At 42.2% G+C, this 116,938-nt stretch overlaps 1 protein-coding gene across 2 annotated transcripts; it reads left to right on the plus strand.

Moving 5' to 3' along the window:
• Window positions 1-10,531: 10,531 nt before the first annotated feature.
• On the plus strand, window positions 10,532-110,058 carry pdzrn3b (PDZ domain containing RING finger 3b). 2 transcript variants are annotated; one of them, XM_053315878.1, is made up of 10 exons: window positions 10,532-11,245; window positions 16,767-16,853; window positions 18,945-19,052; window positions 103,255-103,508; window positions 105,210-105,297; window positions 106,553-106,651; window positions 106,949-107,011; window positions 107,162-107,263; window positions 107,476-107,592; window positions 108,310-110,058. In XM_053315878.1, exons 1-10 carry the CDS (start codon window positions 10,532-10,534, stop codon window positions 109,816-109,818), a joined length of 3,141 nt encoding a protein of 1,046 aa, XP_053171853.1. In that variant the 3' UTR covers window positions 109,819-110,058. The 2 variants fall into 2 exon arrangements, with proteins under 2 accessions (XP_053171853.1, XP_053171854.1); XM_053315879.1 differs by lacking the exons at window positions 10,532-11,245; window positions 16,767-16,853; window positions 18,945-19,052 and adding an exon at window positions 90,146-90,253.
• Window positions 110,059-116,938: the final 6,880 nt, after the last annotated feature.

A 116,938-nucleotide genomic window follows, 5' to 3' on the forward strand; every position in this document is an offset into this window, starting at 1 on the left:
CTTAACTCACTTTAATGTTAGGTTTGACAGAGTATAGCCAGCTAAAGCTATTTAGGGTTTCCAGCAAGTCAGACGCTTGTAGCCTCCTCACTGAGCTAATTAGCACCTCTCACTATTTATGTAAATTTGACCACTGGAGTGTTTTTCTTGTTTTTATTCACCCCAAGCATTCAAAAGTATAAAACAGCTATACAGCCAACTGTTCCACAAAATAGACATGACTTTCAGACAGTAAGAGACTTAAAAATATGTCTCCTACTAACTTGCTGAGCTGGCTAGCACTAACATGCTCCTGGCTCGCTAGTCTGCGAGTGGTTAGCTCACCAGCCATGCAAGTAATTACTACACATACATTTCCACCCACTTTTATATAGTTACATTTTGAATTCACACATTAAAAAACCTAAGAGTAGCCTAATTGTCAAAAAGTAAAGAAAATATCTTCAGTTTTTAATCTTAGCAGTGAAAGAAAAGTTGGTGTGCAAGTTTCCAGCAAGTCAGGCATTTGTAGCCTCCTCGCTAAGCTAATTAGCACCTCTCACTATTTATGTAAATTTGACCGCTGGAGTGTTTTTCTTGCCTGTATTTACTCACTTTATTCGCTATACAGCCAACTGCCCCACAAAATAGACATGACTTCTAGACAGTCGACAACCTACAAATATGTGTCTTAGTAACTTGCTGAGCTGGCTAGTGCTAGCATGCTCCTGGTTCACTAGCTTGCAAGGGGTTAGCTAACCAAGTACTGTAGTTTGTGATGTGCTTCGCAAGTAATTACTTTGCATGTAGTATTTTTTCCATTCATTTTCAATTAATATATTAAAAAACAATATTTTTTTGTTTGTGTGCTTACTTATTATTATTTATTGTTCTTTATTCTTTCTATTGATGCCCTTTTATTTTTTACTATCCATTTGCTGCTGCAATAATGTAAATTTCACCAATGTGAGACTAATGAGGGAATATCTTATAAACCTGTGTGGGATTTTCAGTTTTTAACCTTAGCATTGGAAGAAATGTTGGTGTGTGGATAAAAAGCTAAATGCCAAAACATGCAATGGTTTAATTAATAAATCACAACGTAAATTAAGCGTAAGACTTTAAATGTCAACTGAAGCTTCGCCTGATTTGAGGACAATGACAGGTGAGCATTAGACTGGGGCGGTACACCTGTCACACAGTAATTCGGGTGTGGTAAGGCGAGCCCAGGTAGGACCGAAACCAGGGCTAGCCTCAGCATTTTTTCTTTCCTGGAGCTATCAATCAATCAATCAGACTTTATTAATAACACATTTCATACAGGCTAGTGTAGTTCAAGGTGCTTTACAGTAGATTGACAAGCAGATAATAAGGTAGAACAAGTGACAACATAAAGAAAGGAATACAAATGATGAGAAAACAAAAGCAAAGAACAAATTAAAAGACCAATGCATGCGATAGAAAATATGGATGATTAAAATGTTTAGAAAATTTAAATAAGGAAAAAAAATAGATAAATAAAAATACAATAAAAAATAAGTGATTACATAAGAGATTTGTTTTTTAGAAAACTAGGCTAAAATAGATGGTACTCAGGGGAGGTTGACCAATATATGGAGGTGCTAAGAAAATAGTCAATTATCATGACATCAGAGTGACTTTATGTGCAATCTTGTCTTTTTCCCAATAAAAGCAGGTACGGCACACAGCTCATCTGATATAAATTTAGTTTTTAACTGAATTGAAAGACTTCGGCACCAGACGGCACCCATGCAGTCACAATTGATAACAGCAATACAAGAAGTGTATTTATTCCAGAAGCATAATCAGACAACTGTGCATTGGTAATAATGTTTCAGATGAAATATCTAGCCTATCACAACATCAGAAATGAGAAGGAGGAATAATATTCACAGTGCCGCCACAATGAGAGGTTCATTTAGCCTCTGCCTGTCAACTGCGCACACATGGTGTAAAACAAGCTTGCTATCATCACAATCTTAGTGATTAAACTTCTATTGTAAAAATACTCGAAGGCTGACTGGACAACAATATGCATGGTTCTCCTTGTTCCAGAACCCAGGGATCAGATTTGGAACAGAATGGCTTTGTTATTATTAACTTTTGCGTATCATATTTAAAAGTAAACAAATACTGAAATGCTTGGGGGGGATTAACTGGGGCTACACGGATTTGTGATGTGGCTAAGTCCCGGTGTAGCGCCATGCCTGACAGAAACCTCCTGTTGAGCAGCTTGATCTGGATTTTCAGTATGGATACAGTACATACCCCCTGAATTTTGGGGGATTTCAAGCTGTGAGGTTTAAATAAAGTTACCATGAACCTGTTGATTTTTCACTGCTGCTCTTTTAATTATGCCATCATGTTATTCCCTCTACTTCTGCAATGGTTTAATGGCCCCAAAATGTAAAATTAGCACCATCAGCTGTTCATTTCGATGACCCACAGCAGTAGATGGAAACATGCATTCATTCCAAATAGGTTGTTTTCAGTGACAAACAACCAGTGCTGTTGTTTTTGTAATGGGGGTGTCGCACACCTTGCTATTTGTGCAAAAATACTCCGTATTCTCATGAGGCTTGTGGAGCTCCATGTATAGTTCTTTTCCTCTTCAGCTGTGTGCAAAAACCAATCTGTATACAGAATTTAGGAGTAACCAAATATTAATCTCAAATTGACCTATTTTGAGTATTTGTGCATTGTACAACCAGAAGACAGGACAAATATGAACTCGAGCCAAAAGATCTGTAAAATGTAAAGTGAGGAATGTAAAGTGATTTTTGTAATACTTAAGATGTGATAGCAAAAACTCACAATGTTTATATTCAGCCTGACTGGTAACATTACCATATTCAAATATAAGTGGTCTAATGAGCTACTGGCAGTAGTTGTATAATAAAAGCATAGGAATGTTGACAGTGCTCAGTAACTATATTCGGAGTTGTCTGTCTCCTGAAGATGTATTAAATTTGCATCCAGACCTAAAACAGAATAGCATCTGCATTTGTCCTATCCCATCAACTCCAACCGGCTTTACAGAGGGGATACACTGTCACATTCATCAGGAGTCGCCTGCATGTGATGTGACACAAATGGAAGCGTAGTGGCCTCTGAGCAGCTAGCCTAGAGACTCTGCGGTGAGGCGAGGAGGGGCATTAAAAAACGTGACTTCCTCTTCCTCCGTTTCGCTTGAGTTGAAGTCTGGCTTCAATTTCTTTGCAGGAGCTCATGAGACTTACCTGGTCTGCTAAAGCAACTGATGAGGATTCCACTCTCGTTTTATGTATTTTATGTTGTGCAACAAAACAAAAAAAACATGACAGATTCAGACAATAATCCAAACAACATGAAAAAGAAAGGAGGTGAATAAATAAATAAAATTGTGTGTGTGTGTGAAGATACAGAGGGTAGAACTGACAGAAAAAGAAGAAAGACAGAAGAAAGCTACAGTGCTGTTGTGGGGGCATATCAGGTTGGATCCCAAGGGCAATGTGGTGCCAGGGTGAAACCAGGATGGGTCACGGCAGATGGGCACGGCCAGAATTTTATTTTATTTTATTCATTTATTTATTTATTTATTCATTCCTCATTTTTTATCTGTCTATGTTATTACACTCCCTTCCTTCCCCCTTCCTTTCTCTCTCCTTCCACTCTCAATTTTAACCCCTTAATGTGCTTTTTACTAGCTTAAGACTATTTAACACCACACAGGCTTTGTTCTATCTCTTTACTCTGATTATTAGTTCTTCCCTTTTGTTTCTAAGAATGTAAGGAATCAAATCGTGCTAGTATCATACTCGTGCTCATCAGCCATGCATGAACGGTTAGTAGGAGGGTGTAAGTGTGAACTATGCCTGCTGGATGACCTGTCAACACTGTTGTCGCAGCTTGCTGGTTCATGGTCGCTGCTCTCATTATCAACAAGCTTTCAGCATAGCAGCTTTTTATCTTCAGCTCCAGTTCCTGCTGTCATTCTGCTTCAGGTGTTAAGAACCGAGCAAGAGAAGCTTCTCCAACACTGTAGATAATATGCTGTATAGACTAGTCTGTTTAAAGCAAACAATGAAACAGATATGATGCAGCGTCATGTGGAATATACACCTGTGTCCGCAGACGCCAGATTGTTGCATGTATGAAAACGCATGTGAGTGCACAGCTGTATGTGAATGCAGGGTGCAGAAACCATGAATTGGGCTTCAGGCTGAGTGGGATTGAGCATTAGACAAAAATCCACAGAGTCACTGAATCAAAAGAACATTCCTTTTAGAAGCACATGTGCTCAGGTTATTTCATTCCTTTAGATTATGAAACATCTTGTTTGCTGAGTTGATATTTTGCACTTCAGGAAAGTACAAAAGTGAAAAGCTGTCATCTTGTGGGGAGCATTAATGCGCTTAGCAAATTTCACTGCTTTGCCATCAAAATTTCACATTTCTTGTATTTTCAATGAATAAAATACATTGGTTGCACTTGTTGCACTGGTTTATGGACAAAATACAATGTCACCCTGCCTGTCTGGGGATAATGATTAGCCTGAAGTCACATGACTGTATACCCTGCCCATCTTGGTCGATAACCTACCAGCTGATACATATCTGGATGCACATAATAGGTATTTTTTTACTTTTTAAATGTTTACTGTTTTTTAAATACCCTATTTATGTGTTGCTAATGTGTTTTATGATGCAGGCTGCAAGCTGGAATGTGTTAGTCTGTTAATAAAGTTATGACAAGTGTTGCTGGATTAGGGTTAGGGAGCTTTGGTTTTGTTGTATTTTAAGTGAAAAATATTTGGGTGACAATGGTAATTATAATAATGGTAGATAATGGTAGTATCAGTAGGTCACTACAAATGGTAGAAACTGTGAATATTCACTGTAGATTCAGTCATTAGATTCTTAGATGGTAAAGTAGACATGTTGGTTTGACTATGCCACTAAAGTGAAGATGAGATCAGACCAAAAATTCCTTTAAAATAGGAAAATTGTTAAGATATGTTGCTGTGGAGCAATGTGTTAAAAGGACCAGCACAGGCGTCTGACTGTCCTTAGCATAATGTGCTTTATGTGGATGTATAATCAAAACCTTGAAACACTATGTGGTTTATCTTTTAAAAGTCTTTCTTTTCTTTTTTTTCAATAAGCCACAGAGATAAGACATGCCAAGTACACTTTGAATGTTATTTATGGAGCCAGTGGGAACAGAGCTTCCAGAAAAATCAGCCGTGCTTCACAGGCTTCAGAAAGGAACTTTTGATTGGAGATTCTCAAGTGCCTTCCTCTCCTCCTCCTCCTCCCCTCCTCCTCCTCCCTCCCTCCCTCCCTCCCCCCCTGCAGAGGGGACTCATCTGTTCCTAATATTACACACTTGTGCCTTGGAAAACTCTGTAACTAATGCATTATGCTAGTCCATCTGAAAAAAAAAATGCTGAAGGCTCTATTCAAGATCTGTAGCAGATCACAGTTTCAGGTAGAAAACATGTGAACGTGTCGTCATTAGCTGAGAATATGAATTGTGATGCTGCCTCTACCACTAAAGACTACATTCATTCAACTCACATATACACACTTAGTACACACACACAGCCGTCCAAATTTAAGCTCTGAAGTATCTCCATCATTGTATAGCAGTGTGTCGACTTAAATTGTTTAAACAGTCTATAATGTGGGTTTAATTAAACTAATTGTTTTATAGTCCATTAAAAACATGCTTACTTCCAGCTTGAAGAAAAAGATACAGAGACAAACAACTTCAGAGACAAATTATGTAGCAACTCGTGGTTCAAACCTGGATATTTTAGACATAATAAGTAACCTGCTGCTTTGTGAAAGGAGCTCTTTCTTTTACTGCACTTACGCTCACTCTGCTACTCTTTTTTTTTTTTTAAAGGGCACTGTCACTGCGCAACACTCAGTATGAAGCTTCCTTTATGTGGCTGCATTAACCTCAGCTAACCACAGTTAAGATTTAGTCTCTGACAGTGTGAGCTCCAAGTTATTGAATGCAACCAGACTGTTTGCTATACATGTGTTTGATTCAGGGGAGTTGCTTCTCTTTTTCTCTTTTTTTCCCCCTTTATTAAAAACAGTCTTTACTTGAAGCTCTTTACTAATTCACATTACAAGGATCAGTGTTGCAACATGCTGACCATTTAACGTTATTAAAATCCTACTGGAACAAGCAAGAATGCACATAGCATGTCATAAAAGAAGGTGCCTGTTCATTCATGCACAAACCAAGGGGCAGACTTTCTCACAATGATTATTATCATAATAATAGCTGCAGTAGTAGTGGCAACAGCAATAAAACTTGTCATAATGATAATCATTATTTTTCTTTGGCCCAGAAAGGCAGTTCAGCTCAAAGAGGGCAAAGGCGCCTGTGTCTGTATTCTCTTTCTCCACGTCTGTGCCATGAAGATTTAATTAGCTACTGTATGTGACTGCAGATTTAGGTCAGATTTTCTTCTCAGACTTTGACTTAGTTCATATAAAATGGGGATTTTCTCTACTTGTGCTGTTTTGCTTTCGGGTAAATCTGGGTTCCACTGACCCACATCCTGTTTCTAACCTCCCTGAGAGAATTCATAACAGTGCTGCTGTGAGAAGTGAGCAAAATATTTATTGGCTCCTGCTCCTTGTACACATAGCAGTTAGTGATAACCATCTTTCTTGCAACAGCACATATTTTGCGCATCACTATCTCTGCGCGGATCTGTGTGTGTTGAGTTTTTTTTTTTTCTTTCTGCTCTGCGTTTGATTATCAATTGTGTTTAGCGAGGAGATCTTCTCGTGTGTGTGTGGCTCAACAAGTTTAACAATCAATTGAAAGCGTCATACCTGTGTGCGCTATTTCAACAACGCCGCTGCCGACACCTGCGTTGTGCAATCATCACTAATTGCACATTCACATGTTTATGCCTGCGAGGATGTTGTGACGGTTGAGCTGCTGTTCTCTGTCATAACACTCTGACAGGGCCAGAGCGCTTGTTTGGTTCGAACCATCTGTCAGGGGTGTGCTAGTGTAGTCTCGTCGCCTTGACGTCACGAGCCCAACCTGCCCATAAGGTCACCCTGAGATCTTTCCAAACAGCCTTTAAAGTTACTTATTCACTCAAGGCGCCGGAGCCACAAAACCCCAATCCCCCTCGTCAAAGGCACAATAAGTCACTGATGTTTGTAAGAAAAACAAACCATACTATTGCCGTATAAATCATTTGAGGGGAGGGGGGGGCTAGACTCAGTTTTGACAATATTACTGACTCCCGAGGGAGTTGAAGGCGCATGGGAAACCACAGTGAAATAGATGGTGTATTCCTTTTGTAAGTACATCATGTTTCAGCGCAACATGAAAAGGCATCCTGAGGAGCAATAACTCATCTTTGCAGTTTCCCACATGGCCCTCATGTCTTTGACATATCTAAAGAAGAGTGGTGATGATTACTAAATGGCCCGACGCCAAAGCCGTACAAAACACCCTCATCACACATGCTGAAACCTAGATCTCTCTGTTGCTTTACAACAAAGGCTTCATGTAAGACGGTTCAACAATGAAATCCAGGACCACTCGATCCATGTCACTCACAGCGCGCCATACATCGGACACTTTTTTAGAAAACTCAAAATAGTTGTTGTATCCATTAAGTGACAATTTCAAATGAAAACAAAGCTTTTGCTCGTGTTCTCTTAGATGTTTCAATATTTTGGGAACACTTTCTTTTCTAGAGTTAGATGGGAAAATGAATACCATTCTCATGTCTCCTTAATTTCTTTGGGATTAATAAAGTATCTAATTAATCTAATCTATCTATCTATCTATCTAGCTTTAGAGATGCTGATAGGTGCCTTTTGTTACCTTTGTTGCAAAATAACTTACTAACCCTAAATTCATATTCAGCATCTAGACATGAATTTTGGGTTAATCTCAACAAGAAAGCAAATGAGCCCATTTCCCAAAATGTCAGACTGTTCCTTTAAATCTGAACTGGCTGCTGCTCTAAAATCAAGACACTAGAAGTTAGGATTCTTTCATGGTCATTATCTTCAAATGCTATTTTAACCTGTAGGTCTGTTGGGAGCATTTAAATCCAGCCTGTCCTGATCCTTCACTCACAGTTTAGGTTGGAGGACTGGGATTAACTCTTATCTCCCCTGAGACGGTGTCTGTCTTTTGGGCTGGACCCAACATGGTCTCATCTAAAGCCCCCCCCCCTCTGTGTTGCCACTTCAGCCAGTTTCGTGGAAAACATTCCTAAACAAGCCATTCCTATCCACATTCAGATAGCGTATCTTTAACATGCCCAACCAAAGAAATCCAAAAAGCTTCTGCCTCTCATACTGTACCTTCCTGCTCCCTCCGACTCCGACGCCGCCCATAAAAACAAGGATACCTTAGTTTTTTTTTTTTTTACTGTTTGCTTATTTATTCACACTTCATTTTGAGAGCAAACATTTCTCAGGCTGAGGCAGACCAAACAAGTGACTCTCTCACAGTAAACAACCGCACACAGACAGGCAGGTTGTTTGTTCCTGAGCTGAAATAATAAATCACAGGCGGCAGGTTGGCCCCCCGAGGTTCAAGAGGCTGAGCGTAGCTAAAAGGTTGTCGGTTTGATTCCGCACCACAGAGTATACTTTCGCATTATTCTTCTTAATATACCCTGAAGAAAAAGTGCCGCAACCTGATTTGATAGCGACCTAAAGCTCTGACCTGCGAAATAATATATGACTTTATTGTGCCACGTACAGCTGATGTGCATTGACATGAAAAAAAATCCAATTACCCTGCGAAAACTGACCGAGGAAGCAGGTGTTAAAGTGAAACACCAGTTCACTCCTTCATTTTTCATCTGTTCATTTTTTCCACATCTGTTTAAACATTTCAAGACAAAGTTTATTAAAGGTTACTTTATAAAAAAAATGTAAAAAATCAAGTCATGACCTAAAGTGTACCTGCTAAGAGAAATATGTAATCATACAGTGAGTATGAAAGAAGCTGTATATATAATACAAGGACCTTTGATGTGTTCTGTACAGGGAGTTTTTCTTCCACCTCATCTAAGACATCCCATAACATCAGTGTAGGATTACCCGCAAGCTCAAACTCTCTCTGTCACACTTTGTCCGTGAAGTCTTTGATAAGCCCTTGTTTTTAGTTCTGGATAATGTACATATGGAAAGGTTTTATTGAGCATGGCATTGCATAAAACTGGATATCCGAAAGAGGAGGCAACCAGTAGGAATGGATATCTAATCATGGCAGGGTCAGATCCTACACAGGCTGTGTGTTCTGCTTCAGGAGCAGACTCTATTCTTTTCCTTCACTGTACAATTCAAATACATTTACTTCTATAAGGCCTCCTGCTGAGGGTTGAAAATTCATTCAAATCAAAGTGTCTAAGTGGTAAAACCGAGTAATGACATACCCTTTTTTTAAATAAGGAGTGTTTTGAGAGGTGTGTTCAAACACGAATCCCATAGAGATGCCTCAAATATTTATTTTCATACCATACATTGTTGATTTTCCCCCAACTTTCACCTGATATCATCCTCGCTCCAATTGTGTTGCAACTTGAAAGTCGCGCCTGTGGTTGTAATGGCAGTGTCCTTCCAAAGTTGCTTGTTTTCACAAGTGTTGTGCATGCCTGAACGCTCACCCACGTGCTGTAAATATCTAAATGTCATGTCACCTCGTCTAACATTTAGGTGGTGGAATTTTGGCAGTTCGAAATATTCAGATGGAGACTATATGAACAAGTTATTCTTATCCCATCAAAATTCCAAACCATGTATATGAAATACATATTTAAAGGTCAAGTTTAACCTCTCCAAGTTTAAACAATTAATGACAACCACGTGTTCACTTATTACAAGTACCCCTTAAGTTTCAAAATATCTCTTTAAAAACTTTTGAATTTCAACTGCAAAAAAATAGCCAAACCGTTTTTTAATCCCAGTCGCAATGTCATGTGCGCACTTTTTAGAGTAGTTACGGTAGAGAATTCCTCAACACTTTCGACTCCAGACTGTTGCCTTCACTGACTGTCAGAATTGCTTCATTTAACAGTTGAGTTCACTTGAACGGTGTGTGAAAAAGTTTGACTTGGAGAAAGTTTTATGGAAAACACACTGTATGTCGTGTGATAAAGAAAGAGTAAAGTCAGAATAGACTCACTTTATGTCTTTATTCTTAAGATGTAGCTTTTAAGTGTCATTAATAGTTTTTAAGGACAATCTTTTTAATTGGATTTTGTCTTTTTTTATGTTGTAGTTCCACAACAAAGTTAGTTCTACTCGAAAAGTCACCAATAGAAGTTCTGTTGTAAACCTATAAACTTTTGGAACTTTGAAACTTACGAGGCGCACCTGAAGGCACCAAAAAGTCTCGGTCAATTAGTTGAGTTTAGTCAGTGAGGAGAGCTTGTAGTCGGTCTGTGAGCGCTCCACCAATGACCAGCTAAAACGCCCCACTGCTCCGACTCAGATCTGCGGGGGTGGGGAGTCCACAAGTTTGGATTTGGACTTTGAAAACCATGGGATTCGAGCTGGACCGCTTCAAGGGGACCGTGGACCCGGATTTCAAATGCAACTTGTGCAATAAAGTCCTGGAGGACCCGCTGACTACTCCGTGCGGTCACGTCTTCTGCTCCGGCTGCGTGCTGCCCTGGGTCGTCCAGCAGAGCAGCTGCCCCGTCAAATGTCAGAGGATCTCTACTAAAGAGCTGAACCACGTCCTGCCTCTGAAAAACCTCATCCTGAAGCTGGAGATCAAATGTGACAACCACACGAGGGGCTGCGATGCGGTGGTGAAGCTGCAGCATCTGGCCGAGCACGCCGAGATGTGCGACTACTCCCCGGCCAAGTGCAGGAATAAAGGATGCAACGAGGTGCTCAACCTGGGGGACATGGATGCTCATATGCGTGAGACGTGCGAGTACAGAGCGGTGGGCATATGCGAGAGCGGCTGCGGGCTGATGCTCACCCACAAAGAGCAGACATTAAACAGCCACTGCTGCCTGAGAGCCCTGAAGGCGCACAACAGCGCTCTGCAGTGCAAAATCATCAGCCTGGATAGAGAGTTCAAGAAGCAGACTATTAAAGCCAACAAGAGGGAGAAGTCACTGCTGGCACAACTTTCAGCCGTGCACAGCGAGCTGCAGATGACAGCGCTGAAATATCAGAAGAAATTCACCGAGTACAGCGAGAGGATCGACTCTCTCACCCAAACCGTGGCTTTCTCCTGCAAGGTAACTTCCAACAAAAGTTTCTAATGTTAAAGAGGCACATGGAGATTTTCTGTGTGCTTCTCTGTCTGTCACTGAGAGGGAAAACTGGTATTCTATTAGATTAAAATGCACATCATAGAGAAGACTGTTTAAAATGCATATATTTTTAAACTCGTGTTTCAGAATGACCTCAAAATGTTAATATGAAGAGTTCATTCTCACAGTGTAGACAGACCTCTTAAATATGTATGAGCCACATGCTGTATATTACCCATCTTTATTGGCATCCTCCTGTACATATGCTTCTGGGTCAACTTTTATAGCCTTTAAAATACCTTTCCCAGCATGTTTGTTTGCACTGTTGGACATAGTGTCTCAGTTTTATTGGACCTCCATGTCTATTTTTGACTTCTTCCTTTCTAAAAAAAAAAAAAAAAAAAAAAAAAGAAAAGCCAATCTGTGTTTTCTCCCCTCATAATCCACATTGGAATCAAGTTTTTAAGGAGCAATGAATTAAGAAGTTTGTTTCTTTGCTGTCCTGTGCTTTGAGACATGGATGTCAGCTGTGCTTCTGACCAGCTGGCAGTCAAATGGGGGGGAGGGCCAAATATTTACTGCAGTTTTGTACACAACAAGAGCCAGGTTCCAGTTATATTGCCTCTGCTTGCAGCGGGCTTGTTTGAGGCTTTCTGTCATCTTGATGTTCGCCCTTTTTTTTTTCCTCCATTGACAATCATAACAAATAAGAATCATGGGTGCTGCAGAGTCGCTGGCATTGAAGTTGTAATACTGTGGTAAACCTCAACAGTTATGGAAGGAGTTCTGAAGGACTGCCAGGCTTTAAAAAAATCCATTGTTTTTGAGTTAGACATGTTGTGATGACAGGAGATGTTATTCCCTCCCACCTACAGTGTCAAATGATGTAGAATAGTCTTCTAAATCACATTACCTGTTTAATAACGTGTCTAAATTGAATGCTATTCCTGAAAAAGAGCCGGTGTAAAGGAATAAGCATGTTTTATGGTCGAGATTTGAGAACCTAATGCTTCCTGTAATGACCAATTATCAACATCATAAAGGATACAGAAGTTCATAAGTCAGTTAATGAACTGAATTAGTGCATGGTGTTTGCACTGCTGCTGTGATCAGCAGAGGGGAGCGGTCAGATTGTAATCAGGCTTAGTTATAAAATCTGTCTAAGAAGTGGAGGAGGAGCTTTTGATTCACTACAATTTACCACAGAAGGCTCACACACACACACACACACACACACACACTGCTGGCAGGGTTACGTAAAGAAATCTGGATGAATGGAAGCTTGGATGCTGTGGATTTAGTTCAACACCTCATAACTGCTTGAATTTTTCATTGACGTTTTCATCCGCAGACACATAAGTGCACATCTTTGTTTAAGTGACATCTTTCAACTTCACTCTTCTTCTCAGTTTTTCGTCCTCTTTTTCGGTTGGTGGTTTGATTTGTGCGTTTTGGGCTCAGTTCCGGTAGACTGGTAAATTGCGCATCAAAAGCACCGATGCGGGGAAATGGTGAAATCGCTCATGCTGATATAAAGGAGCTTGCTGGGCCTGTAGCACAGCTGTTATCATAGTTCATTTGACAGGAGCCTTCTCTCTACCTCTGAGGTTATACCGTAAGTTTAGTGCATTATTCCTGATGTTACTCTAAAGAAGTAAACAGAAGGAATAAAGGCCGTTGTTCTAACACAAAGACACAGGAATTGTTCTGGAAATTGTCTCCGATGAGAAAGAGTAACTCGGGAAGAGATGAAACAACATATTGCGAATGATGTGGTTAGTTGGGGAAACTTTTTTTTTTTCTTCCTTTTCTAAAAAAAAAAGCCTCTTTCACTGGGTCCACTCAAGCAGTGAACAGGATTGTTTGATGGGAGAGGCTCAATGCACACATGAAGCAGAGCGTCAAAAGTGGGATTAGCTGTGGGAGGCGGGCGATTTCGTAGGCTGCCACTGAAACTCAGCCGGAGCCCCGCTTCCTTTTTTTGTGAAGTCAATGATCAGTTGTTATCAGATTTCGTGAAATGTATGGCTTGTAAGATCTTCTTCATGGGAGACATTTTGACTTGTCGTACCAGAAAGAGTCTAGGTTATGACATTTGTGATGCTATCCCTTTGACTGGTCCCAGTAGCCAGCACGTCCCCCGTTAACTGGGGTGCAAAATGTCAAAGCATTAGAACCATCACACTCCAATTGACCCCAGCCATTTTTGATGTTACGTAACACAGTGACAGGTCTGTAGCATATTTATTATGACATGTATTTCCCTCAGATCATTGTCAAAGAGCGAATACAGACCCGTCATTTCATGTGACGTTTGACGGGTAACCTACTTTAGTTTGTTTTTGAGTCTTTACTACTCCTCGGCTGAGGCTTCCTGAGCCAGATGGAGGATTTTCATGTCATCTTTTAATATCCAGGCGGCGACTGTGAGGGAGATCACGATGACCTGGACATGTGGAATAACTGACTGGAGTTTCCAATAATAGTCCTAACACTTTTTTAAACTTCTTCAGGGAGCCAGCAAGTGCAATAAACACACTCGAAAGAAAAAAGGAAAAAAAACAAAACCAAAAAAGTGGGGAGCTCAGATCTCGCTTTCACCGTCACACTTTCCATCCAGCTCCAAATCTCTGTTTTGAACTTCTGTTCTTTTCTCTGACTGTTATGGATGGCAGTGTGTGTGTGTGTGTGTGTGTGTGTGTGTGTGTGTGTGTGTGTGTGTGTACTGTATGAGTGTGTGTGTGTCTGCTACTTGATGCGATAAAGGGCGTCTCTTAAAATCACAAGACATCAAACAGATTGAGCCTCCATTGAATTTGATCTGGGTAATCATGGGCTCAATCTGATTATGCTAATTGTGGTCTAATTTTAAAGCATGAATCTATGAGATAATTTATCAGAGTAATTTAGCCCATTAGTTATCTCCAGTACATGGGTGTCAATTGAATATGACAGATTGCATTAATGAAAGGCATTCAGAAGTCATAGCAATGATTTTCTGTGACTTCAAGCTGGGTTTTATTTTAAAGTAACCCTTCAAACATCTGATATTGATCAAGCTGCTTCCTTTGTATATAGTGAAATCTTTTACTTTGCCTTAGTTGACCAGGTCACAGAGTTTCTCTTGATCTTATCTCAAGCCAAAAGTTTAAGAATCAAAATGTTTTATATGCTCTGCTTTACAGTTACCTAAACTAAAATTAGATACACTATGTTAAGAGGCAGATGGAGGGGGAAGCAGTTTGATGGAGGACAGGCTCGGAAAGTGTGACTGGTGCTGAGGTGAAGGCTCACCGTGAGTGTGCCAAGTCACCAGTGTGCAGTAGACAAAAGTTTCACTACCAGATTGCTTTCTTTCCTCAGTAACACACAGTTCCACAGTACCTTGTTCTGCTTTTTCCGTAGTCAAATTAAACATTTGTTTACTTGACATTGCTCCCATGTGTTCCCTTCCTCTTAAATGATGTCAGTATGATCATGTTTTGCATTTTCGGTGGTAAGAACATTTTATTTTTATCACCTGCGCATGCCTGACGTTTGAGTAAATGCCTCCTGAAGAGAGTCTCTTCATTTAGGGATTAGTGCTTTGCTAGAGTGTTCACAGATGTGCAAAAAAACATCTCCTTAATTACTCTGAGTTCATTTTAATGGTGCTTGCAGACTAAATGTGAAAGCACCTTTAAAAATCCATCCAATTTGTTTTGGTGGCTTGAGGCAGTTTCAGTGTAATTCAGTTGGATGAAATAGTCTTGTACGTGGTTGCTTTTTTGTTTTTAATTGTTCAAATATTCTGTCAAGATTCCACTTACTGCCAACTGTCCTCTTGTTGACAGTAACGGCTGTAGTCACCATGATTTGAAAGCATGTGTCGCTAATGCTGCCGTGACACGGTGCAGGAGCGCACATTCTTGTATGGCCTGACATGCACATGATGGTCTTTTTAGCCTATATGGCGGTCAGGACACTGTACATACCGATAATATCTGCTTTATATTTAGTCCCTCTATGTTGCAGCATACTGGAATGGCAGCTGAAATTATGTTACCTTGCAACTCCACTCTAAGTCCCTTCTAAGAGAAACAGATTAAAAGCTGAGTCTGCGAGTTTTCCCAGAGTTCTTGTGTCATGTTGCCACTGAGTAAGAGGTCAGCTGTATTCATTTACATAGGACAACAGTTTGTGAGAGGGAAGGGCTCTTTGAACTGGTCTTGGACTTGGAGGATGAGGACTGTTCGGTCTGAACAACTTGGGGAAGATGTATAATCGTTTTCTTGTTGTTTTCAGCAATATTGGGATTAGGATTTAGTTCTTCATGAACTAAACTTCAGATCTACATGTAAAATGTATAGCCAGCATAATCACAAACTTACCTTGTTCTATATTAATTTAATCTGGTAAAGTAATGCATTGTCTTGTTGCTGTCTTGCCAGAATTTGTCAAACCAGTGAGACAAAGAGAAGTAAATATTTGAGTAATCTTTCTCTTCATCTATAGAAGAATTGAGCACTTTAGCCCACGTTCATTTAAATATTGCATTAGTGGTATCATTTACATTTTAACATTTAGATTTAGACATTAAACTATTAATTTCCATTTATGGAATTTATCAAATCTATTGCAAAGCTATGTTGTACAATGTTTTTTGATAACTTACGGATGAACTATTCAATCAGCTCACAGCTCTGCTATAGCTGCTTAAGCTAACGTTAACATCAACTTTAAAGTCTGACTGGAAGAGCAGCGTCATAGTTCTAAATCCTGGAGGTCAGAGCTTTAATGTGACAAGTTTAAAATAATGATGTGATGTACTTAATTGTTTAACCACCAGCAGCAGTCTGTCACAACTGACAACTACTAGCTGTGACAGACTGCTAGCTACCTGTTAGCTACCGGTCTGGAATTGACGTGATGCAGCTTGAATATTTATTTGGAGGAAAACTCAGTGTTCTTTTGAGTGGTGAGAGATGTTTATCTTTGACCAAGCGTTAATAGTATCAACATGTAGAATCCACATTAACAACAGAACAGTCTCATTTTTTCTTGTCTGACCAACTCACACAATTAACATTAATTAGCTACAATTGAGTAGACGTTGCCAGTAACAGTTGTCATTGTAGCCAGCAAAATGTCTTCCTACATGTTGATCATTGAATAAATTATGATTAAAATTCCAGCTCTTGAAATGTTCAAGTCCTGATTTTGATATAAAATAAAATAAAATAAAATAAAATAAAGATGAGATAAGGGTGTTACAGTTTGACATCACCCTTTTAATGTGTAGAGGAGATTAACTTTCTCTTGCCCCTACACCTTGCTCTATTCATAATTTTTAGTGTTTCAGTGCCCCTATTACAGAGTATTTATTGGCCATTTTGTTCTGTTCTGTTCCTCTTCTTTAAGTACCCAGTTCAATCATTCTGTCGATCTCCTGGACGTGATAATGGATTATTATGAATAACCTCCTGCCATCTTTTTGTTCACGTGTCTCTCCTCTGTCTGTCTGTAGGAAGGCGAGACTAAAAGCTTGACGGTTGTCCTTCTACGTGAGGGTGGATCTCTGGGTTTTAACATCATAGGAGGAAGGCCATGCGCGGTAGGTTGAAAGCAGAGGGGTCTTGGAGGTTTCATCTCCCCCCGGTGATCAGCCAAGTGTCATATGGCAACCCAGGAATGAATAGCACATACTTGAACCACCACAGGCTTTCTCTGTACTGACTGACACAGCTTAGACAGTCATGCATGTGTTTTCTAGTCTGTGGATAGATGAACCGCATCTATCAAGTTTTATTGTGTTTATATATTGGTCTGGTTTAGCGGATTTGGCATTACAGATTAAAAAAACTATAATTACTTTTATGAGAGTTAAATCCAGGATTATGGCTTTGACCGCAGTTGTTTTGTCTCTAATTGAGGGGATTTTGGTGGTGAGGTAAACACAGAGGAGAGGAAAGGGTCTTTTATCCCAGGCTGAACCTTTCACAGCCGCTATGTTTTCTGCCTCGAGGCTCCGAAGTCAAAGTCGTTAATGATGCCACACACTCTTGTGAGTGAAGGGTTGAAAATATCTCAACACCGGTCACAACTCTATCTTCCATACATGGAGCTTCGTTCTGCAGCAGAGGTCCTATTGAAATGGTGTTCCCTGTATCTGTTTCAGCAGGACTGAACTCGGCTTTAACTGGGCTGTTTTTCCACAGCCACAGTGACGCACTTTTCTGTAGTGACATACATTATCACTGTAAAACTTTTTATAGCGGGAAGCTATAAAAAGATCTACACTTTGAAAAAAAAAAAAGCTGTGTTTTTTACTCGGGTCCACGGTCTTGTAGATATGCAACCTTTCTCGCTCTTGTGACAGAACCATGAATCAAACTCAACCATAAGAGAGGAGAGATAATACTTGGTTTTTGCTTTCACTGCTTCCCTCAAATCAACAGCCTATTCCTTAAAATGGAAATAGCTAATATCCCTGTAGCCCTTGACACAGGGTGTTTCATGTGGCTGTCATTCTGCCATGGCTTGGTAGGAGCAATCAGCTGCCAGGGTTTGTGGTCTCCAGAAGGTCTAGTTTGTCTACAAATCTCAAGACAGTTGTAAGACCAAGTAGAAATCATGTTGAATAATTGTGCAGCATAAGTATTATAGTGTTAAGACTGTACACGATGCTTCTGAAGGAGGAGGCAGACCAGAAATTATTAATTAAAGAGAATCCAGTGTGACTTATGAGGTTTCTTTAAGTATCCCATTAAATTGCAGTTGTAATGCAGACCTCAGCAGGAATGTAGAGTATGTTTCATGTGGTTTTAAAGAGAGTGCTAAGTGATATCTTAGCAGCAGTTACATTTTTTTAAAGCCAGGCGTAGCTCTGACTCTGGGGTCATGGCCAAAGGGTTTGATGCACACTACCTTATGTCCATCCAGCATGTCCACATGTCAACATATTGGACCCTGTGCAAGCCGGGGTCAACCCTCCAGGCCTGGGAAGCATCTGAAGTTAAAGCTAACCCTTAAGTCCACACTCAAGGGCAGGGTGAAAAGGTCACTTTACCCAAATTACAAAAAGACATATTTTTTCCATTTACCCCGTACTGCTATCCAGCCATCCAAACAGTTTTGTTTTCATGTGCTCAGAGATTTTGAGATATCCACAACTGAGATAGCTGCTGCCAATTAAAACATAACAATGATGACAGTGGATTACCCTGAACTGGGACATTCCTTCTGGAGAGTTTTTCCAGTGTAATGTTTACTTCTTTTGAGCAGCACAAACAACATTTCCTTGAACTCCATTGTATTATAGTTGAAGCAGAAGTTTAAAAGACTCCATAGCATAAACTGAAATTAAAATCATGGCCAAATACAACTAGGGGTTTAGTGATAAAATATGTTTTTTTTGTAATTTGGGTAAACTATCCCTTCAGCAAACACGCCTTACAAAATTGATAGGAATTGGTTGGTGTGGGCAAACCATTTGTTTTTTCAATGTTTAAAAAAAAATCTTTTTTCACAAATTATGAGAGTTTAATTGAATGTTTCTAACAGTCCTTTGTTTAGATGTCAGCTCTAAATTTAGCAGGGTTTCAAAGATGCTGTCAAAAAATTGTATAGTAGCATTCTCCTTAACAATCTGAACCCTGTGCTTATATTATTACGCTCCACTCAATAACTGCAATTTACTCCACAGGACGACAATGACAGCACTTCAAATGAAGGGATCTTTGTATCCAAGATTGTCGAGAAAGGTCCAGCGGACAAGGAGGGCGGCCTTCAAATCCATGACAGAATAATAGAGGTATGTGGCCTCCACTGTAGTGTACACTGTAATGTTTCATATGAAGGGAGGGAAAAAAAGCATAAGTTGATGTATTGTAAATGGGACGTTGGATTATGTGACAGCTGCTGTCTGGCCTATATAGATGACAGCAGCAAAGAACCATGAAACCATCACTCAATATTTATGTCCCATTGACCGCTGAAAATTCAACTCAGGCTGAAAGCAGCAAATGCGACACATACAATGAGCATTTACATTATTTATTTCAGCTCAAGATTATAAATCATGTAGAAGGCGAGAGTTTCTACTTATACTTCTACCAATCAACACCACTCAGGCGAAGGCTATCCTAAGTGGGGCATCACAGTGTGGATAGATGGAGATAAACCTGAGGCGAGGCTGTCTGTCTTAAGTTTTTCCAGAGTGAGAAAGAGCCCTGTGTTTGTTTCCCAGCTGACAAATCTCTTATGACAGAGCTGCCGTGTAGCATCCTCCTCTCGCCTTTAAACAGAATCTCGTGTGGAAAGGCCAGCTCACCCTGAGGTCAACTTGAGGGATGCGTCGAAAAACCCGACATCACAAAGGTTGCTTTTATAGAACAGTTGTCAGCCACAATCCTACACAATGGCTACATTGAACAGAGAGGTTTATGTGGATTACAAGTGTGTATTACCACGCGCCGCAAGATGACAAATATGGTTTGTCGCAAGCTTTATTGTCAAACCTCAGTGAAATTGCCCCCGAGCATTTTGACCAGCGCATTGCTTACAGAGTTGTTTGCGGAAAGTGTTTACAAGAAAAGAAGACTCCCCGACATCTGGACTCCGTTGATCACTCTATCCTGTCATTCATGCACTTGAATACTAACTACTTAGAAAAATGCCACAAGCCCTCTAGCACAAGCCTCACACTGTGGCTCTAAATAATGCGGTTTTCTGTATGGCAACACCCTTACTAAGATGTGACATGTTAGTCTTTAGTTATAATCTCTTCAAGTAACATAATCAAGTGTCTCTGCAACTTGAGATTTGTCATGAGATCCCCAAACAAAGGGCAGGTTGAACCAAGCGATTCACTAAGATCCTCAGACTCCAAGTGGGCCACTAGCTGATGCACGAAGAGAGATTAGCTCATGTGTCACATGAATATGTACCAGTGGAACTAAAGTGTGTGTCTTTGCATTAAGCTGAAGTGTCTGTTTTTATGAGCTTGCGTGCATGTGTTGGGTGTGTGTGTGTGTGTGTGTGTGTGTGTGTGTGTGTGTGAGAAGGCATGAAGTTTGGTGAATCATGTTAATGGGCCAGATGTTGCTGTATTTCGTTACTTGAGAAGATATTTTGTGTAAGGCTTATTGTGAGATTCACCATTCACCATTTATTAACTTAAAAAAAAAGAGGGTACAGATTTTGCTTTAGGATAATGCTACACTTGTTTTTCTTCTTTTTGACTCATTGTGGGTGAAGTCACGAAATCTCTGCTGTGGGAAGATGAACATGAGCAGAGGGGACGTGAAGAGCCTAAGGAGGTAGCAAAGCACCCTATTAAGTGACCTTTTCTTTTCAAGAGGTGAAGAACTACCAGACAAAAAATGACAAAATTAATCACTCAGCTATTGAAACAGAAATGTATAGACAGTTCAGAGTTGTTGTTCCACATTAGTGCTTTTCATCGGACGGGAAACCCGATAGCGGAGGCGGTTCATATTTCGAAGGCTCCCTCTTTGTTGGCTGGTTAAAGCAAAAAGTTCCGTGTCATGGTTTTTTTTTCAGACCACAATAAGAAATGCAACGTCATAAAGGCATGTTTGCAATTGTGTGGGTTGCATCTTTAACCTCAGGTAATTGGGTCTCTGAACTCTGGTTTACAGTTGTGAATTAAAGGAATCTAATCCCAAGCGCCTACAGGCAGTTTCATGTTCATGTTTTGAACTTGTGGGTTGAAACCAACAGCTTGTTACTTTGTCCTATATAGCATCCTTTGTGGGACGAAGCGCGTTAAAAAAACAGTAGTCAAATAGTTTTGCATCATACCTCTCAGAAAGCATGCTATAGCCTTTCACACATCACGTCTATATGATATGATTTTATTATAAATGATCATATTCACATTGGTGGTTTCTCATTATAGTTGCTGCTTCAACATTGAGGTTCAGATTTGAGGCACTCTGCTCTGATTAGGGCTACAACTCAATTATTTTCATGATCTGTTAAGCTTTCAGTTTAAAATTTCAGAAGAAAAATGAAAAAAATTCCATATACCCCAAAAGTTCCCTGAGCCCAATAATATCACCAAAGATATTACTTAACTTTAATGTACTTTTCTAAAACTGTTTAAAACCCAAAGATATTTATTTCAGTCATAAGAAAAATTAAAAAAGCAGGAACATTTGAGAAAGTGAGGGTTTGGGACTTTAACTTAACAAATGACTGATAAAATGACTAATCCATTAATTGAGTAAAAGCTTCAGCATTAATTAGAACAGTGAAAGAGAACAAGCTTGGATTCCCAATGCAAACTTGGAACTGAAAAGTGTTAAAACTTTTTAGATTTCCCATGAAGGCTTTATCTTCAGAATTTTGTAACATTCTATAATAACAACAATCTACCTCCAGAGGAAAACATCTGTTCAGATTGATAGATGTTATGCTCACTAGTTTCTTGCCAGTCTTGTGGTGTTGGGCTTGTAGTATGAAGTCACTTTTTCTCTGACACAGCTGCCGGCTACACCTGTAAACAAGGTGGATAAGACTGATGCAGTGGGCCAGTAAGCAAAAATGATTGGCTGAAAGAGGCTAAAGAGATTTGGTTATAATTGTCTGTGGGTACCAGCGACATCATTGACATTGTATATAATCTGATTCATTGTTCACATAAAAACAATGATTAAGTGCAGCTTTAAAGAATATAATCAGAAACTTCAGTGTTCCATCCCTTAGTCATCACCACCCTCATTTTCAATTACACTGAAAAAAGGATTTTTTTTTCTTGTCCTCTCAAACATGAAATAAGCCTTACATGCCCACAAAAGCGATAATTTTGACAGCTATTCACAAGGCATAGCATAACACTGCTGTGGGGATCAGCCGTTCCGAATAAGGACAATCATGTTACATGGAGCAGTGAAAAGCACGTTCACCTGAAGAGGCAGAACACCGCGGCACTGTCAACAGCCGCCGAGCTGTTTTCTCTTCCTGTAGTAGAGGTGTTAGTTCCAGTAAGTCTATATGGATGTAACATGTACATGATGATCCACGGCTCGTCCTTCTATAACAGGCTCTTAGCGGGGGAGTGTGATAGCAGATGGCTGTCCTCTAACGGAGCTACAGGCTGGTATGAATCAGCACATGAATGCCTCCTTGTTCAGCTAGACATTTTTCTCATAAAAACCTTGAGCTGTGTTTGCTTTCACTACCCCTCCACCCCCCCCCCCCCCCCCCCACAAGCTTAAAAAATCTCAGCACTTTGGTCAGGATCTGCCCGCGTTTGCGGCCGAGATTTGATAAACACGTTTTGATTCAGTTTAACTGTTAGGATGGGTTTGGTATGAAGGGGCGCTCCTCCTTGCCTCTCCTCTAATCGTGTTCTAAGATAGCCCACTGATAACACGTTATTTCAAAAAAACGTTTACAAGTTTACCATGTTCTTACAATCCCAACTTTCTTTTTTTTTTTGTCTTCAATCCCACTTCACGTTGAGCAATACTGGAACTCCGGCAAAGAGTTTGTTGCATGAGTGTGTGTTTTCCTGCAAGGAGTGACCTTTTACTTTCTTCAAGCCTCTTTTGCTTGTGCAATATGACTAAGCCAATGTCACAATCCCCAGAATGACCGTGGCTGATCTCAGAGGGGTTGGAGTGGATGTTTTCTGTGTGGGCTCCTGAGTGTGAAAATAGGAAGAGAACGGAGACGCCTGGGCTGCTGTTGTAAATATCACCTTGTAAATCCTCAGCAAACATTCTTAGGTCGCAGAGGGTGAACGGCAACAACTACTTTAAAATAAACTGACATTGGGACATGCCAGTTCTAATATGGAGGACGGGTCTGTTTGCATGTCTTTGGGTGGAAGAGGAGGAGGGGGTTGTGTTCCAACTAAGACAATGTTTATATAAATATATAAACTGCATGTCATTTGAATTGGAAAGTGGAGATGGGAAGGCCTGAAGTCAACAGAACAACCTTTTTCTATGCAGTGTCAACAACTCAACCACAAGCGTCTCAAAACGTGGGAAACAAAAATAGCGGGGCATGTTGGTGCCAGCTTTGTAACAGATGATGCGTGCCGGATTAGCCGTTCGTTACCTCTACTTGTTTAACCTGTTTGAGATCGATAATGTATTTTTTGCATGATGAGCTCCAGGAAGAGCGGGAGGACTGTAGTGGAAAACTGCCAGCAGTTACAGTCAGGCGTGTGTGAAATGCAAAGCAGTCTGCTTTAAATACAGCTACTTTACTGGCAGCAGGGATATAAAATCCTTGTTGCCTCGTCCTGAGAATTTGTAACTCACTACAAGCATATCATCTTTATTATATTAGACACAAGCTGGCCCCGTGATCATAATACTTTAGCTTATACTGATTATAAAAACATATATGGGCTTTTGGGCTTTCAGATGAAGTTAATTTCACTAAAATGTCAGAAAAAAAAATTTGATCCAATTTAGTGTTGCACAGTAATCCATCTGATATTTAAACTACCTCATTATTTGATGTCTATATTTAAAACATGGAAGTGTGACACCCTTTAAGGCTTCATATCTGCAGTTTCTTACTTGTCACTTGCTCAATGAGTTGCGATGTTACCCACAGTGAGCCACTAAACACCTCAAACTTCCCCGCAGCTCCTTAAGTATCAAGTCACCAGGCCAGAGACAGTTTAAAACCCCGCCAGCTCGCACTTGACAGAAATGTGGGGTGAGCTGTGTTAGAGGCGGGTTCGAAATGTGTCGATGAACTCTTTTTTTTTTTTTTTTTTCCTCTTTGGTGTCAGAGCCGCCAACCAAGGCAAAAAAGAAATGGAGGTATTTGGATAGTTTCAGGGGGGAGACATCAGCTCTTTCCTGTTAAGAGATTCCAGATATTATTCCGACCCCTTGAAAGCTGTCATGACATAATGTTTATTTCCATTGTGATTGACTAAGTAATAGTCTTCTTTATGGTTTTTATGGCATGTTGTACGACACTGCTCTCAAGTGTGATTTTTACTACAAAGCGTTCAGTGCGTGAAAGCTCTGAATGAAATGTAATACTTGAGGGCTCCACTGATGATTATTGCTCTCAACCTCGGTTTTTCGGAGCACATGTAATGTCATCGGATCTGACAGTAGCTTTCGTGAGCGTGCCTTTTAAAAGGTGTACTTATCATGTCATCGGTCCTCTCTGGAAATAAATTGTCAAGACTACGAGAGGATTGTTTGATTGGCTCGACTCTCGTTAAGAATCCCGTCGCGGCACATGGCATCCTCAACAGGACATGTGCCAAAAGTTCCCCAGGCGTTATTTCTGACCCGGAGGGCTATGAGGAACAGACATAGAAGTTATTTCCCTAAGGGGGATCACATGTTGTTTGGCATTCTGAGGCAAGAAGCAGGCCTTTGTCAAGCCCGTTATTGGATTTTAGTCCCTGTGCAAGGCAGTGTGTTTATTCCCCAGATGGGCAAAGCCGAATGTGGCCTTGCTCCGTTGCTCCTGTCTTGACAGTAGACAGGATGAATCCAACCCCCCGGGCCAAGAGGGCCGAGCCTAGCAGCGAGCCACATTCCTGTGCCCCCGTGGTCCCAGCTGAGGCAGGAGCAGGACATTAAATCAAATCTTAACTTTTAAAGAGTCCATAATCAGCTTTGGTGGTTTGACGCTGCTCTACGCAGAGCTGGTTTTTAAGAAGTGAAGACAAGCACATCTTTGTTTTCCCTGCTGCTCCCTATGGGGCAAAAAAAAGAAAGAAAAGATTTTGAAGATGTGGAGTCGTCTCAGTCTAGAGATGAGGTGAGCTGGCTGCTTTTGTCTCCGTCCCTCACCGCACACAGAATATTGTATTTTCCACTCAGTTTAAACAGCTCGCGTCCTCAAAGGCAAGCCGGCACTTGATGATTTTTGTGGAGACGTACAGTCTGGGACTACAGTAAATGTGTTTGCTCTGCTCCAATACTGTCTCGGCCAGACTCTCGCTCATTGGAGTTAGTGCATTAATATATTGCTCCTAAAAGGTTTTAAGAGTGGAAAGTGGGGGCAGAAATAGGCAGGTGTAATTAAGACTAATTTTCCTGCCAATCAATCACCGGCCTTGTGCAAATGGATCAGCAACAATCGGCTCAGGTTGCTCTGCCAGCTGCTTCTCATGTCAGACCCTGACCCCCAAGCACAGACTGCCCACCGACTCCTAATTAACTACCCTCAATTAAACCCTAATAGGCTGATTAACAGACCCTTAGTTGTGCTGTAATGGCCCGTCGTTTCCTCCCAGTGCCCCTCGGAAATAATCACCGCCCACTCTGTCTCTCTGTCTCTTTCTCTCTCTCTCTCCCTCTCTCTCTATTGCAGGGCTTAGCTGACTTGACACAAGCATGTTCACATCTAGCTGATGTCCAGAGCCACAAAGCTTAATTAGAATAGAGATATACTGACAGATAATCTCAGTTAAAAAAAAACGGAAAATCACTGATACTAACACAACCCATTTTCTCCTGCATGCTCACATTAACATTTTACATAATATAATTATGAGATATGCCTGTTTGCACCATGAGGGCAAATAAGAAATGACCTTTTTACACAAAATCCTCAAAGATAACACTAAAGCAACACCCCCGAACATGAACCCTGTAAAACCACAAAGTGTTGCTTTTCAGATCCCAATGCCATTTTTAATGTCAGAATTCCCATTATCCAATAGCAATCAGAGAGTTCAGCTTCAGAGTTCATTCTTGGCATGAAATTTGACAAAATAATATCACCTTGAGGTCCATGCAGTAGTTGTTTTGGAGCTTTCAATCCCGCATTTACAATTTTTCCATTTTAAAATTGTAGATTTTCATATTTCTGAGCATTGTAAGGACTTTTTGTGCATGTTGCCTTTAAAAGTTGGCAAGATTTGAAAAGCCCCAGAGCTTCTACTAAGTAGACCTTGAGGTGAGATTGTTGATTTCAATTATTCCAAAAAAACCACACAATTTCTGAATTTCTACATATATTTTTTAGATAAAATACATAAAATGACCTTTTTTTCCCCAATCGACACCGATCTGCCCATCACATCACAGAAAGCCTAAGTGTGGCTAAGAAATTTTCACCACAGTTTAACATGTGTGTCAGTGCTATAGACTGTGCCAGTCTACTTACAACCACATCGGCTGAAAAGTCTCTGTCACGGCACCAAAAATAGCACGGGCTTGTCAGTGTAGCTTTCGTACGATTTGGAGTAGATCACAGAGCGACTCTCGTGAGGGAACAAAGCAAGAAACGGGGCGCAGTCCTTAAAAGAAAAACATCAGCTTAATGAACATGTTGACAGTTTCTACCAGATTGATCATCCACTGTGTTGAACATAATTTCAAACTTTGTATAACTGCTTTGGGGAAAGAAAAAAAAAATGTTATAAATCTTTCTTGCTAGTTTTCTGCTGCAGTGGAGTTGAAATAATGAAGGCTTCTCTTACTTACAGTCTTACTCATGTCAGACTGTGCTTTAGGAGCAGTCACAGCAGAGATGATTGTAGTTACGTCAAGTATAATAAAGATGGTCAACGTTAAGCCTGTATAGAGGTAGTTTATTCCACTTACAGCTGATATATAGAGACATTATGACAAACATAAAAACTAAATGGCGACTGGTGATGGAGGGAAGGCTCCATGCAGGGAAATCAGTTAACTACAGACACAGGCTGCCAAGACTCAGTGGTAGACTTACAGTAAGAATAAATCACCAGATGTTGACATGCGTGCGGCTTTGTTTGTACAATTTTTATTGTTATTTTTCATTGGTATCTTGTTTTTGCAGTTGGTCTAGGCTTACAGTTGAATCTCTTCTGACATAACTGGGTTCTCGTGAGTCTATTTTACGACCGGTGCCAAATCCGTGATGATACACGAAGGGGACTTTCCTCTTTCATTACACAGATTCCATCTCTTACGTGACGCATGTATTTGTTTCTATGGAAGTGGCTATATAGGCCTTGACAGTGATTTAAACATGGTTCGTGTGGCATTGTGTGATCCCAACGTTGGTCATTGAGCAGATTATAGGCTATAGATTTCCACTCATTTATCAAAATGCCAGAGTGCGCTTGTCACCGTCTCGTATGGAATCATTACAGTTGTTGCTCTAGTAAGATGATGAAGTAGGCTTCATTGCTTTTCCCACAGCTTTACATTACTTAAGACTCGCTGTTCATCACGCACAGCTTCTTTTTTCAGAATGTGCCACCAGTACAATAAAAAAGTTCATAAATTCTGCCTTTCACAACTTAAAGCCTTTCTTACTTTCTCTATATGTATATACTTCCTCAGTGTATTCTACTCTGAAGCACTTTGTCTAATTTGAATTTCCATAATCATGAAACTCAACGGTTGCTCAGAGCTACAGAAAGTGCAAGACTGACTGTCACCAAGAATCTATGCTCACAGTTGATGATTTTAGCATTAAAGCTAGCTGCCTGCTAATGTTCAGGTATTTTTACATTCTGGGCGAGGTGGGAAGATGTGCCTGAGGTTGCTGCCTTCCCTGTAGAGCAGGCGATGACGGCCACACAGCGCATGATAAATGCGGCGTGGCGAGCAATGCAGTGCATCCGGCAGTCTAGTGCACTCAATTTCTACTTAATGCAAATGGATCCGACCAGCGCAGTGCGACCGGCTCACGGAATTCAGATCAAGACTGTCACGTTTAGGCATTTCAGGTCAAATTTAAATCAAGGCTCAGGAATTGTGTTGCTTACTTATAACTGCAAGTGTTCTCACAAGCACATTTGATTGGATTTTGTAGGTGGAATACGTGTTTTTACTATAAAAACCATTACAGCACTTCTTCTAATATAAAGCCAAATCATAGTATGTAACTTGTTCTGTTCCAAACCCTATAGGCCATTTGCTTAAATTCAGCTAAATCCTTAAAATGCACCACCTTTACTTATATAACATGTTTGTGCTTGACTTTTCTAAACTGTATCGCTCCTTTCACATCAAAAAGCTCCAGTCTGACCTTTCAGAACGAGTGTGAGGCCCGCACTGAAGTGAGCCTAATCCGGCTCTACACACAGCAGCTCTGTGGCCGTGGCTGACTCTGCTGCCAGCAGATGTTAGGTTTGATTTTGTAAGGCTCCATTAGGGCTTAACAGATGCAAAACACACAGAGTTGACATCACTGTACATAATTGTCCCTTCTGTACGTGACAGATGTTCCGTAATACCCGAGCTAATTGGACTACATCAACACATATTTTCTTGAAAGAACTGCTGCACATGTTCCTTAACTTGACAGATTTACATACAGTGGTCCTGCAGTGCACACCTGCTCTTTTTCCAATTAAAATATGTTTCCTATCCCCTCTCTCTGTGTGGTGAGTGAAGATGGCTGCTAGGAGTTTGGTGGTGTAGTACAATAAGCCAATGGTTGAACTAGAATTGATGGACCACAGCTAAGAAGTGAAAGCCCATCGTCCCTTATCGAAATGTTTTCTTCACTCTGACGACTAATCCTGGAGACGCATCCTGCTTTGTAGTAGCCACCGCCCCCGCCATTCTCCCCCAGCTTCTCTCGAGGAGGTTTAGAGCTTTCCTGCATTCACCAGCCAACTAGTGGAACTGGTGGCCGCTGCGCCACCTTTTCTCATGCAAATGTGTGCAAATAGAAAACATTGTTCATCAGCGTGCTTCTCCGTCTCTGTTACGCCGCTTTGCTCTGGCCTTTCTCTCATTCCCCCTTGAGAGAGATGTTCCCTTTTCAAGTGTTACCTCTGTCTCATTCAAGACTTCCTCTTCCCTTTTTTTTTTTTTTTTGACAAACAGCCTGGAGGAATGGCTGGCCCTGCCTCATTGAGCAACCTTCATAGGGACAGGGAGAGAAAGAGATAGAGATGTTCTGCAGACGCCTCCCTCACACATCCCTGCTCTCACGTCTTATTTCTTTCTTTTCTCTTTTCCTCCCCTCAGAAGATGAGTTATTCTAGTGGGAAGTAAAAGTGTGCTGTCTCCTTATACTCCCCCTTTCTCTGAGAATATACAGGTGTTCTGCTTGCAAGTGCACACTCCTCTATCTTCTAACTCCACCTGAGTATGTGCCTCATTTTCTGTATCACCAAGTAATTAAAAAAAGAGGAAAATCACAGCTTTTCTGTACTGAATCTCCTTAAAAGAAGCTGTGATCATTTTTAATCAACCTACTAAGTATCAGAGTGTGAATATCTGTTCAATTATGCAGTGAAATGTCAGTATTAAACTCTTTTATAGAAAGCATATGTTTAATAACTTGTCTCTTCCATTCCTGCTGATCTACTTGAGCATTCAGTCGTCTCCTTAAAATGGTACACCTTGTACCTGGGGTTGAATCGGTTGTGTCCACAAATTCCTTTAGATTATGACATACGATAGTGCTCAGGCAGAGAAAATAACTGGCAGGCTCAGGGAGAAGCTCTGGACCACCGGCTGAGAGCGCCGAGCCCCGTGCCAAGGTCAACGCCAAGGTGTCAATAAAGATACCTTTACTCCCCGCTAACAGAGGAGCGCTTTGATTAGAAGCTGCGAGAATATGCAGCGGTTAATCAGGGAGGCATGCCAGCTGATGCACACTGGCAGCCATTTTGTCTGCATCTTGGAGTGAGATCCAAGCAGATTTTTTTTTTCTTTACCCCCCTTCTTCCCTCCGTATTCCAGCCAAGCGCTTGGCCAAATGCATGATTGATATGTGCAGGTGGTAAAGGATATCCCCCTGAGTAAAAGTTCCCAGCTAACTTGAAAGAGAACATTTTCTCTCCTTGCCATCTTATGAAAACAGTAGTCTCAAAACAGAAAGGCAAAAGCAGTCCAGGAAAAGAAAAAGAAGTGTAATTTAACGTCTAATGTCTCTAACGTCATGCCTATCCCTGGCTGGACAATAGGCCTTTGTGAGTCTTTGTAGGCCTGTTTTTTAATGCTCATAACACCATAAGCCCAGCTGCCTTGGGCTTACTTTTAAATACAAGGAAATTAAGCCTTTTGTCACTGTAGTTTCCACACTCCCCTCTTCTGCGACAGAATACCCTGAATATAAATGGAGGGGGGAGTGGGGGGGTTGGGGCTGCCAGTGCCAAGTGGGAAGATGGAAAATTATTGTGAGGTAAAGCAGGCAGCTTCTCTCTCTGGCAGAGGGCTGAGATGTTCCAGTTTGTGTGCAGCGGTGAGTCTACATTCACGAAAAACAATTGATTTTCTTTAACTCTTTGTAGGGTTGTAAAAAAGTCTATAAAAGTCACGGTTCAATATGTACCTCGGTTTCGGGGTCATGCGTTTTTTGGTATGATTTCCAGAGAGCAAGAAAGAAAAAAAAAAAAAAAAAAAAAAAGAGAGGTAGAAAATAACATATTGGTCTTTTAGAAATGCAAACAACCAACAGTGGCTCACTGACCAAAACTATTACTGAAATAGTTTAGTTGTGCTGCAGTGGAAACTATTACTGACACACTTTAATTGTGCAGCAGTGGAAAAAGAAAACAACCTTTCTGTTTCTTGTAGGGAGTCAGGACACCTGCTGACAGCTGTTTTGGGGCTGATTTATGGTCTAACTGTATATAAAGTAGTTCAACCTAACTCCACCTCCAGCAGCTACAACAGGAACACACTGCTCTATGACTGATGCCTCAGTATTAATAATCTAATGATGTCATATATCTGTCTATGCCAGAAATCAAATGTATTTATAGTTGTGCTGAATGGCTTCACTCAAAGTCGACTGTCACAGAGAGAGAGAGGAGGGGGGGGGTATTGTTTCACTACAGAGATAACAAGGCGTCTTTTATTAATAGTAATGCACTTGGTCATTGATATGGGTTACTCATATGTCATTCTGATGGGAGCCACATTACAGGGTAACCAGACTACCATGGCTAAGCCGGCTAGATAATGTTACACAGGTGTGTCTAGCCAAAAAAGAAGCAGTGGGATCTATAATAATACTAATACCTATACTAAGTGGTGCACTACCAAATTGTTCCAGGTAGAACTGCTCTAGAATTATTGTTCCACGTGCCGGAGTAAGTGGGTTATTTAACTATTTTCAAAGTTACATATGTTCGTATTCTTCGTATGACCGCCCAGTCCAGAACCGTAACATCTGTACCGTGACAGTTCGGGATGAATACAGGTTACGTTACACCCCTAACTCTTTGGGAGAATAGAACTGAGATGCTATTATATACCTGGCACAACAGAGATGAAACATCTTTTAATGTTCTTCGCTTAGGAGAGGCAACAGAAGCTTTTTTTCCATCCAAAAGAGACAGAAGTTATTTGTTTTCTCTTTGCATGTCTGTTAAGGTTAGGGTTAGGGTTAGGATTAGGATTAGGGTTAGGATTAGGGTTAAGGGGTTAAAGCCCCCGAACCCTCCGTGAATTCTTGATTTCTGCGCTGTCTAGTTCTCGCTAAGCACAAAATCACCACCATCTTTCAGACACGGCATAGATTTACACCAGATATCTATTTCTCTTTTGTTTTCATATCACAGGGCATCATCTCGACTTATTCTGCCAGGGCACGCACTCTTGGCGATAACAGAACATAAAACAACATGGAAAATATGAGAGCTCAGGAATCCAGCCACCTGAAGCAGACTGATGTAGATAAAGTAGAATTAGGCCACAAAAAGGGGGAAACTGCATCGCTCTGTGTTTGGCTTTGAAATCCCCTTTGTGGACATTACGTTTTACATTGTTCTTAAATTTTACATCCCAGAGACTTCTCTTATTTTACATCAACAGTGAGAACGGGAACATGAATTTGATGATTTTTCCTCTGATGCTATTTAAAAAAAAAACTACCTGAAGTCTTTCTCAGAGGGAGAGAGAGAGAGAGAGAGAGCTTGTGAAAGAACAACGCTGGTTTTAACACTGTGGCCTCTTTGCTCTGTAGCCATGCTATATCAGGCCAACAGCTGCTGTCTCTCAGCAAAGGCATGCTGACTGCTGGGGCTTGGCGTCCACACACACCGGATCTTACACAAGGCCCTTTATTTTTGGGCTTATGAGTTCGAAAAAGGAGAAGAAAAAAAAAAGAATATACACAACCCCTGCTCTATCTTGGATTTTATTAGTGTAAGAAATAAGAAACTCTTTTTATCCAACGCCTGTCATGAAAACCTTGAACATCTAAGATAAACTATAGCGTTTGTTGTGCCACATAGTTGCTGTCTTACCCTGGAATTAAAAATTTAAACAAGGTATCTCAGGTAAGAAAAACAAAGTGTGTGGAATATGCTCCGTGGCTCAAATTCCTTGAGTTGGAGCCAAAAAATGTAAACCCTCTTCCAGTAGTCCCTTGTGCACATCAAGACAAGGCCTTTATCTGATGTTCAGTGAGTTTGAGTTGGTGCTGTTTGAACAGTGCTGCTCACAGACAACAACCTCAGACAACATAGGACCAATGCTGCTCGGATCGGCGCCCAGTTCAAACTCCTCCACATCTGTAAAACCACATCTATAACCAGAGTTTCACTGTCAACATTTTCATGCCACAAAAAGCTGCTAGATTTGATGGCGGCAATAATATTTTCAAACATTATCCCTGCGTGTTAAACTCGCTGAGGAAATAAGAACCACATGTCCATCCGTTTTCTGTACATAAAGGTGTAGGTTAAAGAAAAATGAAAGCTTCTCTGTCTCATCTGGACCTCCTCCCAGTCCCTTACCTCCGGGTAGCCGCAGCGTTGTAATACTGACATACTCTCCTGCTCCTAGAAGAAGCATTTCATCTCCTTTTGCAAGAAACATTTCCACTTCCAGAGCTCCCATAATTCAAACAATAATTAGGAAATGTTCATGGCACCGACTCTAGCCCCTTAAGTTCACGTTTCAGGTAGGGTTAGAAAAGAGAAGTGGTTCCAGACTGTTAATGTCTGTCACAGCAGAGTCAGAGCCCTGTGATTATTTTGGTGCAAAGGTCCAAATAAACCCTGTGGGTCACGACCTCGCTGATCTGAACCAAATGTGCTTCGCTTTGCAGCCTTTGTTGAAAGCCTTACCGAGCCCATTGGCTGGATTGGAGCGACAATAGACGTTTTTTTTTTTTTTTTTTTTTTTTCTCCCCCACTATTGCTGTCCTGCTGAGTTCTTCTTGGGTAGAATGTTTGAATAGTCAGAACAAGGCTCAGCTTCATTTGCACTTAAGATGGATTTTTTTTGGACAAAGGTTTTTTTAGACACATGTACAAATCCTTACTCGAGCCAACCTTTTGAAGGCTCCTTCAGAATATGTCCAGACAAGTGCCTTTCCCATCGATCACTACCCATTTGCAAGTGCCAAACAAGTGGATTGGGGTTTTTTCATCTCGCCCGCCGCTGCATTAAAACTGTGGACATCAGCACGTACGTACGTTACACATCCATTCAAATGGGGAAAACACGCTTCATTATGACGGCGTTTCTTTTTGAAGGGCGAGTCATTCATCAAGTGGTGAGAGTCAACACTTCCAAACATGTTCAAAGCCTGAAGGACTCCGTCAAGCGTGCTCCGGCTATCTCCTCTGCTTTTCTACCGCCGAACAATTTACATGGCCCTCCAAATCCAGTCAATATTTATGTAAGCGTGTACATTAGGGGCAGGCCGACGGAGCTCTGATCAAACGGTTCTTTCATCTATGACCTTCCTCTGACTCGAGTCACAGAAGCCTCGAACCAGGCTCAGGGTAATCAGATGTCAGGCTGGGTGTTCGCCAGGGAATTGAGCACAGCTTCATACATAGGGGGGGGGCCAAGGCTTTTGCATACCCCCCCTCCTCCTCCTCCTCCTCCTCCTGTAGCCTTACCCATCCGTGTGCCTTAGGCTTTTCACTTCACTCTGACACCTTGCAGTGACACAAGTTGAATTCCTCTCTGTGTACAGCTCCTAACAAGGAATGAAGGACGGGTAGGAATGGGAGGGGTGGAGGGCAGGATTGCGGTGTCCAAATCCATTGAGAACATATAATTCCACCCAGATTCAATGTGGCCATGAAATGCTTCCAAATCAATTATTCATTTATTCGCCTAGATCATGTGCTGCCTCACATACGATGGCTGTTAGTAATACGTCTTGCCATTTGAAGCTGACTTCAGTTCTTTTTTTGTACCGCCGAAACTGTAACAATCCACTTATGTCAACATAACATCTCTAAGAATAGCTAGACATGGCCCCGCTGGATTAAAAGAAACAAATCTTTTACCTTTTTGTGTTGAGAAGAGCATGCCAAGACTATGAGGTCAAGGGCTATAAAACGGCCACCGCTGGTACTGGTATGGCACAGGCTAACAATAAGATCTCATAGCAAGTCATAGTCTCAGCTCTTATTCTAGGACTCCATGTTTGCAGGCTCGAAAGAGAGGATTAACTTTTTTGTTATTAGAATCCCTGGAAATGTTTTCTCAGATGTTTTTGCGCTCATTTGTCTGGCAGTAAAAGCACCAAATCACAGTCATTCATAAATGGCCGCTGCGGTTGTGTGTCTTCGTCCTGTTTGAGCCCTCGCTCGGCTGTGTTTTTGCCGCCCATGAATTAAATTACATGATGCAGAAACTCTAGGGGGCCAGACTGGAGACTCCACTCACTCAGTGGTGAGGGGCGGCGAAATAACTCTCCTGGTTCGCCTTTTCCAAGAGGATTCTATGCCATCGTGCTGAAATGACAAGTAGCCCCTCCTGACATTGAAAGCCTCACACTCACTTTTTCTCTCTCTCTCTCACTCTCTGTTTTTCTCTCTCTCAGCCTTCAGTGTCTCTTTGGCTGTTTTCTCAGATGGTTCTCTCCTCATCTTGAGCACACATTTATTCTCTCTCTCTCTCTCTCTCTCTCTCTCTCTCTCTCTCTCTCTTCCCCCCACCCCAACCCCCCAACACAACCTCTGATTAATCAAGTATGACTCTCCGAGGAAAAAATGCAACTTGGTGGTTTTGATGCTTCGTTCCGTGTCAGTGTGTCCAAATATGGAATTTCTGGAGCTAAATATTAAGTCTGGACTTAGGGGGGAAAAATGAATGTCATCCTTTCGCAGTGTCCATCGTGAATGGTGTCATTGTAATCGTTCAGCTCGAGCTGTTCCTGTTAATCATTTAGAATCGCACAGAGAGAGCCCAAAAGCAAGGCTGTTGAGTTGTAGTTTGACTGACACATGACGTGCAGTTTAAAGTTAGTTAATGAAGTGCAGCATTGTGTGATTTTCACAGCGTGTGCCTTGTGGGCTCGCACCTCAGGACTCTCCATAAAGTTCCCATTTAAATCCACTGTTTACATGTTTTGGGAAGGAAAACTCACACGGTACGGTTCTAAGTGCCGAGGCGAAGGTTAATTTAGGGAGAAACACCAGTCAGCTGCATATCATTTACATCACTTAAACGGGGATTACGGTAATCTTCAACTTGCCATCACCTGGTCGCGGTGTCACCCTGATTCCCTTGTTGTCGCGTCTCCAAAGGAAACCGTCACACACCGGCTTTCACAGCTGACTGAGCTGTTTGTCCAGCTCCTACACAGAGAGTAAAAGTCAACACAGAGAGTAAAACTGCACTCCCCTCATCACGAGAACAAGAATCATCCAGCTGGAACCAGAGGAGGAGGAGGGAACGCTCGCCCACAAACACATGATTCACTTTAGTCAATTAGCCTGTTCGCTCAACAAAGCTTTTTATACCTCCTCGAAAATATCCTGCCTTTGTACCGTTCATTCCACGGCTTAATCTGTAAATTGTAAACAAGCGTGTCTTAAAGGAGAAGCTCAAGGCCTTGATGAAGGAATGATGGCAGCGGACATGTCAGGAGAAAGTGATCAACAAGACTCATCTCAAGAAAAAAAAAAAAGGACTACAGCTGGAGCGAAGATCCAGCAGCACCTGAGATGAATTATAAATTATTCAGGATTAAATGAATGATAAGAACACAAACCTTCCTCTGTTTCTTAGAGGCATACCATTTATACTCTGCACCATTTAGCCAGAAGTTATGAATTGTGTATATAAAATCAAGTTTACTGTTTTGCATTGGTGCCAAGTAAAGAAAAGTAATTTGTCTGCATCGTAAATCCAAGTTAGAGCAGTATAGACTTAACATGGTAATGTATGCTTGAAGAGTGTATAGTTCATATATTTGGTTTTATAAAGCAGACTGAGTGCATGACTCAGGTTAGAGGGATTGGTTAGTTTACAATAAGAGCAATATGCTTGGCATAGGGGACTGGACACAGTTCTAGAGAGGCATACCAATGAGAAAAATGAATCTTGGAATATCGAAGGAACTGAAAAAACATCAAGAATTAACATGTTCTACTTTTTCAACTTGATTTAAGAATTGCTGAATTTGATCAGAAGACGAAATAATGTAAGATCTGAAAACTCGCATTGGTTCAGGGTGTGCTAGCTCAAGTTGTTGGCTGTTTGCGAGGAAGAACAGGAAGAGTTCTTTTTTAAGTCTTACATTTTCACTGTGGAGGAGTCCACTAAATGGGCACTGATTTGGCAAGTGTGACATCACCAGCTTGTCAAGTCTATACAACGATTGTGTTAAGGCACTGAAAGGAGCTTTGTATACTGTAAAACAAGACGGGACAAAAGAAGGGGATGGTGTATGTCTGGTCACTGTAGAGAAAGCTTGAGAAAACATTCCTGTTCAGCTTCCCATCTGGAACACAGATTAAAAAAAAAGGCTACAGAACCATATTGATGGAAGAAGAAAATATGAAGGAGACAAAGAGGGGAGTGGAATTTAAAAACAGGATCTCCTTATTCCTGCTGGTTAATTCAAAAGCTGCAGTGCCTGGAGGCTGTCTGCTTGTCTGCTAAGGGGCAGATCCCTCTGGTTCTGCTTATCTAAGCACATCCAGTCTGGTCCAGTTTTTGACCCACTGCTCACTTTCAGCCCCAGCGTTTCCTCCTTTGAGCTGGATGTGTGGTCCATTGTGAGTGTGGCAAAAGGGCTGGCAGCACAGGGACCACCAAGGTGAAGCGAAAGCCCAGTGGCCTCTATCAGCAAGGGGGGAGGCAAGTCCAGCCTGCACTAAACACCAAATGTCAGATATTCTCTCCTCAATTTTTATATCTGCTTTGCAACAGTTAGATTTGTAATTTTTAAAAGCTACATTTACACACAGTCACCTTAATGTGGATAAGATAGCTGCCAGATAACAAACAACCAATAACCTTTAGAGATTGATTGCCTGGTCCACTACCCTCTGGACAGGAGTTGGTTCAATCCTGATGCGTACATGTAAATGTACAAACTTGAGTTTTATCTGGATAGAATGCACTTGAAATGAAGTGTGTATTATCTAGGCCTCAGAAATATGTTAAATACATTTCCTTACTCATAAAACCTTTTTTAAATCTGCCTTTGTTCACATCAGCTAGCAATTTCCTTCCTCTTTGCCTCTTGCAGGCACATTGCTACAATTTTGCTACCAATCAATTAAACTGTCAGTTAATATAAAGGCCTGGCTAGATATGTTTCCAGTCAAGGTAATGCTGGGACCAGACTACACATCAATTTAGCCTCTGTGTCAGATAAGAGGTTTGGTTATAAATTCTTTCTGTAACCCAGCCAAGAGGCATGGTAGACTACAAATTGGACACTGACCAATCATAGCCTACGGTCTTGTCAGGATGTGTCGTAGAACTTGTCAAATTATGCAGCAGAAGGCCAAAAAACACACGGCGTAGTGTTTTGTGGGGATGTTGTAAAACATCCCAGACGCAGCCTCATTTGTCTTTGGTTCATGACACGCTACACGGGGTAAGAAAGAGCAATTGTAGCAGCTTAGTGCTCATTTTTGTTTCCTGCAACATGCACCTTTAAGCTTCACTAGAGAAAATTTAAAAAAACATTAAAATCAACCCATCTCACTGTAAATCAAACTTCTTTTTCATCTCTTCTGATGGGAACGTTCTGGATAAGCTCTCGGACATATCAGTGTACTTCCCTACACTTGAAGCCTTCCATGCTTTCCATGATAACGTCCATGCGTGTACATTTTCAGTGATTATTAGATGTTGCATGTCAGCAGTGAATTTGGCAAGGCCGCTCTCTCGCTCTATGACAGATGTGCAGCCATATTCATTCTCTTCCAGCTCACTTGCTGACTCATCCGGCCTGCACAGCTCAGGGTAGGAGCAGCTGGGAGGCTCGCACGTTGCAAACACATTATTAATGTGTACGAGCAGACCTAGACTCGCATTGCCAATAAAGAGCTCAGTTATCACTAGGTTCATATCTTTGATATATCATTTGGATCTCCTTTATAGTTTTGATTAATGGTGTGGAAAAAAATGTCATGTTCTCTTGCCTAACCAAACACCAGTTTTCAAACTAGACAAGCTATAATGTATTCGTATTTCATCAGATTGATGTCAGAAGTTGGAATTTCACTGTTTGGAAAAGAAACACCTTGGCATAAAGTAAAAGAGCTTTAATTTTTACAAGATTCTTTATAGGGATTTTGTTTTCAGAAGTGCGTCCCATTTTTCACCCGTTTTTATTTAATAGTTTGCTTCTCGTTGCTTCTCAGAGTATTTTAGCACCGCAACAACTGCTTTGGTTGCATATAAACAGCTGCACAAAAGATGCGCTCTGTGAATTATTTCAGATTCAGACTGATGTTTTGCCAGAGTAGCAATTTAATCTCACACTTAGTCTCATTTTACCTCATTTTTTGAAAATTGTTCACATAACAAAGAGGATAATCAAAAGAAAATTGGGGTCGTTAACTTAGCTTGCTGACTGTGCTCCTTGCCTAAATCAAGTCGTCAGTCCCCGGCTCATATTGAGCACGGTGATGACACAGGCCCATATGACACCCATACCAGCCTCTGATATGCTTTTTGTCCGTAGAACAAGAGAGTGTCATTCCACACATTCCTGAGTGGAGCCTCTGTTCTCTCAGGATGACCTTCAACTTATCTCTCCATCAGAGCATGTCTGGGAGGGAGAGGAGTAGAGGGACAAGGGAAGAGGGTTGGGGGGCAGGGAGGAGGGGTGTAATCTCTCTCTCTCACTCTCTCTCTCTCACACACACACACACACACACACACACACACACACAGGACTAGTCTAGCTTATTGGCGAGCTGAGAAAACCCACAGGACTGGCTCAGTATTATTCTGCCGGACTCTGTTTGTGTGTGTGTGTGTGTGTGTGTGCGTATCTGCGAGGAATTAAATCTTTATGTGTGGTTTGTGTCCATGTGCATTCATGTGTTTCCATCTTCCAGAGAGCCAGATTGAGATTTAGACCTGTGGAGTCAGGAAGTTTTGTAAAGTGAAGTCATTATCACGGGTTCCCACATCTTCTAGGTCCTATTTTAGGATTTTGGTTCATTTTCATGCAGGTTTAACATAGGAATAGAGAATTCATTCAGTTGATGAATGTGTTGGAAGACAACCTGGCAAATATCTCATGATCTTTTGAGATCGACATCAATCTAGACTAGCTGGATTTCGCTTTATGATGTAATATTTAGCTCCCTGACTTTCTCAACTTTCATTTTTGGTCTCTCTGGTTGCTCCAGGTTTCCCCACAGAGGAAGCTGACTCGAAAGCCCCGGTGATTGTTTCCAAGGTTGTCTCTACTCTAATACCAACATTGTGTCCACCCCCCCTCCAGTAGAAGAGGGGTCCTGACAGTTACTGCGTGTACTGTTGTAGATCAGGTTCTGGCGGTTTCAGCGGCTCCCCGCGCACTCAAGCACACGTCCAAAAGGATAGGAAACAGTCCTGGCGTCCTCGCTCCAACCTCTCAACTTCGGGTTTCCTCTTTCATACTCAAAATGTCAGCCTCACTTTATTAAGTCATTTCAGCCCCCCGTCGGATCCAAGAGCAGCACTAAATCTGTCACTTGTCCCCGCAACGCAGGGCCAAGAAAGCACGGAGCGCTGTTGCAAGAATATTACCTCTTGTCACGGTAATGGAGTCCGTTTTGAGGAAGTGACTGAAAGTTGGGGAGACCAGCTGCTGGCCTCGAAAGTGTAAGGGTCCGACTTGCCTATCTGATCTGGTAGCTATGCTATCATGTATGCGCCGCTTTAACGGTGTGCTTGACCAGATAACACAAGATTTACTGCTGCTGAGTTATCTGTGGCCCAACAGAACAAAAGAGGAAACTCATGCTGATTTATTGAACCGTATAAGACAGAAAAAATACATTTTCCTTCAAGCGCTTTAAGTCACAAACATGTAGTCGAAAGTGTACATTTTTTGAAATAAAGTTTTAAACTCTACAAGGACTGTAATGTGTAAGACTGAGAAGGTAAAATTATAAGTTATTTTCCACAGCCTCACTAGCAGCTCTGCAAGTTTGTATTTTGGCAAAATGGTGCTTTGAGCTACATGCTAACGTAACGTATAATGACAACAACCGGGTGTGATGTTTTCCGTGTTCTTATTAGTTTTGTGTTATTAAACGCAAACAACAGTAGAATCAGATGTTTTTCTGGGTTTTTTGTCATAAACCAAAGTGTTGGATAAATTAAAAGCAGTACATTTTAACATTTGAGAAGCCAGAATCTGCAAACGTTTAAATTCTCTCTTGCTAAATTATTAATATTGATGATTTTCAGTTCATCAGATTATAAGTTGAACAATCTTTTAAACACTTGGGTGGTGACAATTTATCTTTGTCTAATATTTAAAAGGATTCACGCAGCCAAAATAAACGTCAGCTCAAGAAGAAAACGTTAGCAGAAATGGTCTCTCCGTTAGCAAACAAAAAGCTTTAGAGGCAACAAGGCTGTGGTATCAGTTGGCGCTAACATTTCTGTGTTCTTGTTGTTTCACATCGCCACTCCAAGTGTCAGATCGAATTACTTCACACTCCCAGCAACAGTGTGCCTGCAAAAACAAAGTTACCCAAGAACAATTTTGCTGTTATGAGTTCACATTTGGGCTGTGTTGGTGGTGGTGGTGATGAGGGGGAGGGGGATGGGGTGTATCATAAGTTCAGTGGAGAGAGATGTGCAAGAAGTGAGGAAAAAGAAGTGCACATTATGCTTGTACACATCATTAGCTGGCTCTGTGGATGAGCCCTATGTGATGTATTCCACAGAGCTGTACGGTAAATTACTGCTTGTATGTAAATGCAGCTTGCGAACATGCATTTTGTATGTGTGTGTGTGTGTGTGTGTGTGTGTGTGTATGAGAGAGAAAGAAAGAGTCTAAGTAAGCCCTGCAGACATTTCACATAACTCCTCTTATGGCCCCGTAAAGCCTGATAGCCAAACGCCACAGGGCTAATTGGAGAATGTGTGTCTATGCACTTGGATACAGCTAAGGTCGCAGGGTGTCATAACCCAGCTAATCAACATCAACTGCTTGCAAATTACCAACACATGCTGCCTAGTTAGAGGAGGGTGTGGGCCTGAGGTGAGGAAACCGCCTGATGAGTATTCTGAACACTAGGGGGGGGAGGGGGAGGAAGGGGGTTTGGCTGAGATGCAATCAATATCTTTTATTTTCGATTGCGAGCGTACGTTGCTTCTTATCTTTTTAGTCTTTTGGTGCCTGTATTTGTACTGCCATTGTTACAGGCTGGAGGGTAATTGATTGACAGATTTCTTCCCTCAGAAAATCAGCCGATTTAAAAAGTCTCTTTTTGTTTCTGCCGCAGTGCAGATAAATACAGTTTCCTGTTGCTCTCGGTGGAATGGCAGAGCTAAGGACTTTATGCAGAGATGAGTCCCGGTGCACATTACACATTCGTCAAAACCATGAACAGCTAGTAGCTCTGAGCTCTCTGAGTAGCGCTCTGCCTACTGAAAGCTGCCCAGATGGCTACTTAACTAACACCAGAAATTCTGACTTGGAGGTGACTCAGCACTCAAGTTCCAAACAAAGCTCAGCATGGATTTTTAGCGTACTTCACACTGCTGCTTGCTGCCACGCATGGCAGAGAGAGGCTTGTTGTATGTAACTCAATGTTCAGTGGTGGTGGACCTACTGAAAACCACACAGTCCCCAGACTGCTGCTCTACTGCTCTCCTAATTAGCTCCTCGTAGTTTCAGTCATGATTTAGGTCTGGACCAAAAATCCCCCTGTTCCCCCACCGGAGACCATAAATCTGCTTAAAGCCGGCCCAGTCAGAGTGTGGGCTGCCTGCCGAGGTCCGTGTACTGTAGCAGTGTTCACATCCACACAGATGAGCCATTCTAATTTCATTAGCAGACTACATATACAGCCTGTGTGTCCCCTCTGTGCCAATCTGGCTGGAAACAACATGCAAATGAAATATTGCATCTTCTTGGGAGCGTTACTGATTTAGAGTGGTTGTGATTTAGGTACTGTAGCAGGCAGCCATGTTCAACTTGGCAGTGCAGGTCTGTGTTGGGTTATGCAGGACCAGGGGAGTGGCTGACTGAGTTAAAGCTTGCCTCAGCATCCAGCTGGAGCTGAGCTCATCTCCCTGGTCTTCTGACTCAGGCCTGAGTGAAGAAGCAGATTATGTGTTCGTCTGTGTGTGTATGTGTATGTGTGTTTGTCTGCATGGGATTGGATTAGGGAGAGGTGTATTTACAGACATCATTAATATCTCCCAGCCCTGTGTGGTCACATTGTTGGAGTTAGACATCATCAGTCAGGTCAGGGAGAGCGATGTTTAGAGGCTCTAATATTGACCTAAATCTCTTTTAGTGTTTTTAAAACTGTCCCTTCACATTATGCTCATGACTATAAAACCTTAGTACACTTAACGCTGCTGCAGCTTGTGGACTATATTGCTCACATCTTGACTCTTAAGTTGACAAGTTACTCAGTCTGCGCATCCCTCGTGTAAATGAAGCGTGTTTAAAAGCCCCGAAAGCCTGATCTCTTATCCGACATACTTACTATAAGTGATGGGTTTCCACATAAACACACTGTTTACTGCCAGTTAAAACAATGTTGTTTATTTCACATGAGAGATGTCTGCTTTTTGTATTTTTGTCTGTGCTCCCGTCACTGGTTTGAAGTGGTAACCTATTTTTGAGCTCCAACCATGTAATGTAACAATATAAGAATTAGTAACTTGTGACACAATTAGTTTTTTCCACATGTGTCTCGGGAGTAGCCACTGTCCATTCCTAACTAAACAAACTGGATAGGTTTTGGGGTGTTAAAGCTCTACGAATAACTGATGATGTTTTGATTCATTTATATTTTTGCCATTTAATGGCCTTGTTGTTTGTTTATGGTACCTGGCACCTTTTTTTTTTATTGTTCATATTGCAAACCGTTACCAATGTGCACATCCATCAGACACAGAGCAACAGTAGCATTCATTTGGAGTCATGTTTGTGTCCACCTAATGAAGTTTAAAAAAGGAATAATATATACAACAATATAAGTCATTTAATAAAGAAATCACTGTCCTTTTGTGCTGTTTTGGTCTCCACCAACTCCTGAGTGAGATATGTGGGTCTTTAGACTACCCATTATGTTTACCAGCTAGTTGCTAACTAATTTGCCATTTGTTGGTAGCATTTATCACACCTTTTTTGCTAAAAACTGCTGCCTGAGAGTGAATCTATTGAGTGTATTGAACTGACCAAGAGTGTGTTTTATTGATTCCTCTTTCTATTTCTACCATGTCACTTTAAAACCTGACAGTAGAATGACTTTCATTGCGTTGGCACCATGACTGGTCTAGGCCTTGGCTGGACAAGTCACTATTTCATACCCACCCACTAACAGGTGTCACCGCTGTCCTCAGCAAACGCTAGTCCATCACGATCAGTCTTGCATGTTACAACAGAGCACCCGATCGGTCGGCTGGTTGTGTTTTTGTCATCTTCAGACGTCAGTTATCTTCCCTTCAGATCCTGAAATTACAAGTCAGCGGCTGGTTCGCACGCTCTCGGGTTGGCATCGATACCCCGCCTTGAAAGAGGAGCCGTATATCAACCTTCAATTTGGCATGAGCGAAACCGATCCGTTTTATCGCCACGCTTGGACGGCACGAAGTGTCAAAGCAATCAATGCCGGTGGAAACTAATAGCGTTGATGAGCACGCAGCCGTGTAACTTCATCTCTAGCCTGCACATGCCTTCATGTGGATTTACGCTGATAACCACCTGCATAAACTAGTGCTGAGTGCATAAAAAAAACACATATATCCGAGAGGCTGCGCAACGGCTCATAAACAGTCCTTATTAATAGCTAGCGCTTTTAGATGTTGGTATTCCATTTGCACAGGAAGCAACCAGGAGGTATTCTGGGTAGTAGTTTGCCTCCTAAAACACTGGCATGCTGTTCAGTCCATAGCACAGACATATAAACCCTCTCCTCCACCGCCCAGCTATATGTTTATCCTGGATTAGGTCATTTGTATCCCTATACCATGGAGGCCCTACTTTTAGCAGCACAGCTGAAAGTGTGAGAGCTTTTGAAGTATTTTCTCGTCCAGATTGTTGCACGGTGAAAGTAACAGTGTGCGGTCGAAGCTTAGTTTCTATCGGTGTTGTTTGTTTATGCGATACTCATGAGTGGCGTGCGTGCCGTATGTGACATGGGGTTTTAATTATGAAAAGTTATAGCTGCCGTATGTATGTGCACACTGTTTCCCAACTCTGTGTGTGTATGTGTGTGTGCCTCTCTGCTTACCTTCATGCCTGCCTCTGTGTGTGTGTGTGTGTATATATAAATGTGCATATGTATGTGTGTGTGTGTGTGGTTTACTCTTAAAGGTCCACATTCATCCAGTGAGGCCCAGTGGTGGCCAGGAGCTCGCCAAGCGCACAACAGAGCGACTGTTGTGCGATCGACCCGAAGCTGTGTCAGCTCCTTCGGGAGAAACGTTAAAAAATGTCTTAGTTAAGAATCCAATTTCTGCATGCAACATTTAGTTTACCCTGAGCCTGGATTCTGATGATACTGAGTCAGTCATGAGCAATCTGAATGACGTCTGTGCAGATTTGCCAACAGCTTAAGACAAAAACCAAAAAAAACAGTGGCTTTTGTTCACACAGTCTTAAAGAACACACTATATTTTTTATTTTTTTAATTATTGTTCTAAAAGCCTGTCTTACCACTCATTCCTGCTGCGCTGCCTCAGGGAAAAAGTAACACTACAGCCTCTTAACTGATTAGGACTAGAGTTTTTTAATAGTACGTTCATGTCTCCCAGTCTTTGACTTTTCTGAAAATAATGTAATGTAGCACCTGCACAGTGAAGGGGCATGTGAATGTGAGGACACAGATGATTCAACAAACAAAAAAGGGTCAAATATACATAAAAGACTGCCAATATAACTTTAAAAAATAAATGTATATATTGGCACATATCGGACAACGCCAATATATCTGCCATAGGTCAACATCAGCTGACCGATATATCAGTCGGGCTCTAGTTATAAATGATTTTTAAAAACAGCTTTAATGGTTACTTGAAGTTTCTTAGTGACGTTCTGATAGTCACACATTGTTCAAATGACTACATTAATTATTAATTAGCTGCACTAGTTGATTTTGTTGGAACATTAAATAAACTAAGTGCAGTGGTTGCTTATTATTACTGTTTATTGCCCATTAGTGGTATTTAAGTTACTTTAATAATGTAAATAACATTGGCTATATCATTATGTATTAAATGTCATTTTATAATAATATCACATCACCTGAACATTCAATATTCATTTTTAATACCCATCTTCAAGGTCATGCAAAGTAATTAGTGTTCTTAAAGTAAAGAACAACAGGAGCAACACAGCAGCAATGATTAAACAAACTCATTTGGTGACTTTAGACAGTCCTTCCTGAACACTGTGCCTTTTTTCCTGTATTAGAAATGCGGTAGACAGGTGCTTTCGGCGTTCCCACAGTTCTTTCATCAGCATGACTGATTAGTTTAAGCTGACATCTCATTTAAAGTGTTTACATGTTTTGAAGTACCTGCTAAAAACCTTCTGTCCGTATTGTGAAGAAGGTAAAAAAAAAAAAAGCCCTCTCCTAAAATAGTCCCTGATCTCTTGTTTTCTCATTTGCTTTTAGCGAGAATGTTTTGTTAATGCGGCAGAGACGCTGGCTGTCACCGCTTGCCATATTGTCAAAGGCAAAACAACAAAAACAAAAAAAGAAGATAATCTGAATAAATCTAATTATTTACATGCTCAAAGAAAATCAAAGACGCAGCAGAAAAGCGAGGTGCTTTTTAATCAGGTTGTGTTCACACTGATAAAGTTGTTACTAAAATTAAAGCACGACATGACAATCACTGTAATTGCCTTGAAGATGCAATACATAACTACTTTTTTTTTTTTTTTTTTGAAAGTGGGACACTGAGAACGTCAAGCACCTTGGTAAAGTGCAGGCTTTTTATGGCTGGAAAGTAAGTTCATTTAAAGTTGAGAGAGAGCCTGTCAGCAGGATGATTCATCTGGCTACAGTAGATTCAATTTAGGCTCCATACAGGACATAAGCCTCAGCTGCCCCGAAATACAGTAATGCAAGACATTGTTATTTCTCTTGCTCCTGTTTTGAGTTCTACTCTGGAAATGTCACATAACTTCATTTAAAATGTCTGGCAACAAGCTGCTCTGTCATTCAGCCGCAACTACATCTTAATTTGGCCTGATTGTTCGCAAGATGGCTGAACTCCGAGGCGAAGGGGAAGGGAGAGGGAGAAGACTGATGGACGAAGGCAGGAGGAAAATAAACACAGGAGGAAAAAGTAAGCAGGCCTGTGCTACTTTCCGTTTTTAAGGCCAGGGGAAGACACGAACACACAGAGAGGAGAGCAATCTTACATCATTTCTAGCACTAAGTCATAAAATCCCTTCTTTTTTTTTTTGTGCATAAAACAAGTGAAAAAATTCTGCTTACTGGAGAAATTCCTTATTTTAAGAACGTCTTTGACTCAACTGACATTTTCTTATTGCTTGTGGAGTCATCTGCCTTGTTTCAAGCTCTCTTGTGGCTTGAAATACCTGAAGTATGTGGCACAGCAGTGGGCATATGAGAATTAGCTAACCCCATTCATAGAATTTTTCAGATTTTTAAAGGAGTGAATATGAAAAGAATAAATAAAGTTTCCACAATTTTATGCAGGAAAAATGTTCAATTTTTAATCAGATTAAGATCAAATGATCGGATTGCCTAGCTAGTCGTGCATGATGGCTCCCGACTTTCAGCTTCTTCGATTTTTTTTTTTTTCCATCATTGTTGCTGTTTTTTCCCCCATTCTTCTTCCCCCGGGGTCACTCTAGGTTTGATTTGTATTATATCTCCCAAATCCGCAGCTCGCTACGATGGCATAACTCTTCATGATAGCTGGATTTGGGCTAAAGCTGCTGTCAGAACAGGATATCTTGCTAATGTGTTGAGCAGGCCCCGGTCCCCGGCACAAGAGAGAGAGAGACAGAGTGGGTGGAGGAGGGAGAGGGAGAGAGAAAAAAGAAAGAGTGGAGGACATAATAAGAGAGGAGAATTTAGAGATACTGTGACAAAATCCTTATTCAGTTTACAGTGACAGGGGTGTCGAGGACGAATTTGTCGGGGATGTCCATGCTTTGATCTAAGTCGATTATTTTAAGAAAGTGTGGATGATTCTTCCCCCTCCTTTTCTTTTCTCTCTCTCTTTTTCTTGTTCTCCTTTCTCTCTCTTTCTCTCTGGCCTGACAACAGTGCACAGCTGCAACCCACAGCTGTGCGTCAGTCCACAGCAGACCCTGTTCTTTATCAGCTTGATTGGTCACATCTGGTGTCATTGCTTCCACCTTGTCCAACGCAGAGAAGGGAAAAGCAGGAGGTGTGTGTGGGGAGGGGGGAGGGGGGGCAGGTTATTGGTGGACAGGGGTGGGTCAGAGTTAGAGTGGGCTCTTGGGGGTCGTGGTAGTGGATGTAAGGCTTCAGCTAAAAGCAGCATGGCTCTGTTTGTGTTTGCTACCCGGGCCCCACCTCTGTTTTTGCCCTTTGTGCCCTCAGGGTCTTCCAGCACGCTGGGCCAGAAGATTGCCTTCAGTGCAACAATATTTATTTACTCAGAGTTGTCTTCTGGAGTCTGGTCTTTTGGAGTGCTGGGGGGAAATTGCCTATTGGGTAGCTTGTTAAATAATGCTATGCTAAGCTATGTAACACCACAATTAAAATAGTTTTTGCCTGCTGTGGACAGCTGGCTCTAGTGTTTGATTCTAAAACTTGTTGAGTTGAGTGATTTATCTCTAAAGTGAATTGACTTTGTGGCAGTTGTGAATATATTGTGCCACAGCGAAGAGTATCAAAAGGCTTCCATTAATAGTCTGGTTACATTCTGACTCTTGTTCTCGTATTATTTGATCAGCTAGTTCCTGATTTGAATCGTCTCTTTTAAAGCAATATTCTTTCATGGCTGCCTGCATTTAGATCTTCAGAGCCAAACACATCAAATGTTTTTCAAAGGATTTTGTAAAGGGAAAAAAAAGTATTCATATTTATATAAGTTTAGGTTCAGAGTGTTAGCACTGACACTCTTTTTTGTGTATTGGCAAAAATATTGAAGTTGAAACTGAAACAGCTCTAGACAGTTAGCTTCAGTGCTACATGCTAACACTTGTTGCTTTCAGTAGCTCAAAAGTGAGAAAAAACCATGTTATGGAAAACCTATACTTCCCATATCAATGTAAGATATTAAGAAACGTATATTGTTGCTATTGGTAACAAAACTCAGGTAAAATTTCAAATGTTACCCAGTGTTAATTTCAAATGTTTTTCAAAGGATTCTGTCCAAAACAAAGGGTGTTTATATATTCTATATTTAAGTATGGGATCAAAAAAGTTTTGGTTTAGAGAGTTAGCACCCACTCATTTTTGTGTATTAGCAGGAATATTGAAAAACTTGAAACAGTAACCGCTAAAGACAGTTAGCTTCAGTGTTACATGCTAACATTTGTTTTCGGTGGCCCATCACTTAAAAGTGAGAAAAAAACATGTTTCTGAAAACCTGTACAAGATAAGGTATCGAGAAGTATATTGTTGCTATTAGTAACAAAACCTAGGTACCGTGCAAGCACTAGTATCTAGTATAACGTTTTGAATGCTACATAGCGGTTGTGCCAACTCTTTGCTGTGGTATTTAATCTATGTTTTAAATGAGAAAATTGTAGTCTTAACAACTGTGAATGTATTTCTCTGAATCTGTCAGCTTTGTGTTACACAGAGGTAAAATGCACATGAAATATGGTGCAAGAGTAACAAAAGCAAGAGTCTACTTGCTTTGTTTATGTAGGAAATGGCTTTCCTTTGACATAAGCCTCTGACATGGACGTCTCATCCTTCTTCACATGGAAGGATTTCTTCATTTCTACAGACGTTTCACCACGCCTCATGCTCTTTGAGCCACAGAACCTTCATTTTCCATCCTCTTCATTTCCCTTTTTTTTCTCTCACACTCTCTCCCTCTCTGTCTTGCACCACCACTTGTAGTTGAACTCGGCCCCCGCGGTGATGCTACCACGGAGCGCACTTGAAGCTGCTGTCATTGCAAAAGCTGCCTAGAAGCAGTAAAAACAAAAGCTAGTGACAAATAAGATCAAGACTATTGTAGGCACGCGGGGTAGCATGTAACATGGAGTAACAAAGGCTTTCTAAGCCTCCGAACACTGCGTAGCCGGCGCTAATTCCCTGCACATGTGCCGAGTAGTATCCCTCCGGCTCTCCAGCGATGGGGTTGTGATCCAGATGCAGATACAAGGCTCTGAACTGAGCTGACCTCTCCGTGGCACAAGCATCTGCATTGAGGACTCGTGCCCGACTCTGGGATCACTGTGAAAGTGTTACTGACAGGAGCAGCCATGATGACGTACTTTGAAAAAAAAAAAAAAAAAAAAAATCAGCCACCTTCATGTCAGCTGGACTGGTGGTGAGTGGAGAGGATGGTTGTTCTGTCTGTAAATCTCTTTCTCTTTTTCTCTGAGAAGATATGAAGTGTAACCCCCCCCCACACACACACACACACCACCTCCTCCACAACCCATACACACACACACCCCCCACCCCAGAGGAACCAGTTTCCTGCCATGCCTCCATGCTGAAATCAGATCCCAGCGTCGCTCAGGCCTTGTTTTTCTTGGCAAGGGCCGCACACAGACACTCACACAGTACTGAGGCTCCCGACCATTTCCACCCACCATCACTACCTCTCCTTCTTCTCCCTCGCTCCCTCTCTACACCTCTGCCCCACTCGTCGTAAATTTACAGGGAAACGGGCCCTTTATCTCCTTTCCCACCTAAACCAGTTTTCACACTACTGGAGCATAAATGTTTGACTGATAAAGCGGTGTGTGTGTGTGTGTGTGTGTGTGTCTGTTTTAAAGAAAGAAGTTGGGATGAGGTGAGATGATAGACACACATATTTCTCCAGCCATTTTGGGGGACTGAACCTCTCACTGAAGTGTGTAGTTCAGGCTGTGCTCAGTGTGGATGGAGTCAAATGTTGATGCCACATTGAGCATGGCCTGTTTTTTCTGTTTGTTTTTGTTTGTTTTTTTGTCCAGCTGAGGTCTGACAGTCGTAAACAAAGGCATACAAACGCTAACATATTTCATTTTTGAAGATCATAATAAAGCCGTACCAGCACATGAGTGTGGTAATATATTGTGTCATTGATCTGGAACTCATTACAGACTATATTGTTTCTTTGTTTCTTTTTTTTTCCCCCTGAAACTCCACATTGAAAATCATTACTGATCACTCCGTTCATTGTTTAACCTATAAACAATATCAAGCTGTTAAAAAGTGGAATATAGCAATATAGTAAACATTAACAACCTTTTTGAGTATCAATTAAGCTGTCACATTTGCAGCAAGTATACTTCTTTAAACATCTTTAACAGTATGTGTGAGTTCATGTCAAACAACAGTTCCATTGTTACTGGATAGAATCAACTTCAGTACAGATGTGACTTATAAGAGTAGTAGAGTAGTATAAGAGAAACTGTCCTCGGGTCAATTTGGACCCGTGAGGACAACTCAAAACTAAGGTATAGTTTCATTTAAATGAGACCTATTGACCATGATTTCCCAAAAAAGGTGTTAAACTTGTGGTAATAAGTTGGAATGAAGTCTAAACTGGGTCAACTTTGACCCGGGAGGACAATAGTTGTGCCAGGAAGACAACAGAAAAGTGAAATTTAAAAGCTGTTTAATGTAATTTCCATTTTGTCAACTTCATTTGCAGCTTTTTAAAATAAAGTCTGCATATTTCTGACTTCCAGTGCATTAATCATTGTGTAAAATATGGGTCATATGTTAATTTTTATAAATATTACCACTTTGTAATTATATTATTTCATTTAATTTCCTGATCTATGATGCTGTTTGCTTTACTCATAAGAACAGAGGCAGACTATACCATATTTTGACAAGCTGACGGTGCTTTGTACATGAAGTTATACCAGCTGCAGTAAAGAGATCAGACACTCTTGTGGTTTTTATGTCATCTCTGCTAAAACACATAATACAATTAACAACTGAAACAATTAACACAGCAGACAAAAACAAGGTTTAACAACTCCTCATAAATTTCTCTAAAGAGGGAAAGGCTTTCATTTTCCTGTTGTCAGCTGCCTCCACACAGAAAGTCTCGCTCTGTAACTGGAACGAGAACATCAACGGTTCCATTAGGAGAATATTTTCCTCCTCATCAAGGCCAGCGTACAACCGTCATTCTTTAAGGGTTGTTATGGTGCTGCTGCTGATGATGATGATGACGATGATGATGATGATGATGATGGTGGTGGTATGTCTGGTGCTTCAGAAACTGCTCTGTTGATTATTGTTGCCATGCAGTAACAACGATGGAAATGCGTCACATTTCTACAACTGGAGCCACTCGATGATTATCTGAAGGAGAGGAATAACAGTGAAATAAGAAGTGATTGAATTAAATACATAGTGAAAAAACAAGGCAAATCACAAAATATGATCATCAAATTATATCCAACAAACAAAGGCAGACACTACCTGTGCTCTATTATTATACAGTGTTATACAGTACATGCAGAAGGGCCAGTGATGAAGTTGACTGCTACTGCCTTTTTCTAATATGGGCATCTCATTCTCCAATCTCTCCAATGACACACTAAAGTGTTTCAGTCCATTAAAGAAAATAAGCATGGACATAAAAAGCGTGATCATTTGAAAGGCATAAAATAAGCAATAGGCATTTAATGTCATTGTATGTGTAAGCCATTGGCATCAACAGTACACATTCAGAGCCAGTCAAACACAACAAGGCAAACATTGAAGAAACGCATAATACTCGATACCTTATGGTATTGACCAAAATAAATTGATACCAAGTAGTAATGAAACGTCTCCCATGAATCGATTGCAGTGAGTTTGATGATGGTATCGAATCGTACTCAATTGGTATCAGTATCACTTTAAGGGTACATGGATTGGTACTGGTATCATAATTATTTAAACAATACCCAGCCCTAATAATCAATAATCAAATAGATCATGTGTGTACGTATAGACCAAGGCTTTCTTCTCAAGTAGGCATCTAGCTCATGTGGGTGCTGATTAACGTTGGACTAACATCGGTGCAGTAGTTGGTTATATAAAAATATAGGACTGACCTGTTCTAACATGAATGTTACAAAGTACATCTTACTTGCTTCCATGGTTTATATGTTCATCCATGTAGGTTAGGTTTGATAAAGATGGGCTTTAGCTGACGTTTGTTACCTTTTGAAGTGAACCTCAGGTGAACCTGGATGAGCCCATGCTCGATGTGCGCGCTCACATTGAGCGCAGGCTCCTTCCCATCTCCGAACTGCACAGTGCAGCGAGGGGCTTCTCGTAATTTGAGCCCAACCCGTTCAGCCAGCCCATATTTTAATGACATTTAAACATCTCCAGATGTAATTTGAAATAGGTCCAAACAAATGCCTCATGAAGCTTTTAAGGAGATATTTTTCTCTCCGTAGCAAACTGATGCATCATGTTGTAGAGATAAAGTTTTACCGTCATCTTATTTTCTGACATTGAAAAACCCAAAAGTCCTCGAAGGCTTGTGTTTGTCAGGCAGAGCAGCATTCCACCAAGTTCATGCACAGGAGGTTTTTTTTTCTTCTTTTCTTTCTCCCCTTCCTCTGGTTTGGAGCTTTACTTTACTATCCCCCCTGGCTTGGCCCAACTGAGCCTAACTTGACAGAATGTGAGTGATGCAAAGTAAGCGTATTGTTTTCCAGCGCAGCTCTGTGGCTTGTGGGAACAGGGTTGTAAAGAGGGTTTGAATGACAGAAGCGTGCACTCTGGTCAGTCTGCTCATTGTCGTCTGCTGTTTACATGCCTTTGGCCCTCACACCACTGCCATGGCCCGTAGCGGTTTAACTGCGAACCCATGAGTTAGTGCCTTCTGTTGAAAAGGTGCTCTGTCTCGGGGCGCAGCGGTGTGCAGGAGCGCCCGAGTTATGTGTACGCTTTTCATGGATGGGCACACAAGGCTCGCATTCCCCCGGCCTGTCTGCTTGTGTTTGTGTGGTTATGTGTGTGTACGCACATATGCAAGGGGGGGAGAAGAGGAGGAGGAGGAGGAGAGGGGGGGGAGTGCTACAACAACAAACTGGGCTCATCAGTGACATTAAACAGTCCCATATTTCAGGAAGAAAGCAAACAGAACTGGCTGTTGCTCTGCGTTTGTGCTCATTACAAGTGCATGAGAGTCAGTCGAGCACCCCTTCCCACAAGGACATTAAATCCAGAATCAAAGTCATTGATGGAAGTTTAGTTATCTCAGGCTATTAACTCTCCAACTCCCTCTTCTGTCCTTCTACCCTCCCCTCCTGCCACCTCCCACTCTTTTCTTACCTACAGCAGAGTGCAAATGAAACCCATATGCCACTCACGCAGGCATTGTGTGCTGCCGATTCGAAAAATGACCCTGTGCTTGGATTTCCATCTATTCCTCATGCGATGTTTTCCACTGAGGTGCTACAGCAGAGAGAGGGAGGGTGAAAGAGTAGGAGGAGGTGGTGGTGGTGGTAGTGGTGGTGGTGGTGGTGGGGGGGGCAGGAAAAAAAGAGGAGCGGAGGCCCTCTTTTCGGCTGCTCCACGTCACCACCGTTCCCACCCAGCCGATGGAGTTATCACACAATTACAGCTGTTTGAATACATAGACAGGCCTTGTAATGTAGACGGCACACACTGACCACAGGCCCCTCTCACTATCCCCCCCCCACCCCCCCACTCCCCCTCCTCCGCCTTACTGGAGCCATCACGTGTACGTCCCTCTTGCTCATTACGCAAGGCTACAGCTGAGCCTCCTTTTTTTTTTTTTTTTCCTCTGGTCTGCACTGCCTAATTTGATTTCAGGCTCAGCGGATGTTACAGCTTGATCTTTGCACATCACAATGTTGTGTTGTTCTTGTTCGTGTTGTAAAACGTTGTTGTTTCCCCAGCTTTCCCATGGCTAGTAATTAGAGGCGTGTGATGTGGGGGTGGGAGGGGGGGACTGAGGGAGAGGGAGGGAGACAAGGTGGGTCGGGATGTGATTTTTTTTTTTTTTTTTTTTTTTCTTTTTTTGGGAGGCTGGGGTTGTCTTCCCCTTAAAACCCCACACCACCCCCCCCGCCCCCCCCGGTACGCGTCTCTTCAGCCAAGGCCAAATTAAAAGCCTTTGCAAGTCGCATTCACATTCAATTAAAAGCTCCCCTCTGCGGCCGCGGAGAAACAGCTGCACAGACTCCACGCTGTCTGTTCTGCTCGGTTGTTGTTGTTGCCGCGGCTCGGAGAGAAGGTCGCGGCTCGCTCGTCTCCTGTCGGAGGTTTACAACCGCCGCCCCTCCCCTCCTCCATCTCCTCCTCCTCCTCCCAACCTGACACACACACACACACACTCGCAGACAGACACATTAGACACCAAGAGAGAGAGAGAGAGCAGCGTCAGATAGCGAGACAGACCAAAATCACATCCAAATGTTTACATGAGAGGCGGTGTCCCCTGTTTCATCGTTGCCTTATCGCTGGGGCATAATAAGGCGCAATTACAGAAAAGATAGCACAATGTGGACAACAATCCAGCAAGAGAGGGAAGTGAGTAATAGCTTGTAAACAGATACTCTCTGGCCCATATTCTTTGATGGAAAGAGATGTGTTCCCTCAAAGACCTGAATGAGCCCGTCTGCAATTACGCGTTATTTGTCGATTTGCATGCTGGTCAGACTTTCCACATCAGAGACTCTGATAAGACATCTCACTATTATCATTACCTCTGCTTGAACCGTTGTTTGCACACTGCAGAATCAGATGGAGAGTCATTGTAATAAGTCAGTGCTTCTCTCTCTCTCTCTCTCTCTCTCTCTCTCTCTCTCTCTCTCTCTCTCTCTCTCTCTCTCTCTCTCTCTCTCTCTCTCTCCCTCTCTCTCTCTCTCTCTCTGTGTGTGTCTCTCTCTCTCTGTGTCTCTCTCTCTCTCTCTCTCTCTCTCTCTCTGTGTGTTTCTCTCTCTCTCTTTTTTTTCTTGCTCAAAATGTTCTTGTGTGAGCGAACACAGAGAATAACTGGCAGTAAAACCAGCCCCCCTGTCAGTGTATATATATTTATATACATATATATATATATATACAGTGGAAATGTAGCTGGTGGTCTAGTACTTAAGAGCATAATGTATACAGTATGTTAAGATTTTGATTTGTAGGTGGGAAGTATGTGTGCAATTTTAAACCGCGATTACTCAAAATGAGACTCTGGCGTTAAACACACCACAAATGTCCCGAAACACATATTCATTAGCTGCAGACACTTATTATAAAGGCAAAAGTTCAGGTAATACATTCAAGAGGGGAAAACGCTTTGCTTTGAATTCATCGCTTGCACGGTAGTCATGAATAGGCTTCTTAAATCCACAGACTTTTTGCACGCATCGAGTCAGGTTTAATGTTGGGTGGCGGGCCGCGTCCTCCTCTCGGAGAGGTGAGGAGAAATGATAATGCGGTCTCTCTGTAACTCTCTCCTCTAAGTCTCCCTCTCTCTCTGCGACGGCTTCCACGAGTTCCTCGTCGGCTGGCTGCGGGGGCGAGGGCCGAGTCGTCGCGTCTGATCCGGCCTAAATTTAAACCTGTGGACAGACGAGTCTAGCCAGCGGCCGGCCTCATTCCAGCCACCGATCATCCGCGGTGGAGAGAGAGAGACAGAGAGAGAGAGAGAAAAGGAGAAGGAGACAGACAGAGAGAGACAGCTTTCAGCCTTTTAAGTCTGTCCTCCTACTCCTCTCTCACTCACTCCTCTGCTCTCCTTCACCGCCTCTTCTTTTAACTCTCGCTTTGAGATTCTACTTTCTAACTTCGACTATGTTCTCCCAGCTTCCAGACTCTCCACAAGTGGGCGAAACACTGTATATATATTAGACTACTTACAACACTGCTGAGGTGAAATATAGAGCACTGGCAGGATTCACTATTTAATCCTTTCAGTGCTCTTTTTCTTTTTTTTGGCTTTGGAAAGTTTTCATTCGTAACTAATTATTCAACTAATTAGAATTATTTAAACTTTAAACATTTATACCCAACAAATACGACATTTATTCAGCTTGTACAAAAAGCTTGTTTTCATTTGCTGGTACAAACACCTAAGAGGATGTTTCCTCAGGCGCACTAGAAGTGTTTTTACAATGTCAGCTACAGTACAATAGCTTTGTTTGGAGTACTGGTAAATAAAATATGAAGCAACAGCAAGGATAGTCAAGTAGGCAAAGAGAAGACGAGCAACTGGGAGAACATCCAGGGAGCAGATACGACGAGACGTACCCACAAAGGAGGTGAAGATTGTCAAATAGATTCTCTGTAATGAACACCTGGTAGTTTTTATGTCTATATTTTGAATTGTGAGTAAATTGAAGGTCTTACAGTCTGACCTCAACCCAGACACACACTGGAACGGATCCACTTGTTATTTGGGGGGGGGGGTTATGATAATAGCGGTCTGTTGTGTTGTTGTGGAAAATGTTGGCTCGCTCTCTCCCCTGATGTACCTGCACAGCCTTTTTCCTTATCTCCTCTCTTGAATGGCTTGGCTCCTCAAATCATGTAATAGAGGAGAGAGTTTAGACAGTCTCAATGGAGGATTGGAGAAAAAAAAAAAAAGTTCAAAAACAGGCGCAGATGTTTGCAGAAACACTGCTGCTATTATGCTACATTTGTCTACTTGGTTTTATTGCTGTACTGAGGATCAGCCTGGCGTTTATGTGACAATGGAAAAAGGAGCTTTGGGTGCACACACACACACACACACATAGACACATACACAGGCATCTTCAAATGGAGCTGATTTGAGCAGAGTCTCACAGGGCTTGTGCTCTTCCAGGAAAGCGTCAGGATTTGAAGACCCTGGGATGAGAACGTGTTGTCCAGGGCTGAGTTAAGTCAGTGAGGGAGCTTCACAAGCCAGACAAGCTCAGAGACAGACAAGATACTGTATGTTTCCATTCAGGGCCCCATCCACCTTTACTTCCCTCCTTTCTTCTTTTCATCTCTTTATTTCTGTCCTGTCTTCTCCTTCTCTCTCTCTCTCTCTCTCTCGCTCTATTCTTCTGCTCCCTGTAATCAGGGCTCTTTGAAGTGGGCCGAGGAGACAGATTTAGAGTGGGACCTGCAGGGTCTTTGACCTGGGGTGAGCCGGGGACGAGTAATTAGACAGGGAATTAAGAGGAAGCCCAACCCCTCTCTCTCTCTCTCTGTTTCTCTCTCTCATGAATTGTATGCCTGTTGTTGTGGAACCATGCTGCTACTTTGCTCAGGTTTTGTTTTAGTTTTTGTTCTTTCTCTGAGTAGTATTTCATTGATATTAGAAGCAGTAGTAGCAGTAACAGTACTAATAAAATCTATGTATTACAATCAGATATCAGAGCAACAGAGAGCTGTAAAATTAGTTAGATCTAAACAACCAAATGATCATAAAATCTGACCAAAAGGTTACCTCATGCAGTATTTGGAAATGCTGGGGCTTTCAGACACATGTAAGTTGACCTTTTATACTGGATGAGTAATGGCATCAGCAATCCCTCAAATGAGCTCATTTATACAAACATACTTTTGATTTAGAATATTGGAATTTGACCAGTAATCCAGTCAGCATACAGAGGTGGACCACTCCTGGTCTTCTTCTGGTCTGGACAAAATGTATTTGAGCCTGAAACAGCCCACATGAAAAAATAGCAAATATCCCAAATCAAATGTGGGCCTTCTATGGTCAAGATGTGGCGCTCTGGGGTATGTGTCTTTCGGATGTCTGCCAGTTCTGGTTTATCTGGTTTTTCTTGGTTGACATACGGCATTGCTATGGCTTGCTTGTGGCCCAGATCTGGGAAACGGGAGCGGGCCGCTCGATTGCCATCATTCCACGCGGTATGTGGGACGCATGAAGGTGTCGAAAGTGTCTGGTGTGGGTTGGATGTGGGACACAGCAATTTTGTTATCTGGAAATACAATAAAATTCATATTATTATTTGAGAATATTATAATTATACTTAAAGTAAGCAGCAAAGTACAAATTATATTTTGTTTGGCCAATGGGAGCAGTGCAACAAGCTGTAATGACATCTTGTCATTTCTTATAACCCATGCTTTACTCCATGCAATCCCTTCTCAGTGAAGGCCCAGGAGCAGGTATAGTAGCACTAGCATTAGTAAAAGTAACAGTAGTTGTTGCTGTAGTGATAACAATCAAAACTGATAATAACAGTAAAAGCTGTAGCTGCACCCAAAGCAGTAACAGCAACAGCTGCAGTCAAAACTGCAGCCACATCTGTCCTGTTAGGCCAACTTAACTCATGCGAGTCGTGTGTGCGTGTGTTTGTGTGTGTGTGTGTGTGTGCGTGTGCGTGCGTGTGTGTGGTGTTGGAGACTAGAGTTAACTGTGCAGCAAGAGGAATTATGCCCATCAGGCCAACCAGCTGAGACCAGGCACTGTGTTATTAAACAGAGTCCATCTAGAGGAGCACCCACATGGCCAAATATGGACATCCAGTCACCCTCTCAGTCTCGCCGAGGGGGAGACAAGAATCAAGCCAAACCAACTGGCTGACAAGTGACGGAACAGTCTGTACTAAAGAAATACACTTAACATTCTTTTTTTTCTCTCTTCCTCTCTTGCAGGTAAGAGACATATCCAGTGCTAAAAAACCTTTTGTGATCTGCCACGTGAGTAAAAAGTCACAGTTGAGGTTCTCTACCCTTTCACTACATCCTTCCTTACTTCTCTTTGCCTGTGTGTGTATTTATTTGGTGCCTATGTGTGTGTGTGTGTAATATCCCTGAGGGAACCTGTTGTTGTGACAGCCTCTTGAGTTGAGCGGCGTTAGAAGATAGCGTTGTAAATTGTAATCTGGGAGCTCCCATTCCTTAGCCTGTGTCATGCTAATAATGCCGCGCGTCAGTCAAACCTGGCCGCTGATTACAGGCACAAGCCGATGCTATCGCCCCCCCCTCTCCTTTTTCTCTATTGTGCTGACGACCACAAAAGGAGCCATTTACCAGTGGAGCAATTTAGCGCCAGGAGGAGAGTATTGGCCGTGCGATAATAGAGACTTAACCTGTATTGACTTACTCCTTTGCATAATCCTTAAGCTAGTGTTAAAGAGTAACTTCCAGTCGGGAGCGTGTGATTATTACAAGTTAATAGCGCAGAGGTAAACAGATGAGTGACACTGGCTGTAATCCTTCCTAAGGAGCGGTGAGCTGAGGCCCGAAGATGAACGAGACTCGAAAATGAAAAAAAGCCAATCAATCTCTGCAATATCTATTAAAAACATAAGCAAGTTTTGATTGAGGAGGCGTTAAGAAGAAAGGAAATCCCTTTCCTTTTTCTACTGTAGAGCTTATCCTATTTTTTTTACATTAGCTACTTGATGTGATGCAAGAATTGAGCTCTTCTGTTGAACTCTTGCTATGTCACTACAGATTAAAGTTTGCGCTGATGTCTGAAATATAAATGGGAGCGGTGTTGCTTTTTGTCCGGAGGGGACAGGGGAGGCCAGACGCAGTTAAAGAATGGTGGGTGTAGAGTTTTTGTTGTAGAAAGACCGCTGAGAATGTCAGGCAGCAACACACCTCAATCAGCACCTAGACATATACACAAACACACACATTCACACACACACCCCTCCCCTCCCCTCCGTAAACCCATAACTCTTGCTTACATAACCCACCTGCCTTTACCCGACCTCAGCCACATCCTGGGAGCAACAGGGAGCGGAGGAGGGGCGGGGGGTAGATGACAAGGGGGGCTGTTAAAGATAAGACCATTCACTCTTAACATTGCGGGGAAGTTCATTCTTATCATGTAAAGTGAAAAAAGAGTCAGCAGTAGACAAACATGAGGGAGCATTTTTAACTCAACAATGGTTTCAAGATTTTGTTAATAAGGAATACAAAGAAGAAAACAATATTTAGGAATATCGGAAGCACTAGGTGTCATACCACAGAGTCAGAGGTTATATTGAGATAGTTGTAACAAAGGTCTGGAACCAGGGGATGCTGTGGATAACAGGCGCCCCAACAGTTTATGATGTTGGTAGATGACTAGACTTATTTTCTACACTCAATACAGCACAGTAGCACATCTGGTCAAGACGCAATGATGACATGGTGTGTACCACAGTCAGGAGGGTAAATCCCAATGGTGCCGTCTATGAACGACCTCAAGAGCAGAAGCGGAAATTACTTGTCCGCCACAATGTCTTTTCTTTCAAACCAAGGTGCCAAGTAAAGGAATAAAACCCTAGTATTTGTGCTGTGAAGAACCTTTTTAAGATGTGACATTTTGACCTCCGATCTGACCGCATTTCAAACCCAAAGACATTGCTTTGCGACCAAATTCTATCCTTGTGTTGCCTGCGACGGCTGACATCATCACTGTTCAGCCCATTAGGTTCGCCTCTCTTGAGAAGAAACAGCTGCGTCACCCAGAGACCACGTTGAGGGCGTATTTCGGTTCCTCGGTTAAATAGAACATTTGAACTCGCTTCTCTAAAGGGCCAGCCAACCCTAACCATTGGGATTGGGGGGGATAGGCGGGGGGGGCAGAGCATGTTGTGCAGTCTCACATTCAACCTCATTTCCCTTCCAAACCTTCATCCACTTTGGCCAGACCACACATCCTTAAACATTGATAGTTCTGCTGGCTCGCTCATACTCTCCCTTACACACAACCGCGCAGTCACGACCTCAGATAGGGATCACATTCAGCCTCGCTTGGCTGCTAACTACCCTCAATTGCATTTAGGGTTTACAACCTAGCAGAGCTTGAGGTACCCCTCAGTATTTAGACACAGTTATGATCACATTTGCTCGATGAAACGATCTGAAATTAGTATTTTTCTGGAAGGTCAAAAGAAACATGGACCAAATTTGCGCTGCGTATTCTAAACTTGTACTGTTTATGCGGTTTTGCGTCGGCTCGGCTGCCAGTAAAAGTGCACGGTGGATGGATTGAGAATAAGGTTGCGAAGGGCTCCAGCAGCCATGATAAAACTGCATGTGGGCAGCTGGTAAAGTTGCACAGGCTGGACCTTCCAGGACTGATAAATCCAGGCCTGTTTTTAGGGTGTTTTGTGTTCAGAATTAGGGTGGTTAACAAGGTCACGGCGGGGAGAGTTACGGGATCCTGTCGTGCAAGTCTTAAGCTTTAAAATGAAGTTGTACCTTGAGGCATGTGTGGCAATTGCAAAGGGATATGTCAGGGCTGAAACTGATGAGTGTATTTTTCTTTCATTTTCTAAATCGGAACAATTCTCACAGAAGCAATTTTGTGTATTCCTCCCCCACAATAGACACCTACAATGATTTCTCAAGGTGGCAACTCATCAATTTGATTACAGATTTGTTCAAATTAAGTGAATTATATTCCTTCTAATTGCTGTGGGAGAGAGCATCAGTGGTACGGAGCCCGCCGAGGCTGCGTGCTGCTCACTGTGCAGGCTCGGAGGCCATGCTGGGGGAGCAATGCACCGTTATCAGACGAGACGGGAGAGGTAGGAGTAGTGATGGAAAGGGTGCTGGATGAGCCATGTGATGCAGAGAGGGGTGATAATGAGCCTTGTCTTCCACCACCACCACCCCCCCCACCCCCCAACCAAACACTTCCACACTATCAGTGCCAACTGCCGCTCTGATTGTATTCCATCAGTACAGTACAGTACCAGTGATGGACTGCTGGCAACCCTTCCGGTCTCCTCTGGGTTGTCTCTGTGAATAATCGTGTGTTCTTCATCAGCTTCTATCTTTCTGCCCATTGTATTCTTTCTGCAATTACTTTCTCTCTCGCCAAATCCCCTCAATCAGCCGGGAATCGACTATAGATGCCAAGGGGGTGTTCGATGATCAGCTGATGACTTTCACAAAGGGTCAGGAGAAGAGGGATTACATCTTGTGATGTGCTAGCAGCTCCAGCTCATCAGGGTGAATGATGGCAGCACCTTGGCGTCTGTACATCTGGGGGACATCAATGTGTAATGACTTAAGTCATAACTGGCTGGCAGCATTCTGACAGATCTGGCTCAAATGCTACTTTACCCTTCAAAACTGCCAGAGCCAACTTCAAGAGTCAGTGAAGCATCACTTGTTAAAGCCTTTTGGAAATGAATTTCGGGTCGATGACATTTATCTGGGAAAAGATCATTTGAAAATGAGCCAGGCTGTTGTAACTAAGAGATCCTGGGTTTAACAAGAGTGCCAACACAGCGAGCTGTGTAGCATGCCTTTAATATAACCCTATTGGACTGCAGCACAGCTGGAGGGAGTCCTGTACGCTGGATACAAATCCTCTGCTCGTACATTGTGTTAAAACCCCCAGAGCGACTTGCACACTAGGGTGCATTCCTCTTACTCCTCTTACCCAGGGCAGGGATTGGTTGGAGAATCCCTCACCCTATTTAAAACCGTCCATGTAGCAACTGAACCATGCTTTGGATCAGGTGGTAGTTACTCACAGAAAAATGTGTTGTGTGTTTGTCTGTTGTTGTCTGCCTTTATGAGGACCAGAAGTCCTTCCAAAGAGAAAAAACTGAACAAATCCAACTAGACTGAAAACCTTTTCTGTCCTAAATGCTACTGTTGGTTATTTTGGGGTTCAGGCCTTTTGTTAAAGAAGTTACAATTTGTTTAAATTTCTACTTGGTTTATGTCAGTTTAGCAATAAGCATTGGTTTAAATGTTCCAGAGGCAATCCAGCATGATATTTGGGGAGTTGTAAAAGAAAGAATGCCCAAAATCTATGCAGCAGAAGCTGAGATATTCTGATTTCTATGCCTTCAAACTCCACTTTATAATCCTGGCTTTCTGTTCAAACGTTGAGGGCCAAATTTCCCAGGAGAGAGAGAAAGAGGGAGAAAACAGCAGCCCAGAGTGGAGCAGGTGGAGTTAGAGATGGTGTTGATATGGATGTTAATAGTGAGGTAAATGCAGCCAAATGTAGATTGTACTTGTTGTAACAAAAGGCACAAACAGGCAGCTTGCAGCCATTAGTGATTTTACTGTTCACTGATGGTCAAGTTAGAAGTCAACCCAAAAACTCCCCAAACTGTTTGTTTGTATTACAGTAATTTCATGTGGTGTTCACTGATAACAGCCTATCTGGCAGCACTTATCACTATGGGAACACCTTGTCTTGAAAGGTGGAACACACAACCACCTGTTGACATGTTTTTCCTATTATTTGCATGATCCACCCTTTAATGCACCTTGCAAACATAAAAGATTGTGATCAGTGGAGGGTTCTCACAAAGCTGGAAATACAAACGTGTGTGTGTGTGTGCCTCAGTATGCATGTGTCTCAGTGTGTACATGTGTGCCGTGCGCTCCACCGGCTCCTTGTTAGTACAATGTCAGACATGTCCATCAGTGACATCCCTCGCAGCTGCCTAGACGAGCCCCAAGCCGCAGCTCTGACGCATGTTTCACCTCTCTGCCCATGTTTACCTCTTCACCCCTGTTTCTCCAGACTCTCATGCCTTCTTCTTTTCAATTAGCTTTCGAGTTTCTCATCTTCAGACCCCCCCCCCCCCTCCCCTTCCTCTGTCTCCCCACATCCTTGCTCCAAGTGTGAGTTTAAACTTGATTATGCAGCATCCCAGGGTCTCACAGAGCCTTAATACAGTTTTGTTGAAATCCTTATTTGATGAGTACGAACATGCTGTGGGAGATTTGTTTCCTGACCTTCTCTTTCTGCCAGTTTTGTTCTGCTTTTTTCTAAAAAAGAATGATGATCAACTGGAAGTTTGTGTCACACCCTCTCACGTGTCCTGGCACTCGTTTTTTTTGTCTTGGAGCAGCCGGGGTTGACCTTCTGTAACTGGCAAACTCAATCAAAAGTTGGTAAAGTTAAGACTTCCCTCGTCACATTTGGCTGTTGGTGATGCTCTCGCTCCAATGTGAGACTTCTAATTCAATTAAAGTGGACGCAAGGGCAAAAGAAAAGACTGTACAGGGCCAGAGTGGCATGAGGGAAAGTGAGAGAAACTCAAGGCCAGATAGGTCTAATCCCACTCCTCCTTATCAGGGCCGACCTCTGGAAGGCTGTCTATGGATCTTGACCCTTTCAGGGGCCTCCTTTTGGGTGTGTGTGTGTGTGGGGGGGAGGGGGGTGCCTTTTATTTTCCCCCGTCTGATCAGACTTCAAAGGCAACACAGGGAGTGGCGGTCATCCTTTCTTTCATTACCGGGAGCTTTGCGCTAATCTGCGAGGGCACACCTGACGTCCCCCTCCCCTCTCCTCTCCAGACGCCCCTCAACCAAACACACACATATCCACATTTTCTCTCTGCCAGGAGGGCTAAATGCTGTGTAATCGCGGTATAAAGAAGCTTTAATCCTCAGCAGTCAGGTCGTGTACTACTGCGCCCGCTACCTGAAGCCCGGACAAAATTCTCCAGCTTGTTAATTTGTTAATCAGAGACGGGTTGAGAGGTAAGGCCTGGCAGGGATCAGAGGATAAGTCAGTACCTCTGATCCCTGCATATGAGGGCATATATGACATATAGAAGTATATTTAGTCATGGATTAATGAAACGGGAAGACGTGATCAAAATAGCTTAAATCCTGTCACTGTGCTGAGTTGTGAGATCAGGTGAGCTGCATATATGTTTGGGTTTGAGACTTTTAGATTAAAAAGAGCTAAATGTCACAGTGGGCTCTGGGTAATAGTGATTTGTAGGTGATGTTTCACCATTTTGTGGCATTTTATACACACAAAAATGCATCTGTAAAGAAAGTAATTGTTGGTTTCAGCTTCAATGAATACAACAGATCAATATAAGAACTTCTTTTGGTTTTTTAAGAGGTTTTTTTTCTTTTACAACTTGTGGCCCACAGTGGACCCACAGTCTTTAAAAGAGCCAGGACTTCAGAGAAATGTTTGACAAAAGAGCTCTTGTATCATTCACACAGAAGTTGTAACTCGTTACTCAAAGTTAAAGAGTAACCTGTAATCGGCGGCCGTCGGAAGCACCTTCAAAAGAATAATAGCCCCCTCGGTGGTGGTTTTCACTTGTTTTTCTACTTTAGATCAAGGTTTGCATGCTGAACAAAAAAAAAGAGAGGGAGAGAGAGGCGTTAATTGGCTAACACCGCGGGGTTTGTTAAGAGGCCTTTGTTATATGAAGCGAAGGACGAGTACAAAAAAACATCAACAACGCCTATGAGTGCAAAAGTCAGCGTGGTTTTTAAGGTCTCGCAGAAAACTCTAGCGCTATAAACAGTTCCAATTTCATTCCTTTCAAGGGAGATTTTCTCTTTTTTCCCCCCTGAGTCGAGCTTGGGGAATACTTGAAGATGTTTCAAGCGTCAGCTCACACGGAGCTCTCTTCTGGAAGGCACGTCAGGTCACAGGCACGACGAGAGCAGGAGACAAAACTTGGAAAACACCGTACCTTTTTCTCTTTTCTTTTCTTTTTTTCTCGTTGTAATTTCCCGTTGTAACAGGAAAATGAATTTCCACTAACTTCTTTTTCAGCAGCTTTGGCTCTCGGTAGCATTAGAGTTGATTTGCCAAGAGCCTCTTGGAGCGGAGAAACGTAACAAGAAGTGCTTTGGCCTCAGAGTACAGCGCCGGTGTGAACTGCACTCCCTGCCCCGGGCCTGTTCTCCATATATAATATCTACACTGAGGGATCTGTGATAGATAAAGATCGACGTGAGGGTTGGAACTCACATTCGGATTGAGATCAACTTTATTATCCTACACAGGGAAATTGGTTTGATCCAGAGCTCCAGACATAAAAACAACATAGAATCCACAGTAAAAACAATAGAATTACCCAATAAGACCGCAACATAATAATAAAACACATTTGATCACACTTAAACAGGAAAAACAATAAGATCCATCATAAAAAATCTGTAAAATCAAATTTGATGTAATGAACCTCAGCCATTTACCCCAGACGCCATTTTCTCCTCCTTCTCATCTGCTTCTCCTCCTCCTCCTCTTTAAATGTCTCTTCGTTTTCTCACGACCGGCAGTAATTACAGCTGCTCATCAGCCCTCACCACCAGAACGAACTGTTTACATTGGGCCACTTGCCTCTGGCTGCTGTGGCCTGCCTCTCATCCCCCATTGAGCCCAGCATGAGCAGCCACACAGTCACCAAAACGCGACCCAGCGCCCGCCAGTCCCAGCCCGACTCCCAGACTCCCACCCCAGCCTCTCTAGCGCCCCCCCCCTTCTCCCCACAGCTCCATCAGTCATGTTCATCACACAATCTCTCTCTCTCTCTCTCTCTCTTTTTTTTTTTTTTTTTTTTAACTCCTATTTCTAGCGGCATCCTGCTACAGTTTGGATTTCCAGCCCAGCGGAGGGAAAAGCATTTAATTTGTTGAAGGTTTTAGTGTAAAGAGGCAGATCTAGGAGCCAGCAGTTCTACCACATGCTGTTTTCCTGCGTGTTCTCTGTGCCTGAGGGCGGAGGCAGAATGAAAAGAGCGTACTCCCCTGTGCCACCGCCGCATACAGGAGGAGGTATGTTTGTTTACACACAGGCAGCCGGGGAGTGCTGCTTAGCGCTACGGAGCCTGCACAGGATCCTTCTCGTCTAGTTGATGATGTGTTGCGATGGGTGGGGCTCTAAGGGTGGATGAGGAGGCGTGTGTGTGTGTGGGGTGGGGGGGGTGTCCACCACCACCGTTCTCCGGCCCTTGGACCCAGGTGCTTCCTGTCTGCCTGCTGGAAAAGTGCGAGTGTGCCCATGATGGGCCAAGTCAACCGTGAGCCTAGCGCCGCTGCTGCTCCTGCAATGTCCTGCGGGACCATCAAAAGGCCTTTAAACATCCAACTTTTTCTCTCTTTCTCTCTTTCTTTCACTCTCTCTCTCTATTTTTCTAGTTTTCCACCTCCCACGCTCTGTGCTTTTCTGTTGGACTCTTGTAATAAAAGAGATAAATTTGTCACCGACATCTGCAGAGACAGTTAAACGTGAAGCAGGGAGCTTTGCGTTTCTCATCTTATTGTGTGTATGTGTGTGTGTGTGTGTTTGTCTTCCTCTTCTCAGGTGTGGCCTGTTTCTACAGCAAAACAAGAAGATTTCATACTTTATAGAAATGTAGCCTGACACTGTGGATTTGCCTCTTTTTTTATTTCACATTGTTCTCCAAAGGATCCCTGGAGTTGTACTCTAGTAATAATCCCAAGACAAAGGAATATTTTGGCAGATATTGTCACAAATGAGAAGGGATTTACAAGTTTAAGTGCCAGCTGTGGCAGCTCCATAAAGCATTTATACGCTCCCTGAAATATGCATTTTATATGTAACTGGAGCTGCTGTCTGTTAAAGGAGCACAGGTCGACCTGCTTGGAGCTGCCTGCTCCTCACAGGCTGGGTTTTGTGTCTGGAAAGAGGCTTAGCTCTGTGAAGATCATTCTTGACTACTGTCCAGCTGGCCTTGCCCTAATCTGCTAAATACAATACTGGAGTGATGGAGCGACCCCTGGTGGCCGCAGTGTGCACTTACAGCATCAAAGCCATTTTTCAGTCTTCAAAGCAGGTTGTCAAAAATGGTAAGTCATAGTGAAAGGAGTGTGTTGCTGGTGGATGTTGTGTGGGGGTTTTTTCTTGTCTGATCTCCACCTCAGTCATACTCACTTCCCAGCTGTCATGCTTTATGTTTTAAGCCTGACACAAAAGCATTTAACCAACAAGGTCTGATTTATGACTCCTGGAAAAGGTGTAATTTTGAATTTTTTGACGGAAGCTCAGAGTTTTTGTTTTTTTTAAGCAAAAAACTTGTCTGTTCACTGTGGAATCATGCAGGGAGCAGCCTGAGCTGTGATCATTTGCACCCACTCTGACACCCAAAGGTTCAGGCTTTTCAACCATGCGGTGAAGTGAAGAGGTGACAGAATACATTAACAACACCTCTTCTTTTCCTCCTCCTCCTCCTCTTGCTCCATAGCGTGAGTCATCACATGAGTCTGTCTGAGAGGAGTAAGTGAATGGAGGTAATAACGCACAGCCCTAGCTGAGGCATGAGAGTACATTAGCCGCTCGTAAAAAAGGAAAAAGGGAAAAAAAAAAAAAAAAAAAGAGCTGATAGCACTCGCTTGGCAGGCTCGTTCCTCCATTGTCAGGCATGTCATTGGTCCTCCTCCACCCCCCGCCACCCCACTCCCACCCCTAAGGGTATCTCCATGACGATAGGTGCAGTTAAGGTGGTGTTTATTTCCAGGTACGGCAGTCTGCCCCAGTCCGACGCCAGGAATCTGTGTCTGCTGATAAGAACGAGACTGGCTGGGAAGAGACAGGGACTCAAGGTTAATACCTGCAGTCTAGGAGACGTTTGCATTGGCTTTAGGGTGAAGTTGTGCAACACAAACTTTGTAGCCATTGGTCCAATGTAACAGCAAGTGTTTAAAAAGCTAAATTACTGTTTTTTCCCCCCCCTGCAACCTTGTGGAACAGTTTAACAGCAGGGACAGCAGCACTCTATAAATCATGGAAGTCTTGTTAAAACAAATCATCCATAACATCAAAAAACATCTTTTTCTCTCTCTCTCTTAAATGAGCATTTTCTTGTCGTTTTTTTTACGTTTATCCTGAAAACTGAAAGAGCAGAACTTTGAGGTCATAGGGGTCATACCCAGCTCAACCCTGAGAGTCAACTGACGTGTCGGTGTGAGCAGTGACCTGAGCGCTGACTGGCCAAGGTCAGTCCCAGTTCACGCTCGTCTCCGTCCTCCTTGCTGCCACCCAACCATGGCACCCTTGTTAAGGATTTCGACCTTCCCTGCAGTTCACCAATAAGGGTCTTTCTCTGTGAGAGGGGGGGTGGGGGGTGGCTGGTGAATAATTATGGTTGCACTGGAGCAGGTAATTGTGACCCACTTTAAAGTTGGCTCGCATACTTTAAGTTTTATAGACATGTATGTACGTAATGAGTAAAGGGGGGGGGGGTTATATTTTATTTTCCCTTTTTTAGTTTTGTGCGGGTGTAGATGTGCAGATAGACAAAGATGGACGGGCCTGGAGCCAGCTGTGGAAACACAAGATAGCAAGTGAGCCAGCGAGGAAGTGAAAGGGATTTGGTGTGCAGGGATCTGCACAGCTCTGCAGAGATGGAAGTTTTCATTTCCTCAGGATAGCTCTAGCTGTTTGAACAGGTGGGCCGATCCCCCCCACCACCAGCTCCAACCCTCACCCTCCCCTGCCTCCCGGGGGCTGTAAATGCTCCAGTCCCTCTCGTGTCATCCAGTTGTTTTTTTTTTGCTTTCTCCTGGATGTCGCATTCTTCAGTTAGCATTAACAGTTTTCTGGAGCACGGGCTGCAGATCTTTAGGCTGATCTTTAAAAAAGGAAGTGTCCTAACACAGATCAATCTTTCCTGGTCCTCTTTTTGTAAGGAAAAGCCCAAACAGTCTCTGTGCTAATGCTTTTCCACTCACACTCCTGTCACTGTTGTTATTACTGCTCTGAGCAGCTGGGGCTAAGAGACATGGAGATGCTTGTTAAAGGGGGAAAGTGAGCATCTGAGCACACTGATTACAGGCGGGTTAGGAGGGGGAGGGACAGTGTGTTTTGTTACATGTTTTGTGTGTTTTGCCCAGGGGGCACGGATGCTCCCAGACTGAGTCATGCTAGACTGGAGCCACGGCTCAGCTCCCTAAGCTCCTTTCCCTCTTTTTCCTCTTCCCTCTCCTCCCACTGCCGACATAACCAGCTGGGCTCCTGAAACATCGAAATACACACACACACACACACACACACACACACACACACACGTGTGTTGAGAGGTACTTGATGGGAGGACAGAAGGAGGGAGGGAGGTATGATGAAATGCCAGGAGAAGTCGGGGCGGGCGGTGTGAGGCCCACATTGAGATTGATGTGCTGCTGTAGAATCTAGCAGGTAAACACCAGTGTGGCCCCCTCCTCTTCCTCCTTCCTCACCCCCTCCCCTCAGGACAGCACTCTGGGATTAGGCCACTCGTTGAAGCTGTTTCCCTAAATTCTCAGTTTGCTAAAAAGCCACACACACAACCCCCCCGACTCTCACTTCATGTCTGCCTACTTGTTTATGTTTTTCTCCTTTACTTCCTCTCCCCCACCTTCCCCTCTCTCCCTATTTCATTTTTCCTCTTCCTCACCGAACATCTGTGGAAGTCATTAGAGCGTCTCTGTTTTACATTGAAGTGACATGAAAGCAGAACACAAAGCTTTGAACAGCTCCTTTTTGCTGCTCGGCATCAATATTTCCACCGTCAGACATTTATATATCACCAGTAGGTGGTGATATGACTCTTCAGAATCTCACTCACAGCTCTCCCCTTAATAAATAACCTCTCTTGCTTGCCCTTATTTGATCCCACACCCCTTCAGCAAAACATTGTACTGCTGCTGCATTTTTTTTAAAGAAGAAAAAAAAAATCTCTGCTTTTTAATGAGATAGATATGAATAGATGTAGGAGCACATGCAATTCCCCCAAGCTTTGGAAAGACTGGTAGTATATGAGCTGCTGTTTGTGGACAAAATTTTACCTGTTGGGTCATTCACACTGTTATATTTAAAGCACATTATAGTGGTATTTATTTACTAGAGCCAGACACATAACAGTTAGCCGATAATACCGGCCGATATTGGCCTATCACAGATATATCAGTATTGGCATATATGTTGTCTGATAAGTTATATAGGCAGCATTTAATGTATATGTATTATTTTTCTTAATTCAAGTTAGGGTTGCGTATCGTTAAAAAAATGACCATACCAGTACCAATCCAAGTACCCTTAAAGTGATACTGATACCAACTGAGTCCTTCATTCAATACACAATTCAGTTCTCCATGTGTAAGTTAAATGGTAAATGGATTGTACTTATATAGTGCTTTTCTAGTCGTTATGACCACTCAAAGCACTTTTACATTACATGTCTTATTCACCCATTCACACACATTCATAGAGTGATGGCAGGGGCTACCACACAGGGTGCCAACCTGCTCATCAGATAGAAGCTAACCATTCACACACATTTATTCACCGTTGGCGCAGCAACGGGAGCAATTCGGGGTTAAGTATCTTGGCCAAGGACACATTGACATGTGGACTGGAGGAGCCAGGACTTCCAATTGGTGGATGATTGCTCTACCTCCTGAGCCACAGCCGCCCCCAAGTTTTCTCCATGTGTAAGAGAGTGTTCCCAGTTTTTCCTTATATATAAGTTTTCCACATTTAGTGTTTTTATCTGGTGTAACAGGTGTGTAGTGTAGACACACTTTAGAGGGTTTAGGTGGCATCTTGGCTGCTGAACTGCTAAGCACGCTAACCCAAATTCACTGTGACTTCACCACAGACAGGTTGTAGCTGCTGTGGCAGTGAGCCAATCACATGTCGCATTAAAATGAAGAACACTTGCATTGATTGGCTGTGAGCAAGTTCATCCAAATAGTCATATTTTCTAACTCTGGGTGCAAAAAGGATTGATTGCAGATATTGTTTGACGTTTTGATACTACTTGGTTGTATCAAATTCATATTGGTCAATACCTTAAAGGTATCAAGTGCTGATACCGAGCCCTAATTCAAGTTTAATGCATACATATTTTTTGTGTTCCAGTCATTTTATACAATAAGTATAGTTAAAACAAATTCATGCCTCCATTCATATTTCAAGTGTTTGATAAGCACATTGCAAAAAATATGCTTTTATCTACATATTCTGTATATGTAGGTTTATCGGCTTATCATTTTTTAACTCCTTAATATCTGTATCTGCATCAGCCCCAAAAATCCATTGTCGGTAAGGTCCTAATATTTACTGCTCTGTATACACTAGTGTGAATGTAATGTAGTGTGGTAATATTCCAGCTACATCGCAGGTCAATGTACGCATTGAATTTGTTTTGCCATTTGGGGATTATACAAGTCTTTAGGCTAGTAGCAGTATTGACTCTGGGTAAAGAGGCTCTTTACATTCTTGGAGAGTCCAGGTGGTGAGCTGTATCATAGGTTATAACCTCATATCAAACCTTTATAAATCAATTTTCTAAAGATTAAATAATAAATATGGTGTTACAAAGGTTTGATATGCTTGTCAATCTACTGAAATAACTATGAGAACTATCTCTCTCACTCTCTCTCTCTCTCTCTCTCTCTCTCTCTCTCTCTCTCTCTCTCTCTCTCTCTCTCTCTCTCTCTCTCTCTCTCTCTCTCTCTCTCTCTCTCTCTCTCTCTCTCTCTCTCTCTCTCTCTCTCTCTCTCTCTCTCTCTCTCTCTCTCTCTCTCTCTCTCTCTCTCTCTCTCTCTTTCTCGCTGCGTGTGAATGGTCAGACCTCTTAGAAGTAACCTCAGGCTGGACATCCGCTTCTCTCACTTTCAAATAACTTGACCTCTGTCAAATGAGAGTGATCACAGTTCTCTGAGGGTTGTTTAGTCTGGACTGCAGAAAGGCAGCTGAACTCTCAGCGGCTCCTCACTCTCTCTCTGTTAGCATTTCTGTCATTATGAATGTTTTGTGTGGAGCGAGCTGCTTGTTGTTTCTCCATTGGTGGTGGAATGTGTTCAAATGTGCATGCCAGAGAGAGAGAGAGAGAGAGTGTGTGTGTTTGTTTGTGTGTGTTGTGTTGTGTTGTCCGGGGTGGATTCTACAATCCAAATCTCAATGCTGCATGTACTGGCAGAGGACAGCGGCTTGGGGCAGATTTGTGATGTAATCGGGAGTTAATCTCTGCCCTGTTGCTTGCTGATCAGCCCCTCAGAGCAGTCAACCCAGGCATGCATGTAAACCTACCCCCCTCATTTCTCCCTAAACACACACACACACACACACACACACACACACACACACACACACACATACATACACACTCCACACATACACAGCTCTGCCATCGTTCAGCCTCTCCATATCCCACCTGAACCAATAATCTCATTACCAAAGCGAGCGCACCGAAAGAGAACAAAAGCTCCAGTTCACCTGAACCCTTGTACTCATTACACATCAAGAGCAGCATTAGAGCCCGCCGGACGGAGTAAATCACACTCTCGTCCCGGCTCAGGTTGCATAACATGACGATGCGTGTAGCTGAGCTGGTTGAACGGCCACCAGAGCCGGAGCTCAAGGCCAGGCCCGCCGCTGCTGCTGACGAGGTTCGGATAGAGCAGCCAATGAGAGTCCGTCATGTTTTCACAAGAGGAAAGGCATAAAAACATAAGGAGTTAGCATTAGTTTGCATGTTTGGTGACATTTCGGCGTCTGAATTCTTTCCTCGCTAATTGGAAAGGATTATCTTAGATTAATAAACTTGAAAGGATGAGGCCGGGTTAGGGGAGTTTGTGCAATTTTTAATCGTTTTGCTGGAAAATTCCGTTCATAACATAACACTTAGTTATGTTTTGTAACATTTCTCTGAAGGATAGCTCCTAGAGAGAAATTTTGAACAATGGGACATTGCCCCTTGAAAAGAGCCCTTGACACTTTTTGGATGCAGGTTGCCATAGTGACAGTCAGAAACAGGTTGTGTTTCCTTGGAGACTGGGGGACCTGTCCGGCGGCTGCATTAGCTTCATTGTTACTGTCCTCTTAGATGTTGCCTGCCTCACACTGTCTTTTCATCCCACTGACACACACACACACACACACACAAACGTGTTCTGAGAGAGGTCAGGTCATCCACAGCAAATACCAGAATATCTACTCTGAGTTTATTCCACCCAATTTCATTCTACTCCCTTTTCAAATTTGACAAATGTTGATGTGACTGCTGCCTTTCTTTCATCTTTTTTTTTTCATCTGTTTTTTTGGAACAGTATTTGAGTGACACTGAGGTTGTCTAATGGTTTTCCCTGCTTACCTGGTTCTCCCATTAGGAGCCTCTGTGTGATGAGGCAAAGGGGAAACAACAGCATCAAAGCAGAGGGGTTAGTGAGACACTATGTCAACCTGTGGCTCTCGCTTAGGAGCAGGAGGGGTATTATCCTGGGACGGGTAATGATGGTCTCCAGGGACCTGTGAGGGGGAGGAAGTGAGAGGCGTGGGGGGAGTTTTTGGCTAGTAAATCCAATCATCTGTTCTCCTTTTCTGGTCAGCTTGGGTTGGTTATGGCTTGTTGTTGAACCTTACATGCAGTCAGCTCAATATATGATTATTTTCTTTATCCTAATTGCATATTTACTCCTTTGAGTTTCATTGAATTTTTTCTTACAATAGACACTCTTGGCCTTAAAATTGGTTTACACTGAAAGAATAGAAGTTGGTTTCAGTGGTGGTGAAAGGTTGGTACTGTGCTGATACAGATCAGGCATGTCAGACTGATGCATGTCCAGAAGCACTCTGAAATTTCCCATTTAAAGATACAGAATGGCATCACAGAATCCCAGCTGTTGAAGCAAAATGTGTACATTTTATCCTTAAAAAACCTCAACTGGCTCTCCATTCAGATCTTCATTGTATTTGTAAGTCAAAGGGGGAACCCTTAGGGACCTATAGACCTTTAGAGAAGGCCAAACACATCAGCATTTTAAATGTTATATTTAATCTCTTTCATTTAATTATTATTCTCCTCTAACTCTAATGTTAGCCTCGTTTTAATTAAAGGTTGCTTTAGAAATGAAAGGGATAATGTCCTGAAACCATGAAAACAGTCATCCAATCAGATTATGTTTGTTGTTGTCTCTAGAAAAAGGTAAGCTGGCTCACTCATTGGTTAGGACTTCATAACTGGGACAGAAGGCCATAGACCCCATAGCCATGTGTGTTTGTTTAGAAAGTGACAGGTGAATTAACCAATCACATTTTGAATTATAGTGGGTGGAACCATAAATCGTACCCTTAAGCCCTCCCAAAGACCAGAGCTATCTTTGTTTTTAGCTTGGCTCACCACACGTGCTGTAATTATTTTCGTCATATCTTAATTCAAGGCTCTCTCGTCATGTAGATGGTTTGGTAATGCTCCTGTTACATCTTCAAAGTTATTATGGCTTCATGCTACTCTGCTAGCGATGCAATTTTTCTATTAATATGTTTTTATGTTATGTTGTCATGCAAAGTGAGGATTAGTGTCCTGTTAGGCGGTCCACCTGGAAACCTATTTTCAAATAGTTAAAGCTTTATTAAAGCTTTAAGCAGCAGACCAAATAAGTTTTGAGACAAATGTACTTTTCTTTCATTCATACATGAGTAATAACGGCACACAGATTGCTCTTTTTAATAATTCAGGGGCAGTGGGATGGCAGTTTTGGCTGAGCTGAAGGCCCAGCTCTAATAGTCATGGTTCACCACTGCTCAAGTACATCAGCAGTCTGGGTTGTTACTGCCATTATCATGTTCAGATCCTGTGCTTGTGTAATTAGAGTAGCTACTGCTGTGAACAGTAAATCAGCCAGTGTTTACTGTCTGCACACCTCTGCTTTACATTCAGCTCTCTGCATTCAGTGTTGATCCTCGGGTTTGTTAGTGTTACTCAGCGGCCTCGGTCTGCATGATCTGCCGTCTGCAGCCATTCACTCCAGCTGGCAGCACAGCCAGCCGTGACTGGCACATAATACCTCCTCACCTCTGCTACTCAGCAACAAAAAATCTATCTTTTTTTTCTCTTGACTGAGGGATGTCCACTGGCTCAGAAGCAATCGAATGGTGCTGTGTTAGCTGAGAGCAGTAGATAAGGAAGTAGTCAGCGGTGAACTGAGGGGGGGGGTATTTTGTAGTAAGAAGCTTTGACAGAGATAGATGGAGCTGAAAGAACTTGGAGTGTGAACCTCAGTGGAAAGGAAAGCTGAGCCTCTTGGCATACAGCGTTGGATTTGAATACTGCAAGTACAGCAACAGGTTTTAGCAGAGCAGCTGTAAAAGATAATTAGATGTTCTTTGCTGAAGAGTTAATTTTATCTGTGTTTGGCATATTTTAGTTATGTGAAAGTGAAAACCTGGACAATGCTTTACTTTAATTACAGCTGACCTGCCAACCATTATACATGCAGGTCATTGTTGAACTTCTCATTCCAAAATCATGTCTGTTAGCTATTGACCGTGAGAGCAATAATGATGTTGGGCACTGATGTTGGCCAACATGGTCTGGCTCACTGTTGATTTTCCAATTCATCCCAAAGGTGATGGATGGGGTTAAGGGCAGGGCTCTGTGCAGGCCAATCAGGTTCTTCCACACTAAACTCTAAAAACAACATTTCTTAATGGACCAGGATTTGTGCACTGGGGTATTGTGGTGTTGGAAAAAAAAAACATGGCCTCGCCAAAAATTAACTGCACTATACATGGTCATGGATGATATTATTAGCTAATTTTGGCTTGTCACAGATACAACTGTATTGACTTTATATCAATCAATATTGGTCTAATTTCTTTACAAGTGAAATTTACGTTGGGGAAAAAAATGTTGTCATCATCTACCAGTTTGGTCCTGAGTGAAATAACTCAATTATTGGATGGATTGCCATGAAATATATATTAGATATCCATGTCCTCAGAAGATGCATCCTAAAGACTTTGGTGTTCTTCTGACCTTTCTTTTAGCGCCACCAGCGGGTCAATATGTGTATTCCCGTCAGCCTCAGCAGTACTTTGTGTCTAATGTACTAAACTAAGGTGGTGAACTTGGCATTCTGATGTTAACATTTAACTTTAATACAGTTAGCAACATCAGTATCTGCCTCAAAAATCCTATATTGGTTGGACTCTGCTGTTTGGGTATACCATTATATACCATTACAATCAATTTATGGAACTACAACCTGATTTTTTTGTTTTTGTTTTTTGTGAAAACACAATTATAAATAAATTTGTGATGCCCAATGTTGTCCTGGCTGTTGTTGTAGCACCACAGAAGGTTTTTAAGGATCCATTGTGCGAGTCTGTCCCTATATAGTCATCTATTCTGTCACAGTAGACAGCTGCTCTGCCCTTCTTATTGTTATGTGATGTTTTTTTCGAGGCGCATGGAGGGAAATTGCTGGTGGGGGGCTGCTCTGTGGTCAAGGACCTCTCACCTAACTCGCTTCTGGAGTCGTCCCACCAGCCCCTCTGCAGGCTGTGCGTGTCACAGCTTGACTGACAGGTACAAAGTAACCACTGTGTTCTCTGCGGTCCTAAACTCACCCCTGTCACTCAGCTGTCCCAGCACAATGCCAGGTCGTCCCACCCGCCGGACTTGCCTCTTTTGTGTCCTTATTGAATTACAGCACAAGTTGGTTCTGTGCACTCCCAGAGTAATTGAAAACATGTGATTAAAAAAAGGCAGGGATGTGCACCAGTGAACGTGACTCCATCCAACAGAAGCACCGGTCAAATGGAGCCTGTGAAAGATGATATCGGCATGTGGCATCCTCATTATGAGGACTTAAACGTTCCCTTTGTAGGTGTTGAGACCGGAGCCAGGATTTTAAAGCGATTGAAGGGATTGTGCCAACCTCAAAATGAAGTCATGTTCCAGCAGTCTGCTGCAGACAGAGCGTAGCCTTTTAACGTGCTTCCTTACTCTTGGCCTTGTCAAGACATCTGCTGGGGTACAGAGGGACTGTTGTACCTCGGTTTACTATTGTAGTGAGTGTAAGGATTTGAAAAAAGTCGCCAAAGTCCACTTTTTAAATATTATTTATGCTAGATGTTTTTGGAATACCTTCTGTTTTTGCGTTGTATCCTTACTTGCAAATGTGTTATCCAGACTAAAACATACTACTGATACTTGTCCAATTTTAGGAGCCAAAACAGTGTTTCCAGGATTTTTCATGAGGTCATTGCATTCCTCTCCATGTTGCTTCCTGCATAATTTGTGCAAAAATATCCTCCATTAAATGAGATTTTTCTTTTCTCTCTCTTCAATTAACCTCTCATGGTGCACATTAGTATTATAATGTCGTTATTAGCCAGGTGTAATGGATGCACTTAATGCACCTCATCAATACCCAAAACCCAGAGACATCATCTTCCAATTAGCAGTTTTGTTCAGTCAACAGTTAAACGGCAATTTAAAGCAAATCTTCACATTTTATAAGATGGAATCAGCCAATTTTGCCATTTTTTGCTTAATAAATCTCTTAAACGATTCCTCGATTATCAGCTTATTTATTTTCTCTTTCCTCTTTCCTACAAGTTTAACTCTTGGCAACTGCATGATTTTTATATCTCAAATATCCACACTCCAATAACTCACGTATGTCAAGTTTGACAGTTGCTGCCTATACCAGCTAAAAGACACGTGTCCTCATAAAATGGAACAAAGACAAGGTATCCCGTTAATGGGGGGGATGGGGGATGTCCTGAGGTATTATTTCACACATCTATATCTGTCTACAGTGGCCCCCTTCTGTCATGCTGAAGTAAACCACCACAGGCAAAGATGATGTCTAGGTGCGTACATGCTCACCCAGGAGAGAGGTTGGTAAGGTGCATAATTGTTGCTTTCAGGGAGTGTCCAGGCTCATGAATGTGTGCTCTGTTCTCATTACTACCCTTGATTACCTTAATCCTCCGTCTGAACTCGGGCCTGTCACATGCACCGAGGGATCCGAGAGGTCAGAGATCAACCCACACCTCCCCACACCCCCCTGCTCGCTCCTAAAATCACTGTCTCCTCATTAAACTGCAGCCTTCTCTGTTTTTCCCTTCTGACCCCCATCCCTCCTCTCTCCTCCCTCCCACCATCCATCCACCATTCCCTGTCTGTTCCTCTTTTGTTTTTCCTCTCCTGTAGCTCCTGTGCTCTTCTTGAACGGGGGGGTGGGGTGGGGGGTGGGTGGGGGTGGCTCTCTGTGTCTTAATGGACCAGCTCCTCTTAGCACCGCCACAGCATTGTGCTCTGTAAAGGCAGCATTTGCAGGGTACTTCAGTGCAAATGAAGTTGGAACTAGATGGAAATTATAGGCTTGGCTTCCTTAAAAGCATGCCTCCATTTTTCTCCAGCTCCATTTGGAAGGGAATAGGGTCTAGCAGGGAGGGGTGAAGTGTGCAGTTATTGTTATTTTCAATCAAACACTCCTTCTGAAGATGTGTTGGTGGAAACAGGGCTCGAGAAATTATATTTGGGTTAATGATGCTCAGAGCATCAAAAGAGAAACCTGCACTTTGGGGCCATTTTCCAATTCCCAATTTGATGTGAAACACACTGAGCCCACTGGTTGAATCAGAAATGAAATGCTTTTCAGCCGCTGCCCTTTTATTGACATCAGTATTTTCTGGTTGTCCTGGCAGCCAAGTGTGCCACCATAATTGTAGCATATGTCGTTCATGTTGTAAGACGTACATGCTAAAAAGCCTTCATTATGATCGCCTCAGTTGTTTGGTAAAGGCTCGAATAGCCTTGTGTATTTGGGAAATAAACAAGAAGATAACCACATGAACAGCTTTTTACAGTTGCCATTCATATCTTTGTTTTAATCCACAACGTTGCATAGCATTAGAACACTTGCTCAATAACATTAGCACACTAAACGCTCCTCCTCACACTCCCAACAACCACTTTGCACGATCATTTCAGTGCATTTATTGACATATGTCACAAATTAATTTTGCACTCAGGCTGATGGTATTAGCTTTTTCTTCGTTAAAAGCCTCGCTCTTTCAGGTAATCATTGGATCAGTGGAGAATGAGGGCATTGTACACACTTGAATTTCCTGGGAGTTGGTAATGAAATTTACTCAGGGCAAACCTGGTTTGTATTGTCATGAGCAGATGTGTCATGGGAAGCATTTGAGAGGAGTTTATTGGCAAAATCAAATTAATTAAAAGTTACTCGTGACTGTTTGCATAATCAGTCATGTAAAATCCTGCAACATTGAAATTCAGTAGTCTCACTGCTTTTGTATCAGTTAAATTAACTGGTTACAAGTTTGTTTTTTGTTAGATTTACATCTCACATCTCATCTGAAAAACCCTACTTTCTTTAAAAATATTTCATGTAATCCAACAAATATTTGCCTTCATTTTTAAACTGGTATCTATTTTGAGCTTTACACCCTGATTTCTTTCAATCAGAGTGCTGCAATTTTGTAACATGTAATCTTTGTATCTGCACCCCTGTGGCTAAATGGATAGGAAGACGGATGGAGAGCTAGTCAAATTCACCATCAGTGCTAAATGTGTTTCTCAAAGACAGTTTAACTTTGAAAGTACCCCAGTACCACGGAGAAAATGAATGTTGTAGTTCGTCTAATCCAAAAGGTCAGCCTTCATCATCAAACCAGATTGTCTCAGGTATCCTGTGGGATTTCTTGGTTAATGATGATATTCAGTGTGTCATTTCACACCTCTGAAAAATCTTGGAATGGTTAAAGAGACAGTGTTTGTCTAAGCCTCAGTGTTGCCAGCTATTTCGTTAATACTGGAGGTTTCCAATATTTGGATTCACCTCAGTGCCTTTTCCTTGAGAAATATGTTCTAAAATTCAGAAGACCAGAAATGAAATGGTCTCAAACGTTTTCACTGCCAAGTGAACAGGAACAACTGTGAAATAGCAAAAAGCTCCTATATCTTGCCTCTAGATAGATGAAGAGGGTTATTCAGTCACATATAAAGTGGCAACGAGCAGTCATCATGATGTTTAGAATAAGTGTCATCTGGCGTCTACTGGAGCCTGACACATCTGAAGAGCAGCAGACATCTCACTTTGAAATTGCTCACTGGTTCAGACAAAACAACAGGGAGGCCGGTCTCCACTGCCTATAAGGCCTCTGAGGTCACTGCCTCGGCCTGTCTAATGGGCCGGGGGTCACATAGTAAAGAGATTTACTGACTGGTCAAGACATCCAGTTAGCATCGCTTGCAATTTCATCAAATTCCTGCCGAGCGCCGAAGACGGGCATGTATGTTACAATAATATTTTTCCCTCCTGAATGGTGGGCTCATTTATCACAGCTGACTTTTAGCAGTTAAACCAGGCAATCCGTCTGAGTATTGAGACACTTGAGTGATGTCAACCAAAATGCCAGTCACTTACCTCTCAATGACCTCAGCTTTCACTCAGAGCTTTTCATTTGGAAGAGCACTGTAATGTAATGAGATTTCGGGCTAAACATAGATCTTTGGCCATAACTCACTCTTCAGAACCTCTCACTCAAACAGGTTGATGTATTCTCCCTTTTACGCTACAGCAGGAAAACTAAATGTACTGCAACATTCAGCCATTGTCAAGTGGTCTCCTATTGTTTCCATTGGCAGTTATTTTCTTGATTTAGGGAGAACATCTAAATTTTAGCCTGGCTCAGGAGATGATAGAAAGTTGCCAGTTCTTGCAGAAGATGCCAGCAGTGCTTTTAATCACAATTGATAAAGCTAAGATAACACCACGGACAACTAAGATGAACACAAAACCATAGTCTCAATCTACAGCAGCATCTTCATTCAACAAGGGTTGTCTTAATAAATGAAACCATTAAGAACTATCAGGGGAATTGGGCAAAGTGATGAAATCCAAAGCATAGGGTGAAGATATCATTCAATGATAACTGGAATCAGCTGTATGAAGCAAAGATGTACCAGAGAGTATTGTAGTATTTTGAAGATTGGGGATATAGCAGCACATGGCAAAACCGTGAAGGAAAAAGATGAAAGAAAATAACCCAAGATCATACAGAACTAAGACGAAGATGATGTTGAAGTCCAGCCTAAAACATTGAACTTGTCACACCCTTTGTCCAAGTTATCTAAATGTCTCTATAGACCCTCAGCCCCTGCCTACTGTATGGATAGTATGTTCCTCTAGTATATCTGTAGGCCGCCAACATGGAGCAGCCAGGAGTGACGAATGTCTGGTGACTTAGCAAGTGACAGGAACTCTCGTGTGGACTCCAGAGTTGGCAAAGCCCTACAGGGAGCCTCCGAATGGAGTTACATCATCATCAGGCCATTCTCCCAGTACAGGAGAAGGATTGAAACATGAACTCTCTTTAATATCCCATCTAATAACTGTGTTGACAAGCGACCATGAGTTACCTTCTAGAGGAATGTCATGGCATTTGGATAATTAGCTGTAAATACTATTTTATTATACCTCGCCATTACACAGTAGTGAAGACGTTTTTATAGTAGCAAAGGTTAGGTGGTAATTTTACTAGCCCTATTATGGAGCTTAACACAGCTGGTTGCAGAGGTCTCAGAGGTGGTGAAGGGTTTGCAGGGCAGTCAGCCAGGGACCAAGCCAAGAGAATCACTGAAAAAGCTTATCTGTCTGCAGCAGGGCCAATTAATTTACACTTAAACCCATACCGTCGTTGCTTGCATCCACTTGGCACTGATACCAGCTCGTTTAGAGAGCCAGAAAGCCGCCCTCCGTACTCCTATGTGAAATGTGAATGATGTTTGTTTTTATTTGGAGAAACTGCTTCATTGTTCTTTGGAAAAGTGGTGAATCTTCCCACAAGTTGGCAGTGGGACAGAGGTCCCACTCTAATGAACACACACAAGAACTGATAATTGCTTTTGTACCGAAATGTTTGCATAAAGCACCTCGGTGGCCACACCTCAACAAATGCCCGGAGCTGTTTTTTTCCAAGCCCAAAAGAAGAAAGAGAAAGTGATTTTATACAGCCAAGAGCAAAATTATGTGCATTTTACTGTCAGCCTGTTGATAATGGGGAAACAGCCTCGGGGAACTTGACAAGCAGAAGCAGGTTTCCACATTTACATCTTCTGTTAACCAAAAGAGCTTCAACTATATCCCAAAAATATCAAGTGTCATGCATGGTGTAAGAAAGGGGTAATATCTTAGTGTTTTAGCTTATCAGTCTTATTGAACTTCCCCTCACACTTAAGTAATTACACTAAAATGATTGTGATGACATTATTAGTTGTTTGAGTCTCCAATTAAACTGTTTCGGTGGCTGTCATTTCTGCTGGCTGGGGTCCCTGTTGGCACAGGATCTGGCTCGCAGAGTAAATAGGAGTACAAAGCTGACAGCTGTCTGATAAATTATGCACAGCCCAATGTTTCAGCGGTGGATACACACACGCGCACCCACATACACACTCGTACTTGTGCACTCAGGCCCCAGCGGTACAGTTGAGAGGAACTGGAGACTCATTAAACTCCTCCGCACATTTAGTTTCTGTTTCTGGCCCCCCTCTGTGGGTTTTGTCTGTCTCCCTGTCTCATGTGCCTTTCGTCTTCACACCTTCTTTTTAACATCCCTCGTGTTAGTTCTCACTCCCTCGTTCCGATCCCATTCGCTCATCTGGCGTCTCCATTAGCATGGTGGCATTGCAGCTCCCTTCTCCTCTCATATCCTCTACAGATTAGCAGAGATATGAGGACTCAAGCCAGATTCAAATGGAGGGGGACTTAAGCCATGGCCAAAATCAACTCAGTGAAGGTCTTCTAATCCCTGTCTGTGGTGGACTACCTCGCCTTCCCTCTAGCAAACCTGTTGACTGTTGCCTGGGAAAATTCATGCTTGAGGAAAAAAAGTGGTTTACCAGAAGAAATAGAAGGTCTCTTCTGTATTTTAGCAGTTCAGTATATCAATGTATTATTTCATCAGACAAACTGTGCTTCAAAAACAGGAAGTTGGACTTTGTTTTGAGATTTTTCATGTGTAACTACTGTGTCCAAGGTCAAGAATGAACCCTGAATCTCAAACGTTGTAAGTTTTAACTCATGGTTTTATTAATGGTTAATAAATCAGGACAGTCAGTCGATTAATTGATTAGATGGAGATGGAGACCATTTCTGGATCTGGTGCTCTTCTCTTTTGGTTTTAAATTGTTGGTGGAGAAAAATAAGACATTTGAATAGATCACCTTAGACTCTTGTAAAATGCTACCAGCATTTTTTTTTTAATTTTTTTTTTTTACTATTCTCTTATATTGTACAGTAACAGAAATAACCTTTGGTGTTGCCAGGCTACTTTTTATCCTCATCCAGCATGACACATGGCTTTGCTTTTGCCTTGTCAGCTGCTCATGTACAATACTGACCCCAAATCCATGACAGTGTAGGCTGCACTTGCCTAAAAGCAATTCAACTGCACATGGAGAACATGTCCACTTGACACCCAGTTTGTAACATACACTTCTACAATTGAGTACTGTACATCAAGATTTTTGCCTTTTTAAAAGGAGCTGCATGTGGACCATAATCTATTTTATGATAACTTAACAACATACTCTAACAATTATTTATTAATTACTTATTAACACTTACAATTCCATATGGCTTACTAATCATTGCTGTTGGCCCTTTTAGAACATGAGAAATGAGCCTTTCTTTAAGGATTTTCTAATATTTGTTACTCTGGAATTGATGGCGTACTAGAAAGTGAGAACAAGTAGTACACTTTGTTTTAGGTATCTGCACTGCCTTGCACTACCCACTGCAGACTTTTTTTAAAGAGTGTGACCATCCAGTCATGTCGGAAAAAGGAAAATTTAAGTATCGTCCTGTTTATGTAAGTCGGTATTTGTGGTTTCACCCCACAAAATTATGAACAGTCGATGACAGTGGAAAGTCCTTATTTCTCCTTCCGTCCAAGCAACGTGACGTAAAGTGCCATGAATCCAAGCCTCTGCTATTGCTCAGAACAATGACACTCTGTACAACAGACAAGCCACACTATGGCAATCTCCTCATGGATTTACAATATGTGGTCAATTTAGTTTTCCTCCCATCGCTCTATCGTTCCTCATCTTCCACCCACTCCTCCCGCCACTCTCCCCTCATCCTGCCGTCTGGACAGTGCATTAGAGTTGTGTGAGACGAGCTGGACATCATGCTTTTTCCTTGTGTTATCACCCTCAGCCATCGGTGTCCTGTTTCTTCACATGTTGCCACGTCGTCACCTTCTGCAGACTTTGTCTCCACACCCCTTTAAGTCCACCAGCTTTTTTAAAATCCTTTCTCCTCTCTGATCACCGAGATCACACTTCCCAAGATGTAGAGATAAATGGCTTGGCATTTTGCCACGTGGCAGGCTGAAAGATTGAGGTCAGGACATATTAATTCCACGGATCATGCAGTGATGCCATCAAGATGACTGAGGACAATGAGGGTCAATTACTTTTTCGTCACCTACTGTAAATCTCCATTGAGCTTCAGGCAAAATATTATACTACCTTAGTCCCAAACCTTAGTTGGTTAATCAGTTGATCAATTACAATTCATCAGATTATGATGCCAAACTCTTTGTAGATTGAATATTTTTTGGTGGTTTGTTGTTCTGTTGGTCGGACATTAGAAGCAATATGAAGATGTTGACATTGTGCACTGGGAAATTTGTTTTTTCAGTAAACAAATCAGTTAATTAAAAAATAATAATGAAACTAGTTATTGCTTCCAGCAAGAGATGTTCCCATAAAGATTTGTTTTGGTCCAATCCCAATCCTTAAATGTCAAATATCTGCAGATTCGGTACAAATTTAGTACACATGGCTTTTCAAAGTCAAAAAAACATGATTAATTTGAATCGTCGCAAATGTGAGGAGTGCTGCAACACTAGTAGGTTGAAGTGGACAGAAGACAGAATCTGAATTTATTGGGCTTTACTGTAGCCCATACAGATCCATGCTAATATGTCCAGATCAGCCCTTATACCAACCCTAAGGAATGGGTCGGGACATCTCCTCTTGCCGCTCTAGTGGTAACTGGAACCCCTTTGCTTTAAACGAAATAGTCACTTTGTGGAGATATATGAGAGGCATAAAGCAGCCGAGACAGAGGGAAGACAATGTGTTAGGGAGGAATAAACCACACAAGAGACATCGTACGCTGCAGCAATCGCCACCTGATCCCACTGCGGCCGTAGTTAAAGCCATGACTCTTAAACTGGGCCCAGTGGGACACCGACATAACACCAGGCAGCCTCTATGAATATGAATGATCCAGCCAAGCATAGATCAAACGCACAGAACCCGAACACTACATTGCTAATTGGGGAGGGGATGAGGTAACCTCCACCCCTATTGTTTCCATTAAAAAAAAATACTCAGATATTGATGTTTATTATAAAAACGGTGTGACATTATTATCGTTTGGTCTCGCTCCTGCTGAGAACCTCTGACACAGTGTCATCATCTAGACCGGTAATGAATAAAAGCTGAAGTGTGTGTGTGTGTGTGTGTGTGTGTGTGTTTGTTTGTCAAACCACACCACAGGGACGGAGGAGAAAGGATTGTCACCAGAAAGGTACGGAAATTGAATCAGCACTGGCAAAATTAAATCTGGGAACACAACGGTGGACAGTGTACAGACACTCCAGCTGCTGTTTGTGGTTAAACAGGCCGTCAGCTGACTGATATTTCACTGCTGCTGATTACTCGTTAATATTCTTCTTTTTTTTTTCTTTCTATAACCTTTGCTGCAGTTGTTCATATCGGAGCACTGTCTCCGCTTTGACTTTGTGAATGGGATAATCTCAGTGTGAAAGGAAGATTAGCTGGGTGAGAGCGCCGGCTCAAACTCTCCACTGATCCCAGCCCCAGGCACAACAGTACGGCTAATGTGAGCATAGAATTGGTTTTCATGCTACATTGGATGAAAGTTTGAGCCGAGCATCCACACCAACCAAACCCAGCAGTAATTGTGAATGATTGTTCACATAGATACCTTCAATTTGCCCGAAGCTACTCCCAAGGCAACTTTTTGTCACCACTACTTCTTCTGCCTCAAGAAACTTATTTTAAAATGTTCTCTCTTTTTTTTTTTTTTGGATTGTCCATTATTCTGTGCAATAAAGAGGCAGCCGTTGGTTAATAGCTGTTGGATGGAATGCAAACATGGAGATTAAATGGAAAAGTGGAAATCTCATTAGCAGAATTCCCATCCATGTGTTTTAATGTAAATTAGAAATTAGGGAAGCTGAACAGAAAGACAATTCTGGGAAAATTCCGAAAAGAGTTGCCTCGAGGCAAGAGGAATTTTTGCCAGTAGATAAATTATGCTTTCAAAATGTGAAGCATTGCATTTGACAAAATAATGCAGCAATGTCTGCAGCCAAATATTGTATACAAGACCTCCCAGAAATGGTGCTCATACTGTCTGTCCTGCTGATGTACAGTATATGATTCCCTTTGTGGATATTGGGCCAAAAACAGTATTAATGTGTATTATAGCATGAAATATGATTAGAATATTTATTGACAGCAAATGGTGTATTTTGTTTTCCTTTCTTTTGCATTGACGCGTCACATTCATTTTTCTGTTGGCATTTGAAAAAAAAAAATTAACATAAAATTTGTGTGACATTTGATTGAAATCCTTTGAGCCTTACTAATAATGCAGCTGTCTCGGAGAAATACCGAAGCTGTGGAAGTGCTGATAGATAGGGATCAGTGGACACATCTGGCAGGAGGAAATACCACTATCACCAGCAGTCAGGGTTCTCCCACAGGACCACCCCACCCCCTCCTCTGCCATGAAATCTATCCAGGTATGCGGCTTAGCACTGTGGACTAAATTGAAGCAATCCTTTCTATCTCACAGTGAACTGGCTCGATAGAGTGAGATCCGATCATAGTGGGGGGGGGGTGAACTAAGGAAGTTGCCACTTTGCCACAGCTTCTGTCTGGAGAAATATAAAGTTTTCCATCTCTGACCCCTACAAACTGTAAGCAGAAACTGCATTTCTCGTCCCTATTGGACATTTATTTGTGGTTGACAACATGAGCAAACAGTAGGACTGATGCCAGGTCGAGCTTATGCAGTCACAGCAGTCGCCCGCACACACAGGGCAGCGGACACCGTGAAGGACCCGGAGAACAGTGTGTCACTACGCACAAGATGCTCCACTGGGTGAAGTTTGTCAGGCAGCGCTGGAGAGAGCCAGCATAAATATTTATCTGGTTTATTTGTTTTCCCTGGCTCTGGGCCTGTGTGTTTGGAGAGAAATACACGAGGAAAGAATGCTCAGTGTCTCTTTTTGCTGGATTAGTATACCAGAGGTCACCAAGTGCTGGTTTAACTGGAGCACAGAAAAAAAAGTTTGGGTCAATGTGGAACTAATGGAATAATGAGTTAACTTTACCCTGTACCCATGGGTGCTACCCAAGGCAAGGGTTTGTTTCTACCCAGTGTTAGTGTTAAATTTTACATTAGGGCTGGATTATATAGCCAAACTAAAATTGTAGTATGGTTTGCTCTTTTTAGTCATATTCAGTCATATGTTTTGTACCACTAACAATCAAAATGTGACAATTTTGAGGTTGAGGTTGAGCTTTTTGGTTCAAAATAACCACATTTAGTTTGGGTAAATAACCAGTTATATATAGATTTTGAAAAATCACTCACACTGGGTCAATACAAGCAAATGGCACAGCATACAGTTAACCTAATGTTGCTTCTGTGTAATATTGACCCAAACTGGGTCAATTTTCAACCCAGCAATTTTTAGTGGGACTACTGTAGCATAGCTGCAGGGCATACAGTAGCTTTGGATACATGTCACCAATATTTGGTGCTTAATCCGCTGTTGTAGATAAATGCCTTCATGTAGCACTCATGCATACAAGGCTGGATGTTAGGTTTAGTGGAGCAGGAGATTGCAGGCATCAGGAACTGGAAGAATAAATCTTTATTCTGGTTTGAGTGCAGGCAGAGGAAAACTTAACAAAGAATCCAATTTTAATACAAACTGAAGTAATGAAGGAAACCCAACCCTAACCCCTAATCCTAACCCTTAAGTACACTCAAGAAAGCCTTAAAAGCTAGCAGGCCAAATGCAAACACAAAATCATTCTGTGCTACAGAGCTTAGATCATCTGTGAGTGACATACTAACTTTTAAAGACCAGAAAATAGATGTTCTATCACCCAATGCCTGAAACATTACCACCTACTGTATATAGTGTGAATTTCTTGAAAAGCACTAAATCAGGCACAGTGAAACCAGCCTGAAACAATGTGGTCTTAACCAGGTTGAAGGCAAAAGAATTTCACATTTCAATTCAGTTCTGTCAAGCACATATATTACCAACCTGGCAGTAAAATATCTAGATGAAAGTTTAATAAAACGAGCTACAGTATCTCATCTGTCATTCTCCCACTCAGACTGAAGACAGACAGAAAAGTCTGAGGGCATCTGGTGGATTGGTGGAGAATGGCAACATGGGGACACAGTGCCAGACTGTGCCACTGGAGCTCAAATGAAAAAGTCTGGACATGTTAACAGACAAGCCCCTAGAGAGAAAAACATATTTGTCTTGTCATGCAATGAAAAGCTTCCCCGTCACTCTCCATGTTTCTAATGATGCTTGTTAATTAAACGAATGATATCACCCTCTCTGGTAAACCCCACTCATGAATAATCAATGAGCGGGCTGCTTAATAAACATGAAGTGGGTGTGTATTGCCGAGCCGTGGCACCAGCCCCCGTAAGCACAGCAGAGTGCTGGAGAGCGACGGAGAGGGAGGGAGCATGCGAGGCGAGAAGGAGGAGGAGGAGGTGGGGGGACGAGTGTGTATGTGTGTGTGAGAGTAGAGAGACGGAGAGACAGAGATACAACCACGGGCTTGGGGGGAAGTCAATCCTGTCAGCCAAAGACACAGAGCGGACAGAGGGAGTCAGTTCAGAGAGAAGAAGAAGAAGAAAAAGAAGATAGCTCCTTCACCTCTCTTCCTGCCTGAGTGGCTGGAGGGGGAAGACTGGATGGTGTGATCTGCTCCACCATGGGATGCAGCCTCTGTACCCTGCAGAAGCCTGAGGAGCAATATAAACTACTCTATGAAGTCTGCCAGGTACTGTGACCAAGCTTCCTCGAGCCTCAGGAAAGAGTTTTCCAGACTCTTTTCAGGTTCTTTTCATTGTTTTTAAGCTATTTCGGCAAGAGCCACAGTCCATTTTTAAGCATTCTGAGTTGTTGAAGGGGGTCACCGGCTGAGTGGGAGTAGAGTAGATTGGAGTGAAGTGGAGTTGTTGGCGGCTGGAGCTGCCGCAGCTGAGCAGCCTGAACTCTGGCTCGCAGGGGTCAGCGAGAGGTGGCGCGCTTTGCTTTAAAGGAGGGGGTGATGAAGAGGTGACAGCTCTCTCAATGCGTCTGCTAGTGTGTGCCGATCACTGCCCACCTCCTCATTGTCAACTGAATGCTGACTCGGGAGCTTTCCGGCTTTAACCCCTGTTTGACTTTCACTCAAAGTTTATATTTAACACTCCAGTGCTTGTTTTGCACTTTTTTTTTCCACTAAAGAAAATAGAGCAGGCTTGTTATAGATGCACCATTAACACATAGGAGGAATGTTTCCACATGAGAGCCCAGAGCTGCTTTTTACATTTCTTCTTTCTTTTTTTTAAAAACAATCTGTAGGTACAATCCTGATTAGTGTCAAGATTAATCAATAAATTGACCTGCAGAGAATTAATTCATTAACACTTTGATTGCCAATTAATCACTTAAGTTGTTTTTCCAGGAAAATGCTTCTCAAATGTGAGGATTTGCTGCTTTTCTTTGGGGTTTCTTTGGACTTTTGGTCAATTAAAAGAAGGAATTTGATTACATCACCTTAGACTTTGGAAGGTTCTGATGTTAATTTGTTCTACTTTTGCACTTTCTGACTATTTTAGTTCTGATGAATTCTACAGATTGCTACATAATGAAAAGAATGTTAGTTTAACTCCAATGCACATATTCAAAATGCATTTTGGTTTTATTTTGAAAATCTGTGCACAAAATCTCTTTTATAAATAGCTGTTAATGGGCTCCAGAATCTCAAAGCAATGAACCACATGTTTCCTCGTCTTCCACTTTTCCGTCTTTCTGCCCTCAGATGAACTCAGTGTGAACCCACTTTCTCTTGTTCTTTAAACCATCCACTTGTAGATGTTTAGCACAGAAAAGGGAAGAGGCTTCACACTGCAGGCAAAATGAAACTTAACAGGCCAAATCATCGAATATTATCTTAAGTATCATTTGCTGTGTGACTGACAGCCTACGGTGTGTTGCCTCTCTCTGCTCTGTGTCGACTTTAATTGAGACAACATGCTCAGAAAGGCTGGTTTATTCATCTGAGTGTGCTCGGGTTTTAGAGCCAGTCCGGTCAAATGAGTGAAAACACTGACCTGTCCTGACAGCACACAGTGTCTGACTCCGACAGACTGTATAATACCTCTTTGAGGACTGGTTTCTGTAACATGCTCAAATCTATGTGGGTTTTTTTTTCTTTTTTTCTTGTCCTTCTTTTCATCTGTACTGGACACCAGCCAAGTGTTATCCTCCTATCACACCAAATTACATCTCCATTTACCGCGAAGGGTGGCGGGTGGCTGGTGGCTGCTTTAAATGAATGTAATGATGGCGCTCTTTGTGGATCTTGCTCATTATTCCCCCCCAAATAACAGCTCCCTCCTCGTCAGGGGGAAGATAACAGGGGGAGTCTGACATTGTGCCTGCAAATAGTTCAGCTTTGATCAGAGTCTGCTCAGGAAAAAAATAAAAAAGACTAAAAGGTTTTGGTCTCAAAGAAAGGATTGGTGTTATGCAGTGGCATAATAAATGGATTATGGGTGCTAATATTGGGGTCAGAAAGCCCTCCATTCCTCCACTCCACCCCCAACAGACCACTAATGACAGCAGAAACACGGTGTATTGAAGAGGTCTGTCACTTCTTTTGTTCTGCCTCCTCTGTGGTCACAGTGTCACGCCACCTGTCAATCATCCTGGATTGGCAGGCCGTTGAACTTACATCAGTCTGTTTGTTTTACAGCAGCTCTCCCATCTGTAGGGTTTAGCTCCACCAATCGTCTGTCAGATTCGCTGCCTTCGGACAAGCCAATCAGCTGCCTGGCCCGACAGTGGAGATGACACTCGGATGATGTCTGGTGTTTCGTGAATAAACAAACAGAAATGTTTTTTTTCCTCCGTTCCGTCTTAAAGGGGAGTAATACTGATGCGCTTTGAAGTATTTGAAGAATCATGGAGAAATCTGTCATCTCAGTTTTTGGCTGAGGCTCTTTTTTTTTTTTCTTTTATCGGGTTGTTTTTCAGATGTGAAAGCCCCTTGGAAACATTTTGAACCACTTTTTCTGTTTCTGAAAAAGTTGTCTGGCAGTAAAAGCATCACTCCAAAAAAGCCATTCAGCAACTTCCATTACAGCTGACAAGTAAAGGTTGTTCCCATGTTGTTTAGGTGGAGAGATGCACAGCTGGAGTTGAGAAGTCTCTGGTTTTGGTAGTCATCAGGGCTAAATCTGTAGAACTGGAATCTTAAGCCAATATGAGGATTTGAGACTGCTGTGAGACTTTGATTGAGATTTGTGTAGTTGAGTATGATTCAATTAAGGCATAAAACTTAGAGCTTGATAGTTTGTCTTTAAACCCAAAGTTGTTCATGGCACTCATTACACAGCAGACAAAACTAGTCCTGCCCTGTGACACACTTTGCATGTTTAATCATTGTGTGTCCTACTACAACGTGCATCCACAGCCTTTAACTAGTAGCACTGGTTAATCAGTCCGGCTTTGCAGTTGCAGCTCAGACTTCTTTTTTTTTTTAATATATCCGGTCAGGTCTGCACTCACCATATATTGCTGCAGGATATTATAAGGATTGTGTATAATCATTGGGATTGAATATGTGATTGTGTATCTCTGCAAAGTGCATTAGAGATATATTTGTAATCGGTGTTGGCTCTGCAAAGGTATGGTTGGTTTCCCCCCCCCCCCCTTTTTTTTTTTTGAAGCTCAAATTGTGTCATAGAATAATAAAATGTAGGTTTTGAAGCAACTTGGACTCAGTGTCTGTGAAGGGAGTGGTCATAGTCAGCCGAAATATTTGAAAACTTGAGGCTTGACCTGCCTTCAAGGTCTTGGAACTGGACTTGTCTGTAATAACAGCTGTAATCAGACAGTAGAAACCATTTCTATCCACACATTGACCGCGTTGTGCATTTTTTTAGTGGATCTTCCTTTGTAGGTGGTGATGGATAAAATTCTGTGTGGGCATATCCTCAGCTTGTACCTCTAGGGGGGGTGGGAGATTCTGGGGAGTCTTATTTCTCTTCACTGATAATACAAGCAGATCCTCTTGATCAGTGAGCCTGGCACAGCGCCCACTCTGCTCTCCCCCGTCATCCCTCCGAGGACTTAATAATCCATGAACACTTGAAATCTTTCCAATTCATTAAACACCTTAGCTCTAAGTCCCACGTTGGAAGCATGGAAAATATGCTTTTGCACTGTTTTATAAAACTCAAGCAGACTGCATCTCATTCTTTATACCTGGAGCTATTTTATCAGTCCTGGCAGAATTAGAAACACTCACTTGACTCGTTAACTTTTCGCAGTCTGTTTGGAATGAATTAATTAAGAGGCTGTTATTTTCTCCAGGGAATTGCTCTTATGCAAATTTTTTGTGTACGGCGCTCATATCAAACGTTACGGTCTATTAAACGCAGCCAGCAAAGCGTTCAGGAGAAGCGTTTTCCCTTTTTTTCCTCACCATCATTAAAAGCCTGAGCTGCGGCAGCCTCGGTGTTCCCTTTTAAACTTGACCCCTCTGACAGCAGTGAACCCCTCGGCCCTTTCTTCAAAGCTAAAGGTAAGCACCATGTGGAGATGTAAGCTCAGCTGCTTTTGTCAGGGACTTAAAGGTAGAGGCCTTGGAAACTCTGTTTGACAGTCCTAGGGCTCTTAATCTCTCCAGAAGCACTCTGTAATGGCTGTGGCGCCGTGCTGCGGCTCTTCCAAGACCCAGAGCTTAATTAGAGCCTCAGCACAAACTGGCTATTGAGGCTCTGATCCACGCTGAACTGATCCAGACTATTGTTTGCCTGCTAAGTCCTTTGCTTTGCTTGCTAGGTCTCTTTCTGTATCTGCCTTTCTCTGTGTATTTATCTCTCCCGGGTTCCCTGCAGAGGAACAGCAACTTAAACCAAAAAAACGATTGATCTACTGAGCAAAAGAAGTTTACAAATGAGCCCGCTGGAACATTTCCTATCTGAGGCTTTCCAAGTGCCGGTGCCTAATTAGCCATATTTCTGATTGAAGGCTATGAAGATGTCACGCTCAGCTCAAGAAGCCAAGTTGTCAATACTCCAGATGGTCTCAGTATGACATCCACTGGATCAGACGGGCAGACAGGAAAATTAGATGGAGATATTTGTACATACAGCCCCACCTCCAGTCGATCCATAGCCCCTGTGGCCCACTGTCAGAAACCCAAGTTATCAAAGCAGTTACCAAAAAAACAAAGCCACTCTCAGAGGTGCAGCTCGAACCCGCTCGGCTCCCGGTCCCGTAATGAGGCTTGACACAGGCGGCGTTCAGAGACAAAGCAGGGATCAGCAGCGCCCGAGCACGGCCGCTGGAGCCTGACACTGTGTGTTTCTAACAACGGCTGAGATCAGGCCCGGTGTGCCGTCACATCTGTTAAACACTGGAGCAGGTGGCTGGCTGCCACAGGGGAGCACTCGCAGGAGCCTCGTGTGCTTAGTGTCAGTTCAAAGCAAATGACAGAGAAGGGATCGCAGTCACAACAGAGACGTAACAAGATCCCCATAAACAGAAGAACAAAGACTAAGAGTATGAATGAGTCCTCAGAGCATATTGAATCTGAATGCTGATGTAGCATAAAAGAATGTTAACTTTGCAGAGAGAGGCAACATTTTGTCAGCCGAGAGGAGCAAAACAGTCCTAAATACAAGACTGTTTGCTTAAATGATTGTAGTGTTCATAACTAACATATGGAAATTAACCAAATATTAGAGCTGCTAGGGAGAAAAGGCAACATATACTGTGAGATGATAGAAACTGAACAACTATTATAGATTGTAGATTTCATTAACTGCAGCCAGAAACTGTTTGCTTTGGATATCATTTTCAGTCAAAACTGAATCTGTAATATGAGTTTCTAGGAGCAGGAGCATTGTTAGTGGTGAAACTAGCCTACAGAACTCAACCATTTCTCCAACACCAGACCCACCATATGTGAAACGCTCAACAAAATCTGCTATGTTTCATGATTCAAAGGTCTGGAACCAGGCCATCCATGTGACTAAGTCCCTCAGCCAAAAACGGACATGCACATCTGATTATTTTGTCTATAAAAGGTTTTTCTGGTACAATTCTCCAGGAAATGTACTATAATATTATATATACTGATATCACAATATGAAGTGACTTATAGCACCATACCATAGAAGATTTTACCCATATCACCCACTACCACTGCCACATATTGTACATATCATAGACAATCAATGCATGGTTCAGTGTCACTACACTCATGAATGTCAACCTCAATTATCAAGCCCCTTGAGTCTTGTATAGCAAACCATATCTCTTTATTAACCTCTGAATGACCAGACATACACTCTTACATCTATCACCAACAAGCACCACAGAGTATTAGTTAATGTGCTAGATATGTTGCAACCTCCTTAGCTAAAACACAAAGTCAGCACAATTCTGACCCATAGCAGAGTCACAGATGTGAGATTTTGGTGTGCTGCACAGATGAGTCATTTTCTGATCTTTTTACAAGGAGGCTTAAATGGAATGATTTCAACAAACCAATAGTCCTCATCTTATTTTTTTTTCTCCCTCCTAATAAAAGCTTTGTTTTCCATAATTCATCTCTCTTCTTACTTTGCAACAATCAGCTATTGTTTCACAAGAGCGCAGTCACGTTAACCTGATAGTCACGGTAGATGATTATGAGTTTGCTGAAATGGGTGTACATGCCTCTTTTGTAAGTGCCTCATTTGTATATACACCCCGTAATGAATAAAACATGTGTGGCCCATGTGGGATGTGAGCAGTCGTTCAATAGCTTCAAGTTGTTGGGCGCATTTGAATGATTAAGGATGATTATTTCTCATTATCGGGCTATGTAAAAGAGGCCCCTCCCAGCAGTCTTCATTATGTGTCGCTTAACAACGTGATTTAGACTCATCTGTGGGTACCACCTGCATCGAGGGAGCCACGGCCCCCTCTTTGGAGATGAGAATGATCCCATATTTTGGGGAGTTTTTTTGTACAATGTCTCACTCTCTCCTCCTTCCTCTGTGCAGCTGGAGCAAATTCAACTTGAACAAACAGATTTGGTGTTGAGCTGTAACTCCTCAGAAGGGATAGATGTGCATGTTATAATGTGTGTGCGTGTGTGTGTGTGTGGAGGTGCTAAGGCTAAAGAGGAGATGCCCGCCTGGGGTAGTGGAGTGAGATAACGGTGCTAATGAAGTATGACACACACCAGGGTCTCTAGCCAGTTTGCTGGTTTTACCTTCCCCCCCATGAACTCCACCTTTCACTTTGCTCTGCACCGCACAGAGGGACAGCAGCTTTCTAGTCTTTTCTAATCTGGTTTGTAGATGCTACATGTTGTCAGTTTATGTGAGAGCTTGGTTGCCCTCTTTTTAAGTTTCTTGATGGTTCTTAATGTGCAATTTTCCTTTTGTGTCTTTACTCAGAAACATGCTTTTAGGCTGTGAATCCGCCTTTCAGTCATTGTAGAGTAGTTTCAACTTTTAATTCAAAGTCTTTGTCTGTGTCACTATTTATTTGAATGATAACATGATGATGATGATGCTACAATTTATACATTAATAGGGTTTTATTAGCACCCATTGCACCCACAAAAACACAACAACATTAAACAGGCTATTGTTTGGGGGCTTAAAAGTAAAAGAAAAAGTAAATCAAAGTCAAATAAAATTCAGAAGCTCCCTGACACTTACCTCCCACCTTCAATTATGCTTATTGGATCAGAGAAAGGCTGCAGGAAGTGATTTGGGTTCTTAATTGATCAACTGTGGATAACACAATGTCCCATGCGTAAATCAGATTAGGTGAAAGTAAACAGTGGTGTCTCTTTCAGCCAGCATTAAGTTTTGAGCTGTTGTTCTGTAATCCTCAGTAAGCTTGCACGCTGCAGCAAATAAAGACTGCTGTGTTTTCAAGCCTCAATACCATAGAGAGCTGTCTGTCCAGAGGAATATGTGCAGTTTTTATAGGCACACTTAAAAACGTGTGCATCCACACACACACAGACGCACAAACACACACTGAGAACTCACTTGCTGCTCCTTGAATTTTAATTCTTTTGTATGAAAATGGTTAAAAGTGAAATAAAAGAGGGATTAACTGTTTTTCAAGCCGAATGACCCACATTCAGTCTGCCACTCAAACGTTATATAGGCCCCCTGAAAATAAGCCTTCATGCTCTCTATCACATCAGCGCTCCTCTCTGTTCCGAAATACAGACTTTGAAGAATTTGTCTAAGAAGTGTACCCGACCAGAAAGAGGAGGCGAGCGTCCTGGTTCTCAAGGCTCTTTAAAACACTTGTCTATAGAGTGAAGTTCCCAGGGTTTTCTCTGCTCATCTCTGAAAGGCACTGTTCAGCTGGCAGAATTTCACCTCACTCAGGCTGGGACTGGCAATCTGGCAGTTCTGGCAACTACCAGATGGGCTGGACCACCTAGACGGTTGCAACACCACTACCAGCAGGTTTTTTTCCCTCCACAGAAAATTATCACAAGAAGAAAAGCTGCAAAATGTTTTGAGTTATCACATTTTTTATTCAAAAATAACAGGCTGCTGCCAAGGACGAGTGAAAGGTGCATGACAACAACCTCCCAGCAGGTGATGGTGCTAGCTTGTGGTGTGACAGTGTTACCAGTGTAACAGTGGAGACAGGCCAGAAGGGATTCATCATACTGAGTACAGCTGTCCAATTTTAAAATTCATCAAGAATAGATTACAGAGCACTACATCACAAGAACATATTGAAGCATTCATGCTTATGACTACAGAAAAAACATGGCTTTTGGACACTGATGTAATAATAGGTAGGATGGCACACTAGTGATATGCCTTCTCACTGCCTGAGGTAGGACATGCTATTCTATTTGCTGCTTAAGGCAACTTAGTTATGCTGTTTAGTCATTAGCTGGTTCGTCATTAGCAGTGTTGGTAGTATGAAATCCTGACTGTTAAGCCTGATGTGTGAATTGCATCAGATCAGCTACACACATAATGATTGGCTATAAATAGAGTGTTGTTGGTTAATGTTCAACTTCAGACACATTTCCAGATCATCATTAGGCTAGGTCTGTAGGAAAGCTTTGTAATGTGTGAGATTAACATTTTGGCTATAATGCTGTCATGACGACAGCATTTCATTTTGTCATAGACCACATTCCTGACCTATGTACTATGTCTTATGTTTTATTTGTGACGTTATGGATTGAGTGCGCTGAGAGCTGGGTTGCCCATATCAACTGTCAAATAAATAAAATCCTAAATGCGCCTCTTGTGACTTCTCCTCTAGGTTATTTCTTGGCTATTAGATTATTTTATGAAACCCTGTAAGTACACCTGTTGTCAGGGTGCCATCTTGATATCTATTACTTGTTATGAATAGCCTGATATTGCTTTTTACAACTCAAATGCATATGTGGGGAATAATGAAGCCATTCCAGACAAAGATTACCAAGGCTGAATTTTGTTCGCAGTCCGACCCTGACCTCATTGCTGCTGTTTCCCAGAGGAACAGAAACACTGGCTCTTTAATGGTGTTCTCTTCTTTATTAAAGGATTACATGGTGATTGAATGGCTGTATCAAAGACTAATGTTATACAACACAGTCAGTGAATTGACTTAATATTCTGCAAAGCCTTTTTCTGTGTGATAATGATTAGAGCAGCGGGTTGTGTTACTGCCATATTGGTGTTTTTGATGATGGTGTCCCTGTACATTTTATTTTTTGTGGTCATACATTTAACAGTGTTAGATGTTTGGGGGGGGGGGTTTGTTTGCTTTTCCAAAATCACAGGAGCAAAAGTGTAAGGAAAGAATTATACTGTGTGTTTATATGCTTTAAGCTTAGCATAATAATGCGTGTCTGGCTACCTAGCATGAAGCCTACATTAGCAACAGGAGCATTTCTTGCTACATTGTTTTGTAGGGTAACGGCTTTTGAAAAACTGGTAATAAGAGTGTATCCACTGGGTTTCCAGCTGTGTGGAGGCTGGAGCTGAATGCTGTATTTGAGTGCAATGTTAGCATTAACAGCTCTTTATCGGACAGAGACATTTGCATTTGTCAAAAACATTAGCATCACATTTCTCTAGTAATGTTACAAGCAAAAATGTAAGGAATTAAACTGTGTGTTTATCTGCTTTAACGTTAGCATAACCTAGCATATTACCTATATTAGTTAATGAAGGAAAGAAAATGAAAAACAAACTGATATATTATATCCACTGTGTTGTATTTTCCAGCTGTGTGGAAGCTAGAGCTGGATGGTATATCTGAGTGTAACGTTAGCATTAGCAACTCTTTATCAGATTGGGGCATGTTTACATAGCTGCAACCCTGGAGCTGTGTTTACCAAACACGTTAGCCTGTCACATTTCTCTAGTAATGTTACAAGTGAAAGCATACTGTGAAAAATATGGAAAAACAGTCTAAACACACACACATATCAAAAGGGGAGGGCTTCTTAAACCCAGTCTTACAGCAACTCAGCTGCAGAAATGTGCAAAGTCAATTACAATTTTAAATTGCATATGTCGTGCAAGAATGGAAAGCTTGACAGACCTAGCAACAGTAACTGGGGGTGGGGAGGGTGGGGAGGGTGGGGGGGGGATTTGCAACCAGTCATGTCAATTTTATTTTATGCGGATTATTGTCTTTGTTAGTTTTTTTGCTGTTGCAGTTCTCAGGAATAAAAGGCTCAATTTCCATCAGACCACCTGATTAAATAAAGAATAAATGGAAACCTGCCATCATCATATCATACCGTAATGCAATGATATTAATGAAAGAGATAGAGCTCTCTGCCTGGGAGATAAGCATCTTTGTCAGCAGGTTAGCAATCAGGGAACATACACACACACATACACACACAGACTCCGACATCAACATCTCAATCCGGCTTGATTTGCGTTCCGGGGGTGATACCACAGCGGGGGTCCCAGCACGACTCACCCCTGCCTCCCCTAATTATTACCCTGAGGGCTGAAGACTGACTATCGCATGAACAGTTGAGGAAAACTGAAAACCAGAATTGCTCTGAAACTGCGTCATGCTGCAGTTGTACAGGTCTCCATTCTATTCTTACTTTACAAGTCAAATGTGGTATTTTAATTTTTTAACAAAGGGTGTGAACAACAAAGCCACAGCTGTGTAAATTCTTCACTGGACACTGACACAGCAGACGTGAGATTCAGACCAAATTAGTATTCCTTTAAGTAGGGTCTTGCTGCCCCTCTTGTCATTAAAATGGATTTAACAGAGACCCCTCATGGAAGATGCACCGCAGGTTGACAGAGTCATTTCTGCATGACAGTTGATGTACCTCAACATGAACAGATCAACTGTACCCTTCAATTAGAGTAAAGGAGTATTCAGTGAAACTGTTAAAGACTGGTTACTTCGGCTCATTACCGCATTAACTTGTTGTAAATTGAGTTTTCTGTGTTCACAAGCAGCTGAAGTGTCTCTGTGTTGAGGCTCAGGGTTAACATGACATAGTTGGAGAGCTCAGCGGTGGTGAAGCAGTGTGTATTGTGTCGGGGGAGTGTTGTGTGTTTTTTCCCAGTGTGCTGCAAAGGGCCGCTCCGTGTCAGAGGTGAGCGCAGTGAATGGAGGCCGTGGGACCCCCTCCACAGCTGGGAGGAGACTCCCCCCATTGAGAGCACTGAGGCAGAATGCTCAGGGCTCAACAAGAAGGGGGCTAAAGGCTTTGTCTCTGGTTCACTGCCTTCAAGTAGCCCCGGGATTCCTGGCAACCAGGTTTGACTGCTGGAGCCGGCATGCAGGGGGAAGAAAGCACAAAGGCGCTTGTATTCCTCAGCTGATGTGCAACATCGCGGCGTGCTGTGGGAAACAAACGGGGCTGAGGATGAGAGGGCTTGTGTGATGTTAGGAAGGCTTATTACTGATACCAGCAGTAAAAACAAATGGGAACTGAGATGTCTTTTTTAATTGCAATATGACTTGTTTTGATTGTGGTTGAACTCACAGTCAAGGCCATTCTGCTCTGGTCCACCAGTGATCTTAAATCTCAAGGTTATTTTTTTTCAGTAGGATTTCTTACATTAGTGCTCTGCAATATGAAAACTCGCTTTTCTCAATGTCAAATAATTCAGAGGAAACCGCAAATAAATGAGCTATTAATTTTTTGGCCAAGTTTTGATGTAGAAGAAGTGAAAGTTTAAGTCCACTGAGATGATCCAATTATCCTGCAGGCCTAGGATTAGCATTAATCTGCTCTGGTTATTAGTGGGCACACAGCCTCCTCTGACTTCTGCATTAAGTTCCTTCCTTTTCCTGTCTTCCTCGTCCTTCCTCTATATACACACACACACACACACACACACTACCAAGCTCAATGTCTTTGATTTCTATACATACTCCTTGTAAGAAATAAGTGCTCAGCTTTTACATTGTCTGGGTCAAAGTCAGGTTTTTGTATCTGTACTGCAGTCATTCCCTGGAGGCGGTATAATATTGCTGCTGCTCCTGATGGGCAGCACCACAGATAAGTCTGCAAACTATGCCATGAATTCAAATGAGACAGCCACAGCCAGAGGCAGGTACACCAACCATTGACGCTTTTATCAGAAAATGAATCCCCAAATACGGTCTTCCATGCATGTGAGATGTCAGGGAGAGTGAGAGGGGATGCTAAAGATTTATGACAAGGCCACTGACCTGCAACACTGTAAGGCCTTTGCTGGAAAGTACACTATTCTTAGGAGTCATGTGTGCAGTGGAGAGGCAGTAGGAACTTGTGTAATGAGAAGAGCCCCAGGCTGTGATCCTATCAAGCTCTCAACACATCCAGGAATCACAAAACAACAAATTCCGTATGATTGGGTGATTGAAAGCGGAACAGCAGCTCTGTGTAAACCCTGATAAAAGTCAGTGTGATGACCCAGGATGCAATATGCACACAGGCAGCTGCAGGGGACCTCCTCTCTTAATAAAGTTCAGGCTACTGCTTGTTTTAGGTCTTATGTCTCCTTTTTTTGTTCCCACAGTAGTTGCTTTGGTGAACCTCCAGAGACTTGATGGCATTTGGGGCCGGAGTGAGAAAATCCATGAAAGAAATCCGAAATTTAATCCGTGTGCTCGGGCCTGACATTTTGGACAACATAGATCTGTATGCGGACTTAAGTCTTTTTATTTAACTTTAAGTCGCAAGCGATCCGGTGACATATTCTATTGAGAGACTTTTTAGAGGGTCTGTGCTCATCTTTCATCAGCACGCAGAGGCCTTAAGTGGCTCAACCAAACTTAATTAGCCTCTTCTATGTGACACGCCGCAGCCTTTTGCCCAAATTAATCTTCTCAGGTTAACGCGCGGGGACCCGCTCCACTGTCTCTGACGGGAGGTCAAATTTATCCTCTGCTGAGAAATTACTTAGCTAAATGAGGGCTCCTCCATGCAGCCACAGCTAATGACCTTGATTAATTAAAGAGAGACTCTTCCTAATTAAGGTCTTACTCGACTCGGTCCGACTGTGACCCTGTAAAACAAGCTGAGGCAGTAATGAGTCATTTCTCAAACAGTATATTGCTGCTGTGTTTGTGTGGGCACGTGCTTCATGCGAGGCCTTAATCATCCGAGATAATGATTGCATCAGTCTGGCATAATGATTATCTTCTCCAGTCTAACAAAGCTCACATCTTTTGCATCATCTTCTTTCCGTTTGTTTACTCTTCATCAGGAAGAACAGACAGAGTTCTAATGCTGATTCTTTTCCTTGTCTGCTTCTCGTCCTCTCCCTCCAGGTCAATGGCAAGGACCTCTCTAAGGCCACCCACGACCAGGCGGTGGAGGCCTTCCGCACCGCCAAGGAACCAATCATGGTTCAAGTTCTGCGTCGGGATCCGCACCCCAAACTGGTCAGCCCCACCATTGACACCCAGGTCTCGGATATCAGCACCCAGACCGACATCACCCTCCAGCACATCATGGCGCTCACCAAGCTGCCTCCCCCTTCACCCCCCATGACGGTGCTCGAGGACTATCTGCTGCCAGAGGAGTAAGTACCAGGAAACTAGAGATAAATCCAAATTCTGCAGTGTCAGAATTATAACAGATTGTAAGTCAGCTGGTAGCCAATCAGCCAGTTAGTGACCCACTGATGGTGAAAGAAACTGGTGATACCAACACAATGCTTCATTAATGATAGACTTTTTACAGCATTACATTTTCTTTATGAATGTTATCATTAGAAAAAACATGATCATATATTTACTAACTTACTCATTTAAATCTCTCACTAGTCTAGTCTCTAGTACTTGAGTAGATGTGTTGGGAATCATATATAATAAATTGAGCTGTACTATGTGTGCAGACACTGTTCATATTGTGAAAAAGGTGATAATTCTACTTCATATTTATTATTGAGGTCATACTGGGTGATGGTGGTGTATTAGGGAGCATTATATTGAATGGTGTTCCTAATATTTTGACCACTCCATTAACATACATGAGGGGGGCAAAATATTAGGAACACTTCAATATAATGCACCTCAGTATGCAACCACCACTTAGTATGACCTCAATAATAAATATAAAGTAGAATTATCCATTTTTTGACAATGTTAACAAAAAAATGTATAAACTTGAAAAGAGCAGAATTGAAAGCAGAGCTGTTGTATTGGACTGAATTAGGTTGCACAGGTGTACCTAATAAGGCGTATGTGGTATATTAAAGTGAACTGTGGAAATAATGTGAAAATGATTACACAGTTGGCCAAATAGTGGCCCAAATGTGGAAAGTCTTGGTTTCCACTCACATTTGATTCTCTGGTGCCACACTTTGGATTAAAAATTAGTTTTAGGATATATTTATATTTATAGCACCCAGATATATATATAGAACCTGTTCCTGCAAGAAACCAACTTTAAAAACCAGTGTTTAATTGCAGTGTCGCTGTGCAACTATAATAAAATTACAGTTGTCTGCTTTTCAAGTTAATTTTATTCAAGAGGATACAGGGACATCCAATTGGTGTCAGAACTGGGCAATGTTGAAAAGGTCACTTTACTCTCAGACACAACCAGACCTTTCACCCTAACAGTTAATTAAGAGAATGACACCTTATCATCCTCTCCACACCACACCACAGCGATCACAAAGGATGTGTCTGAAGTTTGAAGGGGGGGAGAAAAAAAAAATGTCCCTGTCACTTACGGGAGATGACAGCTCCTCCAGGGCTTGCAGCCACATTAACATGACGGTTCACTTCATTGTATTTGCATATTCTCAAATTGCTGTCTGTTGTTTCTCTATGTGTGTGCGTGTGTGTGTGTGTATGTGTGTGTGTGTGAATGGGTTAGGCCCTGGAGCTTGGAGAGTCTGGCTACATTTTACACCCTGTGGCAGCAGAGGTTGCCCTTTAATGAATAATCGTGATTTCTCTAAGTGATTTTCCAGCCAAATTAATAACACAGCATGTTAATTTGTGATTAGCCTCTGGGTGTAGCTACGATATATCTGATTCAAGTGTGGTTTCTACATTGAGTTCTTATTACTTCCTCTCTGCTTCTCATTTAATTTTCAAACTCTGGGGCAAAATTAAATCCAGATTGACAAATTTGAGTTCTGTGTGTGTGTGTGTGTGTGTGTGTGTGTGTGTGTGTGTGTGTGTGTGTGTGTGTGTGTGTGTGTGTGTGTGTGTTAAATTAGCATTCCAGTCTTTTTCCATTATATCTTAAACTCTTTTTCATTTCTCAGGCATCCTCCTGGACACGCGTACTTTGACCCTAACGATTTCCTGGAGGGCATACAGCAGGACATAGAACGCGAGGAGCTGGAATACGAGGTAAAAACACCATCCCCTTCCCTCCTTTTCCACTGTCCCCTCAATGAAGATCTACATTCGGACAGCGGTGCATTACTGCTCCATAAGCTGATCCGAGGTAGCCTCCGCGTCTCCAGCCCAATGTCCTCGCTAGAGACCGCAAGTCCTGATTTATCATAGTTATTGATAGTGCACTCTCTTTATATACAGAGACCAGAGATGTAGACCAGACAGCAATCTAGTTGCTGGTTTGTTCCAGCAGATGCACAACGGTGACATCATTACTTATTAGTGACAAGGTCTAATAAGTCTTAGAAATGAGGCCCGGTGGATAATTAGATGGCACAAATGATAGGTGATGAATCTGATCGTGCACGTTAACAATGCCTGCATGAGGCTATAATACAGCAGGGTGTACAAGGACGCTAAAGCCTTTGTTGCGCTCCCTTCGGTGACCTCCAACGACCCTGACCCCCCCTCCACCTTTAAAGTCCCAGCCACCTACTGTTTGATATTAATAATGTCCGTGGCGGAGCTGGAAGGACGCGAGGATCAGAAAGGTGAAGTTCAGGGCGGATAATGGCAGATGCTCAGCAGACAGCGTCCTTGAAGAGTGACTCTTTGTCTTAGAAATGAATGGCTGACAATCTAGTGGTGAGGTGTTTGTGACAAAAATCTGTTTGATTTAATGTCCTACAATCATGCTTTGTCACTCATTATACATCGTTTTGTTTCGAAATTGCACAACAATAAATCAGACGAGATATCATGTGTGTACAAGTGACGACGAGTTGTGATTAAAGCAAGAAACTAACCTAACAAAAAAAAGCAGTATTTCTTCTCATCGAACAACAACAAAGCCAGTATTTCCAAAAAATAAAGGAACTATTTCTTTTAGAGGACCCTCATCAATGAGGGCTTAACCCTTGCAGAAGTCGTCCTCTGCCCAGCTCCTATCTTTTTCTGTATCTGTGAGATTACAGGTGGTGACAAGTGAAAAACGGGACTCTGTCCGTCTGTGGTCCGCCACATCATCTCTCATTCTGTCAGTGGGCCTCCGAGAAAGCCAATGGCCGCCCCGCGTCCAGCTGAAAGATTCATTACAGTGATTGATAGAACGCTGTTTGCTCCGTGATCCCATTCCATAGTCGATATACATTCAGCCTGTCTGGACAAACATGGGCCAAAATACAACAATTTTCTACTCGATCTTGGGGGGAAAAAACCTAATAATTTAGGATGTGTGGGATATTAATTTGTCCATGTGTCTCACCAGGAGGTGGATTTGTACCGAGCCAACATCCAAGATAAGCTTGGCCTGACGATCTGTTACAGGACTGATGATGAGGATGAAGCTGGGATTTACATTAGTGAGGTATGTGGTGTTGCTCCTTTCTTCTTCACTTGTGGGGCTCTGTAAATGATATATTATATGTCTCCCTCGCTCAGATTTTACTTCATTTTTCTTTCTCTTGTTCCAACATAATTGTTGCATCTCTTGTTTTTGATGGATGTAATTCTTGCTGATTTTGGAAGCGAAAAGTCTTTAAACTTCCGCTCCCAGACAGAAATGTACACGCAAGCCAAAAGTGAACTGTTAAAACACAAGACAGGGTGTTCCCATGGTGGACAGAGCCAGGATTATGTTAACTTTTTAATGCTTCATTCTCAGATTGATCCGAACAGCATCGCTGCGAGAGACGGCAGAATTCGAGAAGGGGATAAAATCATCCAGGTAAGATCTCTACTATCTCTTCACATTATAGCATTTGATGACATTAATCCTGTTTTAATGGTGATGATTAGAATTGAATGCAGCTGCAAGAGAATAAACAGTATTTTAAAAGGATCAGGTATTCTAATATTTCCTTCTCTGCCTTTAAAGATAAATGGTATTGAGATCCAGAACCGGGAGGATGCGGTAGCACTGCTGACCAGTGAGGGGAACCAGAACATCTCTCTGCTGGTGGCCAGACCAGAGATCCAGGTATTTAGTCAATATGGGTGTGAACTCCTTAAAGGCATCGTCATGTTAAAACACCACATGGTTGCTTTTGGAACAAGATATTTCATCCTTCAAATTGAATTCTGTGTCAAACCATTAAACAAAAGAAGTTGTAACTTATTTTTTTAGTAAAACTTTGCCACAGATGAATATTTGCATCTAATGAGGTGTCTCTTCTCCCCACCGCGTCTCAGCTGGACGAGGGCTGGATGGATGATGACAGGAACGACTTCCTGGATGACCTCCACATGGACATGCTGGAGCAGCAGCACCATCAGGCCATGCAGTTCACCGCCAGCATGCTGCAGCAGGTACACACACACCAGCATGCACAGCGTGAAGAGGCGAAGCAGCGCTATCAATCTGCACTAACACATATGTTCATCTATAGATTACTTTGGCCGAGCCAGTTCTGCTGAGAGAGGCAGCTGTTCGGTTTGTTTTTAGCAGCTGTCTTTCCATTTACACAGAACGGAGAACATGTGGTAAAAAGAAGGGAAGGGCTTGTTTGTAGGTGTATTTTTAAGGTTTGATGAACATAAGGTAGTAGTTTTTATAGCAGTTGTAATATTCTACAGTATTCTAATGATTAAAAACTTTAAAACTGCCTTTTTAAAACTTTATTTTCTTCAAGTTATAAAAACAAAATCCACAGCACAACGATGTTATTATCAAAATAAGAAATTCAGAAAGTTATGAGGAAAGAAAATATATGATAAAAAATACAAGTATGAAAATAAAAGTGGGGGGTACTTCAATCTCTTTACAACTTTTGTCCTTTTCCTTTCATGTCCGCTGAAGGCTCAACCTATCTGGCTTGTTTCATTGAAACTACTGAAAAAGTAGTGTTAACCCAAATTTTCACAGCATGAGGAAGTACACAGTGGCTTTAATTGTTTGTCTCTTATAAAGTATTTACCACAGCATCCTGTTTAGATGCCCCCTTCACTTTCCACTCACATTCAGTGCACTTTCTTTCACCTCAGCTGCAGCACAGTTCCTGATCTGTTCATTGTCTGTTTTTACAGAAGAAGCTCGAGGAGGATGGAGGCACTACAGACACAGCCACACTCCTGTCCAACCACCACGAGAAGGACAGCGGTGTCGGTCGCACGGATGAGAGCACGCGAAACGACGAGAGCTCGGAGCAGGAGAACCTCGCTGACGACCAGACCACGGCCTCCAATACGCTGGGCAGCTGCAGAATGCTGACCTACAGCCAGGACACGCTCGGCAGCACTGACCTGCCCTTCAGCGGCGAGTCCTTCATCTCGGCAGACTACGCCGACACCGACTTCCTGGGCATCCCGGCAGACGAGTGCGAGCGCTTCAGGGAGCTTCTGGAGCTGAAGTGCCAAATGAGGAACAGTGGAGCGCAGGCTTTGTACTGCCAGGGCGGCGGGGCAGGAGGTCAGGACCAGGAGTGTGTGGACAAGGAGCTGGAGCTGCTCAACGAGGAGCTGCGCACCATCGAGCTGGAGTGTCTGAACATCGTCCGTGCTCACAAGATGCAGCAGCTGAGGGAGCAGTGTCGCGAGTCCTGGATGCTACACAACAGCGGCTTCCGTAACTACAACACGAGCATCGACGCACGCCGCCACGAGCTCTCTGATATCACGGAGCTGCCGGAGAAGTCAGACAAAGACAGCTCCAGCGCCTACAACACCGGCGAGAGCTGCCGCAGCACCCCTCTCACGCTGGAGCTGTCTCCAGACAACTCGCTCCGTCGAGGAGCGGAGAACCAGGCCGGGGCGTCCGGCTCCTCCAGCTCCAACGGCAGGATGCTCAAACCTCTCCTGTCCCCCGTTCAGGAGGTTTGTAGCTCCAGCCGTAGCAGAGGTTCCTCCAAGGATTCGGATTCCCTGCAGGCAGAGACCAAGGAGAGGAAGCTGGGAGAGTCCAGTAAGTCCGGACGGAGCTATTCCCAACCACACTCACCTTACAAGCACGCCCACATCCCCGCCCACGCCCAGCACTACCAGAGCTACATGCAGCTGATCCAGCAGAAATCCGCTGTGGAGTACGCCCAAAGCCAGATGAGCTTAGTCAGCATGTGCCGGGACCACATCTCCACCGACCTGGAGCCCAAGATGGAGTGGAAGGTGAAGATCCGCAGCGACGGCACACGCTACATCACCAAGCGGCCCGTCCGGGACAAGCTGCTGAGGGAGCGAGCCCTGCGCATCCACGAAGAGCGCAGCGGCATGACCACGGACGACGACGCCATAAGCGAGCTGAAGATGGGCCGCTACTGGAGCAAGGAGGAGAGGAAGCAGCACGCCGTCCGCGCCAAGGAGCAGAGGCAGCGTCGCGAGTTCATGAAGCAGAGCCGAGCCGATTGTCTGAAGGAGCAGGCCGGTCTAGAGGACAAAAAAGAACCCAACATCATAGAACTCAGCCACAAAAAGATGATGAAAAAGAGGAATAAGAAAATATTTGACAACTGGATGACCATCCAAGAACTGCTGACCCATGGTACCAAGTCACCAGACGGCACGAGGGTTTACAACTCACTGCTGTCTGTGACCACAGTCTAAGTCCTGCTCTGAGTTCAGGTGGCGGGCCAGCCAGAGGACAAACTGAGTGTAATGGACTGTACATAGGACACTACCAGTTGGGGTAGAGATTCCTGCCTCGTTCAATGTGGCAACATTTTGTAAATAGGAAATAAGGAAAGCTTTCCCGGACGAACATTTTCCTCCGCTGTGGTGAAGAGAAGGTCCTTTTTAAATGGTGGTTGGACTTGACATGAATCGGACATGGCTACGAGGATGATTTTTTTTTTGGAAAAGTTTTTCAAATCCTTCCAATAACCTTTTCTACCTTTGTGCTTGCTCTTTTGAATGATTTTGGAAACAAACAAAAAAACACGATATCGGACTTTTTGGAAGGTTTTGAAAGTGTGTAAAGACCGTGCCATACATAAACAGCCAGCATTAACACTATTTTACATTACTTTGTTCGTACTATATATCTCTTTATCAGTATTTTACGGTTTTGCATACTCTGTGCTTTTATGGAAACAAAATATTGCTATTTTCCTGCGAGGTAGAACACGTAATCCTTTCCAAAAGGACTTTTTGTAAATTAAAAAAAAATAAAATTTTTGTAACAAATCCACTTTTTTTTTAGTTTGAATTTCTCTCCTAATGGTGCTGATTTCCCAAAGTTAATACCACCAGCGACGTACCATCTGTTCCATAATGTAGAGATCGTCATAAACGTGAGATCATTGTGTATGTACGTATGTTTAGAGCAAGATGTTTCTCACATTGTTGAAATTGAAATGTCAGTGTTTGTTGAAGCACACATTGTAGTCGCTTTTGCTTTTTTAGGGCTTCATGTATTGAACAGAATACCAGCTTAACAAATCCTTAGTTAGCCACACAATTTGATGTCTTGTAAAATGAGAGAAATAATAAATTATTGTTTTATATATGATGAGCTTTCACGTGGTTGGATTTTGTCATTTGTGAGAATTGTTGGATGTAACTGGTGTGAAGTAAAAGAGGAAGTAGAATTTTTTTTTCTTTTTTTTTTTTTTTACTGGATCCAGTTGGCTCAATTTACGCTCACAAGTAGTGATGAAAATGTGTTTATAGTAACAAAGTAAGGCTGATTATTGGTGCTAGTTTTGGTCTTCATAAGGCTTCAGATTAACCTTTAAATGTAATGCTTTTGTCGAACCCTCTTTTTTAACAGTAAAGATTGGATTACTGTTTTAAGCCAGGAACAATCTCAAATTTAGGACTCATTTTTTTCAGGAGGAAGCAATCCATCACTCTATATGAATGTATCCCATTATTTATGAGAGCCTAAATCCCTGCCAGGTTTCTTTTACTCGCATCATAACTCTTCCACTCAGCTGCAGTTAACCTGTGATCCTGTCTTTCATTGATCCTGTTTATAAAGAATCAGGTCAGAGGATCATAAAGCCAAGGGTGGCGTTTAAAACAGGATTAAATAAATACAAAAATAACAGAAGATGTTTTTGCTTCTTTGAGCTTGTTGTTTTGGTGGAATATTTAGCTCTTAAAGAGACAGATATGTCTTTACTCAGCAGTCACATGAAGAGAAAAACAGAACTAGTAGTCAGAGTGAGTGAGTGAATCAGATGGCCAGAAACATGACTGAGAATGAATGCTAATGCGGCTCTGTGCCTGCTGGATATGTAAATGGCCAACTGCCACAGCAATTACAACCTGTCAAACTTGTGTGAAGTTTAGTTTGTGGTAGAGTGCTGCCCCTAGTGTTCAAAAAGTGATAAATGCTGTTTTAGTTTGATTTGTTTGGGCTTAAAATATGCATTAAGGGACACACAATATCCCTTGAACAACACAAACAAAGGTAACAGTTTTTCCCATTTTACATAATGCTAATGTTAAGATTCAACAAAGTATGTTTTTTATTTCTCTACTTCTAACAGTAAATGAATCCAGGGTGAAGACACAGGGTGTAAGAATCATGCATACATTCACTCTATTAACATAAATAAACAATCTTTCAACAATACAAATCACTGCTCTCACATTTACAAGCCATTGCTCCCAATACAACACGCTCTTCCCATTACACATGAATGTGCCACTTCACCATTTAACATGATGTCATTGTTCTTTTGTGTGATTGCTCAATTTGTTCTGGGCTTATTTTTATAGCTCTTTACAATCTTCACCATCTCAGATGACAGATTGGACTCTTCAGAAAGTAGTAACATAAACTCTCATATCGAATGCATTTTTAAAAATCCAGGATATGCATTATTAATGAAATCACAGAAACGGACTCGCTGTTGATGTAACATCTATTTGCCAACTTCTAACAATGATAGTCAAAGTCCTGAGGCAAAAAGCTGTTGGCTGTGTCTGCGTTTCATGTCAGAGCCCAAGTAGGGCAACAGCATGTCAGGCTGGCGTTAACAAAAACCAATCCAATCAGCAGAGATCCCTGCTGTCCAGATCTGACACCGCTGAAGGCTGACAACAAAGATTTATATGTTCTGTGTTTTCCTTCACTTGGGTCTTGCAGTGGTGGCTTCCTTTAATTATCGCTCTTCCTCCGCCAAGCAAAGTGATCCATCAGTTCATAACTAAGATCTGAGATTACACTGTGTTGTTTTATGTTGTAACCAAGTTGTTAGTGAAGCTGGCATGAGGCCCCCTCACATGGTGATATCTCCATGCTGGGCTAATGGTTTATTTATCTGACTGCAGACTCCTACCATCTGTTAGAGGGACCTCGTACCCTCAGTCCCATATGATCCTTCAATTAGCAACTCGGCGCCTCATTACTGAGGACAAAGGCAGCTCGCAGTCTCTGCCGATGCACTACTTTTGTCATTTTACCTACCATCAAACGTAACTTTGGTTTTTTAATGAAGCAACAACAATCGGGACAAAATGAGTATGCATGTGGGGCTTTGTTTCATACCCAGGTTCATTTTCTAACTCGGAAGTTCTGAGTTTTTAAAGTACACACCTTAATTAGTATGTAATGCCAAAGTTAAGGTATAGATGAGCTTAAACCTGAACTAGTAGCTGCTTCTAGCAAAAAAGCTCTGTAGTGGCTAGCTGGTGAACATATTGCAGTGTTTAGTGGCTAAAAAGCAAGATTTATCAGATGATGGAGACCAAAGACAGAGCTAAAAGAAGTATGTAATGCCTAAATTAAGATATAGATGAGCTTAAAGCTGAACTAGCACTCATTTCAAGCAAAAAGCTTTCAGACCACTGTAGCAGCTAGCTAATGAGCATAGCGGGGAGTTTAGTGGCTAAAAAGCTAGCTATAATATAATGAATATTGGACATTCATCTTGTGGTCAGAAACAGGACTCGACTCCAAATGAATGCTATGGTTTCTATGTCTGCGTGTTAGCTAAAGTGCTAACCATACCAACTTTACGCAATTATATCAATATTGTGTTTACAGCTTGTTCTGCTGCCCCCAAGTGACCAAAAAAGCTGGTTTAAATTGTTGGTTTTGAACACTGTTTATTTTCTGAGCATACTATTTAAAGGAGCGATCCGTCAATTCAGTTATGCACTTTAATAAAACTGAAAAATATGGAAAATTTACTAGACAGTTTTCAAAATACATATTTTGATTTTCAGTCCATATTATGAGTCAGGCTCCAAAAATCCAGCATCCTACATTTCCCATCATGCAACCTGATAACATGCTTCTTTAGACTTTCCATAGTTTGTAAATGTCCACATCTTTCAAACTACATTCCTCAGGTTTGTAACACAGGCTAAAAAGTTGCAGAAAAACTGCAAATCTATAATTCCCAAAGCCCAACCTCAGATTAGTCAATAAATGTCACATGGGTAATTCTTCTTGGTCTTTCTCCGTAACCACACAAGACAGGAGTTGTAAACTGACTTTGATATGTGACTCTTTAAAATTTTATAAGGATTTATTTGGTATTGTTTGCAGGTTTATCTGTTGACATAGTGCCTGATCATGGCCACTCACCCCTGCTATAACCTTCAACTACACTTCACCACAAAATATCCTCCCCTCACACAAAACAGCCACTTGTCTGTGATTCACGATGATTCATTTCGAACGAGATTTATTTTAAACTAAACAACTATAATTCCTTTACTAACGCTGAGGCGCTGTCATCAGTTTGTATTATTTGTCAGGCCTGACAGTTCATGAATTCATCTGTTGTCTCTGTGGTTGAATCTGCATCACTTTAGGGGGATGATTATGGTAATGAGAGCAGCTGTGGGTGCAAACTCAGCCTCTTCCTCTGTGCCTGGTAGAGGATAATTGATTACTCCTCCTTAAGCCTGACCGAACCCAAGCCTTTGTGATTTATGTCTGGGTACAAGCCTCTGTACACACTCTTTTAACGGGAGATAACAATATGGCATGCAAGGCAAACAAAAAGCTCCAGCAATCAATTTTGGGATGTCCCCCACACTCCACTCCAACACAGAATGCTAGGAGATTAGTCGATCAAATACTTGGCTTTGCTACTCCCATGTATTTCTGTTATCTTTGGGATGAAAGTGTTTGTCTCCCCACCGGTTTGACAGTCCTGTGTTTGGGCTGGAGAGCAGGGCTCATCAGTTTAAACGTCAGAGTGGAGAACGGACCGACATTCCAGTGTATTCATCCATTAACTGATAAGGAGGCGGCTCCTCTGCTGCCCACGAGCGCTGCTGATTGCAATGCTGGTTCACTGTGCAGACTGAAGGGTTGGTACCTGCCCAGAAAGCTTGGACAGTATCCCTCACATATTTAGAAGTTGACTATCAGTATTCAGTTTGAAAGATGAGAGTTGAAATCAATGCAGGGAAGACTTGATAAGCATCAACTTGTGGAGCGCATGACCTAAATTAAAATACAGCCATGTTTTTAGTTCTATTTGGTGCAATAAACCTCGGAGGCACCTCATCGCTCCAGCCAGTTCAGCAGGTGAGGAGACGGCGTTAGCACGTCTCACATCTCTGGAGGATTAAAGAGATCAAACTGCTGGATGAACAGAAAGAAATGCTGAACCACATATTCACCCCCCCCCCCCCCCCCTCCGTCATGTCTGAACATCAGTCAAAAAGGCTTGAGTGCTATAGATGTGGATACATCATGTCCTCAGAGCTGTTTACTTTCTCAAGTTTTTCTTTCATCCTAAAAAATGTAATATTCACTATAAAACTTAAAGCTGCACCCAAAAAAACAAAAAAAAACTAAATTGCTGATGTGAAACTGGAGCTCTGCATAGAAAGTGAACATATTGCAACATTACTTTCTACCTTGAGGCAATAAATTACTGGCACTCATTACCAGATGCAATCATGAAATAGGGATTGGTGTTTATTTCCAAATTTGAATTAGTGAATATTTGTGTCCAGAACAAATCAGACTTTGACTTGCATGACTGATCAGTGGTTGTTTTACATGATAATAAGATCACTGTGATAACCCTGCTTGGTGTGAACAGCAATGGATTTATAGTTTCATATAATAGAAATGTGGCTTCTTCTTTGAACTGAAGAAATGTTATGTACTGTAGAATATCTTTAATAAACAGACTCATTTATTACCTCAAATATGTTATGAGAGAGAAAACCCATTTCTATTTCTGTAAATGTTTCCTTCATGAATTAAACAGTATTTTGTGCACTGAGACGCTGTGAACCCCAAGTGCTTCTGTAAAGACCTGCAAATTGCTGTCTGTATCTTACTTAACTTAATCTTTCTTAATGCTGCCTGCAACAGTGTCAAACACTGCAACAATGAAACACAAGGTCTGATCATCATTTCATCACCCTTACTTTGATCCACACAAAAAAACATGTTTGCTGTGAAATCACATGTGACAGCTAGAAAAGATGAGCAAACCTTCAAAGATAACTAAATATATCACGTACATGAAATGCACTAGATATCCTGATTCGTCATGAGTACGTGATTGGAACAGCAAAGAAACGTTCCAATGATTAATGGGAGAAAAACAACACGGGAACATGTTGTTTACCTGCAGGAGATATGATAAAAATGTGCACAGGCCTGGAAAACATGCAGGAACCTGACTTATCACTTAGATTGTAGCATATAATAAGAAGTAGGATGATGATTGCGATATTTTATGTTCCTTAAGACACTGCCAAAAAGAGAGGACATCTGGTACATGTTTCAGCATCATCCACATGCAATACAGTCACAATGTTGTGAAATAACACAGTTCATCTTTGAACAGTCAACATTTTCTTAATTTCTCTGTCAACCCAAAGCATTGGAAGCATAAAATTACACATTATTTTATATAACTACAAAACCTCAACATTAAAACAGACAAAGAATGATGTGATGTTCTTTTGGTTCATTTTAACTAAAAAATCATAGATACTAAGAATGAAGCACCATTAGCGACTCAGTGAGGTTACTTGGGCATAGTGGCGCTTTGAGCTATATGCTACAAGCATGTAGCAGGTATATTTTTTAGCATGTTCTCCACAATGTGTAAGATAAACGTGTAAGCGACAAGAAGAGTTCTCACCTAAGTTGTTACAAAAGGATGAATTCAAATGTTTGACCTGAGGATGGCGCTAGATGAAATGTCAGGGGATCAAAACAAAGTGATGACAGTTCATCCTGAGGGGAGCACGAATGTCAAATTTCATAGTTAACCATCCAAAAGTTATCTAGACATTTCACTCAAATCCAAACATTTCAACTATATAGTTTTGTTAAAGATACAGTCAGAGTACAGTACAATCATTAGAGTTCATCCTCTGGGGAACACAGATGTTTGTAAAAAATGTCATGGCAAACCATCGAGTAGAGATTGAGGTATCTCAGTGTGGAACAATGTGGTGGAGCAACACACAGACCAACATTGCCATCCAGTGTTGGGGAATAACTAGTAACATGTTACATTAAGTAATAAAATAAATGTAACTGTACAGTTAGAAAAATAGACAATTATAGCTACTAATGGAAATGTTGGTGATTACAAAGAGGTTACAACCAAATATAGTCTTTTTGCTAAAAAGCTTAAAACATTCATTCTGCTGTTTTGCATCTTTTCTCCTTCTTTTGAGATATTTCTGAACAACATGAGACAGCAAAGCCAAAGGGGCAAATTTTAGTGCAACGCCATCAAGAATAGGCTGGCTCATGAGGAGCTGTCTCTATGTCTAGACA

This window comes from Scomber japonicus, chromosome 3 (assembly GCF_027409825.1).
Source record: "Scomber japonicus isolate fScoJap1 chromosome 3, fScoJap1.pri, whole genome shotgun sequence".
Taxonomy (NCBI): domain Eukaryota; kingdom Metazoa; phylum Chordata; class Actinopteri; order Scombriformes; family Scombridae; genus Scomber; species Scomber japonicus.

Bases quoted from the DNA above. Each gene is read 5' to 3' on its own strand.
- pdzrn3b (XM_053315878.1), top strand. From the start codon at position 10,532: ATGGGATTCGAGCTGGACCGCTTCAAGGGGACCGTGGACCCGGATTTC. The intron at 16,854-18,944 runs GTAGGTTGAAAG...TTTACTCCACAG, and splicing joins TAGGAGGAAGGCCATGCGCG to GACGACAATGACAGCACTTC. The intron at 105,298-106,552 runs GTAAAAACACCA...GTGTCTCACCAG, and splicing joins GCGAGGAGCTGGAATACGAG to GAGGTGGATTTGTACCGAGC.